We start from the raw sequence: 138,775 nt of genomic DNA on the forward strand, positions 1-138,775 counted from the left end.
GTGCAGTGGCACGATCAAGGCTCACTGCAACCTTGACCTCCCAGGCGCATGCAATCCTCCCACCTCAGCCTCCCGAGTAACTGGAACTACTCGCGCGCACCACCACCCCCGGCTATTTTTATTTTTTGTAGAGACGAGGATCTCACCATATTGCCCAGGCTGGTCTTGAACTCCTGGACTCAAGCGACCTTTCCACCTCAGCCTCCTAAAGCTAAACAGCTATGGTTAAAAATGAAATTATATAAACGCACTCAAAACTGGTAACTTCCTAATTTTACCACGTTCCACTATTCTGTATGCTCTTGAGGTCATTTACCCCCATTTTATCTGTATGGTAAAAATAATACATGATAGTGCGCTACTGCACCTCTTTTGAACTCCCTGTTCAGTGACCACAGGTCGGTACCTTGAAATCTAACAAGAAGATTGTAGCTAAGCCATGGAAATTGGTAAATGCTAGAAACCAGCCTCCCTTCCCCCCGCCCCTCCCGCCACCACCCCCGCCCCAGCCAGTGGTTAACCATTTACCAGCACACCACTGAGGGCATTTAGAACCTAGCACATGGTAAACACTATGATAAACGTTCTCATTATTTTTCCGTTTGTCCACTGGGTCAGGATGTATAGTCTTTTTTTGTGTCTGGGTTGGAATTTAAAATGTTTGAAGATCACAGAATTACAAAAGGCCAGAGAGTGGCTAAGCTACACCTATTTAACTCTCCCAATAATGCTGTTAAGTCTGTACTATTGATTAACCCCACTTTCCAGACAGGGAAACTGAAGTTCTGAGGCGGCAAAACTCAGGCAGCGCCATCCATTAGCTGTAGTGCGATCTGAAATCGCAGCCGAGCAGCCTCCGCGCGCTCGCTCACTTCAAGAACGCATTTCTCCTGTCACGTTTATGCCCCCAGCGGTAATTTCGCTGCCCTGCACGCGAAAAATGAATGGGCGGCATCGTGCGCGTGGCATCTTGGGAAATGTAGTTTACAGGCTCAATGACAAGCACGGTCCAAGAAGGGAGGGGCGGGGGAGCAATTCGATCTTGGCCTCGGAATAAAAAGAACAAAGAATCACCGGCAGTTTGCGCGTCGCGGCGCTTCAGCCACGCAGTGCGTGGATTCAGCCGCTTTGGGCGTGCCCGTTGCATGCCGGGAAACGCAGTTCGCGAGCCTCGGGTACGTCGACGATAGATGACGGGACTCACGTTCTACGTTCACATCAGGTCCCTGCACGCTTGAGCCTGGGCGGTCCACGATAGCGAGTTTGCCACGCTGCGACAGCTCATAGGCTTGTCCCCCGGGCATTCTGGTGGACTACGAACGCAAACTGAAGCTCTACGACTTGTCGCCCGTTTGCGCTCTCGCCGAGGCACAGGCTGCTCGCAGACCACCCTGCTCCGAAAACTAAGGTGGGCCCTGGGGCACGGAGGACAGGGATGCGGGCGGAAACTATTGAGGAACTGTCCTGACTGCAGGGAAAGGAGGAGGTTCGCCCTGGGCGCCGCAGCTGTGTATGGTTCGGGCGGCTGGCACCGGGTGGGTTCTAGACCCAAGGTTTGTCTGCAGAAGGGGACCCGTAGACGGGCTGGGTTCGAGGTGGGGACATGGGACGCAGCGGTCGGAGCCGCCTGGGACCCGGTGGCCCCGATGGAGCTATGATCTTTGAGGTATTGATGAGGAGGGACAGGGAGTGTGGTCAGAAGGCTGTTTAATGGGAGGTTGGTTGGAGCGCGAGGGTGGGGTGTTACTGGGGAATCAATGGGGGCTAATAAGAATATTTTAGTCTAAGTGTTGTTCATTGATTGATTAATGAGGGGATGGCAGAGTAAGCAACTAGAATATAACGAGTGGTGGATAGGAACGTGATCCCCCAGGGATTGATGGAGGTATGATATTCAACGGGTTAATGGAAAGTGATGGGACATAGTAATGGCAAGGATGATGGTGAGGCTGTGGGGGGAATAATAGATGAATGGGGGTCATGATCAAGGGGCCGTGGTGAAAGAAGAGATAATGAGAGGCTGATGGTGTTGTAGTCAGAGTCAATAGTTGGGCTATGGTGGCATGACCATCGAGGAATTAGGGGACAGAGTGAGCAAAGAGAGGGTAATAGTAAACTAGGGTTGGGGGTTAACTTTTGTTGCTACATAGTAGGTGAATAGTAAACTGTTGGAGTGTGATCATCCAGTGATGGATCCATGGAGAGCGGGGTGGACAGTGAGGGGAGAATGGGCAACTGATGTGTGATCATCAGGGAGTAACGTGTTTGTTAATGAAAGGGTTACAGGGCAGGGGGCTAGTGCTGTGATCTATGAAGGGTCTATTGGAGAAAACTGAGTTAATGGGGGCTGATAAATCAGTAATTGAATGCTCAATGGGGAACTAATAGACCATGATTCTCCAGGCATTATTAGAGGTTCATAAGGATGTAGTAATAAAGGGGGCCTAATCGTCTAAGGGATTAATGGGGAATGGGGCGAAATGAGAGAGATATAGGGAGTGGGAGGTACAATGAAGTAGTATTAGGATAAAGGTGGAAAGCAAGGGATTAATGGGGGCTGATAGGACTATATGAATCTAGAGGCAATGAGGACAACTGGGGATACAGTCAGTGAGATTTTAATGGGCATGACGTGGGCAGAGAAGGGTTGATAGTGACAGTTACAGGGTTTAATGTGTGGAGTGTGGGTGACAGTGATGGGAGGTGGACAGGCTCACAAGTTGGCCATCTATGGGATTAATGTTGGGTTTATGGGGTCTTTTGTAGGAACTGGGGGGTAAGTGATGGGGACGAGGAGGGTCTGTGTGATAAGCAATGGAGCCTGAGAGTTCAGTGATAGGGTCCTTTGGACCCTATAAGGTCAGTGGGGTCAGTTCCAGGGCTTCAGTCAGCCCATCTTCTGTGTGAGCTATCATGTGGGTCAGATGAGCCCAGTTTAGTTTGTATGGTTCTCTCCGCCCTACAGAGGTAGGTGGTAGCCCACTCATCTGGTTACTGATACTGGCCGGCATCAGCTGACTGTCGGCAGGTCCTTGGGCAACTGGTGTCTGAAATGGGACGGACGTCGAAGGACAAGCGGGATGTCTACTACCGCCTGGCTAAGGAGAATGGCTGGCGTGCTCGCAGCGCCTTCAAACTGCTACAACTGGATAAGGAATTCCAACTCTTCCAAGGTCCCTGACTGGTGGGCAGGTCACTGGGCGGTGAGGTGGGCACAGGAGGTAGACAAGTAGGCTAGGTCTGCAGAGCTCCCTATGGTAGGTGGGCTGACTCAGAGGGTCTCTGGGGCAGGGAGACAGGCAGGAAGATAGGCAGAATACCGGAGAGGAGTTGGGCACCTGGGCAGTGGAGATATGTGGGTGCTCCCCAAGGGAGAGGGGTGAACTTTGCAAGGGTCTCCAGGTTGGAGAAGTGGGTACAGCTGACCAGGATGCTTTCACTATGTATGCCCAGGCGTGACACGGGCAGTTGACCTGTGTGCAGCCCCGGGCAGCTGGAGCCAGGTGCTGAGTCAGAAGATTGGGTAAGTGTGGGGGTCCCAGATGGGAGACCCAGGAGGGCCAGCTGGGTGGGAGGGGCCCAGGAGTGAAACTAGGCTGATGTGGGCCATGTTGTCCACAGGGGCCAAGGGTCCGGCCACGTGGTGGCTGTGGACCTGCAGGCTATGGCTCCACTACCAGGTGTGGTACAGATCCAGGGGGACATCACCCAGGTAAGAGCATGGCTGAGGGTATTGGGGTATATCCTGGGTGAAGGCCCTTACCTGGGGTCTATGCAGAATGGAAGAGCAACGGAGAGGTGATGGAAACAGAGAGAGAGAAAGAGAATGAGAGAGTAACCATGGAGAAACAGCCAATGGGTCATCATTGCAGAGACACAGCAGAAAATGATGATGCTGGGTCCCCAGAGATGGAGTCCAATCTTAGAGAGGCAAAGCCTGGGAATTTGGCTGACCCAGGGTCTGTGGGCCAGGACCATGGGCAGGCGGGATCTGAGGGCAGCAGTGGAGGGCCGTGGGGCCACTCATCCTCCCTCTCTCCATAGCTGTCCACTGCCAAGGAGATCATCCAGCACTTTAAGGGCTGCCCTGCGGACCTAGTGGTGTGTGACGGGGCTCCTGATGGTAAATAGCAACAGAAAGTGGGAGGCCAGGCGGAGGCCCCTGTGCGTGTCCTTCTCTGTATCTCCCACCTTAGTTGACTTACTCACCTCTTCAGTTACTCCCTGCTTCTCCCTTCTTTTCTCAGCTTTCTCCCACATCTGGCAACTTTTCCCTACCTCTGCTGCCTGCTCTCTCTCTGCCTCTCTCTTCCTCCCACTTGCACCCCACCCTTTGAGTTTCATGTCTGTTGTCTACCTTTCCCTGCTCTCATCTCTCTGCAATTGTCCAATTCCGTTGCACTGTTCATTCGTTTTCAGCCAGCCAGCCATTCAACACACATTTACTGAGCACCTATTGTGTTGGGAAAACATTCATGAATAAAATTCCATTAATCTTTAACCTCATGGAGCTGATGTTCTAGTGGGAGCAAATGGAAAAGAAAATAAATGATTGAGCTTTGTACCGTTAAAAGGGGATGCAGCCAGGCATGGTGGCTTCTACCTGTAATCCCAGTGCTTTGGGAGGATGAGGTGAGAGGAACACTTGAGGCAGGAGTTTGAGACCAATCTTGCAACACAGCAAGACCCTGTCTAAAAAATTAGCTGGGCTTGGTGGTGCATATGCCCGTAGTCCCAGTTACTAGGAGACTGAGGTGGGAGGATCACTTGAGCCCAAGAGGTCGAGGTTACAGTACACTTTGATTGCACCACTGCACTCCAGCCTGGGCAACAGAGTCTCTAAAAAAACGGGGTGGGGAGGCCAGGCATAGTGGCTCACGCCTGTAATCCCAGCACTTTTGGAGGCCGAGGCGGGCAGATCACCTGAGGTCAGGAGTTCGAGACCTTAGCCTAACCAATATGATGAAACCCCGTCTCTACTAAAAATATAAAAATTAGCCAGGTGTGGTGGCATGTGCCTGTAATCCCAGCTACTTGGGAGACTAAGACAGGAGAATCACTTGAACCCGGGAGGTGGAGGTTGCAGTGAGCCGAGATCGCGTCATTGCACTCCAGCCTGGGCAATAAGAGCGAAAATCTGTCTCAAAAAAAAAAAAAAAAAAAAAAAAGGTGGGGTGGGGGATAGGTACCATAGGGAAATCATTGAGCAGGAGGAAAGCAGGAGTACCTGTTGGAATTTTAAATGAAGTGGATGGGGAAGTCCTCACTGACTTAACAGCAGAGACTAAAGGAGGTGGGGGAGTAAGCTATGGATATGTCTGAAGGAAGAGCAATCCAGGAAAAATTCCAGCCCATGCAAAGTTCCTGAGGCAGGAGGGTACTTGCTATGTATGAGTAATGACAAGGAGATCACTGTGGTTGGAACAGAGTGAGGAGGAGAGTGGTAAAAGGTAACATCAGAGAGGTGACAGGGGACAGGTCCTATAGGGCCTCGTGGGCCATGGTGAGGATGTTGGCATTTTCACCGAGATGAGAGCTTGAAGAAAACCATGAGAGGGTTGTGAGGAGAAGAGGACTGTGCTGGGCTTGGGCTGCTATGAGCTGTGTGAGGGCCAAGGGCAGAAGCAGGGGCTCCGGGGTAGAGTAGTCCAGGCAAGTGATAATGGGTGGGGGCAGTGGTGGAGAGAAGAAGATCAAGTCAGATCTTTTGAAAATAGATATGTTAATGATTTCAATGTGGATGTGAGGAGAGGATGCGGGGGGAGCATCAGAGGTGACTAAGGTTTTGGAGCTGAACAACTAGAAAGCTCAGATGAGATGGTGGGGATGGTGGGAGGAGCAGGTTTGGGAGGTAAGTCAGGAGTTTGGAGGTCAGGAGTATTGGAGATGTGGAATCTGATTTGTGAATCTGAAGTTCAGAGGAGCAGTCTGGGCTGGAGGTGGAAATGATAATGATGCTTGTACGTGAGGTCATTTTAGAATTGAAGTGAGTTCCTAAGGGTTAGGAGCTCAGAATATGCATCCAGTTGGCAGATAGTAATTTGCATCCAGAACCTTAGCAGTAAGAGAGCCTGGAAAATGTTTTTAGTGTCTGATCTGTGTGGTACAAGAAGATGCACAGAGCAGGATGGGCACCCCTAATGCTGTTCCTCTTGCCACAGTAACCGGCCTCCATGATGTTGATGAGTATATGCAGGCCCAGCTTCTCCTAGCTGTGAGTAACCCTGGCCACCCCTGACCCACTTTGGCCCCCTCCTGGCTGTCTCCACCTCAGCCTCAGCCGTCTGTCCTGCCCACAGGCTCTGAACATTGCTACACATGTCCTGAAGCCAGGGGGCTGCTTTGTGGCCAAGGTAAGTCTCAAGGAACCTGGTGGAGTAGAGAGAGATCGCTGAGGGCCAACCTCACCCGCTGTCTTTGCCTTCCCACCCTGCAGATATTCCGAGGCCGGGATGTGACGCTCCTCTACAGCCAGCTGCGGGTCTTCTTCTCCAGCGTGCTGTGTGCCAAGCCCAGGAGCAGCCGGAACTCCAGCATCGGTCAGTGGGGTGGAGGGGCCAGGCAGGCAGACCCGGATTTCTGGGATGCCGCCTGCACGAGGAGGATGCGGCAGTCACGCCTCATTCCACCTTCCCCCAGCAGAGGCCTTTGCTGTCTGTCAGGGCTATGACCCTCCCGAGGGCTTCATCCCGGACCTGAGCAAACCCCTGCTGGACCATTCTTACGGTGAGAGCTGGAGCATGGGTCACCCTGGGGGACTCTGCCGCACCTTATGCAATCTAGGTCCCTTGAGGGCCCACAGCCTCACCCCCTGGTGGAGGCTCTGTCCCCTCATGGGAATTTTTTTCCCAAGGGGGTCCTCAGCCCCATTTTCTGGTGGAAATCCCATCCCTTTATGGGTATTTTGTCCCAGGAGGAGCTTCAGCCCAGGCAGTCCTCTAGTGGTAATTCTTGGGCCTGGTGAAAATTCCATCCCAGGAGGATCCTGAGCCCTGCCCCAGTGGAGGCTCCACCTACCTAAGGACATTCTCTCCTAGGAAGATATCAGTCACGCCCCCAGGTGGAAGCCTCCTTGGTGTGAAACTTTTGCCCCTTAAGCCTCTAGCAGGAAGAGACAGAGCCTGCCCCTGGGATGACATTTGAGTGAGGGAGATGTCATCCAGGCAGCATATAATCCAATGTCAGGTGGACATACATACAGTGAAAAAGAGCAGGGCACCAATGTTTTAGAAGGCGTGATTATGGAGGGCCTCCCCAAGGAGGTGATCTGAACCAAATGAAGGATTTCTGGTGGGGTGTGAAGAGAGTAGCTGGTAGATCTGTGGGGAGGGCTTGGCAACCATACTGCTGCCTGTGTCATGACTGGCCCCAGGCATCCAGACCTTGTCCTCAGTTATCTCCCCCTGTTCCTAAGACCCAGATTTCAACCAGCTGGATGGTCCCACCCGCATCATTGTGCCTTTTGTGACTTGTGGGGACCTGAGCTCCTATGATTCGGACCGCAGTTACCCACTGGACGTGAGTGCCCAACCAACAGTAGGTGGGTGGGAGCAAGGCTGTCCTAGATTCCCAGGTCCTCACTATCTCCCTACCCCTCTGTCTCTGCAGCTAGAGGGCGGCTCAGAGTACAAGTACACTCCACCCACACAGCCCCCCATCTCGCCACCATACCAGGAGGCCTGCACCTTGAAGAAGAAGGGGCAGCTGGCCAAGGAGATCCGCCCCCAGGACTGCCCCATCAGCAGAGTAGACACGTTTCCCCAGCCCCTGGTCACCCCTCAGCGCCACAGCCTGCTGGCCCCTGAGGTCTGGAAATGTGACTCTCAACCCACATTGACCCCTTCCCCGTGTGCCTCTTTCTGACCCAAATCTCATGGTTTCTGGGGCCAAAATTCCCTTTCCTGCCTCCCAATAGCTATAAAAAATTGGTAAAACCAAGCATAATGAATGGAAAAATTTCACCAAATATGTGAGTCACTTTTCTTTTTATTGAGTAGATGGAAGACAATGAAATGAGTTGTTCACCTTAACCCGTTACGGTAAGTTTGCCTTGTTATCTAAAGGTTTGAGTAAGGGCAACCTTTATGAAAAACCTCAGTAAAATTTCACCTTTGAAATTTTTATGTCAACTGATAAGATTTTAATCAACAAACCCTTTTTTAAACATCTATTGTTGTATGGCAGGAACTGCTTTAAGCATTTTACATTTGAGGCATTCAGTAAACATTTATTGAGCACATACTGTGTGCCAGGCATTGTTCTAGGTTTGGAGATAGAGCAGGGAGCAAAACAGAAATATCTTGGCTCTCACAGTACTTCCAGTTTGGAAAAGAAGCAACAATCAATAAAACAGTCTGTAAGTTCTAGAGTTTACATACACACATATACTATATAGCTTGCATTTTTCAATTTACATATCTTGCAATATATATAATAAGTAAGAGTAATATGGGATATGAAAAATAGAAAAAAGTAAAGCAAGGTGAAGAGAATCAGGAATTCTAGGCATGGCAGTTTTCATCTTTTGGTGTTTTTGTTTTGAGACAAGGTCTCACTCTGTAGCCCAGGCTGGAGTTCAGTGGTGCAATCTCCCGGGCTCAAAAAATCCTCCCACCTCAGCCTCCGGAGTGGCTGGGACTACAGGCGTGCACCTCCATGCCCGGCAAATTTTTGTATTTTTAGGGGAGATGGAGTTTCACCATGTTGCCCAGACTGGTCTCGATCTACTGGGCTCAAGCGATCTGCCATCCTCGGCCTCCCAAAGTACCAGGATTACAGGCATGAGCCACTGCGCCCAGCCAGTTTGCACTTTTTAAAAGGGTTGTCATAGAAGGCCTCAGACACTCCTCAGAGGTAATGTCTGAGCAAAGACCTAAAGGCATTGCTGGAGGGAAGCTGTGTGTTTATCTGAGGAAAGAGCATTCCGGGTAAAGGAAATAGCCAAGTCCCAAAGGTGGAACTGCACATGGTATGGGAGGAAAGTTTATCCATAGCCAAATGTGCTAAAACCACAATGTTAGAGGATGGCCCTTTCTGACAATGGCATAGCAGGTTATTCAGACTAAGTCAGCCATCACAAAAAGTCACCTTTTTTTTTTTTTGAAGCAGAGTCTTGCTCTGTTACCCAGGCTGGAGTGTGGTGGCGTAATCTCAGCTCACTGCAACCTCCATCTACCGGGTTCAGGCGATTCTCCTGCCTCAGCCTCCCGAGTAACTGGGATTACAGGTGCCCGCCACCATGCATGGCTAATTTTTACATTTTTAGTAGAGATGGGGTTTCGCCATGTTGGCCAGACTGGTCTCAAACTCCTGACCTCGGGTGATCCACCCGCCTCGGCCTCCCAAAGTGCTGGGATTAGAGGCATGAGCCACCGCACCCTGCCTTTTTTGTTTTGTTTTGAGACGGAGTCTCGCTCTGTCGCCCAGACTGGATGGAGTGCAGTGGCCCTATCTCAGCTCACTCCAACCTCTGCCTCCCGGGTTCAAGAGATTCTCCTGCCTCAGCCTCCTGAGTAGCTGGGATTACAGACACATGCTGCCCCCTCACCCAGCTAACTTTTGTATTTTTCGTAGAGATGGGGTTTCGCCATGTTGGCCATGCTGGTCTCGAATTCCTGACCTCACAAAATCTGCCTGCCTCAGGCCTCCCAAAGTGCTGGGATTACAGGCGTGAGCCAGCACACCCGGCCACAAGAAGCCACCTTAAGGGAAACTGAAACAGCAAATCATTGTGTGAAAGAGATTTACAATTTCTAATATTTAAAGGATCCTGTAAATCAATAAGGAAAAAAACGAGAGTGACCAGTAAGCACATGAAAAGCTGCTCATCAGGAAAATGCAAATGAAAACTCAAAATATCAACAACACTAAGTATTTGGAAGGATATGCAGCAATTGAAAGCCTCGTACACGCTACTGGGAAGGTAAAATGGTGCAGCCACTGTGGAAAACTTAGGCATTACCTACTAAAGCTGCATGTGTGCCAGTTCCACTCCTAAAAAGTGAGTCCTAGAGGCCGGGCGTGGTGGCTCAACGCCTGTAATCCCAGCACTTTGAGAGGCCGAGGTGGGTGGATCGCCTGAGGTCAGGAGTTCAAGACCAGCCTGACCAACATGGCAAAACCCCATCTCTACTAAAAATACAAAAATTAGCCAGGCCTGGTGGTGGGCGCCTGTAATCTCAGCTACTCAGGAGGCTGAGGCAGGAATCACTTGAACCTGGGAGGTGGAGGTTGCAGTGAGCTGAGAATATGCCACTGCACTCCAGCCTGGGCGACAGAGTGAGACTCCATCTGAATAAAAAAAAAAGGAATTGAGTCCTAGAGTGTTGTTAGCAGCACTATCTGTAGTATGCCCATGAAATCGTGGTACATTCACTGTAGAGAACTGTACAAAAATGACAGTGAACATCCTGCAATTACACCAAATAACACCTTGTAGTTATTCATGAAACTGAATATATATGCATTTTCTGTATGTCATGGTTCGCCATAAAAGTAGGAGGAAATGTCACAAAAATGTTAGCAGCAGAGTTAGCTGGGTGTGGTAGCACATGCCCGCCTGTAATCCCAGCTACTTGGGAGGCTGAGGCAGGAGGATCACTTGAGCTTAGGAGGTTTTTTTTTTTTTTTTTTTTTGAGACGGAGTCTCGCTCTGTCGCCCGGGCTGGAGTGCAGTGACCAGATCTCAGCTCACTGCAAGTTCCGCCTCCCGGGTTTACGCCATTCTCCTGCCTCAGCCTCCCGAGTAGCTGGGACTACAGGCGCCCGCCACCTCGCCCGGCTAGTTTTTTGTATTTTTTAGTAGAGACGGGGTTTCACCGTGTTAACCAGGATGGTCTCGATCTCCTGACCTCGTGATCCGCCCGTCTCGGCCTCCCAAAGTGCTGGGATTACAGGCTTGAGCCACCGCGCCCAGCCGAGCTTGGGAGGTTAAGGATGTTGTAAGCTATGATGGAGCTCCACTGCACTCCAGCCTGGGTGACAGAGCAAGACCCTGTCTCTAAAAAAACAAAACAAACAAAAAATTTTCTTTGACTTTTGGTTAGCTGGCAAGCTGATACAACTCAGAAACTGCTCAGTATCAGAAAAACCAGAACTTGTTGATGAACTTGTTTTCAAAATATCATCTCATCAACGAGGCCTGGACAAACAAGCCCTGAGGAGGGATCTGCAACAACCCTGAAGACAACAAGGAAAGAAAGCATAGAAGTCTGTCCGCACTGCAGTGGGAATTCTTTTTTTTTTTTTTTTTTTTTTTTTTTTTTTTTTTTTTTTTTTGAGACAGAGTCTGGCTCTGTCGCCCAGGCTGGAGTGCGGTGGCCGGATCTCAGCTCACTGCAAGCTCCGCCTTCCAGGTTTACACCATTCTCCTGCCTCCACCTCCCAAGTAGCTGGGACTACAGGCGCCCGCCTCGTCGCCCGGCTAGTTTTTTGTATTCTTTAGTAGAGACAGGGTTTCACCGTATTAGCCAGGATGGTCTCGATCTCCTGACCTTGTGATCCGCCTGTCTCGGCCTCCCAAAGTGCTGGGATTACAGGCTTGAGCCACCGCGCCCGGCCTATTTTATTTTATTTTATTTTATTTTTTGAGACAGAGTCAGTGGGAATTCTTGAGTGAGGTCTTACCTCTTCTTTAAACCTTTTCAGGAGTGTCCTGATTATATCCAGAAATTTCCCTAAAAGCAGGGATTCTTAACCTGGATAGAAGCCAGGGGTAACCATAAACTTGATGGAAGAAAATGTTACATCTTTATTTTCAGCAATAAAACAACTTTAGCCTTACTCCCAAGTTATAAATGCTGGCAACAAATCACAATAGTAAAAGCAGTACCTGGGATTTTCCCACCAATACAAACCAGTTACAATAACTGTAATGTAACAATAAAGGGCATCTTGAAGTATTGTTCATATTTGTCACCTCTTGGAATGATAGCAGATCCTATAAGTTGATGTATTAATTAAAAAGCCCATATATGACTGCAGCTCAATTTTGTTTCAATTTAATATATAGTAATAATTGTAATTCAATGTAATTGGCTTCCATTGTCATCTGTGTGTGTGTGTATGTGTGTGTATATACTTTTAAAAATATTCTGTGAAGGGGTTCACAGATTTAACCAGATGCCAAAGGGTTCCGCAGAACAAATTTATTTATTTATTTTGAGACAGAATTTTGCTCTGTCGCCCAGGCTGGAGTGCGATGGCGTGATCTTGGCTCACCGCAACCTCCACCTCCTGGGTTCAAGCAATTCTCCTGCTTCAGCCTCCTGAGTAGCTGGGATTACAGGCATGCACCACCACACCCAGCTAATTTTTTATATTTTTAGTAGAGATGGGGTTTTGCCATGTTGGCCAGGCTGGTCTTGAACTCCTTGCCTCAAGTGATCTGCCCACCTCGGCCTCTTTTTTTTTTTTTTTTTGAGACGGAGTCTTGGTCTTGTTGCCAAGGCTGGAGTGCAGTGGTGCGACCTCGGCTCACTGCAACCTCTGCCTCCCAGGTTCAAGCGATTCTCCTGCCTCAGCCTCCCAAGTAACTGGGATTACAGGTGCCCACTACCATGCCCGGCTAATTTTTGTATTTTTAGTAGAGACGGGGTTTCACCATGTTATCCAGGCTGGTCTTGAACTCCTGACCTCAGGTGATCTGCCCGCCTCGGCCTCCCAAAGTGCTGGGATTCCATGCGTGAACCACTGCGCCTGGCCTCCAGAACAAATTTTTTAGGTTAAGAACCTGACTTAAAGAAACGTCAGGGCCAGGCACGGTGGCTCATGCCTGTAATCCCAGCACTTTGGGAGGCTGAGGTGGGCGGATCACTTGAGGTCAGGAGTTCGAGACCAGTCTGGCCAACATAGTGAAACCCCGTCTCTACCAAAAATACAAAAATTAGCTGGGTGTAGTGGTGTATGCCTGTAATCCCAGCTACTCGGGAGACTGAGGCAGGAGAATCACCTGAACCCGGGAAATGAAGGTTACAGTGAGCCAAGGTCGTGCCACTGCACTCCAGCCTGGACAACAGAGTGAGACTCTGTCTCAAAAAAAAAAGCAACGTCAGAAAGTCTACCTGGACTGCAGTCCTCAATTTCTATAACTTAATGAACAGGAGCTGACAGAAACTCCCCAACTAGACGAACAGAAGTGTTTTCTACAGCTTAATCCTGTGTCCTTAGAAACTCACGTACTCTGTGATCCAAGGACTATCCACGCCACGGTCCAGTGACCTCAGGAGTATCCACATACCAGTCTGCGACCCCAGCTGTTTCCACACCTGACTGTGACTCACCCCAGTTACTGTGTGTGACCCCAGGAGTATACACACTCAAGTCTGGGACAAACATTGTCCAATCTGCAGTCAGAAATGGTGTTTAAACTCTGGAGCGTGTGTTCATAGGCATGCCTACACTCTAGTCTCTGACCACGAGAATAACCACACCCCAGTCCGTGTGACTTCAGGAATGTCCAGACCCCAGTTTGTGTCAGTCTAGGAATGTCCACACCATGGTGACTTAACCCAGGAGTCTTCTCACCAAAGTCAGTGTGACCACAGGAATGTCCACACCCCAATCTATGAATATGCACGGCCCAACAATGTATGACAAGTGTCCACACAAAAGGCCATGTGACCACAGGTGTAGCCATACCCATTACAGTGCAAATTCAGCAGCGTTCACACGAGAGCCTGTGAGACCTCAGGAGTGTCCTCACGCCAGGTTCTGTGAGTCCAGCAGTGGCAATGGCTTGGAGTTTCCATAGCCATCTTAGTGGTGCCATAAATGTTTACCTCAAACTGTGACCACAGAGGAGGCCATACTCTAGTCTGGGTGACCTCATGGGTGTCCACAGCTCAGTCTGTGGTGCTTTGGGAGTGGTTTTGCCCCAGTCCAGCCACCTCAGGAGTATCCCCACCCAAGTTTTTATGACACAAGTAATGTCCAGTTCCCAGCGTATGTGACCCTGGTGTTGTCCAAACCCCATAGTCTCTGGCTATTAGTGTGTCTATACTCATCTTGACGGCCTCAGGCAGGTGCACTCCCCCATCTGTATGACCAGAAGACTATCGACTCTCCTGTCATTGTGACCACGGAAGTGTAAAACTCCAGTGCCAGTGACTACTGGTGGGTCCACATTCCAGTCTGGGTGACCCAGGGGAGGGCACGGTCCTGTCTGTGTGACCATAGGAGTCTTCACACCCCAGTATCTGTGACCACACAGGAGTCAATTTCCCAGTCAGTGTGACCAGAGGGATGTTCACACCAAATTGTGTGACCACAGGAGTATCCACACTTACCTGCATGTCCTGAGAGGTGTCTGTACTCCAGTGGGTGTGACACCAACAGTGTCCACAACACAGTCTGTGTGACTCCAGGAGTGTCCCTCCCCCCAGTCAGTGTGAGTCTAGAAGGATCTACACCAAGTCTTGGGGGCCCAGGAGTGTTCCTTCCCCAATCTTTATGACTCGGGGCATTCACCCCCCCGTCACACAGATGAAGCATATCCACAGCTGGGTCTGTGTGACCCCAGCAGAGTCTGCTTCACAAGTCATGTAACCACAGGAGTGTCCCCAGCCAAGCCTATGGGAATCCAGGAGTGTCCACATCACAGTCACTTGACCACAGTGGTGCCGACTTCCCGGTTTATGTGTCCTCAGTCATGTCCTTGTTCCAGACTGTGTGACCCCAGTGTCCACACCCCAAACTTGGTGATCCAAGAGGTTATCCTAACTCCAGTCTGCGTGACTCCACTGTTGCCCACACACCAATCTGTATGACCCTAAGAGAACACATCCCAGTCTGTGATGCTTCAGGAGTGGCCACACCCTACTCTGCGTGACCCCAGGAGTGGCTACACCACAATCAGCATGACCCCAGGATTTCTTACTCCAAAATCTAGTAACATCATGAGTGTCTACACCCTCACCTGTGTGATTCCAAGAGGATCCACACCCCAGGCTGAGTGACCCTGGGAAGGTCCCTATAGCAGTCAGTGTAAACCCAGGAGTGTGTTCTTCCCCGTCAGTGTGAGCCAGGAGGGCATATCTAGAGGAAGAGTGATCCAGGGAAAGGCGAAGGGCTGGGTGTGTGGTAGCTCACACCTGTAATCCCAACACTTTGGGAGGCCAAGGTGGGCAGATCACCTGAGGTCAGGAGTTTGAGACCAGCCTGGGCAACATGGTGAAACCCCATCTCTACTAAAAATACAAAAATTAGCCGGGCATGGTGGTTGGTGTCTGTAATCCCAGCTACTTGGGAGGCTGAGGCAGGTGAATCACTTGAACCTGGGAGGTGGAGGTTGCAGGGAGCTGAGATTGTACCACTGCACTCCAGCCTGGATGATAGGCCAAGACTCTGTCTCAAAAAAAAGAAAGAAAGGCAAAGGCCCTAAGGCAATGGCCCTGATGTGCCTGGCACATTTGAGGAACAGGCCAGCGGGGCAGGAGCAGAGTGAGCAAGGAGCCAGTGGCGGGCGGTGAGGTCAAGGGGGACCCAGAGGGCCTTGTGGGTCACGGAGAGGACTTTGGCTCTTTCTCTGAGAGAGATGAGAGCCACGGCAGGGCTCTGAGCAGAGGAGGGCCCTGGGCTGACTTGGGTTGCAACAGGATCCCTCTGGCTGCTGTGGTGCTGGCTACTCAACTGTTATTGTTTGTCAAAAGTCAGAGCACTGTATGCCAAGAGGGTGAACTTTATTGTATGTAAATTATAACTCTTTAAATTTAAGTTACAACTTTTGGAAAATGTGCAGTACTGGCCAGGCATGGTGGCTCATGCCTGTAATCCCAGCAGTTTGGGAGGCTGAGGTGGGAGGATAGTTTTAGCCTGGGAGGTTGAGGTGGCAGTGAGCTGAGATCATGCCGCTGCACTCCAGCCTGGACAACAGAGCAAGACCCTGTCGCAAAGAAAAAACAAAAAACAAAACAAAACAAAAAAACGTGCAGTACTTTGCAAGCAATAATGATTGCTATTTCTGCAAGAGAGTCTGTGCTCATGCCTGTCCCTACTCCTCTCCTTTCTGCACAGACGCATCTCAGGAATGCACCTGAGGAAAAGGCGGTACCGGGGCCTCCCTCAACTGCTCAAGGTAGCGCTCCCTTTGTTGTCTGCTGTGAACTGAATTGTGAATTCAGCAAATTCCTTTGTTGAAGCTTTAATCCCCAATGTGACTGTACTTGGAGATGAGGGGAATTAAGGTTAAATGAGGCCATAAGGGCAGGGTCCTAATCTGATAGAACTGGTGTCCTCATTAGAGAGGGAAGAGATGCCAAAGCTCCCTCCCTCTCTCCCTGTGGGCACGCAGAGGAAAAGCCACGTGAGGACAGAGAAAGAAGGTGGCTGCCTACAAGCCAGAAAGAGAAGCCTCACCAGAAACCAACCCTACCAGCACCTCGATCTTGAACTTCCAGCCTCCAAAACTGTGAGAAAATAAACGTCTGTGGTTTAAGCCACTCGGTCTGAGGTATTTTGTTAAGGCAGTCCAAGCAGCTAATTGCCTCTCAGTTTCAAGGCTGATTTCAGGAGACTCATGTTGGCCAGGTGTGAGGGGAGCCAGTGCTCAAGCAAAGGAAGGAAAATTCAGTACATCTTCCTTGTCTAGCTGAAGGGGGCTCTGGGGCAGCAGGAGGGGCCCAGGGCAAGCCTGGGATGAAATCCGTGGCACTCCTACAGGTTCTGAGGGTAGTGTCCATGGAATATCCTCCGCCACATTACAAAATGACTAATAATTGCTTGGGGAGCTTTCAGAACTGCCCCGAGGCTTCCTCTAACACTCCACCCACACCTGGCTCATGCCAGGTTGCTCCTGCAGAACACATATGCAGCTTTAGAGCCATCGATGCCTTGGTTCGGGAGAATAGGTGTGGTGTCATCTCAGGCTCGATGGCAGCCCAAGGGAAGCGGCAAGTGTTCTGAGTCTCTCTAGATGACAAAGGAGCTGAGGAAAGCTGGAGTGAATTATGAGTCACAGCCCGTACCTCACAAGAAAGTTCTGCCCAATGCCAGAGCTGGGAGCCATCACCAGTTATGCAGCGTTGGTGAAGAAGAGCCTTGGGATAATTGGTATGCATGCCTGCACATAGGTGTGTGCGTACTAGCACATGTGAAGTTATGCAGGAGTGCATGGTGTGCTTATGCCCGCGTGTGTGCACATTGACAGTCCTTTTGTGCATGCATACATACATGGCACATGCGTGTGCATTCACGCTTTGCTGTTTTGAATGCAGGTATGGTTATAAGTGCATGTGGGCAACATAAGTTCAAGTGTGCATTCTCATGGAGATGCTAGGGTGCAGCAGGCACATGGGGACCTGTTCCCTGACAAGGGTGTTTGTGAAAAGCAATTGTGCATATGCGTGAGGGTGTACTTATGTGTGAGAGTCTATGTGCAAAGTCCGTGGGTGCTACCCTGAGTGTTTGTGTGTATACACATGTATGCCAGGGTGCACATGCATGGCTGTGTGTGAGTGCGTAAGTGGAGAGAAGCACATTGGCCCAAGTTGGTAAGTCGAGTATCTATGCATGTATACCCCTGGGCACCCACCCCTGTGCAAGTGTGAGTAAACAAGTACATACGGGCCTGAGCGTAGATGTCCGTGCACATGTACTCCTGGGAGCCTGTGCGTCAGCATGCTGTATGCATGGCTGCAGGGATTTCCCACATGTGTGTGTGCACAGATGCACAAGTGCCCAGGAACCTAGATTGTGGTCTCTGTACACATGTACCTCTGGGCACCATGCATGTGTGTGTGCAAAAGTGTATGTGTGCCTATGGGCTCAGGTCTGGCTGTCTGTGTACATATATCCCCTGGATGCCCATAAAGGTGTGAGTGTATATGCAGGTGCATATTTGTCCATGGGCCTCAGTCTGGGTATTTGTGAACATATACCCTGTGTGAACATGCATGGGTGTGTGGATGTGATCAGGTATGCCCATGGACCCAGGCCGCGGCATCTGTGTACAGGTACCTCAGGGTGCTCGTGTGTGTGTGTGTGTGTGTGTGCGCATGTATGCATGTGTAACTCTGGAGGCCCATGCATGTGTGTGCACATGGCTTCAAGTGTGTCCAAGGACCTGGGTCTGGGCATGTGTGTACATGTATCCCTAGGAACCCATGTGTGAGTATGCTCATGTGTTCAGTGGTGCCAATGGCCTTGGATCTTGGTGCCTGTGTATGTGTACCCTTGGGGGACCAGAGATGGCATTCATGCATGCATATGTAGCACCATGGGGGGATCTGTGTACAGATTTACCTCCACCTCCACCTGGCTGGGGATCATAAAGAAAACCAAGGGATGCGCTACCTCCATGAATCCTGGTTTCAGCAGAGCTAAGGGAGTGAAATTTGGGACCATTTTACTTGTCTCAAACCTTGTTATCCGAGACAAAGCTAGAGCTTAGAAAATATCCCTTCCTTCTTTCAGCCCCCAGAGACAATGTGGCCAGGCTCCAGAGGGCTGGGAAGATGAGCAATGCTTGTGAACCACTATGATAGGAAGCAGAAGGGTCAAGAAGCCCCTGGGAGCAGGGATTAGGGCTAGGGTTAGGGAGAAAACACTTGGACCTGGAGGCTCAGGGGAGGCTTCCTAGATGGGACGGGTAGGAAGAGGCAGTGAAGGGGCCCATAGCAATGGAGAGGAGTTGGACTGCAGGGATGGGGTAGGGGGAAAGACGACAAGGGGCACTCAGAAGACTAATGTCTGGGAGTGGGAAAACAGTGTTTGCTCAGCCAGGAAGCTGCATCCAGATCTTTTATCATTTGTGGAAGACCAAGTACCCAGGCCTTGGAGGAGCCCAGAGATGAACCAGAGTTTGGAGCTAGGGGCGAGGTGGTTCCCTCTGTCCCTGTAACAGGCAGTTTAGGCTTAAAGAGCTGTCCAGGCTGGGCTTGATGGCTCACGCCTGTAATCCCAGCACTTTGGGAGGCCAAGGCAGGTGGATCACCTGAGATCAGGAGTTTGAGACCAGCCTGACCAACATGGAGAAACCCCGTCCCTACTAAAAATACAAAATGAGCCAGGCGTGGGGGCACATGCCTGTAATTCCAGCTACTTGGGAGGCTGAGGCAGGAGAATCGCTTGAACTCGGGAGGCAGAGGCTGCATTGAGCCGATATCACGCTATTGCACTCCAGCCTGGGCAACAAGAGTGAAACTCTTGTCTCAAAAAAAACAAAGAAAAGAACTGTCCAGGATTCCACAGGCCCCTGGGGCCCAGGGTAAGCTGCCTGCCCTCTCTGGTCCTCGGTCTTCTCCATTGTCACATGGCCTGCCTGTCTGCAGCCCAGGCCCCAGGAAGCATTTAGCCTGAGAGAGGAGCCCATGGACAGTGGGCAGGCAGCTGGCTGCTCCCCAAGGTTGGGCCACCCTCCTGCTCCTCTGCCACTTCCCCAGAGGCAAAGCTTGGAAATGGGCTGGGGGAGCCATGGCCACAGGCCAGTCAGCATGGGGGAAGCCCTGGTGGGGTTGAAACCCTGGGCTAGGAGGAGGCACTTCCACCACGAACCCTGGTCCCCCACCAACCCACCTGAACATAGCAGGGGAGGCACAGGGACCCACAACCTTCCTCCTGACCCCAGCTGGAGAAGGATGTTGCTGCTCCTGCATTTCAAGCTGGCCCAGATGTAGAGTGGTCCCCTAAGGGTGTACTTCCAAAGACACCAAGATTCAAGTCCATTGGCACAGCTGAATACATGAGCATTCCCACACATGGGCCCCTAGGGGTACATGGACACAAATCTCCCCTTCCAGTCATGACACCCCAGCCCTGATCAGCTTCACCCCTAAAAGCTCCCAGGTGCAGGGTCAAGACCTTCTTGTGCCCCTACTTCAACCCCAAGCCAATGGATTTTCTTTTTTTTTTTTTCCAGAGATTGGGCTGGAGGGGTCTCACACTGTCACCCAGGCTGGAATGCAGTGGCACAATCATAGCTTACTGCAGCCTTGATCTCACAACTGATCCTCCGACCTCAGCTACAGGTGCGAGCTACCACGCCTGGCTCTGAGCCAATGGCTTTTTTTCAGATCCTCCAGAAGGTCAACAATACTGACTGCAGAACCTCAGGCAGCCACAGCACAGTTGTGCAGGCTGTGCTCTAACAAAAGTTGCCTGGCCACAGAAGACACAGGGAACAGAAACGCAGCCTGGGCTCCTCTAGCATCACTGGGGCCTGGCTTGGGGCTGTGTCCATCAGGAGGAAGCGGCATCCTTTTCTAAAGTTCACACAGGCATTATGTGAACTAGTGGCGCCCCTCAGTGTCCAGGTTTTTAAAGGCAAAGGAAACCTGGACATTCACAGAAAATGAACATGGCCCCAGAGCCAGGCGTGCCTTCACCGGGGATGTCTCTGAGCTGGAAAAAAATACTCAGCCATTGTCTAGCGCAGCCCTATGCTTATCAGGAAACATTTAAAAAACCTTTTAAATGGACAAAACTAGTCCCAAGATGTCCTTTCAATGGAACACTGGGTGTGGCTACCTGACCCCCTTAAGGCTTATCTGATTCTATAGTGGGCTGCACTTTTGTCTTTGGCTGGGCCATTTTGCACCTCTGTAGAGAGAGAAGTTAACCTGTGCAGGACTGATAATTCCCATCCATAATGAATGAATTTTGTCCTGTAGAGATACAACTGATCTCTATCCTGTAGAAAAAGATTATTCCAGATATTATATTGCATCTATTGCCAAATCCATTGCAGTATCTCTGGGAGTTTATATATGTTTGTTCTTCAGATTCTCCTCTGAGCCTAGTGTAACATCTTATGAGTTCCCTCAATCATAAATTATCTGGGCCAGGCGTGGTGGCTCATGCTTGTAATCTCAACACTTTGGGAGGCCGAGGCGGGTGGATCGCTTCAGCCCAGGAGTTCAAGAGCAGCCTGGGCCACATGGAAAAACTCTGTCTCTACAAAAAGTACAAAAATTAGCTGGGAGTGGTGGTGAGTGCCTATAGTCCCAGCTACTCAGGAGGCTGAGGTGGGAGGATCACCTGAGCCCAGGGAGGTCAAGGTCTGCAGTTAGCTGTGATTGCACCACTGAACTCCAGCCTAGGTGACAGAGTGAGACTCTGTCTCAAAAATAAATAAATGATCTAAAAATCTTTGACACATGTTCACTTTATATTAGTAGGAGTCGTGATGTTACCATTTTGGACATAATTTTTTAATTGCATCTACCAGCTCACAGTACAGATGAGATCACCAAGCGGAGGGAGAAGGGACTTGCTTGAAGTGACCCTCATGGACTGGGACTGGAAGGCAGAGCTGAACTCAAGCTACTCTAGGCGCTGCCCTGCTCCCGGAAGGAGGGGGATGTGCTGTGCCTGGGTGTGGAATGGAATGGGGGGCTGTGACACACCTCCACCAAGGGGATATGGAGTGACCCTCTGGGATGAGGGGCTCATCTGTCAGGTCCCACCCTCTGTGCTGTGCCTTGATTCAGACCCAAGACACAACCAGCCGTCCACCCCACCCCAGGTGGTCCTGGCCAGGGGAAGTGCTTAAATGCCCCCATTGCCATCCTGAAATGCTATACTGGTGGTGACCATAGGAAAGCTTTATTCTAGGCATCTTATTTCAACTGCTGGGCCCCAGCTTCCTTATCTATAAAATGTAGTTCCAGTTCCTGCCTTATATGATGTGGAGAAGATTAAATGAGATCATGGACATGAAGCTCTTCAAATTGCCCGGCACAGATTAAGCGCTCAATATATATCAGCTGTTAGTCATTAGGTCTGTTAGGTTTGCAGAACTTCCAGTAGTGGACATTTTTGAAGGGATGCTTGGGACCCCCTCGAGATGCTGGCCTAGCAGGACCCAGCTGCTCCATCCTTGGATGAAACACCCAACAAGTGTTCCCCGGGTTGATGGATCAAGGAGCTCAGACTCCTAGTCAGGGAAGACAGGCCTGGCTTGCTCTCTGGAACCCCCATGTTGCCATCCAGGAGATCCTGAGGCCCAAGGCACAAAGGAGGAGTACAAGGAGTGGTGAATTCCTGACAGGAAATGGTAGGGTGCCCTAGGAGAAATCACCTCTTAGGGTCTCGGTTTCCCCATCTACACAGTGGGCACTTCGGACCTGTGAGTTGCTGAAGACCTTTGCAGCCACCTTTTGGGGAAGAACAAATGTTCTCCAAGAGTGTAATGGCTGGAGGCTGACCCTCTCCCAGTCCAGGCCCTGCCATTGGAGACAAAGTACACCAGACACAAAGGGAAAACCCAGTCCCCACCACAGCATGGGAAGCTGCCCAGCAAGTTGAGAGTCAACTTGCCCAAGTTTTGTGGCCAGTGAAGGGGAGGTTTGCAGCCAGACCACTCCTGAGAACTACCTGGGGAACTTTGGGGGGTTGGGTCGGGGGTAATGGACTCAGTGGCCTGTGGGGTCCCTTCCAGTCCAGACTCTCCTCTGTGGCTGGTATGCTCTGACCTCAGAGGGCCAATCTGCAAAATGGGATGATAACCCCATGTGGGCTGAGAGGGCAGGAAAATGTATGTATTCTTCAGGGTTCTGTGAGTTGTAAGTGGCAGAAACTCCAGTCAAACCAGCTTAAGGTAAAAGGGAATACTCAGGTAATAGAAGAGACCTGGGACAGAGTGAGCTTTGGTCATGCACAGCGTGTCTAAGGACTCTCTCTCTCTCTCTCTCTGTATGGGAGGCCTGATTCATCTTTGAAAGTTTGGCCCTCAGCAGGCTCTCCCAGGTGGTGGCTGCCTCACCTATCCCTAAACAGCAAGGAGTCCCAGAGGGCAGCAAAGCCTTTTCCCCTTCAGTTCCAGCTTTAGACCACGTGGCCTGGCTTGAGTCACACCCATGCCTGACTCTGTGGTCACAATGACAGATTGCTCTGATTGGCTGGTCTAGTCATGAGTCCACACCTGAAGATATAGGTGGAAGCAGGGAGGTGGGGGAGTTAGCCCCACAAGAACAACATGCACTGGAGTGAGGTGAGGAGGAAGGGGGTTGCCAAAAGAAAATGAAGGTCGAACCGGGTGCGGTGGCTCACGCCTGTAATCCCAGCACTCTGGGAGGCTGAGGCGGGTGAATCATGAGGTCAGGAGTTCAAGACCAGCCTGGCCAACATGGTGAAACCCTGTCTCTACTAAAAATACAGAATTAGCCAGGCGTGGTGGCACGCACCTGTAATCCCAGCTACATGGGAGACTGAAGCAGGAGAATCACTTGAACACAGGAGGCAGAGGTTGCGGTGAGCCGAGATTGTGCCACTGCACTCCGGCCTGGGTGACAGAGTGAGACTTCATCTCAAAAAAGAAAATGGAGGTCAGATATGATGGTTCACATGTGTAATCCGAGAACATTGGGAGGCTGAGGCAGGAGGATCACTTGAGGCCAGGAGCTCAAAATCAGCCTAGACAACATAGTGAAACCCCGTCTCTACAAAAAATACAAAAACTAGCTTGGTGTGGTGGTGCATGCCTATAGTCCTAGCTACTTGGGAGGCTGATCTCTTAAGCCTAGGAGTGAGAGGCTGCAGTGAGTCATGATCACACCACTGCACTCCAACCTGGGTGACAGAACAAGACCCTGTCTCAAAAAAAAAAAAAAAAAAGAAAGAAGGTGGTCTTTCATAGAAGAGGAAAGAGGTGCTGAGTTGGCAAAGGGAATGCATGCCCAATACAGTAGGCCACCACTGAATCCTTAAGTAAAACAACTGGCAGCCTTAGTCCCTCGCTGCCTACCACTTTCAGGTGCTCAGCTTTATGCTGTAAAGTTACCCCATCACTCCTAAACTCAGAATTTCTGCCTCCCATGACAGATTAAAAGGCAATTTATACTAAAATGTCAACGACTACCAGAAGCAGCAGAGTCTGCCTGAAGAAGGCAAAGCCTCGCTGGATGTGACTTAATCTTCTAGTGAGATTCAGGGCCATGTGGCAAAAGGATGGGGAGATGTCAAGGAGTGTGCCAAGTACTCAATGGACCAGGCAGCTCAAAGGCAGCCCTGGGAGGAGACAGCAGCCTCCTTCCCATGTTCTGTCTCCATTCAGAGCAGATGGCCCTCCCAGGCGCATCTGAGCTCCCGGCTCTTCTGCTCCCCTCCTCTGAAGGACCTGTCTGTGTAGCTATCAGCCTGTCATTTCCGCTCTGCTGCAAAGCTGTTGTGTAGGTGTATATTCATCGAGCGTCTGTTCCTAACACTGATTTCTTGGCAGAGGGAAGTCAGTCCACCCAACCATAAAGGATGAGTTCTGTGTGAGAGGGTCAGAGAGGAGGATCGGGAAGCAGATGGAGCAGGTTAGAATATTAGAATTGTCATGGACCCGCTCTTTCTTGTAGATACCCACAGTTCATCTACTCAACCACTCACTTAGCCTTACACCCATTCATCCACCCATGATTCACCCACTTACCCACCTATTCATTCATCTGTTTATCTAGCCAGCCATCCGCACACCCACGTAACTGATCACTGCTGTGGCTCCAGCTTTGTGCCATGCATTGAGAGCACGGAGATGAGTCATACCCCCTCCTGCTCTTTCAGCCCTCCCAGTCCAACTGGAGAGACATCCACAGGCAAATCGCACTGCATGATTCTGTGATCAATGCTGTAGTTACCCTAGGGAGCATTTGATTATGACCCTGACATTTTAGCCAAGTGCTGACAGATCTGTTGGTGTTGCCAGGAAAGAGGAAGAGAAAGGACATTCCTGGAAGTGGTAAAGGCGTAGGTAAACCCTGGGAGGTGTAAGAGAGAATGAGTGTGGTTGAAGCACAGGGTGGATGAAGGGCTGAGACAGAAGTTGGCACTTGGGCCACGCGCAGTGGCTCATTCGTGCCTGTAATCCCAGCACTTTGGGAGGCTGGGGCAGGAGGATCACCTGAGGTCAGGAGTTCAAGACCAGCCTGGCCAACATGGTGAAACCCCATCTCTACAAAAAAATACAAAAATTAGCCAGGCATGGTGGCGGGCACCTGTAATCCTAGCTACTCGGAAGGCTGAGACAGGAGAATCACTTGAACCTGGGAGGTGGAGGTTGCAGTGAGCCAAGATCACGCTGCTGTACTCCAGCCTAGGCAACAAAGTGAGACTGTCTCAAAAATAATAATAATAAAAGAAGTTGGCACTTGGAAGATGAGCAGGGGCTTTAATTCCTAACCCTGGGGTGCCAGGGATGGCTTTTGAGCAAAAGAGCCAGCACCCAGAGAGTGTGGCCAGAGGCCTGGAGTAGCTGGCCTAGGGTAGCCAGCCCGCTCTTGCTCCAGGCCCCAAAAAGACACATGTGCCAACCCCCCAGCCTGCAATTCAAAGAAAGAAAAAGACCTCAAGAAGAACACCATTTACAGAAACTGTCCCTGAGATGGATGGACAGATGGACAGTGGGATGCTGAGATGTCTGCTGGGTGTACAGATCCAAGCATAAATTCTGGTCCACACCACACGCTTTTGGGACACATACCAGGGAAACAACGTGGTCGGGGAATCAGGCATGTGCACCCCAATTTACCTGGCTCTGCAGGGCTTGGAGGGCTTGCAGGATGCATGGCCACGTTGCTGAGGGAAGAGGGCCAGAAGGTCAAAGCCACTTCCAGTCGGGACTCTAAGAATTTCCTCAAGGGGGCCGGGCGTGGTGGCTCATGCCTGTAATCCTCACATTTTGGGAGGCCAAGGCAGGTGGATTACTTGAGGTCAGGAGTTCAAGACCAGCCTGGGCAACGTGGTGAAACCCCATCTCTACAAAAATACAAAAATTCATCATGCTTGGTGGCGGGTGCCTTTAATCCCAGCTGCTTGGCAGGAGGCAGGAGAATTGCTTGAACCTGGGAGACAAAAGTTGCAGTCAGCCGAGATTGTGTGCCACTGCACTCCAGCCTGGGCGACGGAGCAAGACTCTGTCTCAAAACAAAAAAGAATTTCCTCAAGGGCAGCAGCTTCTGAATTTTCCTGAGTGTAGCTGAATTTTTATGCTAAGAAACCATCCCAAGGCCTCTGCCAGGAGCACTGGGTGCAGTTAGCTCTGTCAAATGATGTTGTCCTTCACAGGGAGTAAGAGCCAGGAGGACAATTGAGGATGTGTCCTAAGAATGACACCCCAGGCAGGGGAGATGGGGCTCAGTAGTGAACCAATCCCTCTGCCCAGGACTGCCAACCTTCCAGGTGTCAGACTTGGTCAGGAAAAGTCCTCAGCCTTGATAGCTTGGTGTGAGAGTAGTGCAGTCAGATCTTAGGGTGCCAGAGGAAACTGGGTCAGGGGATGATATATGCCAGGAGGCCCTGGGGTGCCAGGAGCTGTGGGGAGACCTCAGCTGGCTCTAGAAGGAAGAAGGGCAGCAGTTTGCAGGTAGGGTAGGGTAGAAAACCAACAGCGGCCAGGCACGGTGGCTCATGCCTGTAATCCCAGCACTTTGGGAGGCTGAGGCGGGTGAATCACCTGAGGTCAGGAGTTCAAGACCAGCCTGACCAACATAGAGGAAACCCCCGTCTCTACTAAAAATACAAAATTAGCCGGGTGTGGCGGTGCATGCCTGTAATCCCAGCTATTCGGGAGGCTGAGGCAGGAGAATCGCTTGGACCTGGGAGGCAGAGGTTGCAGTGAGCCGAGATCGTGCCATTACACTCCAGCCTGGGCAACAAGAGCGAAACTCCGAGGAAGAAAGAAAAGAAAAGAAAAAGAAAGAGAGAGAGAGAAAGAAAGAGAGAAAGGAAAGAAAACCAAGGACAACAGGGCTGCAGGATGAGGAGCACCCCCCCAAAACCCAAAAGTCCTATGGCGGCCCCATTTCAAGCACTCTCCAGGCAGGGAGAGGCCAGCACCCAACCCTTCGTCACCCCTGCTATTCACTGGTTGACGGAGTCCTGTAGTCAACGCTTGCCAGACATTGTCTAGATGCTGAGCCTAGTGCAGGTGCTGGAGGTCGCAGACAGCACAGAGATGCAGCACTGCGTAGTGGGGAGATAGACACTTCTGTGTGATAAGGTTTATGGAGACGGGTCTGCCCAGGGTGTGGGAATCCCAGAAGCAAGAGGTAGGAAGGGTCTCCCCGACCTGGGAAGTGATATCAAACTGGATCTTTTTCTGCTTTATTTTATTTTAGAGACAGGGTCTTTCTCTGTCACTCAGGTTGGAGTGCGGTGCCACAATCACAGCTCACTGCAGCTTGGAACTCCTAGGCTCAAGGAATCCTCCCGCTAGAGCCTCCCAAGTAGCTGGGACTACAGGTGCATGCCACCGTGCCTGGTTAATTTTTTTCTTTTTTTCTGAGACAGTCTCACTCTGTTGTCCAGACTACTGGAGTACAGTGGTGCAGTCTCGGCTCACTGCAACTTCCGCCTCCCAGATGCAAGCGATTCTCATGCCTCAGCCTCCCCAGTAGCTGGGATTACGGGCTCGTGACATCACACCTGGCTATTTTTTTTATTTTTGGTAGAGATGGGGTTTCACCATCTTGGCCAGGCTGGTCTTGAATTCCTGACCTCAAGTGATCCACCCACCTTGGCCTCCCAAAGCGCTGGGATTACAGGCATGAGCCACCTGGCCTGGCCGGACCTCCATACTGTTTTCCACAGCTGTTGTACCATTTTACATCCCCACTGATAGTAGTTTCCCCTATCCTTGTTAATTTTTATTTATCTTTAAGGTATTTGAAACAAGATGGGTTCAAAAGTCAGAACTAAGCCAAAAAGTCTACTCAGAGAAGTGTCACTGTCACTTCTCTGTTCTATCCCTCTCACCCATTCCCTCTAGGAAACCAATCTTAATAGTTTCTGCTTTATCCTTCCAATGTTTCTTTTTGTAAAGATAAACAAATGCATGTATGTTTTCTTATATCATCTTGTTTCTTACACGAATGCTTGCATCCTGTATTTACTTTTTTGCACTTTGCTTTTTCCACTGGCCGGGCGCAGTGGCTCATGCCTGTAATCCCAGCACTTTGAGAGGCCAAGCCGGGTGGATCACCTGAGGTCAGGAGCTCAAGACCAGCCTGGCCAACATGATGAAACCCCGTCTCTGCTAAAAATACAAAAATTAGCTGGACGTTGTGGTGGGCGCCTGTAATCCCAGTTACTCAGGAGGCTGAGGCAGGAGAAACGCTTGAACCCAGGAGGCGGAGGTTGCAGTGAGTTGAAATCGCATCACTGCACTCCAGCCTGGGCAACAAGAGCAAGACTCCGTCAAAAAACAAAAACAAACAAACAAAAAAGAAACGGTATGTCCTGTCTGGGTGCAGTGGCTCATGCTTGTAATTCCAGCACTTTGGAAGGCTGAGGCGGGAGGATCACCTGAGGTCAGTAGTTCAAGACCAGCCTGGCCAACATGGAGAAACACCATCTGTACCAAAAATACAAAAATTAGCCCAACGTGGTGGTGTGCACCTGTAGTCCCAGCTACTTGGGAGGCTGAGCCAGGAAAATCACTTGAACCCGGGCAGTGGAGGTTGCAGTGAGCTGAGATCATGCCAGTGCACCCAGCCTAGGCAACAGAGCAAGACTCTGTTTCAAAAATCAAACAAACAAAAAACTGTATGTCCTGGAAATCATTCCTCCTCAGTTCATAGATGTCTTCCTCAATCATTTTACAGTTGCTTAGGACTCCATTGTGTGACTGCACCACAGTTTATTCAGCCACTGCCTATGTATAGGAAGTGATATTGTTTTCAATATTTTGCAATTATAAACCATGCCACAATAAATAATCTTGTGCATTTGTATTTTCACTGTTTGGGGGAGTATCTTCAGGGTAAATTGCTGGAAGTGGGAGTGCTGGTGCAGAAGAAAAACATGCATTTTTGTTAGATGTCAAATTCCCCTTCATCGGGGTTGTAAAAACGACTTTTTAAAAAGCACAAATAAGAAAAGCTGATCTTGGGAGGCCGAGACGGTTGGATCACGAGGTCAGGAGATCGAGACCATCCTGGCTAACACGGTGAAACCCCCGTCTCTATTAAAAAATACAAAAAACTAGCCAGGCGAGGTGGCGGGCGCCTGTAGTCCCAGCTACTCGGGAGGCTGAGGCAGGAGAATGGCGTAAACCCGGGAGGCGGAGCTTGCAGTGAGCTGAGATCCGGCCACTGCACTCCAGCCTGGGCGACAGAGCGAGACTCCTTCTCAAAAAAAAAGAAAGAAAAGAAAAGAAAAGCTGATCTTTGCAAAAGAAACCAGTCTTTCTTGCTGACATCTAAGTCTGTGTTGGTTTTAAGACTGAGGGATTTAATTTCACAAACACTGTTTTTTACAGAGTGATTTAATTTCACCATTGTCACAGGCTCTGCTGTCTACGACACACACACACACACACACACGACCTCACATTGCCATAGGAGCTGCTTATCCCAGCTGAGCCTCAGTTGAAGTCTCTGTAAAATGGGCGGCACCTGTCTGGCTACAAGTGGTTTTAGAGACTAAACATTTGATTCTCTGTGAGATTCCAGATTTCCCAGAAAATCTGATGAAAGCTGACAGCCCGCTCCCTAGGAACATGCTGAGAAAGACAAGCAGTCCCTGACATCCCAGAGCTGGCTTGCTACCCACGGCTAGGCCTTAGTGCCCTCCTGTTGAATATGGACAATTTCACAAAACATCAGTATCAGACAAGGCCACTCTGATTGTGATGGATCGAGACAAAAACAAGATCAGTATGTCATCAGTATGTCACCACAGAAATGACTAAATATCCCCTGACTTGGCTATATAATGCACTTTTTTTTTTTTTTTTTTTTTTTTTTTTGGCCAATAACAACTTTAGCCTCCACTTTAGTCTGTCCTCCTTCTAGATAAAATTTAGTGTGATATCCAGTCATAGAATTAGCCCCACTTCCTATCCAGAGCAAAGCCCTGCTTCCTTAAACCACCCCCCAAATCACTGAACACAAGCCCCAATCCTATAATAAGTTCTAACTCCCTTTTACTGAGACGCCCCATGGTTCCCCACAGTGTACACCCTTCCTTGTTGCAATGGACAATAAACCCAACTTGTTCAACCACCCATGTGTTCCTGGGGGGTTTTGGCTGGAGGATTTTGACAGCACCTAGAGTTGACTGCAAGCTCAAGGACTCTTTGGAACTCCATCTCTGCATGCCCCTAGTCCACAGACTCCTAATTAAGTGGCCTTGAGTCTAGAGCATCAGTAATACTATTAAACAGATGGAGAAACCGAAGTCTAGACAGATTGACTTCTTCAAAGTCCCATCATAAGCTAGCAGCTGGATAGGAACTGGAAACTGTGGCTGCTGGTCCCAAGGTGAGGTATGTCCAGCAGACATAGAACCTGTCCCCAAGCTCACCTCGGCTACAACAGTGTTCTCCCTGCACAGGCCACAGAACTACCTGGCAAGATACGCACATGCTCATCTCTGAAGGATGGCCTCATTCTCTCCCTGCCCTGCCATTCTCTCTGTAGAATGGGGCAGTGAGATCCCAGGCTGAGGTGAGGGATAAAGGAACCCCCACACCGGGGCTACCATCAAGGAGGCTCATGCACTGAGGTCTCAGCTTAAAGGAGCCTCATCTTCCCTGTCCAGCTGCTGTGTCCCGGAGTGTGCACCCTTACAGACCCTGTCACCAGGAGCACCTCATTCCCATCTCTCAATTTCCCTCTGCATTTGCCCAGGTCAGGTGAGTGACCTGGAACCCCCCTCCCTTCCTTTCTTGACCTTGAGCTCTCATAATTTTTCTTCGAGATCTAGTGTGGGGCCAGGCATGGTGGTTCACACTTGTAATCCCAGCACTTTGTGATATGGCAGGATGGCTTGAGGCCAGGAGTTCAGGAACAGGCTGGGCAACATAGCAAGACCCCATCTCTAGAAAAGAATTTTTTTTTTTTTGAGATTGAGTCTTGCTCTGTCGCCCAGGCTGGAATGCAGTGGTGATCTCAGCTCACTGCAATCTTGCCTCCTGGATTCAAGCAATTCTTTTACCTCAGCCTCCTGAGTAGCTGGGATTACAAGGCACCCACCACCACACTTGGCTAATTTTTTTGTATTTTTAGTAGAGATGGGGTTTCACCATGTTGGCCAGGCTAGTCTCAAACTCCTGACCTCAGGTGGTCCACCCTCCTCAGCCTCCCAAAGTGCTGGGATTACAGGCATGAGCCACCGCGCCCGGCCAGAAAAGAATTTTTAAAAGTCCCAGCTACTCAGGAAGCTGAGGAAGGAGGATCACTTGAGCCCAGGAGTTGTAGGCTGCAGTGAGTTATGATTGAGCCACTGCCCTCCAGCCTGGGCAACACAGTGAGACCCTAACAATCAATCAGTCAATCAACAAAATAAGAATCTGGCCGGGCACAGTGGCTCATGCCTGTAATCCCAGCACTTTGGGAGGCTGAGGCGGGCAGATCACCTCAGGTCAGGAGTTCAAGACCAGCCTGGCCAACATGGTGAAACTCATCTCTACTAAAAATACAAAAATTAGCCAGGTGTGATGGTGGGTGTCTATAATCCCAGCTACTCGGGAGGCTCAGGCAGGAGAATCCATTGAACCCAGGAGGGGGAGGTTGCAGTGAGCAGAGATTGCACCACTGTGCTCCAGCCTAGGTGACAGAATGAGACTCCGTTTCAATCAATCAATCAATCAATCAATCAATAAAATAAAATCAGAATCTTATGAGTCCCAGAGAGAGAGAGAGAGAGAGATAAAGCTTTTCCTCACAGTAAAATCCCAGATATATGTGTAAAAGAAAAATCATTATTTGGCCACTATCAGAGTAGTTACTGCTTCAGGCAAGAACCACCAATGGATTTGCCCAGGTCGGGCGAACAACCTGGAACCCCCCCGCTTCCTTTCTTGACCTTGAGCTCTCATAATTTTTCTTTGAGATCTAGTGTGACCCTAACAATCAATCTAGTGAGTAAAAGTTTGATTTAAAACAAATTGCAGAGTTACAGTCTCAAAGTATCTCCCGACAAGCTACTTATTAATTACAGAATGGGATCATGCCTGTAATCCCAGCACTTTGGGAGGCCAATGCAGGAGGATTGCTTAAGTCCAGGAATCCAAGACCAGCCTGGCCAACATAGCGAGACTGTTTCCACAAAAAATTTAAAAATTAGCCGGACATGGTGACTCACACCTGTAGTCCTTGAAGATTACATGAGCCCAGGAGTTCGAAGATGCAGTGAGCTATGATTGTATCAATGCCCTCAAGCTTGGGTGATAGGGCAAGACCCTGTCTCAAAAAAAAAAAAGAATTACAAAGGGAAAAATAGTAAATTTATACTGGTGAAAACTGGAAGACCACTTTAACCAAAAGATCAATGCTAACAATTTCGAGACTAACTGAACCCTCCTGCCTCCTGATGACGCTGAGAACACAGCGTCACTTCTGTGGAATTCCTGCCAAAAATGCAGAATTCAAATCTAATCATGAGGAGACATCAGATAAAACCAAATTGAAGGACATTCTTCCAAAGAACTGGTCTGTGCTCTCCCAAAACATCAAGATCATGAAAGTTAAGTGAAGATGGAGACATTGTTCCACATTGGAGGAGACTAAAAAAACCTGATAACAGAATGTATCTCGTGACCCTATGATTCCCTTTTCTTATACAAGGACACTATTGACATGCCCACCAGGGTGGCTAGAACCAAAAAGTCAGATAATAAGTATTTGTGAGGATGTGGAGCGATGGAAACCTCATACTATGCTGGTAGCAATGCTAAAAAAAAAAAAAAAAAAAAAAAAAAAAAAAAAAAAAAGTCCTTGCTCTTAGGAAATTCATACTGAAGTATTTAGTTAAAAGGGTGTCATATCTGCAACCACTAACAAATAATTCAGAAAAATCACTGTGTATCATTCAGAAAAATTTTATATATATATATATATACACACATATATATTACATCTGTACATATATGGAGAGAAAAAAACCAGAAGGACAGAGACAGAGAGAGAGTAAATATGTTATCATTATAAGGCTTGGCATTCTTGTCAGTCCCATAAGTGAAAAATAGTATATCATTGTTTTTAATTTGCATCTCTTTAATTATGGAGAGCTCATTTAAAACACCCCAGAAACCACAACCCAGAATGACCACAGACATCTGTTGAGTGTCCACCCTCTACTAAGCTCCAGTGATAAAAATATGAAGCACAACATCTGGTAGATGTAAAATGGTATTATGTCTCACTGTTGTTTTAATTTTACATTTCCCTGAGAAGAGATTGGGTTATCTTTTCATATATTATACATATTGACCATCTCTCAAGTTTCTTCTGCTGTGAATTACCTATTTGTACCCAATGTCTATTGCCAAGTGTATTGTTTGTCCTCTTCTGATTGATTTGTAGATGTTCATTATATATCCTAAAATCTAGATCCTACTTCTTTGTGACACAGGTCAAAAGCCTAGATGGAAACAATCAAGTCCGCGAAGCCCAGGAGCACATGTGGTAAGAATCTTCCAGTTTTAAATGCCAGATCTTGCATTTGAGGGAAGTATTTCTGGTAGGTGCTGTGGGTCATTGTTGACTCAACTTGAGTGGGTTTGACAACTGAGAAAAAAATTAAAATGAAATTTAATTCATAAAATGTACATCCTGTATTCTGCTGTTAAGGAAAAGAATTGATATTTGTGCATCTGGTCTAAGCTATTATTCCTCATATATACATATTCCTACCGTATTAAATATTTTTTGTTTGTAATACATGAATACTAATTTATGAGCTAGAACTCCACTTAACTTCATGTTGAATAGAGAGAAAACATACATTTCTCTTCAATTACCATTGGTGTTTCCCAGCAAAAAACTGCAAACCCCACTCTTTTGTTTAACAGAAAAGGACACTGGAGACGGGTGAGTGAACATGACTTGCCCAGCTCCATACAGGCCATTGTTAATCTGATTAAATTCTGTTTCAGTTGGCTGCCCAAGTCAGGGTGGAGTCCAGCTTGACCTGGGCTTCCTTCTCCCTTCCATGTCACAGCTAAGCATGCAGTGCAGTAAGTGCCCAGTAAGTGCTCTTTTGGAAAAATAGGCCCTTCAACAGCCTAGGTACAAAGTGGAATGCCTAGAAACTGCAGCAGTAGGGTAGGTAGAAGGTGGGTGCTACATAACTCTTTAGTGTTGGTGCAGATAGAGTTGCAGATGGGGCCAGTGTAAGTGCTTTCTTCTTTATTTGTTTATTTAGAGAAGGAATTTTGCTTTTGTTTGTTTGTTTATTTTGGAGAAGGAGTTTTGCTCTTGTCGCCCAGGCTGGAGTGCAATGGCGTGATCTCGGCTCACTGCAACCTCCACCTCCTGGGTTCAAGCGGTTCTTCTGCCTCAGCCTCCAGAGTAGCTGGGATTACAGGTGCCTGCCACGACGCCCAGCTAATTTTTTTGTATTTTTAGTAGAGACAGGGTCTCGCCATATTGGCCAGCCTGGTCTCGAACTCATGACCTCAGGTGATCCATCCACCTCGGCCTCCCAAAGTGCTGGGTTACAAGCGTGAGCCACCACGCCCAGTCTTTATTTATTTATTTATTTTGAGACGGAGTTTCGCTCTTGTAGCCCACAATGGCGCGATCTCGGCTCACTGCAACCTCCGCCTCCCGATTCTCCTGCCTTAGCCTCCCGAGTAGCTGGGATTACAAGCGTGTGCCACCACGCCAGGCTAATTTTTGTATTTTTAGTAGCGACGGGGTTTCACCATGTTGGCCAGGCTGGTCTCGAACTCCTGACCTCAAGCAATCCTCCTACCCTTGGCCTCCGAAAGTGCTGGGATTATAGGAGTGAGCCACCAAGCCTGGCCCTTAAGAGCTTTATAAATGCCCCCCCTTTTAAGTGCTCCATACTAGCCTCCCTCTAGTTCACAGAGAACATTTACTAGTCGCTGGGGTCACCTTCGAAGCAAAGAGTCTGCTGGGGAATTAAGCATGCAAATCACTTCTCAACGACGACAGGCCAAGTGTTCACAACTCGTCCCCAGGGGAAGCACAGGAGCCTAATTTGTGTTCCTAGGTGACACAGTCATTACTTATAAATGTTCCTGGCCGGTCCCAGGAGGTGGGGACGGTTGGGAGTTACTTCGGTTCTTTCAAAGGATGGGGAAGGAGAGATCTCGGTTTGTTTTCCCATCTGTGAAACGGGGACACCACGGTATTTAGAGGACTTGCGCGGGTGACTATTTCGGGGTGCAACGGCTTCCCTCCTCCCACCCCCATCCTTCCCTTCTCACTTCCAAGGCTTGGAAATTTGGAGATTCGGAAGTTTGTTCTTGGATGGCCAGAAATCCTCCAGATGCAAACGGTCTGGGGCTGGAACCGCCACAGGCCGGAAAGGTGCGGGCGTGAACGTCCTGCGCGCCGACGTCCCCCCGCGCCCGGCTCCCCTCAATCCTCCTGCTCCCCTCCTCCGCGTCCCCGTCCCCGCCCCCCTCCCGCTCTCCCATTGGCCGAGCCGGCGGCCGGGCCGCCCCGGGATTTAAAGGGCCCGCTCGCCGCGCCGCCCTGGGAGCCGCTGCTGGTCCCGGCCTTGCGGCCTGCGGGGGAGGCTGCCCGGAGGAGGCAGCGGCGGCGGCAGCGCGTCCTCGGTCCCCAGGACCACGGCTTCTTTCCTGCCAGGTAGGTCGCCAGTAGTGAGCACGCGGCTCCCCAGCTCCCATCCCTGAGCCGGCCTCCCCGGGTGGATCTGTAGCGCGAGTGCTAGGACCCCCTCCCCATCACCTTTCCGACTCTCCCTCCGGCTATGTCCCCTGCCACCACCTCCTTGCAGCCCCCGGACCTGGGCAGGACTTTGTTAGCGGCCTCTCGCCGGGTGAGGATGAGATGAGGCGCGCGGAGGATACAGGACAAACCCCCGCCCCGCGCCGCCGCATCCATACAAGGAGAGATGCACACGGCCCCCAAGTGTCACAGAATCCCCCTCTCTGCCCTCCACTCAGAGCGACTCTACCTTGGAAACCAGGGATTCCCCTTCCCGTCGCCCGCCCCATTTGATATATGGGCCTGAAATGTATGCCATCCCATCACCATCGGACTGGACTGTTCACAGCATTGGAGAGACAGAGGTCCTTCATTCACTCCAGGTCACAGGCTGTGCGTGTGCATGCCGAACACTCACATGCACACAGCTGGTGGCTCAGTCTGATGTACCTGACTTCTCACACCCTCCCCCAGTCCTCCAGTACGTGCCTCTACATGGGTTGGGCAGCCCCAAACTGAAATGTGAGTGTCGGAGTCCATCCCTTAACGAGGTCTGCCCCACGGACACCCGCACCCTCTGTGTCCCTGCTTTGACAGATCTATCCGTCTGGCCATCCATCCGTGGGGGTCCGCAATGGCCACCTTCAGCCGCCAGGAATTTTTTCAGCAGCTACTGCAAGGCTGTCTCCTGCCTACTGCCCAGCAGGGCCTTGACCAGATCTGGCTGCTCCTTGCCATCTGCCTCGCCTGCCGCCTCCTCTGGAGGCTCGGTAAGTGCCTGCCGTACGGTGCGCCACCATGCCAGGCCATATCAGACCTCCCACATTCATCCATATCGAGCCACACCTTACCCTGCCACATCCTGCCAGGCCCCAGCATGTCCAAGCTGGGCCCCAACATGTTCAGCCCCACCACATCCCACCAGGCCAAACCCCATTCCACCATACTGCATCCTACTATGCCAGCCACCCCATGCCACGCCACACCGAGCCACATCCTGCCATGCCAAGCCATGCCCTTCAGTATTCCTGGGTTCTGGGATTCCGGAAAGCTGAGATTCTTGGATCTTGGGATTCTGAAATGTCTATATCCCAAGGTTATAAGACATTGCCATGCTGATGTCACAGGGTTATGGAATCCCAAAGTACTGTGATTACAGGGTTTGGAGATTCTGACAATTTGAAATTCTCACATTCTAGACTTCTGAAATGTTGGCGTTTGTGGATTTCTATAATCAGGGCATGATGCATTTTCTGGATTCTAGGATTCTGAAATGTTTCCACAGTCATAGCAGGCCTGTATCTTAATGAAAGATTCCAAGTCCCCAAGATTCCTATAGGAGGCAGAGATTTCTGGAAATCTGAGATCCGAAGGTTCTACACTTTCTTTTTTCTTTTCTTTTTTTTTTTTTTTAATGGATGTTCTATTTTTTCCCAGGTTTATTATTTTGAAATATTTCAAAGCTACTGAAATGTTGAAAAAATAGTACAATGAGCACCCACGTATGCATCACCAGATTCTCTGTATACATCTTGCCACATTAGCTGGCTCTATCTATCTATCTATCTATCTATCTATCCATCCATCTATCTATCTATCATCTTCCTGAATTCCTTGAATATCCTGCTGACATCATGACACTGTACCTCACATCCTTCAGTGTGTGGCCCCTGAGAACAAGGACATCATCCCCCACAAACACATCCTCTACCATCACCCCCAAGACATTGAATCTGGATACAATAATGTTATCCTATGTAAATTGATATCTGAATTTCTTCCAGGGTCCCCCAAATGCCCTTTACAGATGTTTCTTTTCTTTAAACCCAGGCCCTGCCACCCTCTCCAGCTCCCCAACACCTGCTTTGGCCCCTCCAATCCCACTACATTCCAGCCTGAAGGCCTTTGCCCTGGCTATGCCCTCTGCCCAGGTCATCCTCCCCTTCCTATCAGCCCACCAACCTTCTCTTTCTTGTTCTCCCTCTCTCCCTCCCTCCCTCCCTCCCTTCCTCCTTTCCTCCCTTCCTCCCTTCCTCCCACTCCCCCTCTCTCTCTCTTTCTCGTTCTTTCTCTCCCTTTCTTTCTCCCTTTCACCCAAAGGGTTGCCATCCTACCTGAAGCATGCAAGCACCGTGGCAGGCGGGTTCTTCAGCCTCTACCACTTCTTCCAGCTGCACATGGTTTGGGTCGTGCTGCTCAGCCTCCTGTGCTACCTCGTGCTGTTCCTCTGCCGACATTCCTCCCATCGAGGCGTCTTCCTCTCTGTCACCATCCTCATCTACCTACTCATGGGGTATGAGTGTGTATCCTTATCCACACTGTTGGCTGAAGTGCGTGGGTGGGTCCCCAGGCCCCTGATGAAGTTGTCCAAGACAGGGAGGGTGGTGAGATTCCCCGGAGAAACAAGGGAGTCTGGGAGAATCATTTGCCTATGAGGAGAAACAGAACAGGGAGGGTGTGGAGTGTCCCTGGAGAAGGGAATCTGGGAGATTTGTCCTTTCACAGGACTGTAAGGGACAGGTTGGGCATGGGCTCCCCCTGGAGGAGGAAGCCTGGGAGAATTTTTCTGCCGTGAGACTGTTGTGGGATAGGAGGAGGCAGAACCCTCTGGGCACCTTGGTCCCCTCTTCCCCTGTCCCCTGTGGTCTCAGAGGCCATGAGTGTCATGGGACCAAGACCAGCACCTTTTTCCTCAGTGAGATGCACATGGTAGACACCGTGACATGGCACAAGATGCGAGGTAGGTAGCCCTGCCCCTGCCCCTCTCACCTGCCCAACCCCCCTGCCCCACTCCGTGTCTCCTAACTGCCCCCACCCTGCGCCTTTCCTCCCCTGCTTTTCTCCCTCACCTGCCCACCCCACTGGACATACAGACCTCACATTACCCTCGGGTCCGTGTCTCTTTCCACTGTGCATTTTCCCGAAGTCTGTCTGTCTCGTGTCATGTACGTGCCTGACTCTCTAGAGTAAGGGCATCTATCTGTCCTGGGCTTCCTTGCCCACCTGCCTATCTGTCCCATGCCCACCCATCCATCCTTGTGCCCCCTTTTCCTACCACATCTCACCTGATGCACCTGCTCCCTGCCATGCTGATCTGCTCTCTGCCCATCCACTTGACCATGGGCACCACACATAGGGGCCCAGATGATTGTGGCCATGAAAGCAGTGTCTCTGGGCTTTGACCTGGACCGGGGCGAGGTGGGTGCGGTGCCCTCACCGGTGGAGTTCATGGGCTACCTCTACTTCGTGGGCACCATCGTGTTCGGGCCCTGGATATCCTTCCACAGCTACCTACAAGCTGTCCAAGGCCACCCACTGGTGAGGTCCTGAGTGGATGGGTGGGCAGGGACTGTGGGAGCCACCCTGGGGCAGCACTCATGGAGCCTTGATCCCTACAGAGCCGCCGATGGCTGCAGAAGGTGGCCCGGAGCCTGGCACTGGCCCTGCTGTGCCTTGTGCTGTCCACTTGCGTGGGCCCCTACCTCTTCCCATACTTCATCCCCCTCGATGGTGACCGCCTCCTTCGCAAGTGAGCACAGCCTTCGAGGCCCCTGCCCAGCAATGAGGGGGTTGGGTAGGGACCCACGGTTTCCCCAGTTCTGAGCCTGTCTCTTAATGCTTCTTTCTGTCTTCTGTTACTACAGCAAGAAACGCAAGGCCAGGTAAATGAGGGCAGGTGTGAGGGCGCGTGGAGTGGGGCTGACGTGAGTGGGGGCAGAGCCCATGACCAATGGGTTCTGTGTGTCCAAGTGTGTCTGACCGTCAACTCCATGACTAGACAGAGACTGTGGCTGGCTGGCTGGCTGACCAAGCTTGGCTCTGTGACTCTGTATGACTGACACTCTAACACATACTATGTGTCTGGCTGTCCATCTGTTTAGCTGTCTCACTGTTAGAAGCGAGTCACATAACCGTCATGGAGGGTGACAAGTGTGTGTTCGTTGGGTGACTTTAAACTGTCAGTGACTCTGGCTAGGGATATGTATGGGTTGTTTGTCTATTGGCCACTGACCCCCGGAATGTAAGCCTGTGAATGGCTGTCTGGCTGTGCCATCGTCAATAATAGGGTGCGTGGCTGTCATTGGATAAGATAAATCTGTGTTGATGATTCTGATTTTTTGTAGCTTTGGCCAGGAGTGGGTCTGACTGTGGCTTGTCATATGCCTGTCTGTGGAGTTCATGAGCTACCTCTGCCTGTGTATCTGCCTTGCCTGATGGCTTGGTGTTGTCTAGCTGAGGGGTTGTACCCGACTCTGGTCTGTGCCTGCCTGCAGGACTGACTGCCTCTGGTTTGACTATAGGGTTTGATCAGGCTCTTTGGTTGTATGGCCCCTGCCCCACTCCCTGACTGCTGTTTAGATCTAATGCCAAATGAGTCTCCAAAAGGTCAAGTGACTTGACCAGTGTCACCCAGCTAAGCAGCCAGGCATGAATCCCAGGCCTAACTTCAGAACCTATACTTTTTCCAACGCAAGATGCTGCCTGTTTTTGACCATGTCTGATTGCAACTAGTAGGGGGTGTGTGTGTGCATAGCAGGGTGTTTGATGTTCTCTGTGCCCAGCTCAGGGATTTTTGGCTGTCCTATGGTCACTGAGTCAGGTTAGAGCACTGCAAGGCTGGGAGTCTGATATTTGTGTCTGGCTGTTAGAGGGTGCAGGTCTGTGAAGTCGGGCCTCTGATGGTGGCTGGCTTTGGCCATCTGGCCATGTGAGCCTGCCACATTATAGGACATATTATAAGACATGCCATATTATAGGACTGCTCATGCATCCGTTTGAGCCACATAAGACTAACTGCCTGAGGATGGATGTCTGTGTGTGACTATCATAGTTCACCTTTTTTGCGGTTACATTTCGTCTGTCTTGTCTGAACAATTCAGACCAGCCTCCAGGGCCTCTCTGACTCTCTTTTCTTTCTTCTCTGCTGCCTTCCTGACCCCTGGGGGCCCTAGGGGCACCATGGTAAGGTGAGTCTACAGAGCGGGGCCCAGGATGCTGACATGTGGTGGGGTATCATGTTGGGACCTGAACGTGATGCCTCTCACCCCTGCCCCTTTCTCCCCAGGTGGCTGCGAGCCTACGAGAGTGCTGTCTCCTTCCACTTCAGCAACTATTTTGTGGGCTTTCTGTCCGAGGCCACAGCCACGTTGGCGGGGGCTGGCTTTACCGAGGAGAAGGATCACCTGGAATGGTGGGAGGGCTTGGGGACCCCCTCTCCCACAGGGTGCTGCCTAGAGGAGCTGCAGGGAGGAGGGCGGGTGCTCCCAGGGAGGGAACAGCCAAGACAGAAGTGTGGTGGTCAGATGAGTTGAGATCCCAAATGGATGTGCATATCTCTTCTGCCAACAGGGACCTGACGGTGTCTAAGCCATTGAATGTGGAGCTGCCTCGGTCAATGGTGGAAGTTGTCACAAGCTGGAACCTGCCTATGTCTTATTGGCTGAATAACTGTGAGTCACCAAGTCACCACTCCAGCTATGTTGGTAATCCAGGCCCTTTCATACATTCATACAACATTTACTGAGCACCTTCCGTGTGCTAGGCACCCAAAATCCCTACCCTTGTGGAGCTGCAGTTCTCCTGGGGGGCAGATGATAAATAAGAGGAAAAAAAATACATAATAGCTCAGGTGTTGATAAGTGCTATGGTTTAAAAAAAAAAAAAAGGTAAAGCAGGTAAAGGTGATCCAGGAGTGCTGGCAGGAGATAGGAGTGGGGAGGGTGGGGTATTGCAATTGTAAAAAATTAGCCAGGGCAAGTCTTCCTGAGGAGGTGACATTGGAGCAAAGATGCAAGGCAGGTGAGGGAGCAGGGAGTGCAGATACATGGGGGAGGAATGTAGCAGATGCGGGAATAGCAGGTGCAAAGGTCCTGAGGTGGGAACTTGCTTGGTGCATGGGGAACAGCAAGAAAGCCAGCAGGGGCAGGAGCAGAGTGAGCCAGGGGCCAGTGGCAGGCAGTGAGGTCAGGGAGGGCCTGGAGGGTCTCGTGGGCCACGGAGAGGACTTTGGCTTTTTCTTTGAGAGAGATGAGCGCCACGGCAGGGCTCCAAGCTGAGGAGGGCCCTGGGCTGACTCAGGTTGCAACAGGATCCCTCTGGCTGCTGTGAGGACAGACTGAGGGGAGGGGGCAAGGATGCAGCGGTGAGGAGGCCACTGCCATCACCAGGCCAGTGATGGTGGTGGCGGCAGTAGATGTGGAGAGGAGAGCTCAGATTCTGGCATATTCTGAAGGTGGAACTCACACGATTTGCTGAATTTGGATGTGGGAGTTTGGGGAGGGCAAATCAAGGGTAATTCCCAGGTTTTTGCCCTGAGGAACTGGAAGGGTGGAATTGACATTGACTGAACTTGATGAGACTGGGAGGAGCAGTCTCGGGGGAAGATCAGGAGCTGGGCTTTGGGCATGTGAAGTTTGAGGCCATCCAAGGACTTTATCCTGGGGGCTCCAACAGGTTGTGGGTATTCTCATCCTGCCGATGGCCTTCCAGGAGGGGCTGGGGGACTCTCAGGAGAATTTTGTCCCACATCTCTTCCCCTCCAGATGTTTTCAAGAATGCTCTCCGCCTGGGGACCTTCTCAGCTGTGCTGGTCACCTATGCAGCCAGCGCCCTCCTACATGTGAGCAGGGTGGAGCAGGATCAGGGTGGAAGCTGGGTGGGGGCGGGTGGCAGGGCCTCTTCCTCACTCATTCCATTGTCCCCTGCACTCCCCCAGGGCTTCAGCTTCCACCTGGCTGCAGTCCTGCTATCCCTGGCTTTTATCACTTACGTGGAGCATGGTGAGTGCAGGGCCCAGCCCAGCTGATGGATAGAAAGTTGGTCGGGGGCTGGAGCCAGCCTCCCCTGAGGCTAACCTGACCCCCTTACCTCTCCCCACCACCCCAGTCCTCCGGAAGCGCCTGGCTCGGATCCTCAGTGCCTGTGTCTTGTCAAAGCGGTGCCCGCCAGACTGTTCACACCAGCATCGCTTGGTGAGGGTTCAGCCTGGGCAACCTTGTGCCCAACACTCCCCGTCAAAAATGTTCCTTCTGTCTCTACCTTGTATCTGTCTCAGGGTGCCCAACTTCTTCTTTTGGTGCCTGAGCCATCCCCATAACCTCTCCTCTATTCGCTAGCATCTGTTTCCCTAACAGGCATTTATTGAGCATCTGCTGTATACACACCTGGCATTTGTTTCCCCCAATGAACATCTGTTGAGTGCCTGTTGGTGCTCTAGGTGCTGGAGACACGGTGAACGAAACAGACCGAAGTCCCAGCACTATGGGACGAGCATTTTAACTGGGCAGACAGTAGATATAAAATGAGTCAGTAAAGTCTAATAATAGTGTGTCAGATTGCAAATAGTGCTAAGGAGAAAATGCGTAGGGAAAAGGTGATTCCTTTATGGGGGTGATTTCCATTTGAAATAGGGAGGTCAAAGAAGCCTCCCTGGTGAGGTGACGTTTGAGGCCTTTAACCGAAGGAGGTGAGAGGGGGAAACGTTCCAGGCAGAGGGACACCCAGTGGAAAGTCCCTGAGGTAGGAGAGGGCCTGGAATCTTTGAGAAATAGCAAGGCAGCCAGTGTGGCTTGAGCAGAGGTAAGGTGGGGAGGGAAGATGGGTGGGAGGCATGGGCCCGCTAGGTCATGGTGGGGATCTGGTTTGGTTTGGTTTTGTGTTTTTCATTCTGTTTGCAATAAGAAGTACAGACAACCTCATATTTGTCTCCCACCCGACTCCCGTTCATTACTATAAAGCCCCGACTCAAAGCCCTGCCACTCTTCCTCCTCAGCCTGGAGACTCGAACCTCCCCCAACCCAGGATGCCCTCACTGTGAACAGTACCCTCATCCTTGGATGCCTCTGTACTCCCATAGGAGGCTCCCTAAACCATCTCTTCCCTATCTCAGGGGGTACCCTGGGCATTCTCAATCCTGGAACCCACTGTACCCTGTGTGTCCCCTGGGCTCCCCCACGAAGGAGGAGGTGGGACACAGTAAGTAGGTGCAGTTGCCAAGTATATCCATCTGTCCCCCACAGGGCCTGGGGGTGCGAGCCTTAAATTTGCTCTTTGGAGCCCTGGCCATCTTCCACCTGGCCTACCTGGGCTCCCTGTTTGATGTCGATGTGGACGACACCACAGAGGAGCAGGTGAGGTGGGGCCCTGGGCTGTGTGGTTAACCAAGGGTGGCGCTACCTGGCAGGGGGAAACCATGAGGACAAAGGCTGGGAAGCTGAGGCCTGAGTTCCTCAGACTGTGCTGCTTTGCCTGGGCAGCCAGTGCTCCTCAGTCCTTTACCATAGTCCCTCTGCTTGAGTCACACTATTAGGTCTTTTATTTGGATGAAGTATGCAAAATATGTTTATTTATTTTACTTATAAAATTACTTTTAGGCTGGGCATGGTGGCTCATGCCTGTAATCCCAGCACTTTGGGAGGCCGTGGCAGACGGATTACTTGAGGTCAAGAGTTCAAGATCAGCCTGGCCAACCTTTTGAAACCCTGTCTCTACCAAAAATGTAAAAAATTAGCCAGGCATGATGGTGCGCACCTGTAATTCCAGCTACCCAGGAGGCTGAGGCAGGATAATCACTTGAACCCAGGAGGCGGAGGTTGCAGTGAGCCCATGCCACTGCACTCCAGCCTGGGCAACAGAGCGAGACTCTGTCTCAAAAAAAAAAAATTCATTTCATAGAGATGGAGTGGAAAAATCCAGGTTTTACTTGTGTTAATTATTTCACTTCATTATCGTTTAGGTATAATTTGCAAGACTTCTTATTTATTTATTTATTTATTTATTTTTATTTTTGAGTCAAGGTTTGTCACCAGGCTAAAGTGCAGTGGCGTGATCACAGCCCACTGCAGCCTCACATTCCTGGGCTCAAGCCATCCTTCTGCCTCAACCTCCTGAGTAGTTGGGACTAAGGTGCATGACACTGAGCCCGGCTAATTTTTTTTAATTTTTTTGTAGAGACAGTGTCTCCCTATGTTGCCCAGGCTGGTCTTGAACTCCTAGGCTCAAGCAATCCCCCTGCCTCAATCTCCCAAAGTGTTAGGATAACAGGCATGAGCACCCTGTTTTATTTAATTAATATATATATTATTATTATTATTATTATTATTATTATTATTATTATTATTATTATTTTAGATGGAGTCTTGCTCTTGTTGCCCAGGCTGGAGTGCAATGGTGGGATCTCGGCTCACTGCAACCTCCACCTCCTGGGTTCAAGCAATTCTCCTGCCTCAGCCTCCTGAGTAGCTGGGATTACAGGCATGTGCCAGAATGCTGGGCTAATTTTTGTACTTTTAATAGAGACGGGATTTCGTCATGTTGGCCAGGCTGGTCTTGAACTCCTGGCCTCAGGTGATCCGCCCGCCTCAGCCTCCCAAAGTGCCGGGATTACAGGCGTGAGCCACCACGCCCGGCCAAAAAATATATATTTTATTTTACTTAGGTTGAGTGTACAAACCCTGGATTCTGCATTTTAAAAATTTTTCATTAAAATGTATGCACTATTTTTGTTCATGTTGAGTATGCAAATTCCAGATTTTACTCCTTTTTAAATTAAAAACAATTTAAAAATAACATTTATTCATATGGCTCTTGCAGAATCTAGGTTTTTGCTTCTCTTTTAGTTAGGTTTCAGTTGAAAACAAAACTTTATGTTTTTTGACATTGAAAAGGTTTTTAATTCAGGTTAAGTGTGCAAAATCTGGGATTTGCTTTTTTTTTTTTTTTTTTTTTTTTGAGACACGGTCTCACTCTGTCACCCAGGCACCCAGGCTGAAGTGCAGTGGCACAATCATAGCTCACTGCAGCCTCAAACTCCCAGGCTCGAGCAATCCACCCATCTCAGCCTCCCAGGTAGCTGGGACTAGAGATGCATGACACCACACCTGGCTTTTTGCTTCTTTTTAAATAAAGTTTTTGTTTTGTTTTCATTAAAATATTTTTAAATAGTGAATGCCTATCACATGGTTCAAAAACCAAACAGTATTCAAGATATTCAGGGAAAAGACTTATTCCCACCCTCTGCCCACTACCCTCTTACAGGTTACATGGTGAGACGGGGTTTCACCATGTTGGCCAGGCTGGTCTCAAACTCCTGACCTCAGGTAATCCACCCGCCTTGACCTCCCAAAGTGCTGGGATTACAGGCATGAGCCACCACACCGAGCCCACTTTTATCCTTTTATTAAAATATCTTTCCAAAATTTAAACATATCAAATATAAAAATATATTTTAATTCTACCCCCTCGCCAGTTTTTACCCTAAAGATAACACACAAATGATACTGTTCTGCAATTTTTGAAAATCTTCCACATCAGAATATAGTGTCCTCATTCATTTTTTCCACTATGAGGAAGTGACACAGTTTAATTTTTCTCTTATTGGTGAACATCAGGTGATTTCTAGTCCTTTCCTATTGCAAGTGAGGCTGCAGCAGGAACTCTGCACCCATGTGGATCCACACAGGTGCAGACAGATCTGTAGGATCTGTTCCTGATAGTCTCAATGGAGTAGTACTTTTGTGCTCTCCCACCAGCAATGTCTGAACGTGCCTCCTGCCCCACCAGTACAGAGTGCCTCTCAAGCTTCCTGGATATGTTTGCCACTTCAATAAAGAAGATGATGGCTGGGTGGGGTGGCTCATGCCTGTAATCCCAGCACTTTGGGACGCCCAGGAGAGCAGATCACTTGAGGTCAGGAGTTCGAGACCAGCCTGACCAACATGGTGAAACCCTATCTCTACTAAAAGTACAAAAATTAGCTGGGCATGGTGGTGCAGCATCTGTAATCCCAGCTACTCAGGAGGCTGAGGCAGGAGAATCGCTTCAACCCAGGAGGTAGAGGTTGCAGTGAGCTGAGATCATGCCACTGTACTCCAGCCTGGGTGACAGAATGAGACCCTGTCTCAAAAAGAAACTAAATAAAATGAGGAAGATTATGAATGAGGCTGAGCATCTTTTCATATGTTTAAGAGCCATTTGTTTTTCCTTTACTGGAATGACCTATTATTTCACCTTCTCTGGCAATTTTTCTTTCCAAAAAATTGATTTTTAGGAGCTCTTTATATATTAGGGAGATAACAGGTCAGAGAATGGGATAACTTTGTTTTTAAAATGATTTTTAAAGAAGAAGACAAAAACTATATCTGGTCACCTTTCATATGTACCTAGGCCCTTCTGTGGGGCCTCACCTAGAACAGTCACAGAAATGTCCTTGGGCAAAGGATGGGTTTTCCTGAGAACTTCTTTGTCCTTGTTAAGTGGGACCATCACCTCTTTCTCTCCCACAGGGCTATGGCATGGCATACACTGTCCACAAGTGGTCAGAGCTCAGCTGGGCCAGTCACTGGGTCACTTTTGGATGCTGGATCTTCTACCGTCTCATAGGCTGAGGCACATCTGTGGACCCTCATAACCCTCTTAAGACCCCTCTCAGGGTGCCACTGATGGAGGATGAGGGAAGGCCCTCTCTCTACTCCCTGACCCCCTCCATCCTTGACCCCCAACACCTCAACACACACACACACACACACACAAATCACACCATTTCCATGCCTGTCAATCCCCACCCCACCACAAGGCGGGAAGTGGGTGGTCCCTGTTGGGGCCTAGGGGTGGGGGATGCTTGGGGAAACAGAGAGGGGGAGATCCAGGGCCTCCTCACCTTCCTTCTTCCTTTTTATATACAATTTGTTACTGTCAAATAAAACGTAGGAAATATACAGTAGGCTTCTTCTTCACTGCTCAGAGGCGAATAGGAGTGAGTGAGGAAGGGGACACAGCATAGATAAAGGTTTGGAAGCTGGAAACCATGAAGAGAGAGCAGACTGTGATTGGTTCATGGTTAGTTTATGATTGTTTGATTAGATGAAGAGCCTGAAGATGGCAGGATCCTGGTCCTGCTTGGTTTGATTACGGCAGGGACAGATTGCATAGTTGGATGTGGGGGAGGCCTGATTGGCTGGAAAACTGAAGGATCCCCATTCTGATTGGTTGCTCTGAGTGGGACACAGAGGAGAGCAAGAGAGATGAAGGGTTGGTGCCTATTTGTCCTTAGGACTGAGGGTTGTGGGTTCTAATTGGATGGGAGGTCTGGGATGGGTCTGGATTCTGATTGATTGCTCCATCTGGGGGCCCACTAGTGGTTAGGCGTTTGATTGGCTTTTTAGAACTGGCACACGGACATTGAGGGTCTTCATGCCAATTGGTCAGTAGGACTGAGAGGCCTGGGTTCTGATTCGTTCTTCTGACCTGAGGTCAGGAGAAGAGAGAATGACCGCTGCTATTAGGACTGAGGAGTTCTGAGCACTGAAGAGCTGGGGAGGGGGTGGTTGCAGTGTATAGCATGTGATCTGCCTGTAACAGTTTCTTTGCATCATGCTGAGGGTTACTCCACTAAGAAAAGGGCGGAGGTGAAAGGATGCAACACAACGCTAATTTCACCAGCGGAAGAAGAGGATACACACCTTAATGAGTCCCTGTTTTGATCGACTGATAAGGGAATGAGGAAATTGAAGCCAGGACTCCATGCAGAGTGGCTACGGATCCAAAACGCCCACTAACCTTGGCCCGCCCCAGTCTCCACCCCAAACCTGACTCAGGTGAAAATGGCGCCACGCGTGGGGGCGGGGCCAGCGGCACACAGAGAGTGCCCATTGGTTGGGAGCGGCACAGGCCGTCTTCTTCGCTTCACTATTGGCCCGCTCCGTCAGGCAAGAGAACCCAAGAGGGGATGAGCCCGAACTGGGGATGTGACAGAGCGCGAGAGCCAGCCTAGAAAGGCCCCGGAGCCCGTGTGGGAGGCCGCTGCCGTCGCGCGGCTGGGTGAGTGCCCTCCACCCGGCCCCCTGCTCCCTCCCGTAGCTCTCCCCGGCTATGCGGCCAGCCCTTGGCGTGCCAGCGCGAGACCGTTTGCCACCCTCCCCCTCCCTCCACCGCCCTCTGGCGCCTGCGCTAGACCCTCAGCTACCGCACGGTTGTCCGGACGACAGAAAATCCGCCTTCTCTTTGGGCAGCGGGATTGGAGGGTTCTGGTTCGGATTGGTGGGCTTTGTGTTCCGTTCTAGCGCTGCACGCCAGACACCGCCCTTTCAATATCTGTCTCTTCCGTGCAGGTTGACGGCGTTGCATGCTCTCGCGGGGACGCTCTGGCTTTCCAAACGCTGGCACCGAGGGTTGTAGTTCTGATTTGCTTTCTTCCCTCTGTCCCCCAAGCCGCAGTTTTCAGAACTACGTGGGGGAGGGAATAGCTTTTTGTTGAACGGTGCAAGACGCTGACCTGTGCAACGGGACCACGCCTGGTTCCTGTGTCTCTTACCAAACTGTGACCCCGGAGCACAGGACTGGGTTTGGTGGTCGTGAGCAGTTTGTGAACCTTGAATGAAGACACCAGGCCTGGTCCTGTATATCCCTCGCCAGACTGACCAGGGAGAGCTGGGATCAGGTATTGTTCCCATGTGCCTCCCAACAGACTTTGACCCCTGAGGGCTGAGACCGGGACTATTTCTACCACATCATAATATGGCTCCTAGAGGGCTGGAACAAGCTTTCGGTCTTTCTGTGGCCTTATATTTCAGTTATGTTCTTTTTCTTTTCTTTTTTATGTTGTTACAGAGTCTTGCTCTGTCGCCCAGGCTGGAGTGCAGTGGCCTGATGTCGGCTCACTGCAACCTCCGCCTCCCAGGTTCAAGGGATTCTCCTGCCTCAGCCTCCTGAATAGCTGTAACTACAGGCGCACGCCACCACACCCGGCTAATTTTTGTATTTTTAGTAGAGATGGGGTTTCACCATGTTGGCCAGGCTGGTCTTGAACTCCTGAGCTCCATTGATCCACTCGTCTTGGCCTCCCAAAGTGTTGTGATTACAGGCGTGAGCCACCACGCCAGGCCTTCTTTTTTAGAGGCAGAGTCTCAGGCTGGAGTGCAGTGATGTGGTCACTGCTCACTCCAGCCTTGAAGTCCTGGGCTCAAAGCGATCCTCCTGCCTCAGCCTACCTACTAGCTGGGACTACAGGCGTTTGTCACCACACCCAACTGATTTTATTTTTTTAGAGAGAAGAGTTTCGCTAAGTTGCCCAGGCTGGCCTTGAATTCCTGGCTTCAGGTGCTGCTCCTGCATCAGCCTCCCAAAACACTGGAATTACCAGCCACAGTGCCTGGCCTTTAGTCACGGTCTTAAAACAGAATGTAGGCCGGGCGCAGTGGCTCACACCTGTAATCCCAGCACTTTGGGAGGCCGAGGCGGGTGGATCATGAGATCAAGAGATCGAGACCATCCTGGCTAACACGGTGAAACCCCGTCTCTACTAAAAATACAAAAAAATTAGCCAGGTGTGGTGGCAGGCACCTGTAGTCCCAGCTACTCGGGAGGCTGAGGCAGGAAAATCGTTTGAACTCGGGAGGCAGAGGTTGCAGTGAGCCGAGGTTGTACCACTGCACTCCAGCCTGGGAGACAGAGCAAGACTGTGTCTGAAAAAAAAAAAAAAAAAAAAAAAAAAAAAACGGAATGTAATTAGAAGTGTTACAGTCCTGTCTGTTAACTGGTAAATTCGGTCCATTTACATTTCTTATGATAGTAAACTATTTGAATTAGATTTTATTATCTCATTCTGTGCTTTCTATTTGTCCAGGTGTTTCTGTTCCTTTTTTTTTTTTTTTTTTTTTTTAAACTCCTTCCCTATCCACACGCAGCCATCAGCCCACAAAGACATGACTACCAATGCGGGCCCGTTGCACCCATACTGGCCTCAGCACCTAAGACTGGACAACTTTGTACCTAATGACCGCCCCACCTGGCATATACTGGCTGGCCTCTTCTCTGTCACAGGGGTCTTAGTCGTGACCACATGGCTGTTGTCAGGTCGTGCTGCGGTTGTCCCACTGGGGACTTGGCGGCGACTGTCCCTGTGCTGGTTTGTAGTGTGTGGGTTCATTCATCTGGTGATCGAGGGCTGGTTCATTCTCTACTACGAGGACCTGCTTGGAGACCAAGCCTTCTTATCTCAACTCTGTGAGTCCTGAGTTTTTTCATGTGCTGTGGGATGGGATTTGCTGGGCAGGAATTAGCTTGCATGTTTACTTATCCACCTATTCTTCTTCCATTGATTTATTTTAAATTTTTATTTAACCTTTTAAACAATTTATTATAGGCCGGGCACGGTGGCTCACGCTTATAATCCCAGCACTTTGGGAGGCCGAGGCGGGCGGATCACTTGAGGTCAGGAATTTGAGACCAGCCTGGTCAACATGGCAAAACCCCATCTCTATTAAAAATACAAAAATTAGCCAGGCATGGTGGCTCATGCCTGTAATCCCAGCACTTTGGGAGGCTGAGGTGGGCGGATCACTTGAGGTCAGGAATTTGAGACCAGCCTGGTCAACATGGCAAAACCCCATCTCTATTAAAAATACAAAAATTAGCCAGGCACAGTGGCTCACACCTGTAATCCCAACACTTTGGGAGGCCAAGGCAGGCAGATCACGAGTTCAGGAGTTCAAGACTAGCCAGGCCAAGATGGTGAACCCCATCTCTACTAAAAATACAAAAATTAGCCAGGTGTGGTGGCACACACCTGTAGTCCCAGCTACTTGGGAGGCCGAGTCAGGAGAATTGCTTGAACCTGGGAGGCGGAGGTTGCAGTGAGCCAAGACCATGCCATTGCACTCCAGCCTGGGGAACAGAGTGAGACTTCGTCTCAGAAAAAAAAAAATTATTATGTATTTTTGTATTCTTCTTCTTCTTTTTATTTTTTTTTTGCCCTTCTCCAAAACTGGTAGATAACTTATTTTTGAGACAAGGTCTTGCACTGTTGCCCAGGCTGGAGTTCAGTGGCATGATGATTGCTCACTGCAGCCTCCAACTCCTGGGCTCAAGCGATTGTCTTGCCTCAGCCTCCACAGTAGCTGGGACTATACTATAAGTGCACACCTCTATGCCTGGCTAATATTTTCACTTTTTTGTAGAGACAGGATCTTGTTATGTTGCTCAGGCTGTTCTTTAACTCCTGGGCTCAAGCAATCCTTCCACCTCAGCCTCCCAAAATTCTGGGATGACAGGTGCGCACCACTGTGCCCAGCATTATTTAACTTTTTTGTTGCATGTATATTCACATGGGTCAAAAAAACATTTAAAGAGATTTGCAGTGAAAATCTGCTTTCTATCCACCAAGTGTCCCCAAACGCTGTTAGGCACTGTTGATAGTTGTTTATGTTTCTTTTCAGTTTATTTACACACATAAGTCTCAATTTGCTCAATTGTAAAAGGGGGATAATAGTAATACCAACTATATGTAAGGTACTTAGAACAGTGTTTGGCAAACAGTGGTTGCCATGTAACTGTTCACTATTATTATTATTATCATTATTTGCACTTTCCCCATTTTACACAAATGGTAACGTGCTATATATACGTCTTTTTTTTGAAACAGAGTCTTGCTCTGTCGCCCAGGCTAGAGTGCAGTGGCACGCTCTCTGCTCACTGCAAGCTCCGACTCCTGGGTTCATGCCATTCTCCTGCCTCAGCCTCCCAAGTAGCTGGGACTACAGGCGCACACCACCATGCCCAGCTAATTTTTTGTATTTTTAGTAGAGACGGGGTTTCACCACGTTAGCCAGGGTGGTCTCCATCGTCCTGACCTCATGATCCGCCCGCCTCGGCCTCCCGAAGTGTTGGGATTACAGGCATGAGCCACTGTGCCCAGCCATGTGCTATATATACTTCTAATCTTTTCTCTTTTTCTTTCTTTCCTTACAAGAAAACCAAAGAAGCCATTTTCTTTTTTGAGACGGGGTCTTGTTCTGTCACCCAGGCTAGAGTGCAGTGGCATGATTATAGCTCACTGCAGCCTTGAACTCCTGGGCAGTCAAGCAATGCTCCTGCCTCAGCCTCCCTAGTAGCTGGGATTATAGGTATGTGCCACCCCACCAAATTTTTTTTTTAACAACTTTTTTTTTTTTTTTTTTTTTTTTTTGATACGGAGTCTCGCTCTGTCGCCCAGGCTGGAGTGCAGTGGCCGGATCTCAGCTCACTGCAAGCTCCGCCTCCCGGGTTCACGCCATTCTCCTGCCTCAGCCTCCCGAGTAGCTGGGACTACAGGCGCCCGCCACCTCGCCCGGCTAGTTTTTTGTATTTTTTTAGTAGAGACGGGGTTTCACCGTGTTAGCCAGGATGGTCTCGATCTCCTGACCTCGTGATCCGCCCGTCTCGGCCTCCCAAAGTGCTGGGATTACAGGCTTGAGCCACTGCCCCCGGCAACAACTTTTTTTTTTAAGAGATGGGGTCTCACTTTGTTGCCCAGGCTGTTCTCCAACTCCTGGCTTCAAGTGATCTGCCCACCTCAGCCTCCCAAAGTGCTAGGATTACAAGCGTGAGCCACCACACCCGGCTGCTTTTTTTAATGAGGTCACTCCTCATGATTTCATAAAGAGCTTTTGGCCGGGCGCGGTGGCTCAAGCCTGTAATCCCAGCACTTTGGGAGGCCGAGACGGGCGGATCACGAGGTCAGGAGATCGAGACCATCCTGGCTAACACGGTGAAACCCCGTCTCTACTAAAAAAATACAAAAAACTAGCCGGGCGAGGTGGCGGCGCCTGTAGTCCCAGCTACTGCGGAGGCTGAGGCAGGAGAATGGCGTGAACCCGGGAGGCGGAGCTTGCAGTGAGCTGAGATCCAGCCACTGCGCTCCAGCCTGGGCGGCAGAGCGAGACTCCGTCTCAAAAAAAAAAAAAAGAGCTTTTGAAGCATGGACATTATACAGTTACTTGACTTGTCTGGTATTGATGGGCATTTTCCCTCAGTCTTCTGCCATTATAAACAAGGCCGGGCGCAGTGGCTCATGCCTGTAATCCCAGCACTTTGGGAGGCAAAGGCGGGCAGATCGCCTGAAGTCAGGAGTTTGAGACCAGCCTGGCCAACATAGTGAAATCCCATCTCCACTAAAAATCCAAAAATTAGCCCAGCATGGTGGCAGGTGCCTGTAATCCCAGCTACTCAGGATGCTGAGGCAGGAGAATTGCTTGGACCCAGGAGGTGGAGGTTGTGGTGAGCTGAGATCGCGCCACTGCACTCCAGCCTGGGCGACATGTGAGACTCCGTCTCAAAAAAAAAAAAAAAAAAAAAAAAAAAAAAAAAAAGATTACAGGCATGAGCCACTGCGCCTTGCTGGTCAGATGTTTCTTAAATTTCAGTCATTCCAGTAGATGTGAGTGATATCTCATTATGGTTTTAATTTGCTTTTCCTTAGTGACTAATGGAAGTTTGAACATCTTTCATATACTTACTGGCCATTTAGAAATTCTCCTTGTGAAGAACCTATTCAAGTCTTCTGCCTATTTTTATATTGGATGGTCTTTTTCTTTCTTTTTTTTTTTCCTTTTTTCTGAGACAGGGTCTCACCCTATTGTCCAGGCTGAGCACCATGGTGCTATCATAGCTCACTGCAGCCTCAACCTCCTGGGCTCAAGACATCCTCCCACTGCAACCTGGGACTGTAGGCACGTGCCACCACGTCCAGCTAATTTTTGTATGTTTTGTAGAGATGGGGGTCTCACTATATTGTTCAGACTGGTCTTGAACTCCTTAATGCAAGCCATCTTCCCACCTCAGCCTCCCAAAGTGTTGGGATTACAGGCGTGAGCCATCGCACCCGGCAGTCTTTTTCTTACTGATTCTCTGCTCACTCCTTTATTCACTCCTCTGGTCACCTACATTTTCTCTCTCTCATTGGCTACTTCACTCACTCCATTATCTACACTTGCCTCCTTTTATGCCACACACATTTCTTGAGTACCAATCACAGCCACACTGTTTTGTGTCAGGCTTTACACACATTACCTTGTTTTAGATAAATAAACCACTAGAATCCAAACACTTACACCATTTCACAGATGAGGAAGCAGACGCATGGGAAGGTTATGAAGTCTGTCTTCTTGCAGGGACCCCCAGCTGTCACAAATGTGTGTTCCTTTCCCTGCCTTTATTCTTCATGTCTCTCTCTTCTTTTCTTCAGGGAAAGAGTATGCCAAGGGAGACAGCCGATACATCCTGTAAGTGTTTGCCTCTGTCAATGGAGACTGGCATTGGTTTTGGTGGGGTGGTAAGTTACCCTAATGAGGTAACCTGTAGGAAGAGCACACCGATGCCAGTGTCCCCTCATGCTTTCTCCTGCAGGGGTGACAACTTCACAGTGTGCATGGAAACCATCACAGCTTGCTTGTGGGGACCACTCAGCCTGTGGGTGGTGATCGCCTTTCTCCGCCAGCATCCTCTCCGCTTCGTTCTACAGCTTGTGGTCTCTGTGGGTAAGGAGAGGGCACTAGAGGGGCACTGGGCACTAGAGGGGTTGATGGGGAATCCACAGACACAGGTGCATCCTTGTGGGTGGGATCTCAATGGTGCCCTTCCAGGGGTGAGTCAGACTGAATGACAAACCTCCTGAGGCTCTGGAACAGCCATGCCCTTCTCTGAGCCTGTACTCTCAGGTGGGGAGGGTTCATTTTTCTTCCTCCTCCTCCTTCTCCATCACAGAGTCTCCTGTGAAGGTTACATGAGGTGGCCCAGGGTGGTAAGAAGCCCCTGGAACCTCCAGGATCAGGACGCTGAGATCCCTTCATGTAAGATTCAGTCATCTTTTTTTAAAATAGGGTCTGGCTCTGTCACCCAGGCCAGAGTGCTATGGTGTGATCTGGGCTCACTGCAACCTCCACCTCCCAGGCTCAAGCGATCTTCCTGCCTCAGTCTCCTGAGTAGCTGGGACTACAGGCATGTGCCACCGTGCCTGGCTAATTTTTGTATTTTTAGTAGAGATGGGGTTTTGCCATGTTGCCCAGGCTGGTCTCAAGCTCCTGAGCTCAAGCAATCCTCCTGGCTTGGCCTCCCTAAGTACTGGGATTACAGGCGTGAGCCACTGTGTCCAGCCTCAGTCATCTTGTGTTATTAAATTGTTAGCTTTCTTTAGTTCTAGAGATAGGAGTTATCTTTAGTCCCAGAATCCTAAGCTGTCTTGGATTCGAGGATTTTGAACTTCCTTAAATCTGAAGGTGTGAGCTTTCCTGAGTTCTGAAATTCTTAGCTCTCTGGTGTCTGGAATCTCACTTTTCTGATATCTCGGATTTTCAGCTCTATGATTTCAGAATACTTAGCTCTGAGACCTTGAATGATGACTTGGAAAGTGCCTTGGAATAGAGAATTGGGGAAACTGTTCCCTTCCTCACTGGAGCTTCTCTTTCCCCTCCTGCCGCCCACAGGCCAGATCTATGGAGATGTGCTCTACTTCCTGACGGAGCACCGTGACGGATTCCAGCACGGGGAGCTGGGCCACCCTCTCTACTTCTGGTTTTACTTTGTCTTCATGAATGCCCTGTGGCTGGTGCTGCCTGGAGTCCTTGTGCTTGATGCTGTGAGGCACCTCACTCATGCCCAGAGCATGCTGGATGCCAAGGCCACAAAAGCCAAGAGCAAGAAGAACTGAGGAGTGGTGGACTGGGCTCGAACACTGGCCGAGGAGGAGCTCTCTGCCTGCCAGAAGAGTCTAGTCCTGCTCCCACAGTTTGGAGGGACAAAGTTAATTGATCTTTCACACTCAGGCTCATGGGTGGGCACAAGAAGGGGAATAAAGGGGCTGTTTGAAGGCACTGCTGGGAGCCATTAGGACACAGATACAAGAGAAGCCAAGTCTATGATGGTGACAATTTTTAAAATCAGGAAATAAAAGATCTTGACTCTTAACACTGAGAGATCCTTAATTACTAACCCCAGAGATGCCCTATGACTGACCCCACAGATCCCACCATCATTCACTTATTCCAGACCCCCATCAGCATCATATAGACCTCCCATCTCTGACGTCACAAACCCCTATCGCTGACCCTCCTCCCAGACCCCATAACTCACCACATAGACCCTATCACTGGCCCCACAGTCCCCTTGTCTTTTTTTTTTTTTTTTTTTTTTTTTTTTGATACGGAGTCTCGCTCTGTCACCCAGGCTGGAGTGCAGTGGCCAGATCTCAGCTCACTGCAAGCTCCGCCTCCCGGGTTCACGCCATTCTCCTGCCTCAGCCTCCCGAGTAGCTGGGACTACAGGCGCCACCACCTCGCCCGGCTAGTTTTTTGTATTTTTAGTAGAGACGGGGTTTCACCGTGTTAGCCAGGATGGTCTCGATCTCCTGACCTTGTGATCCGCCCGTCTCGGCCTCCCAAAGTGCTGGGATTACAGGCTTGAGCCACTGCGCCTGGCCCAGTCCCCTTGTCTTAACTCGAGCTGCCATAACAAAATGCCACAGACTAGGCTTAAACCACAGAAATTCATTTTCTTATAGTTCCGGAGTCCAAGATCAAGGTGTCAGCAGGTTTGGCTTCTCCTGAGACCCCTGTCCATAGCTTGCAGGTGGCCACCTTCTCACTGTGTCCTCACATGGTCTCTACGAACTAGCATCCCTGGTGTCTCTCTGTGTGTCCAAATTTCCTTTATTTATTTATTTTTATTATTTTTTTTTTTTTTTTGAGACAGAGCCTAACTCTGTGCCAGGCTGGAGTGCAGTGGTATGATCATGGTTCACTGCAACCTCTACCTCACAGGCTCCAGCGATCCTCCTGCCTCAGCCTCCTAAGTAGCTGGGACTACAGGTGTGCAGTACCAAACACGGCTATTTTTTTTTTTTTTATAGCAACGGAGTCTCACTATGTGTTGCCCAGGCTGGTCTGGAACACCTGGGCTCAAGCAATCCTCCCACCTCAACCTTCCAAGTAACTGGGACAACAGGCACATGCCATTATGCCTAATTTTTTTTTTTTTTTTTTTTTTTTTTTTTTTTTTTTTTTTTGAGACGGAGTTTTGCTCTTGTTGCCCAGGCTGGAGTGCAATGGCACAATCTTGGCTCACCACAACCTCCGCCTCCTGGGTTCAAGCGATTCTCCTGCCTCAGCCTCCCGGGTAGCTGGGATTACAGGCATGCGCCACCATGCCCGGCTGATTTTGTATTTTTAGTAGAGATGGGGTTTCTCCATGTTGGTCAGACTGGTTGCGAACTCCCAGCCTCAGGTGGTCTACCCGCCTCAGCCTCCCAAAATGCCAGGATTATGCCCGGCAATTTTTTTTCGATATTTTGTAGAGACGGTGTCTCTCTATGTTGCCCAAGCTGATCTCAAACTCCTAGGCTCAAGTGGTCCTCCCACCTCAGCCTCCCAAGTAGCTGAGACTACAGGTGTGAACTACCATGCCTGGCCCAAATTTCCTTTTATGAGGATACCATTTGACCAGCCTGGGCAACATGGTGAAACCCCATCTCTACAAAAAATTTTAAAATATTAGCCAGGCATCATGAGGCCACGATGGGAGAATCATCTGAGCTAGGGAGGTGTAGGCTGCAATGAGCCATGATCATGGTGAGACCCCGTCTTAAAAAAAAAAGGGGGGGGCGGGAAGGGGTGGGCACCAGTCAGGCACAGTGACTCATGCCTATAATCCCAGCACTTTGGGAGGCCGACACAAGTGGATCACCTGAGGTCAGGAGTTTGAGACCAACCTGGCCAACATGGTGAAACCCCGTCTCTACTTAAAATACAAAAATTCGCCTGGCATGGTGGCACATGCCTGTAATCCCAGCTACTTGGGAGGCTGAGGCAGGAGAATCACTTGAACTCTGGAAGTGGAGGCTGCAGTGAGCCAACATCATGGCACTACTGCACTCCAGTCTGGGCAACAGAGTGAGACTCTGTCTCGAAAAAGGCAGGGGGCACCATTTGTATTGGATTAGGCCCACTCTATGAGCCCCGTTTTAACCACCCCTTTAAAGTTCCTATCTCCAAATATAGTCACATTCTGTGGTATTGGGGGTTAGGGCTTTAACGTATGAATTTGGGGAAGACACAGTTCAGTCTATAACATTCTGTTCTCTCTGGCCTCCCAGAATTCATGTCCTTGCATGCAAAATACATTCACCCCCATCCCAGCAGCCCAAAACTCTCTTTTGTTTTTTTGGAGACAGTGTCTTGCTCTGTGGCCCAGGCTGGAGTGCAACAGCACGATCTCAGGTCACTGCAACCACTGCCTCCTGTGTTCAACTGATTTTCCTGCCTCAGCCTCCCAAGTAGCTGGGATTACAGGCATGCACCACCACCCCTGGCTAATTTCTGTATTTTTAGTAGAGACAGAGTTTCACTATATTGACCTGGCTGGTCTTGAACTCCTGGCCTCAGATGATCTGCCCACCTCGGCCTCCCAAAGTGTTGGGATTATAGGCATAAGTCACTGTGCCATAAGCCACTCTGAAAACTTAACTGAGTCCAGCATTAACTTTAAGTCCCAAGTCTTACCTAAATATCATCCAAATCAAGTGTAAATGAGACTGGAGGTATGATTCATCCTGATGCAAAAATTCTCTAGCTGTGAACCCGTGAAACCAGATAAATTATCTGCTTCCAAAATTCAGTGGTAGGACAAGCATAAGCTAGATATATATTTCCATTCCAAAAAGGAGAAATCAGAAAGAAGAAAGGGATCACAGGCCAGGCTGGTGACTCACGCATGTAATCCCAGCATTTTGGGAGGCTGAGATGGGAGGGTCACTTGAGCCCAGGTATTTGAGACCACCCTGGGCTACATGGTGAAACCCCATCTCTACAAAAAACTAAAAAATTAGCCAGGTATGGTGGTACACGCCTATAGTCCCAGCTCCTCGGGAGGCTGAGGCGGGAGGATTGATTAAGCCCAGGAGGTAGAGGCTGCAGTGAGCCCTGATCTCACCAGTGCACCCCAGCCTGGGCGATAGAGCGAGACCCTGTCACAGGAGAAAAAACAGGGATCACAGGTTCCAAATAAGTTTGAAACCGAATAGGGCAAATTCTATTAGATTTTTAAGGCTTGAGAATATCCTGTTTGGCTCTATGTTCTGTCCTCTGGGCCCACCAGATTGGGGGCCCCACTTTCCTGGTTCACTGGAGAGGTGGTGTCTCTCCCTGAGCCCTGGGTGGCAGCCTGGCCCACTGAAACAGAGGAGGCCTCTCTGCCCTCTGGAACTGAGGAGGAGACAGCTCCACCTCTGGGATCATTCTCCCTTTTTCTTGAAGTATAATGCATGTTCACAGCCAGAAAGCTCTGTTGTCGTGCCCTGTTGAATCCCAGAAGTCCTACAGTCTTCTTTCATTCTGTCCCATCTCTGTCTCTTTAGTCCCAGCTGGCCGTGTTCCTGCTGGTATTACCCATCTCTATTCCTGGCTTCTGCCAAGATGGCTGATTAGGTCAGTGAGTCACACCCATGATCTGTTTGTGGCATGATTGTTTAGCCACACCCTTTGTCTTCTCACCAGAACACATTCTCAGCTTTTGCGGTATTGGATAGGCTGAGAATTTTTTTATCTTCACATTCGAGTTCCCTTCTGCCTGACAATTTCTTTTTCAATTTCTCTCTCTCCTCTTGCATTCCACTAGAAGCAGCAAAGAGAAAAAGGCTGCATAATACGCTGCTTAGAAATCTCCTTAGCTAAATCTCCTAAGTTCGCCTCCCACAGGTTCTACCTTCCACAAAACACTAGAACATAATTAACCAAGTTCTTTGCCTTCCCTCCATTTTCCAATAACATATTCCTCATTTCCTTCTGAGGCCTCACCAGAAGCACCTTCAACATCCATATTTCTACCAGTAGCCTTCAAGATAATTGTCTTAGTCGTTTGGACTGCTCTGACAAAATACCGTAAACTGGGTAGCTTATGGGCAACTGATATTTATTTCTCACAGTTCTGAGGTCTGGAAAGTCCAAAATCAAGGTGTTGGCAAATTCAGTGTCGAGTGAGGGCCTGCCTCCTCACAGATGGCTCCTTCCCTCTGTACCCTCACATGGTGGGAGGGTAGAACTCTGGTCCCTTCATCCCTTATAAGGGAATGACCTAATCACCTCCAAAAGGCCCCACCTCCTAATATCATTACACTGGGAATTAGGTTTCAACATAGGAATTGGAGGTGGGAGGGACACAAATATTAAGACCATAGCAGCAACATAGGCTTTTTCTAACATGTACCTCACAACTCTTTCAGCCTCTACCCATTACCCAGTTCCAAAGCTACTTCCACATTTTTAGGTATTTGTTACGGCAGCACTCCACTTCCCAGGACCAAAATCTGTGTCAGTTTTCTAAGACTGCTGTAACAAAATGCCATACACCTGGTGGCTTAAACAACAGAAATTTATGTCCTCACAGTTCTAGAGGCGGAAAATCCAAGTTCAAGGTGTCAACCAGTTTAGTGTCCCCTGAGGCCTCTCTCCTTGGCTTGTAGATGGTCACTTTCTCACCGTGTCCTCACAGTCTTCCTTCTGCCTGTGCATGTCGGTGTCCTAATCTCTTCTTATAGGGACACCAGCCAGATTGGATTGGAACCCGCCCTCACCAACCTCATTTTAATTTAATCACCTCTTGAAAGGCCCTATTTGCAAATACAGTCACATTCTGAAGTATTAGGGGTTAGGGCTTCAGCATGAATTTTGGGGAGATACAATTCAGTCAGTAACATCGCTCTGTGCTCATTCCACTCACTCCCCAACACAGATCTTCCATCACTCACCCCACAGACCCTCATCACATGCCCTGATTACTCAGCCCACAGATCCCCCTGCATTGCTGCCACATGGACCCCACCAACACCCACCCTATAGACTTCCCATCACAAACCCTAAAGATCCTCCATCACTCACCCCACAGGCCCCATTGTGAACCCTGCATATTCACGTCATTCACCTCACAGAGCCACATTACTCATCCAACAGACTCCACCCCTGGATCATTCAGCTTATTGGCCCCTAATCACTTCACTCACTCTACTGACTCACTCATCACTGACTCCATGGAGCTCTAATCTCTCACCCCACTGACACCCCATTACTAACCCCACAGGTGACTCCCACTCATCTCACAGACCCTCCATCTCTCACACCACAAAGCCCCCTCACCTTACAAGCTAGCACATCAGCACCCCTACAGACCCCTAGTCATTCTTCCACCCCACAGATGCCCCCATCACCCCACAGATCCTCATCAGTCGTCTATAGATTCCTCCATTCCTCAAAGACCTCCTTCACTCCCCCTACAGACTTGCCCCACAGCCCCCATCATTAATCCTACAGAATCCTGTCACTCGCCACTCAATACTCCATCATTCACTCCACAGGCTCCCCATCACCCTACAGACCCCGTCACTACCCCACAGATCCCTATTACTGAGTTTATTGTCCCCCGATCATATCTTCCAGAGGCCCCATCGCTAACCCCACAGACCCTAATCCTCCCCTGTGTTAGTTGTCTCTGGCTTCCATAACAAAACGCCATAACAAAAAGACCAGGTGGCTTAAACAACAAACTTATTTTCTCACAGTTTGGGAGGCTGGACAGTCCAAGGGCAAGGTAACATCAGGGTTGGTGTCTGGTGGGGCTTCTCTCCTTGGCTTGCAGATGGCTACCTTCTTGCTGTGTCCTCATGTGGCCCTTTCTCTGTGCACTCATGCCCAGTGTCCCTCTTCTTATAAGGACACCAGTTCTATTGAATTAGGGCCCCACCCTTATAACCTCATTTAACCTTAATTACCTCCTTAAAGGCTCTATTTCAAATATAGTGATATTACGTTGTAATATTGGGGGCTGGTCCCCCCGATATTAGGGCTTCAACCCTAATTTCAAACCTAATTTGGGTAGGAGGACATCATTCAGTTCATAACACTCCCTATCACTCACCCCACAGATGCCACAGCTCTCACCTCGCAGAGCCCCCAACACTCCTACCGCACACATTCCATCACTCAGCCTTTTGGCTTCTGCTAAACCGCCCCACAGACATCCCATCACTAATTCCACAGACCCCCCCATCACTCCTCCCACATACCCCATCAACTCCTAAGATACCCATCACTCTTCCTACCAACACACATTCGTTTCATAGATTGCCCATTATTGACCCCCCAGAAACCCCATAACTCACCACACAGACTTCGACCCCACCACTCACCCCCACAGGCCCCTATCACCCCCAAAATCTTCATTCTGAAGATCCCACAACTCACCCCAGAAGCCCCACGTCAGTCACCCCACCAACCCCTATCACTGACCCCACAGACCCACCACTCATCCTACAGATGCCCTTTTGCTAACCCTATAAGCATCCCATAACTCACCTTGCAGAACACATCACTCAACCCACAGAGTCCATTTCTCATCCCACAGACCCCTTATCACTCACACCACCATCCCATCTCTCAACTCATGATCCTCCACCATCCACCATATACACCCCATCACTCACCCACAGATGCCATCATTCACCCCTCAGACCCCCATGACTTACCTCATAGTCCACCTATCATGCACCCAGACTCCCATCCACCCCAGAGATCCTCCGTGACTCTCCCCACAGACCTCCTATCATTCACCCAACAGACACCCCTCACTTACTCTACAGACCTCCATCACTCATCCTGCAGTCTATCATTACCTTATAGACCCTCCGTCATAAAACAGTTGGGTACTTGAGAAGTTTTGAAGAGATGGAAAATAATAAATAATAAAACCACAGATACCTGTAGACTGGCTTCAGGTGACCTGTATAAGGCTGGGTGGCAGTGGCTCACGCCTGTAATCCCAACACTTTGGGAAGCTGAGGCGAGCAGATCACCTGAGGTCAGGAGTTCAAGACCAGCCTGGCCAACATGGTGAAACCCCATCTGCACTAAAAACACAAAAAAATTAGCCAGGCGTGGTGCCAGGCACCTGTAATCCCAGCTACTTGGGAGGCTGAAGCAGGAGAATCACTTGAACCCAGGAGGCAGAGGTTGCAGTGTGCCGAGATTACACCATTGCACTCAAGCCTGGGCAACAAGAACAAAACTCTGTCTCAAAAAAAGAGGACCTGTGGACTTCAGTTCAAATCCTGGCTCTGCTTAGGCCTACAGTATATAGCTTTGGAGAAATGCCTTACCGTTAAGGTCAAAGCCCTGCATGATCTCACTCCATTCTCACCTCGTCTGCTGTCACTCACCTATCATTCACTCTACTTAAAGGCATGCTGACCTCCTTGCTCTTCCTCAGACACAACAGGCATAGCCCCAAGTTCCGTCCATTGCACTGCCTACTCTCTGTGTCACTACCCACTTTGACCTTGAGCTTGTTTCTTCCTGCCTTTCAGTACTCTAATCTGTAGAATGCTTAGAATAATAACACCTACCTGCTATGGTTCGAATGTTTCTGCCCTCCAAAACTCATGCTGAAACTAAATCTCTATTTTAACAGTATTAAGGAGGTGGGAAATCCGACTACGGTATTTGAGAGATGGGACCTTGAGAGGTAATTAGGATTAGATTAGATGAGGTCATAAGGGTGGGGCATTAGTGGTTTTCTAAGAGGAGAAACAGATCTGAGCTAGCAAGGTCAGCCCCCTCACCATGTCATGCCCTGCTCTGCCTCGCCACTCCACAGAGAGGCCCCACCAGCAGAAGGGCCTCACCAGATGTGACCCCTTGACCATGGACTTCCCAGCCTCCAGAACTGTAAGAAATTCATTTCTTTTCTTTCTTTCTTTTTTTTTTTTTTTTTTTTTTTTTTTTGGTGGTTGTTGTTGTTTTTAGAGACAGGGTCTCACTCTGTCACCCAGACTGGAGTATAGTGGTGTGATCACAGCTCACTGCAGCCTCAAACTTCTGGGCATAAGCAATCCTCGTGCCTCAGCCTCCTAAGTAGCTAGGACTACAGGCATACTGCCACGCTCAGCTAATTTTTAAAATATTTTGTAGAGACAGGGTCTTGCTATGTTGCCGAGGCTGGTCTTGAACAGGCCTCAAAGCAATCCTCCCACCTCAGCCTCCCAAATTTCTTTATAAATTACCCATTCTTGGGTATTTGATTATAGCAATAGAAAAATGGACTAAGATACTACCTCATAGGGTTTTTATGCAGATTATAAGAATTAATTTATGTAGACTGCCTAGCATATACTTTGTATTTGTTGAATGGAAGAATGAATAAACAAAAAAGAAAGTTCTCCCCAGGACTATGGGAAGGACCTCCTTTTTGATATCCTTGCTTCCAGTATCTTTCCATCCAAGGCTCTCCCCAGGACCAAGACAGAAGCATCCGACCACATCATACCCCTGTCTAAACCTTTGCCCCAGTGCCCTCAGGATCGATTCCAAACTCCAGGCTAATGGTTTGCACATCCCACCCTATGATAAATGAAAAGCAGACTCTTACTCCTTGTCTCTATCAGAAAATCCAGCAGTGCTATAGGTGATTTTGACTCTAAGTACATGGGGCAAGAGAGACATGTCAATAATCCTTTTCTGGCTTTCAGAGAAAATCCCCATTATTTATACCTTCTAAAAGTAGAGGTATCTATCTAATATTAATACCAAGGCAACATGTTATCTTAAAAGACACCAAAATAGAATTGCAGACTTGCCTAAAAAGTTAACCTTGGGCGCGGTGGCTCAAGCCTGTAATCCCAGCACTTTGGGAGGCCGAGACAGGCGAATCACGAGGTCAGGAGATCGAGACCATCCTGGCTAACACGGTGAAACCCCGTCTCTACTAAAAAATACAAAAACTAGCCGGGCGAAGTGGCGGGCGCCTGTAGTCCCAGCTACTCAGGAGGCTGAGGCAGGAGAATAGCGTAAACCCGGGAGGCGGAGCTTGCAGTGAGCCGAGATTGCGCCACTGCACTCCAGCCCAGGTGACAGAGCGAGACTCTGTCTCAAAAAAAAAAAAAAAAAGTTAACCTTGAGGGTTGCATCCATATGACACGGACACAATAGTTGGAGTGCTAGTATCTTACAAGACTCCTTTGTTGGAAATTAACATTTGTAAGTGCAGCCTGTATTTTGTCCAGACCGCACGGATGTTGTGCCATTAAGTGGGAAGACTGCCTTTTTGCATTTTGCCATACATAAAGTTTCTCAGAAGAGTCTAAGATATATTTAATAATTCAGCCAATATCTAGTAGACATACATTGTTTAAGAGCAGGACCAACCTTAACATGCTGTGGCCTTTTTTTTTGAATCAGGGTCTCACTCTGTCACCCAGGTTGGATGGAGTGTAGTGGTGTGATCACAGCTCATTGCAGCTTGGACCTCCCAGGCTCAAGCAATCCTCTCACCTCAGCCTCCCGAACAGCTAGGAGCACAGGTGCGCACCCACACCCAGCTAATTTTTTTTTTTTTTAATTTTGTAGGGACAGGGTCTTCCTATGTTGCCCAGGCTGGTCTCGAACTCTCCGGCTCAAGCAATCCTCCCACCTCGGCCTCCCAAAATGCTGGGATTACAAGTGTGAGCCACTGTGCCTGACTCAGTTTATTTTTAAAAATTTTTCTTCATTTATTATTGGCTTCTTGCATTCGTTGTTTTGAGCAGTAACTATGTGCTCAGCACATTGCTAAGCCTTTTGCATGCTCTGCTGGGCATTCCCCATTTGCTCTTCCAGATCCATTATCCACCCTGCTCTGGGACCCCAGAAAGCTGATCTTTTACAGATGGTATCATTTGGGCTCCATTGGTTGGTTTGTAGTTGAGCCTGGCCACTTCTCTTTCAATGGGTCCCTGGCAGTCAGTACCAACATTTTAGTCAGGTTTCAAATAAATCTCTAGACCAAGCTGGACAGAGGGCTCTTCCAATGATTCAGTGATTCTCCAAGATCTGAGAATGTGAAACTTGGAAAAGGGACATAAAGACCAGGGATCCTTTGAACTGGTTCAATAATGGCAGAGCTTTCGAGATATGCTTCTGAGCTCCCCGGGTCTGTCTCGCTTTCTGCCTTCTGAAGTCTTGATTGTTAACTTCTTCCTGGGTTTCAATTAGAAGCATTAGTGTCCTTCCTGGAGTTGAATTAACCTGGAAGTTTGCCTCCTAGTTGTATAAACTTGGGAAAATATGATCTCGTCAAGTTTCAGACAAAGGCAAACCAAAAAGCTAGAACTCCAAAGAGCATAAAAGTTTTTTGGGGGGGTAAATTATTTAATGAAGTGTAACATTCATACAGGAAGTACAAAAATCATCAGTGTACAAAATCTCCATGAATTTTCACAATGCATAAACCATTTTCCTGTTTTTTATCTGACCTTACTAAGTCAGGGTGTAAATTATTATTTTTTTTTTTTTGAGACGGAGTCTCGCTCTGTCGCCTAGGCTGGAGTGCAGTGGCCGGATCTCAGCTCACTGCAAGCTCCGCCTCCCGGGTTCACGCCATTCTCCTGCCTCAGCCTCCCGAGTAGCTGGGACTACAGGCGCCCGCCAGGTCGCCCGGCTAGTTTTTTTTTTTTGTATTTTTTTTTTTAGTAGAGACGGGGTTTCACCATGTTAGCCAGGATGGTCTTGATCTCCTGACCTCGTGATCCGCCCGTCTCGGCCTCCCAAAGTGCTGGGATTACAGGCTTGAGCCACCGCGCCCGGCCATATTATTAATTTTTGTTTGAGACAGGGCTTTGCTCTGTGGTGCAGGTTAGGGCAGTGGTGTGATCAGGGCTCACTGCAGCTTTGACTTCCTGGGCTCAGCTATCCTGCTGCTTCAGCCTCCCGAGTAGCTGGGACTGCAGGTGTGCGCCACCACGTCCAGCTAATTGTTTAATTTTTTGTTAAGAGACAGGGTCTCGCTGTCTAGAACTCCTGGGCTCAAGAGATCTGCCTGCCTCAGCCTCCCAAAATGCTGAGATTGTAAGACGTGAGCCACTGCACCCTGCTGAGTATATTTTTAAAAACACTTGAACCAGGGGCTATGGCTCACACCTGTAATCCCAACACTTTGGGAGGTCAAGATGGGCGGATCACTTGAGGTCAGGAGTTCGAGACTAGCCTGGGCAACACGACTAAACCCTCTCTCTACAAGATATACAAAAATTGGCTGTGCGTGGTAGCGCGCTCCTGTAGTCCCAGCTTTCGGGAGGCTGAGGCAGGATAGCTTGATCATAGCTCACTTTGAGGCTACAGTGAGCTGTGATCGCGCCATTGCACTACAGCCTAGGTGACAGAGCGAGACCCTGCCTTAAAAAATAAAAGGATTTTTTTGCCGTTCAGTGGATTCATTTGAAGCGAGGGCCAATTTGAAATAGATGACATCATCTGTCAGCAGACGCGTGAGGCAACTTGAGGCGGGGTATGGGGCCTGACGTCATCACGCAGCCCCTTCCTTTCCCCGCCCACTTCTCTTGGCGAACGAGGTGTCAGTATAACACCTCTATGAATCCGGAAGTAGGCTGTCAAAACAACCAAACCACAGGGCTGGGGGAGGCGGGGCCTCAGTAGGCGTCCGCACGCTAGCTGAAATAAAGCAAAATGCCCGACTTTTGGGGGCGGGGCTCCTGGCAACAGCATCTAGGCGCAGGCGCAGAGGCGACCTCCAGGCAGGGCCAGGTGGGTGGGACGGTGGGGGGGTAGGGTCGCGCGGAGCCCTCTGCGCCTGCGCCCCAGCACGAGGTGGGGCGGCGGGCGTCAGTACAGTAGAGTGTGCGCCGGGTTGGGGGGCAACGGTCAACCGTCACCCTGAGACGGGCGGCGGCGGGATGGCGACAGCCTCCGGGGCTTCGGATTTGTCTGGCTCCGGAGCGCCCCCGCCCGGCGTGGGAGCTCAGGCGGCGGCGGCCGCTGAGGAGGAGGAGCGAGAGGTGGTGCGGGTCCGAGTCAAGGTGAGGCTGGCGGGTGAGTCGGCCCAGGCGCCGAGGCATCCCAGGGGAGGGGGAGGCGGTGGCTGTCATAGGATGGAGGGCGGGACCTGAGATTTGGGACCAAAACCTGAGCGGCGAAGCTTGAGGGCCAAGTGATGGTGGCGAGGGGGAGGGAGGGCCTGAGTGCCTGGGAGCGTTAGCGACGTACCTTGGGGCGTGGGACTGAAAATGGAGAGACGGGGGTCTATGGGATAAATGGGTGGAGCTTACAGCGAAAGGGGAGGGGCTATGGGGCTGGAGGAAGGGCCGCAGTAGTTGAGGGTGGGGCTCTGAGGAATGAGAAGGTGCTGGCTCTGGAGTCAGTCAACCCGTATGTGTCGAGAGTGTACTTATGTGCAAGTTCCCACTTTGATGAACTGACAGGCTCGTGGGTGAAGACAACTAAAGAAATGAGATGCTTCGGACACTCAAATAATGAAAAAGGTTATGTAACAGGGAGTCACTTTAGCCAAGGTTGTACAGGGAAATCCCCAGAGGAGGTACTGAAGGAGCAGAGACCCGAATAAAAGGAGTCAGCCATGTGCATATTAGAAGGGTAGAGTATTCTAGGCAGAAGGAATAGCAAGGGCAAAGGCTAGAGGATAGGAATGAGCCTGGCATGTTCCTGTAGGTTCCTGATTGCTGGAGCGGATACAATGAGGGGAAGAGTGGTAGGAGGTGAATCAGAGTGCTAAGACAGAGGCAGATCACCAAGGGCCTTTGGTGTGTATGCTGAGGAAGAACGCTGTTGCCATAGTTCCGTAAACAATGATGGTGGCTCCAACCAACCAGTGGCACTGGCAGTGATAAGAGGGTCCACACATCACTTCAGTGTAATAAAGCTCTAAGGCAGAAGTTTGACATTCAGAAAAAAAGATGCCTGAGCTGGGAGTGAACCATGTGAAGAAAGTGGGAGGGATGTTCCAGACAGGGGATCAGCACAATCAATGGCCTGGAGTCAGGATGGTTTCAAGGTAACTTCTAACAGTTTGGTACTACCAGAGTATAAAGTTCAAAAAACCTGGTGAGAGGCTGGCTGGGGCCCCATAGGCCCGCTTGCTGGGACTCTAGGGTTGCCATTGAAGATATTTAAGCAGGAGAGTGTTGTAGGTAGATGTGCTAGATTGGTTACAGCATCATAGAGGACTGATTTAACAGGAGCCAGACTGGATATGGTGATTCTGGCAACCACAGTTGAAGGGATATAGAAGAAGGATTGGGGGCCTAAACGCTTGCAGTAGCCTCCTCCTCACTGGACCCTATGGTCCAGAACACTTGCCTTGATCTGGCCCCTGGCACCTCTCTGACTTTGCCTTCTACCACTCTGCACCTCACTCTTCAGCATGGTGACGAGGCCCCTGGTGGCCTACCCCATGTCTTCTCTCCCCAGAAATGTGAGAGCTTCTTACCGCCAGAGTTCCGCTCTTTTGCTGTAGATCCCCAGATCACCTCGCTCGACGTGTTGCAGCACATCCTCATCCGAGCCTTTGATTTGAGTGGGTGAGTGGGAAGATGCTGGGGATTGGCCAGTGGGCCACCCACCTCTACAGTGGTTATCTGGCCTTTGTTTGTTTGGTAGGGTTTGTGTTTATTTTACTACTACAAATAATCCCACAGTGAACAGCCACGTATGCATGTCTTGGAGTACAGCAGTCTACTTTTATCTGTGGTTTTGCTTTCTGCAGTTTCAGTTACCCATGGTCAACCTCAGTCTGCAAATATTACATACAATAAGATATTTTGAGAGAGAGAGAGACCACATTCACATTACTTTTATTACAGTTTACAGATAGTCTCCAACTTACAATAACTGGACTTAGGATTTTTCAACTTTACAATGGTGCAAAAGCGATACGCATTTGGTAGAGACTGTACTGCAAGCCATTCTGCTTTTCACTTTCAGTACAGTGTTCAATAAATTACGTGAAATATTCAACACTATTATAAAGCAGGCTCTGTGTTAGATGAGTTTGCCCAACTGTAGGCTAATGTGAGTGTTCTGAGCATGTACGCTAGGCTAACCTGTGATGTTTGGTAGGTTAGGTGTGTTAAATGCATTTTTCTTTTCTTTTTTTGAGACAGTCTCACTGTCACCCAGGCTGGAGTGCAGTGACATCTCCTGGGTTCAAGTGATTCTCCTGTCGCAGCCTCCCAAGTAGCTGGGACTACAGGCGTGCACCACTATGCTGGGATAACTGTTTTTGTTTTTTAGACGAAGTTTTGCTCCTGTCCCCTGGACTGCAGTGCAATGGCGCAATCTCGGCTCACTGCAACCTCCACTTCCTGGGTTCAAGTGATTATCCTGCCTCAGCCTCCCGAGTAGCTGGGATTACAGGCATGCACCACCATACCTGGCTAATTTTTGTATTTTTTAGTAGAGACAAGGTTTCACCATGTTGGTCAGGCTAGTCTCGAACACCTGACCTCAAGTTTTCTGTCCACCTCGGCCTCCCAAAGTGCTAGGATTACAGGTGTGAGCCATCACTCCCAGCCCCGGATAGTTTTTTGATCTTCTCTTTTTTTTGAGACAGAGTCTCACTCTGTGACCCAGGTTGGAGTGCAGTGCCCAATCTTGGCTCACTGCAGCCTCTGCCTCCCAGGTTCAAGCAATTCTCATGCCTCAGCCTCCTGAGTAGCTGTGATTACAGGTATGTGCCACCACACTCAGCTAATTTTCATCATATTGGTCAGACTGGTCTCGAACTCCTGACCTCAAGTGATCTGCCCACCTCGGCCTCCCAAAGTGTTGGGATTACAGGCGCATGAGCCTCTGCACCTGGCCAATTTTTGTATATTTGGTAGAGACAGGGTTTCGCCATGTTGCCTAGGGCAGTCTCAAACTCCTGAGCTCAAGCAATCTGCCCGCCTCAGCCTCCCAAAGTGCTGGGATTACAGGTGAGACAGTTCACCCAGCCAAATGCATTGTCAACTTACAGTATTTCCAACTTATGAACTTATGATGAGTTTATTGGTACATAATCCTGTCATAAGTCAAGAAGCATCTGTATTGTCATAATTGTTCTGTTATTGTTCATCTCTTACTGTGCCTAATTTATCAATTAAACTTTATCATAGGTATGTATGTATATGAAAAAAAAACATAGTATATGTAGGTCTTGCTACTATCTGCAGTTTCAGGCATCCACTGGGGGGTCTTGGAATATATCCCCTGTAGATAAAGAGGGAGTAATGTATTTGGAAACATCCAGTCATGGGATAAATTCCTAGCAGTGGTATTGTCAGGAAAAAGGGTATTTGCATTTTATTTTATTTATTTATTTATTTTTTAGTCAGAGTCTCACTCTGTCGCCCAGGCTGGAGTGCAGTGGTGCGATCTCAGCTCATTGCAACCTCCACCTCCTGGGTTCAAGTGATTCTCCTGCCTCAGCCTCCTCAGTAGCGCCACCATGCCTGGCTAATTTTTGTGTTTTTAATAGAGATGGGGTTTCACCGTGTTGGGCAGGATCATCTCCATCTTCTGACCTTGTGATCCACCCGCCTCAGCCTCCCAAAGTGCTGGGATTACAGGCGTGAGTCACCGTGCCTGGCCTGCTTTTTAAACTTTTAATGGGTGTTTCCAAAATGCTCTCCAGACAGGTTTTATCAGTTTATGATCTCATCAGCAGCACATAAATGCCTGTTTCCCTCATACCCTCACAAACACTGGTTACTGTATAACTGCAAAATTTGCTAATCTGATAACTGAAAAGTGGTGTCTCTTGGGGGCAGATGTCATAGTCATTTTGTTGTGGTGCTGGTTTTGGAGGAATACATGCACATGGTAAGAAATTCAAACAGTACAAAATTGATGGGTATTTAGGATGTTTCCATGGTTACGGTGAGCATCACTCAACAAACTACATAGTTGCACAAGTATAGCTGAATAATAAATTCTTAGTTGTTATTAGACTTTCTTACATAAACATTTTTGTTGTGAAAAATAACAAACGCAGATTGCTTTATTTTTTTATGTAGTAAGAAGGCTGCTTTCTTCCCACTTCTGTCCCTCATCTACCCCAGAGAGAACCAACTTTTTTTTTTTTGAGATGGAGTCTTGCTCTGTCACCCAGGCTGGAGTGCAATGCCACAATCTTGGCTCACTGCAACCTCCACCTCCCAGGTTCAAGTGATTCTCCTGCCTCAGCCTCCTGAGTAACTGGGATTACAGGCACCTGCCACCACACCCAGCTAATTTTTTTGTATTTTTAGTGCAGAAGGGGTTTCACCATGTTGGCCAGACCAGTCTCGAACTCCTGACCTCAGGTGATCCGCCCACCTCGGCCTCCCAAAGTGCAGAGATTATAGGCGTGAGCCACTGCACCCGGCCAACATTTTACCAGTTTCCAATGTGACCTCCAGATACAAGCAGGTATGTACCTGCTCGTATGTGTTGGTGTAACAAAGTGGGTATAAATGACCTGATCTCAGGCTGCCCATAATCCTTGGCACAGTACCTTGCACATAGTAGGAAGTTGTTTTCAACACCTTCTATATTACCCTCCTTGTTTTGGAAACTGTCCCTGAGGCCTCCAGGGCATCAGGGGCCCTGAGAGCTCCCTCATATCCCCTGTCCAGGAAGAAGAACTTTGGCATCAGCTACCTGGGCCGGGACCGGCTAGGACAGGAAGTTTACCTCTCACTCCTATCTGACTGGGACCTCAGCACAGCCTTTGCCACTGCCTCCAAACCTTACCTGCAATTGCGTGTAGATATTCGGCCCTCGGAGGACAGTGAGTACCCAGTGCCCCCGGGAGCACTGCTCTGGGACCCCTTTACCCCATAGGGTGATGCCACCCCTCACAATACACTCCCTCATGGTGGGATGGGTAGCAAGGTGTCCTAGCTATAGATCCTGGCTCAACCACTAGGCCTCAATTTCTTCACTTGTAAAGAGAAAATTGTATCTTAGAACCATTGCGAGGCCTTGTATCTTAGAACCATTGTGAGGGGAAATTCACATAAAATGCCTGGAACGGTGCATGACTGCATAATGAAGGCTCAGAAAGTGTTATCTCTAATAATGATAATTCTATTGTATTATACTATTGTAACATATAACCTAGTCATGTATGTAATAATTATATATAATGCAGATTTATAATGTAGTATAACGGTATAGCTTTAACATTATGTATTTCAGTTATAATACCAAAATGTAACAATGCATATTATAATAATGCTAGTTGTGTTTATTCATTCACTCATTCTGCACCATATTCATTTGTTTATATTCTTGCTCACTTATTCATTTGTTCCCTTGACCTCTCAGCCACTTTTTCTCTTCTCATCTTTGTTCCTCCACTCTTGCCTATTCTGGTCCCTGTGAGCACACAGATAAATTACGACATGGTCTCAAAATTTGATTACAGAACATACATTAGATAATTGTATTGTATCAGTATTAAATTTCCTGGGTGTGTGTCTTAGTCGTTTTGTGCTACTATAACAGAATACCACAGACTGAGGAATTTGTAAAGAAGAGAAATTTGTTTCTCACAGTTTTGGAGACTGGGAAGTCCAAGATGAAGGTGCAGGCAGGTTGTGTGTCTGGTGAGGGTTTCTTGCTGCATCATCACATGACAGAAGAGCAGAAGAGAGTGAACCCACACCCTCAACATCTTTATAAGAGCCCTAATCTGCTGGGCGTGGTGGCTCACACCTGTAATCCCAGCACTTTGAGAGGCTGAGGCAGGCAGATCACCTGAAGTCAGGAGTTCGAGACCATCCTGGCCAACATGGTGAAACCCCCATCTCTTCTAAAAAAATACAAAAATTGGCTGGGCGCGGTGGCTCAAGCCTGTAATCCCAGCACTTTGGGAGGCCGAGACGGGCGGATCACGAGGTCAGGAGATCGAGACCATCCTGGCTAACATAGTGAAACCCCGTCTCTACTAAAAAATACAAAAACACTAGCCGGGCGAGGTGGCAGGCGCCTGTAGTCCCAGCTACTCGGGAGGCTGAGGCAGGAGAATGGCGTGAACCCGGGAGGCGGAGCTTGCAGTAAGCTGAGATCCGGCCACTGCACTCCAGCCTGGGCGACAGAGCGCCAGACTCCGTCTCAAGAAAAAAAAATAAACAAAAAAATTAGCCGGGTGTAGTGGCGCATGCCTATAATCCCAGCTACTTGGGAGGCTGAGGCATGAGAATCGCTTGAACCCAAAAAGCAGAGGTTGCAGTGAGCCAAGATCTTGCCACTGCACTCCAGCCTGGGCGACAGAGCAAGACTTCATCTCAAAAAAAAAAAAAAAAAAAAAAAAAAGAGGCCGAGTGCGGTGGCTCACGCCTGTAATCCCGGCACTTTGGGAGGCCGAGGCGGGCAGATCACGAGGTCAGATTGAGACCACCCTGGCTAACACGGTGAAACCCTGTCTTTACTAAAAATACAAAAAAAAAAAATAGCCGGGTGTGGTGGTGGGCACCTGTAGTCCCAGCTACTTGGGAGGCTGAGGCAGGAGAATGGCATGAACCCAGGAGGCAGAGCTTGCAGTGAGCCGAGATCATGCCACTGTACTCCAGCCTGGGTGACAGAGTGAGACTCCATCTCAAAAAAATAAATAAATAAAAATGAAAAATAAGAAAAAGAGTCCTAATCCCATCTATGAGAGCACTACCCTCATGACTTAATCACCTCTTAAAGGCCCCCACCTCTTAATATGATCACATTGGTAATTACATTGCAACACATGAATTTGGGAGGACACATTCAAACCATAGCAGTGTGGTACTGGTATTATATCTATTGAAGGAAAATATCCTTGTTCTTGGAAAAAACACAGTTAAGTATGAAGGGATAAAATGTCATGATGTCTGCAAATAACTTGGCAAAAATAATGTGTTTATATACAGAGAGAGTGAGATAAAGCAAATGTGGCCCAAAAAAAATGTTAATAGAGGATCTAGATGAAGTATATATGGGTGTTCAGGGTATTCTTTTAATGTTATTGTAGGTTTGAAATTGTTTTAAATAGTTGTGGAGTGGAAGATGTGGTTCCCAGCCTCAGGAAACTCACGTGCCCATTTGGGATGATTTGGGCACTTTATTGATGTCATAATAACATAAATAGCTAATGTGTATTGAATACTTAGGGCCATTCTGTGCACATAATATTTTTTCATTGAATTGTCAAAATAATCCTATAGAGTAGGGACAATCATTTTCCCCATATCATACATGAGGAAACTGAGGCTCAGAGAGGTGACAGGACTCATCCTAGCCATACAGACAGTAAGTTGAAGAGCAAGATTTGAACCCAGGCAGTGACTGAACTGGCTCCAGAGTCCTTGTTCTTAACCATTTAACTCTACAATATTTTGGACTTGTTAAAATTGGCAACTTTGTAAAAAAGAGAGGAGAGAGAGAAACAAGTCAGAGGGAAAGATAGTGACAGAGATGGGCAGGAACCAAATAGGAAAAGATAGGTAGCCAGACACACAGGAACCTCTGCCACTGAGTAGCCATGTGTGCTTATGTCAGTCGCTTAATTCCTTGGGCCTTGTTTTCCTCACCTGTAAAAGAGACACAGTAGCACTATTTCAGGAAAAAAATCAAATCTGCATGGCTACGAAACATGTGGAGAAAACCCCAAGTGCATGAGAACTGGGACGAATGCCAATAAAGCAGAGAGACAGAAAGGCACCCAGCAGTCTGGCAGGAATACATCTTTAAAAGGTTATCGCTGTGGCTCACGCCTGTAATCCCAGCACTTTGGGAGGCCAAGGCAGGTGGATCACCTGAGGTCAGGAGTTCAAGACCAGTCTGGCCAAATATGGTGAAACCCTGTCTCTACTAAAAATACAAAAATTAGCCAGGCATGGTGGTGGGTGCCTGTAATCCCAGCTACTAGGGAGGCTGAGGCAGGAGAATCGCTTGAGCCTGGGAGGTGGAGGTTGCAGTGAACCGAGCTCGCGCCATTGCACTCCAGCCTGGGTGACAGAACTACACTCCGTCTCAAAAAAAAAAAAAAGAAAAAAAGAAGCCCTCTGTCTTATTTACCAAATTCCTGCACATACATGGGTCTGTTTCTGAATTCCTGATTCTTTTACTTTGATCTATTTATTAAATTCTAAACCAATCTATGTTGTTTTAATCATCATAGTTTTTGTTTGTTTGTTTGTTTTGTTTTTTGTTTTTTGAGACAGGGTCTCACTCTGTCATCCTTGCTGGAGTGCAGTGGCCCAATCTCAGCTCACTGCAGCCTCTGCCTCCCAGGCTCAAGCAATTGTCCCACGTCAGCCTCCTGAGTAGCTGGGTCTGCAGGCACATGCCACCATGCCCAACTAATGTTTGTATTTTTTGTAGAGACAAGGTTTTGCCATGTTGCCCAGGCTGGTCTTGAACTCCTGGGCTCAAGCACTCTGCCCGCCTCAGCCTCCCGAAGTGCTGGGATTATAAGCAAGAGCCACCACACCCAGCCTTAATCATTACAGTTTTATGATATGTTTTCATGTTTTCCTTTTTAAAAATTTTTCTTGAATATTCATGTTTACTTACTGTTCTTTTTATTTAATAAATTAGCTTATTATTCCATTAAAATCCTGATGGGAATTTGATTAGAGTCATATTTTTAAGAGAAACTAATCTTTACCCAGTAAATACATTCTTATTAAAAATAAAAGCATTTTAAATAAGGGTGAAGTCTCCTGGGAACACTATGCCTAATCTCAATCCCCTACCCTACCCTTTTTGCCCTGAGGGAATCGGTTTGATGTGTAACCGTGCATGTCCTTTACTTATTTACACTCCCCACACACACATTTATCCATGTATGTGAGTATATTCATATTTGTGTGTCTATACACACAAACGGTATGTGTTTAACATAAGTGGTATTCTACACATTAATATGTAAGTGTCCCAATATATGGAGCTATCATTAGACATATTAATGGCATTCTCATGATCATTTTCACGGCTGTGAAAGCAACAGACATGTTGGGACTGTTTGGATGGCCTAGTCCCTCTTTCTGGGAAAAAGCCAGTTTCTGTCACCCCTACAATTGGGAGATTACAAAGCCTAGACCTTTGACCAATTTGTACCTTTCCAGTATGAATCTTTTTTTTTGTTTTTTTTGAGACTCTTTGTCACCCAGGCTGGAATTCAGTGACACAAATATGGCTCACTGCGGTCTTGAGCTCAAGCTCTCCTGCCTCAGCCTTTCAAGTAGCTGGGACTACAGGCGTGCACCACCATGCCCAGCTAATTTTTGTATTTTTTGTAGAGACATGGTTTTGCCATGTTGGCCAGGCTGGTCTCGAACTTCTGACCTCAAGTGATCCACCCACCTCGGCCTCTCAAAGTGTTTGGATTACAGGCGGGAGCCCCCGCGCCCAGCCACCAGCCTCTTTTCTATCATATGTACTGCAAATGTTTTTCCCAGTTGATCTTTTGTTTTTTGGCTTTACTTATGGGATGGATCTGTTTTGTCCTATCAAAATTAAACATTTGATTGCATACCTATACACATATCTATCTTTTTCTTTATGATTTCTGAGTTTCTCCTTTTTATTGCAGGTGTGGGGACAGAGTTTCGCTCTTATTGCCCAGGCTGGAGTGCAATGGCGCAATCTCAGCTCACTGCAACCTCCACCTCCTGGGTTCAAGTTATTCTCCTGCCTCAGCCTCCCAAGTAGCTGGGATTACAGGCATGTGCCACTACGCCTGGCTACTTTTGTATTTTTAGTAGAGATGGGGTTTCACCATGTTGGTCAGGCTGGTATCAAACTCCTGACCTCAAGTGATTCACCTGCCTGGGCCTCCCGAAGTGGTGGGATTACAGGCGTGAGCCACTGCGCCTGGCTGAGTTTCTCCTTTTACTTTGGAACATGTTCCCCATCCATAAGCTTATACAAATATTCTGTATTTTCTTCTATGCTTATTGTTTTCTTTTTTACATATAAATATTTTTCTCTGTCAGCATTGTGACAAGCAGAACTAGCTTTAAAAAAATCAAGATAGTCAATTATGCCAGCATCATTTATTTTTTTAATTTAATTTTTTTTTTTAGATGAGGTTTCACTCTTATTGCCCAGGCAGGAGTGCAATTGCACAATCTCAGCTCACTGCAATCTCTGTCTCCTGTGTTCAAGCAGTTCTCTTGCCTCAGCCTCCCAAATAGCTGGGATTACAGGCACCCGCCACCATGCCCGGCTAATTTTTATATTTTTAGTAGAGATGAGGTTTTGCCATGTTGGCCAGATTGGTCTCGAACTCACGACCTCAGGTGATCCACCTGCTTCAGCCTCCCAAAGTGCTGGGAGTACAGGCATGAGCCACTACGCCTGGCCTGCCAGCATCATTTATTAAATAATCACCTTTTGTGCAGTGATTCGAAATGCCACATTTGTTGCATATTCAGTTCCCATATATATATGCTTGGATTTATTTCTAGGCTTTCTATTGCATTCTACCAACAGGTTCTATTTGTCTACTGCTATGCTAACACCATGTTATTTTTATGACAGTGGTTTTGTGGTCAATTTTAATAAGCTTTTGCCATTCTCCCACTGTTCTTTGTCTTAGCTATTCTTTTTTTTTTTTTTTAATTTGAGATGGAGTCTTGCTCTGTCACCCAGGCTGGAGAGCAGTGGCACGATCTCGGCTCACTGCAAGCTCCGCATCCTGGGTTCACACCATTCTCCCGCCTCAGCCTCCCAAGTAGCTGGGACTACAGGCGCTCGCCACCACGCCCAGCTAATTTTTTGTATTTTTAGTGGAGATGGGGTTTCACCATGTTAGCCAGGATGGTCTCCATCTCCTGACCTCGTGATCCGCCCGCCCACCTCGGCCTCCCAAAGTGCTGTGATTACAGGCTTGAGCCACTGTGCCTGGCCTGTCTTAGCTATTCTTAAATGTGAATTCTTCTATAGAAACCTTTAAATAATTTTATCCAGCTCCAGGAAAAACCTCCATTCAATTTCTGACTGGCATTGCAGTGAGTTTATATATTAATTGAGGGTTTGGGAAGTCTGACAATTTTATGATAAGGAAATGTGAGTATCACAAATATTATGTAATACCACAAGCAGGGTCTGGGCCAGCAGCCCATAATGAAACACTTGGATGTTTCTTCAGGGAAATGTGTGCATAGTCACACTACGTGGGTTATATAAAGACTATATATAGTCTCCTGTCAGTTCAGATCCGGTTTTGCTACTAGGTGAGTTTGTGCTTGTAGACATTCTTGGCCTGTTTGTTTTTTGTTTTGTTTTGTTTTTGTTTTTGTTTTGTTTTGTTTTTGAGACAGAGTCTCACTCTGTTGCCAGGCTGGAGTGCAGTGGCACAATCCAGGCTCACTGCAACCTCTGCCTCCCAGGCTCAAGCAGTTGTCCTGCCTCAGTCTCCTGAGTAGCTGAGATTACAGGCATGTGCCACCATGCCCAGCTAATTTTTGTATTTTTAGTAGAGACGGGGTTTTACCATGTTGGCCAGGATGGTCTCGATCTCTTGACCTTGTGATCCGCCCGCCTTGCCTCCCAAAGTGCTGGGATTACAGGTGTGAGCCACCGCGCCCGGCCTTTTTTTCCTTTTTTTTGAGAGGGAGTCTCGCACTGTTGCCCAGGCTGGAGAACAGTGGCACGATCTCAGGTCACTGCAACCCTTGCCTCCCAGGTTCAAGCGATTCTCCTTACCTCAGTCACCCAAGCAGCTGGGATTACAGGCACCTGCCACCAAGCCCGGCTAATTTTTTTTGTATTTTTAGTGGAGATGGTGTTTCACCATGTTGGCCAGGCTGGTCTCAACCTTGTGATCCATCCGCCTCAGCCTCCCAAAGTGCTGGGATTACAGGCGTGAGCCACTGCGCCTGGCCTTTTTGCCTGGCCTCTTTGCCTGTTTTATTAGGGGGATGCGGGGGGGCTGGGGGCAGTTATCAGTATAAAATGTCTCTTCATGTTTAATGCTTTTGGCCTTGAGTGGTGCTTTTTCTGACATTCGCATGGCTACTATTTCTTTCTGTTCGTGTTTGCCAGATATACCTTTAGGATTCTTTAATTTTTAACCTTTTTGTGTCACCTAGTTTTAGGTATGTTTCTCATACCTCTCATAAAAACCTCATAGCAGAATTTATGCTTTTTTTTTTTTTTTTTTTTTTTTTTTTTTTTTTTTTTTTTTGAGACAGAGTCTCGCTCCGTCGTCCAGGCTGGAGTGCAGTGGCCGGATCTCAGCTCACTGCAAGCTCCGCCTCCCGGGTTTACGCCATTCTCCTGCCTCAGCCTCCCAAGTAGCTGGGACTACAGGCGCCCGCCACCTCGCCCGGCTAGTTTTTGTATTTTTTTTAGTAGAGACGGGGTTTCACTGTGTTAGCCAGCCCGTCTCAGCCTCCCAAAGTGCTGGAATTACAGGCTTGAGCCACCGTGCCTGGCCAATTTATGCCTTTTAAGACAACTGACAGTGAAATTTTTTTTTTTTCTTTTTGACACGTAGTCTCGCTCTGTCACCCAGGCTGGAGTACAGGTGGTACGATCTCGGCTCGCTGCAATCTCTGCATCCTGGGTTCAAGAAATTCTCCTCCCTCAGCCTCCTGAGTGGCTAGGATTACAGGCACACACCATCACGCCCAGCTAATTTTTATTTTATTTTTTTTTTCGAGATGGAGTCTCTCTCTGTCACCCAGGCTGGACTGCACTGGCACAATCTCGGCTCACTGCAACCTCCACCTCCCGGGTTCACACCATTCTCCTGCCTCAGCCTCCCGAGTAGCTGGGACTACAGGTGCCCTCCACCATGCCTGGCTAATTTTTTGCATTTTTAGTAGAGACAGGGTTTCACCGTGTTAGCCAGGATGGTCTTAATCTCCTGACCTCGTGATCCACCTGCCTCGGCCTCCCAAAGTGCTGGAATTGTAGTCATGAGCCACTGCACCCCAACAGTGAAATCTTTAGACTACTTTTTTTCCTCCAATCTCTCCCACTTTTTCTGGCCTTTAAAATAGAGCTTTGGAACACTTCTAATTCTTACTTGTTTTCTGGTCCCTAACCCTTAACTTCTAGCTTTTGCTTAGACAACTTTTTATTTTATTTTTTTTTTTGAGATGGAATCTTGCTCTGTTGCCTAGGCTGGAGTGCTATGGCACAATCTCAGCTCACCACAACCTCCTCTTCCCAGGTTCAAGCAATTCTGCCTCAGCCTCCCAAGTAGCTGGGATAACAGAAGCGCGCCACCACACCCAGCTAATTTTTTTATATTTGGTAGAGATGGGGTTTCACCACGTTGGCCAGGCTGGTCTCGAACTCCTGACCTCAAGTGATTTGCCCACCTCGGCCTCCCAAAGTGCTGGGATTACAGGCATGAGCCACTGCACCCAGCCAATTTTTTTTTCTTTTTAAATTCCAGGTTATCATTCTGTTTTCTTACTAACACACTAAGTCACTTATGTTTCAGGAATCCTAATGTAACATATAATATTACAAATCCCCAATCATGTTATCTTTGTCATTTTAACTATAAATATTAAAAATCTAGGGCCCTCCACCATTTACCTTTCCCTTTGCCTCTCCCTATCTTGAGCCCTTCTAGTCATGCAGGAGTCATTTGCTCAGAGAACTTCTTTGTTCTCCTCCAAAAGGGTGCATGGGTTAGATGTACTCTAATGGTCAAAAATGTTTTTCTTTGGCTGAATAGATCTGTTACTGTCATGACTGGGTGTGGGGCCCTTGGATCTCAGGTCTTTCTTCTTAGTGCTCCATAGATGCTGTGAGCTACTGTCTTATTGCCTCCAGGGTTGTGGAGCAGAAGTCTGTTGCTTGTCTGATCTTTCCATCGTAAGCAGCCGTTCTTTGTCTCTGGAAGCTGCGAGAGTTTTTCTCTTTTTTTCTTTTTTTTTTTTTTTTTGAGGCAAGGTCTCTGTTGCCCAGGCTGGAGTACAGTGATGTGATCTCAGCTCACTGCAACCTCTGCCTCCCAGGTTCAAGCGATCCTGCCACCCACCTCAGCCTCCCGAGTGGCAGGGACTACAGGTGTGTGCCACCATGCCCAGCTAATTTTTATATTTTTGGGTAGAGACAGGGTTTTATCATGTTGGCCAGGCTGGTTTTGAACTCCCAGGCTCAAGCAATCCGCCCACCTTGGTCACCCAAAGTGCTGGGATTAGGCCAGGCGTGGTGGCTCACACCTGGAATCCCAGCACTTTGGGAGGCAGAGGTAGGTGGATCACTTGAGCTCAGGAGTTCAAGACCAGCCTGGCCAACATGGTGAAACCCCATCTCTACTAAGAATACAAAACTTTGCCAGGTGTTGTGGCGCACACCTGTAGTCCCAGCTACTCGGGAGGCTGAGATAGGAGAATCACTTGAACCTGGGAGGCGGAAGTTGCAGTGAGCCTAGATCACGCCACTGCACTCCAGCCTGGATGACAGAGCAAGACTCTGCCTGGAAAAAAAAAATTGCTGGGATTACAGGCGTGAGCCACTGAGCCCAACCTAAGAGTTTTTCTTTATTCTTAGAATTTGAGCATTTCAGGCTGGGCACAGTGGCTCACACCTGTAATCCCAGCACTTTGGGAAGCCGAGGCAGGTAGATCACTTGAGCTCAGGAGTTCAAGACCAACCTGGCCAATGTGGCAAAACCCTGTCTTTACTAAAAATACAAAAATGAGCCGGGCGTGGTGGCACACCCCTGGAATCCCACCTACTCGGGAGACTGAGGCAGGAGAATAGCTTGAACCAAGGAGGCGGAGGTTGCAGTGAGCTGAGATCATACCATTGTGCTCCAGCCTGGGTGACAGAGCAAGACCACATCTCAAAAAAAAAAAAAAAGGGAAAGAATAGGGTTGGTGGGGGGCCTGTTGTGTGTTGTTAGTTAATTAATCCTATCTAAGACTTGGTGAGCCATTCCTTCATCTCAGGGAAATTTTCCTTCATACTTGTTTAATTCTGACATCTCCACCTGATCCCTTTTCTCCCCCTGCATTTCCTGTTATTTCCATATTTGGTCTCCTGGACTTGGCATCCAGGTCTCTACTTTTTCACTCAAATCATCGAACCTTAGCTCCATGCCTTGCAGTGGTTCTTCTGTTCGGACTTTCAGACCATTACTGATTTTTCATAGTGTGACCTTCTTCATTTTACCTGTTAAGTGTTTTAATGCTCTAATTAATGTTTTAGAAAGACCATTCTGGCAGCTGTTGGGAGAGACTGGAGAGGAATACAGAGGAAGTGAGGACTGGTTAGGGGGCAGTTTCAGGTGAGAGATATGATGGCTCAGACAGGGTGAGAAGACGGAGATGAGAGAACAGGTAGGATGGAGGAATGCTTTACATGCAGTAGTCATAGGGCTTGGCGGTGGTTTGGACCTGGGAGTTAAACGAGTGGGAAGGGGACAAGGATGTCTCTCAGGTTTCTGGTCTATTAAACAACTGAACAGATAGAGATGCTGTTTGTTGAGATGGGGAGTAGAGGAGGAGGCCATGTCTAGAGTGGATCTTGGGCTTCTCTCTTTGGACCCCTTAGGTTTGCAGTGCCCCATGAGACATCCAGCGAAAAGCAGTGACATGCAAACGTGGCCTAGGGTTTGTTTCCCCCCTCAGCTCTGTGGGAGAATTGGGCTCCATGGGAATGCTGTTTAGGGATGGCATTTGCTTGCAAATGACAGTGGCTTAAACAAATAGAAGTTGATTGGTTTCACACAAGAGAGTTTGAAAGTTAGCCACTTGGGCCAGGTGCGGTGGCTCACGCCTGTAATCCCAGCACTTTGGGAGGCCAAGGTGAAGGGGGCCTGCCCCTCCACACCTGTGGGTATTTCTCATCAGGTGGAGACGAGAGGCTGAGAAAAGAAATAAGACACAGAGACAAAGTATAGAGAAAGAACAGTAGGCCCAGGGGACTGGCACACTCAGCATGCGAGGACCTGCACCAGCGTCGGTTTCTGAGTTCCCTCAGTATTTATTGATTACTATTTTTACTATCTTGGCAAGGGGAGTGTGGTAGGGCAACAGAGTGATGGTGGGGAGAAGGTCAGCAGGCAAACATGTGAGCAAAGGAATCTGTATCATGAATAAGTTCAAGGAAAGGTACTGTGCCTGGATGTGCATGTAGGCTAGATTTATGTTTCACTTTACACAAATATCTCAGTGTAGCAAAGAGTAACAGAGCAGTATTGCTGCCAGCATATTTCACCTCCAGCCACAGGGCAGTTTTCTCCTATCTCAGACTAGAACGAATGGTTGGCTTTACACCGAGACATTCCATTGCCAGGGACAAGCAGGAGACAAAAGCCTTCCTGTTATCTCAACTGCAAAGAGGCCTCCCTCTTTCACTACTCCTCAGCACAGACCCTTTATGCGTGTCGGGCTGCGGGATGTAAGGTCTTTCCTTTCCCATGAGGCCATATCTCGGGCTGTCTCAGTGAGGGGAAACCTTGGACAATGCCCAGGCTTTCTTGGGCAGAGGTCCCTACGGCTTTCTGCAGTGCATTTTGTCCCTGGTTAATAGAGAATGGAGAATGGCGATGACTTTTACCAAGCATACTGCCTGCAAACATATTGTTAACAAGACACATCCTGCACAGCCCTAAATCCATTAAACCTTGATTCAATATAGCACATGTTTCTGTGAGCACAGGGTTGGGGCTAAAGTTACATACAGATTAACAGCATCTCAAACCAGAACAATTTTTCTTAATACAGATCAAAATGGAGTTTCTTATGTCTTCCTTTTCTGCATAGACACAGTAACAATCTGATCTCTCTTTCTTTTCACCACACAAGGTGGGTGGATCACCCAAGGTCAGGAGTTTGAGACCAGCCTGGCAAACCCTGTGTCTACTAAAAATACAAAAAATTAGCCAGGCATGGTGGCAGGCACCTGTAATCCCAGCTACTAGGGAGGCTGAGGCAGGAGAATTGCTCGAACCTGGGAGGCAGAGGTTGCAGTGAGCGAAGATCGCACCATTGCACACCAGCCTGGGTGACAGAACAAGACTCCTTCTCAAAAAAAAAAAAAAAGTTAGCCACTGGACATTGCCATTGTTGGCTTAGTAGCCCTCTGGTGTCAGGGCTATAGGAGAGGATCTCTGAAGATCCTCTCAAACTTACCCTCAGATGGCCACTGCTGCTTCAACCACCACATTTTATGTGAGGTGGGAAGAAAGAATGCGAGGCAAAATGAAAAAGAGAGAGAAACGGTCAGGTGCAGTGGCTCACACCTGTAATCCCAACACTTTGGGAGGCCAAGGCAGGAGGATCTCTTGAGCCCAGGAGTTCAAGACCATAGGCAATAGAGTAAGATCCCATCACTACCAAAAAAAAAAAACATCATCCAGACATGGTGGCACATGCCTGTAGCCCCAGCTACTCAGGAGGCTGAGGCAAGAGGATCGTTTGAGCCCGGGAGTTTGAGGCTACAGTGAGCTATGATCACACCACTGCACTCCAGCCTTGGGGGACAGAGCAAGACTGTCTCAAAAAAAAAAAAAAAAGAAAAGAAAAAGATGCCTATAATCCTAGCACTTTGGGAAGCCAAGGCGGGCTGATCACCTGAGGTCAGGAATTCGAGACCAGCCTGGACAACACAGTGAAACCCTGTGTCTAGTAAAAATACAAAAATTAAGCCGCGTGCCGTGGCTCACGCCTGTAATCCCAATACTTTGGGAGGCCGAGGCGGGCGGATCACCTGAGGTTGGGAGTTCGAGACCAGCCTGACCAACATGGAGACACCCCGTCTCTACTAAAAATACAAAATTAACCAGGCGTGGTGGTACATGCTTGTAATCCCAGCTACTTGGGAGGCTGAGGCAGGAGAATCACTTGAACCCAGGAGGTGGAGGTTGTGGAGAGCCGAGATCCCGTCATTGCACTCCAGCCTGGGCGACGAGTGAAACTCTGCCTCAAAAAAAAAAAAAAAAAAAAATTAGCTGGATCTGGTGGCGGACACCTGTAATCCCAGCTACTCAGGAGGCTCAGGCAGAAGAACTGCTTGAACCCAGAAGGTGGAGTTTGTAGTGAGCCGAGATCGCACCACTGCACTCCAGCCTGGGCGACAGAGTGAGACTCCATCTCAAAAAGAAAAAAGAGGCTGGGTGTGGTGGCTCACGCCTATAATCCCAGCACTTTGGGTAGGCCGAGGCGGGTGGATCACGTGAGGTCAGGAATTCAAGACCAGCCTGACCAACATGGTGAAACTCCGTCTCTACTAAAAATACAAAAATTAGCTGGGCATGGTGGCAGGCACCTGTAATCCCAGCTACTTGGGAGGCTGAAGCAGGAGAATCACTTGAAACCAGGAGGCAGAGTTTACAGTGAGCCACATTCACACCACTGCATTCAGCCTCAGTTACAGAGTGAGACTGTCTCAAAAAAAAAAAAAAAAAGGCATGTACTGCATACCTGTTCCACTTTTGCACAAATATTTTATTTCTAAAGTATGTCTGGGCTCTGGCCTAGGGTGAATGAAGTTCAGATCCCAGCCCTACTATTTCCTGGCTGTAGAATCTTGGTCACTTACTATTTGTTCCAAACCTTTTTGTCATCGTCTGTAAAATGAGAATGGTAATGTTAGTGTGCACTGTTTGTGGGAGGAGGACTGGCAAGAATATGAGAATAGGAGTTTGGGCTCTTGAGCTTTGGGCCTGGCCTTCAAATTTCCACTCTTTCACTCACTAGCTAAGGGGCCTTGGGCAAGTACCTTATTGTGACTGTGCCTGTTTCCTCAAAGAGAGTCACGGTAATGTAGTACTCAACCGATAGAACTGAAGTGACTATTGCATGAGTCAGTATTTGCAAAGAATTCAGAATAGTTCCTGGCACACAGCACTATGGAAGCATTAGCTAGTATTATTATTCCCTATATTGCTGTTGAGCATTTGTCCTAGTGCTTGGCACATAGTAACTGTTCAATAAATACTACTTTATATCATTAAAATATTAGAGGCTGCCCAGCCATTTCCTGAGACATCTACTACAAAAGAATTGTGCATGGTTTGATTTTGTTTTTCACATGGTTTGGATGATACAGGAAGAGGGACTGGGAGTCGTTCCCCTGCAGGTAGCCCAGCTTCAGTAGAAGGAGAGGAAGCTGGCCCTGAGGTCTGGGTTATCATCCCCATTCTCATAGCACTTTCTTCTGTTTGCCCAGGCCCATTGCTGGAAGACTGGGACATTATCAGCCCCAAAGATGTCATTGGCTCCGACGTGTTGCTGGCTGAGAAACGGTCATCACTGACGACTGCTGCCCTGCCCTTTACACAGTCCATCCTCACTCAGGTGTTTTCAGGGACCCTGGGGACCCAGCTGTGGTTGGAGGGCAGAGCCTACCTGTCACCCTGGTTCTCAGCATGCTGGCTGGCATCTGCCCTTACTCCACGCAGTTGATCCCTCCTTCCTTCTCATAGGTGGGCCGTACCTTGTCTAAGGTCCAACAAGTGCTGAGCTGGTCATATGGGGAAGATGTCAAGCCCTTCAAGCCACCCCTGAGCGATGCTGAGTTTCACACATACCTGAACCACGAGGGCCAACTCTCCCGACCCGAGGAATTGCGCCTGCGGATCTATCATGGCGGTGTGGAGCCCTCGCTGCGAAAGGTGAGCATCCTCAGTCATCTGTTGGGTCCATCACTGCTGCACTCATTAACAGCTCCTGAGACACATGCAGTCAGCCACACTGCTGTGGGCAAGGGTGGAGATGTTCCAGGGCACGAAGCTCTCTTTAGGGAGGGGTGAGCAGTCGGAGGCCTAGCAGACTTATCAGAAGGAAGACAGAGGCCCAAGGAGGGTGGGTGGGTGGCGACTGATAGACACTGGGGTGTGGCTCATCTGGAGAATTCCAGCCTCATCCCTTTCACCCCTGGCCAGGTGGTGTGGCGGTACCTGCTGAACGTGTATCCAGATGGACTGACAGGCCGAGAGCGGATGGACTACATGAAACGCAAGAGCCGCGAGTATGAGCAGCTCAAGAGCGAGTGGGCCCAGCGAGCGAGCCCTGAGGACCTGGAGTTCATCCGCAGCACGGTCCTCAAGGATGTACTGCGCACTGACCGGGCCCACCCTTACTATGCGGGGCCTGAGGATGGCCCACATCTACGGGCGCTGCACGACCTGCTCACCACCTATGCCGTTACCCACCCACAGGTGTCCTACTGCCAGGGCATGAGTGACCTTGCCTCACCCATCCTCGCCGTCATGGACCATGAGGGCCATGCCTTTGTTTGCTTTTGTGGCATCATGAAGCGCCTGGCCGCCAACTTCCACCCTGACGGCCGCGCCATGGCCACCAAGTTTGCACACTTGAAGCTGTTGCTGCGACACGCTGACCCTGACTTTTACCAATACCTGCAAGAGGCAGGCGCTGATGACCTCTTCTTCTGTTACCGCTGGCTGCTGCTGGAGCTCAAGCGTGAGTTTGCCTTTGATGACGCCCTCCGCATGCTTGAGGTCACCTGGAGTTCGCTGCCCCCTGATCCTCCTGAACATGAGGTAGAGCTGGTTGGACCCCCCAGCCAAGTGGCAGACACTGGTTTTGGTGGCCACAGGGGGTGGCCCGTGCGACAGAGGCACATGCTGAGGCCTGCTGGTAGAGGAGGTAGTACCTTTGAAGATGCTGTTGACCACCTGGCCACAACCAGTCAGGGGCCTGGTGGTGGGGGGCGTCTCCTGAGACAGGCCAGCTTGGATGGCCTCCAGCAACTCAGGGATAACATGGGCTCCAGGAGGGACCCTCTGGTCCAGCTGCCCCACCCAGCTGCCCTTATCAGCTCCAAGTCCCTCTCCGAGCCTTTATTGAACTCCCCAGACCCACTGCTCTCCTCCTTTTCCCACCCTGATTCCCCATCTTCCTCATCTCCACCATCCACCCAGGAGCCCTCTCCCACTGGTGATATGGCTGTAGGATCCCCCTTGATGCGAGAGGTAGGCTCCCCCAAAGACCCTGGAAAGTCCCTGCCACCTGTACCACCAATGGGCCTGCCCCCACCCCAGGAGTTTGGCCGGGGGAACCCATTCATGCTGTTCCTCTGCCTGGCCATCCTGCTGGAGCACCGCGACCACATCATGCGCAATGGGCTGGATTATAACGAGCTGGCCATGCACTTTGACCGCCTCGTGCGAAAACACCACCTGGGGCGCGTCCTGCGCCGGGCCAGGGCTCTCTTTGCTGATTACCTGCAGTCAGAGGTGTGGGACTCGGAGGAGGGGGCTGAGGCCACAGCCACATCTTGATCAGGCTTTCTCCAGTCCTCCGTTAGCTCCACTACATCTCCATTCTTTGCCATGAGGGCCAACACATGAGACCCCACCTCCCTCCCTGCCTGCCAGCCCTAGACCTGTTGGAGCATAGATCCCTTCCTCCCCAGGTCTAAGTATGTGGAGCTCTGCTTAGGCACTGCCCCACAGAGGCCACGCCTCTTTATTCTGTTTCTGTTGTTTTGTTTTTAACAACTATACTTTGCACACATGAAGGTCACTGTGGTTTGTGTGTTTCTCTGCCTCCTCCCTGGGTTTTGCTGTAGATGGAGTCCTCAGGGGCCCTTTACCTGATGGAGGGGAAATAATTCACTTGGTGGAGAGAGGCTCCAGCTTCCCCCTTGTGATGGGGAGAGTGGATGCTGAGAATCGGTTCCTGAAGGTGAGCCCAGGTGGGGCACTGCTTGAGGAAAGCCTGAGTCTGTTTTTTTGGTACATCCATCTGCCTGTAAGGGTCTGTATTATGGCTGTGAATATATGTTTTCAGGACAGCGCCCTGGATGAGAGATAAGAGAGTTCCTGGCTCAAAAAAGGACAAGATTCTTTACTGAGATAGGGAAGTATGGGCTACTTAGAAACGTTGGACCAGCCACCCCTGGCATTCCACATGTCACCATTTCTAAGATCTTGACCTCTCTGTGAGGTTTATGCACCAATGCTGGCAGCCCTGGGCAGGGGCCTCAGCCTCCTTTTTGTTTTCCACTTCAGACAGGTACCGTGCAGATGTTAACAAGGTTTGAGGGAGGCACGTGTCACACATGAACATGAAAGCCCAATCATCACATTGTTGAATTACAAAAGGATCTAGCACTCCTATTCTTGTCACTTGCTTTGGAGCCAGTTTGAAGGACTGTGGCCTAGCCTATGCCTAGGGGCCCTAAACTGGGATTCCAGCTCACAGCACCTGTCTTAACCATTTCAGCAATAGAAACCACTTATTTACCTTCTTCATCTCACAATGGACAAACATCAAACACTGATAAAACGCGGGCCATAATAGAATTCACTTCATTATTTGGAGGATAATGATCAAAAAAAGGTCCTTTTTCCCACTGACATGCTCAGAGGATGGGATTCTCTCACAGGCCAGGTGCTGTCATCCACAAAGGATGGGTGAAATAACTGGACTTCTCAGGTCACGGTCTAGCCACACCAGCTTCTCCCAAGTACTAACCAGGCTTGACCCTGCTTAGCTTCAGAGGTCAGACAAGATCTGGCATGTTCCAGATGGTATGGCTGTAAACCGGGCTGGGCTCTGGCCTGAGCTGTTGCACTAGGCAATGCTGCCAGAGATGAGGAGGCATCAGGGCAGTCATTCCCTCTGCTGTTTGCCCCGAGAATGCCATACAAACCTGGGGATGACCCTTAAAAGGCTCCCGTCACCCCCAGTATTGGGGGGAAGCTGACTATTCCTCAGATGAGAGCCCAGTCCCTTGAAGAGCAGGACAAGACTATTCTGTGTCTAGGGGGCTCAAGCACTGTGTGTGGGTCTTACGAGTGCATTTTGTGGAAATGGGCTCAGACTCCCCAAAGGGCCATCCAACGTATGGGAGTGTCTGGCCTTCTGAGGTCCTGAAATGTCTCTCTTGTCAGTAAACAGCTAATACCCTCTGGGATGCATTCTGTGATTAATGAGCTCAGGTGTTTGAAGGACCAGACAAGCCAATTCTGTGGATGGTAGTTTGGGACCTCTGAGGACAGAAGAGTCCTTTCTGTGAATAGGAGGCTCAGATACCCTGAAAGGCAGAAACCTCTAATATTCCTCTAGGATACTTGGGGTTTCTGGTTCCTGCAAAGATGGCAGACACCACAAGCTACTGATTCCTTTGCCCGAAACCAACTCTGGAGAAACTAGAGAGGGAAACATGGGTTCCAGAAATTGCAACATAGCAATGAGAGACCCATGGGGAAATGGAAGACTGTCTTTCACTGGTGTGTGTTTTGACGGGTGGATGGGCGGATGGCCAGAGGCAGTAAACAGAGGATAGGTTAGGGAAAAAGAGATTTACGTTCTGGCTCTCACCTCTCCCCTAGATTGCCTTGGGGAGGTCCTTGTTTGCCCCCTTCATTGCATTAGTCATCCAAACCGCTGGTACACATGTCTGGGAAACTAGGATCAGGGCAGCAAGGGCCCTGCAGGGGAAAGAAATAGGCAGCCAGAGGAAATCAGTCCTCCACCTCTCCCACTCCAGACACCCAGGCTGGTGGATTACACCTAAGGAGACTGCCATCTCTTTTTTTTTTTTTTTTTTTTTTTTTTTTTGAGACAGAGTCTTGCTCTGTCACCCAGGCTGGAGTGCAGTGGCGCGATCTCGGCTCACTGCAGCCTCCACCTCCTGGGTTCAAGGAATTCTCTTGTCTCAGCCTAAGTAGCTGGGACTACAGGCGCCTGCCACCACGCCTGGTTAATTTTTGTATTTTAGTAGAGACAGGGTTTCACCTTGTTGGTCAGGCTGGTCTTGAACTCCTGACCTCAGGTGATCCACCCAGCTTGGCCTCCCAAAGTGCTGGGATTACAGGCGTGAGCCACCGCACCCAGCCAAGACTGCCACCTCTTAAAGCGGTTTTTCCCCGATGGTTTAAAGATGAACCCCACGCTAGGGGGATTGTCAGGTGTCCAAAGAGCAAGTGAGCGGGATAACTGTGCTTCTGTGGTGCCTGTGGCTGTTCAGCCTCTGGCTCCTCTCCCACACATCCTTTTACCCCTGGAGCTCCAGGTCATTGAGCTGACTTGAGTCGGGCCTTCAGCCTTTCCTCAGTATGTTCTATCAGCCAGGAGAGCAGATAATTTCAGGGGTGTATAAGTTCACCGCCAAAATAACCAGACACCAGGGCAGTATGACTTCCACCAAAGAAAAATAAACTGGACATTCTCTAGTGCTGGATAATAAATTACCCCAAACTTAGCCACTTAAAACATCACGGTTTCTGGGGTGGGTGCGGTGGCTCACGCCTATAATCCCAGCATTTTGAGAGGCCGAGGCAGGCAGATCACCTGAGGTCAGGAGTTTGAGACCAGCGTGGCCAACATGGTAAAAACCCATCTCTACTAAAAATACAAAAAATTAGCTGGGCATGGTGGCGCACCTGTAGTCCCAGCTACTTGGGAAGCTGAGGCAAGAGAATTGCTTGAGCCCGGGAGGCGGAGGTTGCAGTGAACCAAGATTGTGAACCTGCACTCTAGCCTAGGCGACAGAGTGAGACTCCGTCTCCAAAAAAAAAAAAAAAACAACAACAAAACTATCACAGTGTCTGAGGGTCAGGAATCTGGAAGCAGCCTAGCTGGGTGGTTTTGACTCACGGTCTCTCCTGACGTTTTACTCAAGTTGGCAGCCAGGACTGCAGTCGGCTGAAGGTTTCACTTGGCTGACAGACCCACTTCCAACATGGCCCACTCACAGGGTCATTGGCAAGAGGCTTCAGTTTGTCACCACCTGAGCATCTCCGTGGGCTCCTCACAACATGTCATCCTAACGAGCAGGTGAGACCGTGACCAAGACAGAAGCCACAATGTCTATCATAACCTCAGAAAAGACAGACCATCACTTCTGCTGTATTTTATTGGTCACATAGACCAACCCTAGCACAACATGGGAAGGGGACTATACAGGGCATGAATACCATGAGGCAGGAATCATCAGGGGCTATATTGGAGGCGGGCTCCTACACTGGGTAACGTATAATATCTGAAGCAGAAGTATTGAAACAGATGAAAAATTTTAAATAAACATAATAAATAAAAACTATCAGAATATAGGACTGGGCGTGGTGGCTTACGCCTGTAATCCTAGCACTTTGGGAGGCCGAGGTGGGCAGAGCATGAGGTCAGATGACACCATCCTGGCTAACACAATGAAACCCCGTCTCTACTAAAAATACAAAAAATTAGCCAGGTGTGGTGGCAGACGCCTGCAGTCCCAGCTACTTGGGAGGCTGAGGCAGAAGAATCGCTTGAACCCAGGAGGCGGAGGTTGCAGTGAGCCGAGATCACGCCACTACGCTCCAGCCTGGGCAACAGAGCGAGACGCTGTCTCAAAAAAAAAGATTAAAATATAAAACAGGAACTAGAGATTATAAAAAGGACCCCCAAAAATGTTAGGTTTGAGTATGATGGTAGACAAAAACAAAACAGCCCGGCGTGGTGGCTCATGCATGTAATCCCAGCACTTTGGGAGGCTGAGGCAGGAACATCACTTGAGCTCAAGAGTTTGAGACCAGCTTGGGCAACATGGCAAAACCCCATCTCTACATAAAATACATCTCTACATAAAATACAGGTGTGGTGGTGCACCCCTATGGCCCTGGCTACTTGGGAGGCTGAGGTGGGAGAATCACTTGAGCCCAGGAGGTTGAAGCTGGAGTGAGCTGAGATCGTGCCATTGCACTCCAGCCTGGGTGACAAGAGCAAGACCCTGTCTCAAAAAAATAAAAATTTTTTAAAAAAGTGTAAATGGAGAATATGGAATGAGATGTCCCAGTAGTAATTATAAAAATATTTGAAACACAGAGACCCTCACTGAATTTAGTCCAACAGCATACACACACACACAAAGATTGAGAAATATTGAAAATGAAAGGATGGGCTGGGCGCGGTGGCTCATGCCTGTAATCCCAACACTTTGGGAGGCTGAGGTGGGCAGATCACGAGGTTAGGAGATCGAGACCATCCTGGCTAACACAGTGAAACCCCGTCTCTACTAAAAATACCAAAAGTTAGCCGGATGTGGTGGCGGACTCCTGTAGTCCCAGCTGCTCAGGAGGCTGAGACAGGAGAATGGTGTGAACCTGGGAGGCGGAGTTTGCAGTGAGCCAAGATCAGGCCACTGCACTCCAACCTGGCTGACAGAGCAAGACTGTCTCAAAAACAAAAAAAAAGAAAAGAAAAAGAAAGAAAATGAAAGGATATAGCACACTAAAAGCCCAAAGAAAGCTAAGATAGCTATCCTAATAGCTAAGAAAATAGGTTGGGCGCAGTGGCTTCTGCCTATAATCCCAGCACTTTGGGAGGCCGAGGCGGACAGATCACTTGAGGCAAGGAGTTCAAGACCAGCCTGGCCAACATGGTGCAACCCTGTCTGTACTAAAAATACAAAAATTAGCCTAGAATGGTGGCATGTGCCTATAAACCCAGCTACTCAGGAGGCTGAGTCAGGAGAAGCGCCTGAATCCAAGAGGCGGAGGTTGCAGTGAGCTGAGATTGTGCCACTGCATTCCAGCCTGGGTGACAGAGATGGAGACTCTCAAAAAGAAAAACAGTTGATAAAAAAGCAGAGGAACAAACCCAAAGGATTGAATCGTGGAGGAAATAATATAAGGAAGGAAAAAGATACGATAGAGAATTGTTAAGTAACAATAAAGATTAACAGAATAGGCCAGGTGCGATGGCTCACACCTGTAATCCCAGCACTTTGGGAGGCCAAGGCAGGCATATCACTAGAGGCCAGGAGTTCGAGACCAGCCTGGCCAACATATGAAACCCCGTCTGTACTAAAAATGCAAAAATTAACCAGGCATGGTGGTGCATGCCTGTAGTCCGAGCTACTCAGGAGGCTGAGGCAGGAGAATTGCTTGAACCTGGAAGGAGGAGGTTGCAGTGAGCCAAGATTGTGCCACTGCACGCCAGCCTGGGTGACAGAGTAAGACTCCATCTCAAAAATAAATAAATAACAAACAAACTAAAAAAAGAAAAGAAAAGAAAGAAAAAACAGGCGCAGTGGCTCAGGCCTGTAATCCCAGTGCTTTCAGAGGCCAAGGCAGGCAGATCACTTGAAGGTCAGGAGTTTGAGACCAGCCTGGCCAACATGGTGAAACCCCGTCTCTACTAAAAATACAAAAAAAATTAGCTGGGGGCGGTGGCTCACGCCTGTAATCCCAGTACTTTGGGAGGCCAAGGTGGGCAGATCACCTGAGGTCAGGAGTTCAAGACCAGCCTGACCAACATGGAGAACAAAAATACAAAATTAGCCAGGTGTGGTGGCGCATACCTGTAATCCCAGCTACTTGGGAGGCTGAGGCAGGAGAATCACTCGAACCTGGGAGGCAGAGGTTGTAGTGAGCTGAGATTGCACTCCAGCCTGGGTGACAAGCGAGACTTCATCTCAAAAAAAAAAAAAAAAAAAGCTGGTACTTTGAAAATAATTAATGATGATAGACCTTTGCCGAGACTGATTTAAAACAACACAATGCAAAATGCGTAACAAAGGAAAATTATAGATACAAAAAGGCTACAAATCGTAAGCTAATACACTTGAAAACACAGATGAAAAGCAAAAATTTTGGGAAACATTAAAATGTGGTCAAATGAATGCAAAAAGAAATAGAAAGCTTGAGTATAACTTGAATATAACAATAAATTTTAGGAAAAATTAAAATGATAATCAAAGATTCCCCATCTTATTGTAATAAAGAGTCTCAGGCCCAGCCCCAGATGCTTTTGCAGATTGTAGTTCTATCAAACTTTCAAGGAACTGTAATTCCCATCTTATACAAATTGTTCCAGAAAATAGGAAAAGAGAAAAAGCTGCATACCTCATTTTATGAGGCTAAAATAGTCTTGATTCTAAAACCACATAAAGAAAATACTAAACAATAAAGTTATAGACCCACTGGACTTATGAATATAGATGCAAAAATTCTAATAAAATATTAGCTACCTGAATTCAATAGTGCATTTTGTTTTAAATCGTAAGTAGGGTTTATCCCGGGAATACAATTGATCCAAATTAGAAAATTAGTGAGTGCAGGCTGGGTGTGGTGGCTCACACTTGTAATGCCAGCACTTTGGGAGGCTGAGGCGGGTGGATTACGAGGTCAGGAGACCAGCCTGGCCAACACAGTGAAACCCCGTCTCTACTAAAAATACAAAAATTAGCTGGGCGTGGTGGCAGGTGCCTGTAATCCCACCTACTCAGGAGGCTGAGGCAGGAGAATCGCTTGAACCCAGGAGGCGGAGGTTGCAGTGAGCCAAGATCATGCCACTGCACTCCAGCCTAGGTGACAGAGGTAGACTCCGTCTTAAAAAAAAAAAAAAAAATTAGTGAATGCAATTTACCATATTAATAAAGGAGGAAATTATATGATAATCTCAAATCAGAGAAGGATTTGATAAGGTTCAGTGCCTGTTTATGATATTTAAAAGGGTGCTGGGCATGGTGGCTCATGCCTGTAATCCCCGTAGTTTGGGAAGCTGAGGCAGGTGGATCACTTGAGCCCAGGAGTTTGAGACCAGCCTGGGCAACGTGGCAAAACACCATCTCTACAGGAAAAAAATAAATAAATAACTCTTTGCAAACAGAAGTAGAAGAAAACTTCTTTAACTTCATACATAGCAAAATCTTACAGCAAAAATGCTTAATAGGGAATTTTTTTTTTTTTTGTTTTGAGATGGAATCTCACTCTTGTTGCCCAGGCTGGAGTGCAATGGCATGATCTTGGCTCACTGCAACCTCCACCTCCCAGGTTCAAGCAATTCTCTTGCCTCAGCCTCCCAAGTAGCTGGGATTACAGGCGCCCGCCACCACACCCAGCTAATTTTTGTATTTTTAGTAGAGGCGAGGTTTCACTATGTTGGCCAGGCTGGTCTCAAACTCTTGACCTCAGGTGATTCACTGGCCTCAGCCTCCCAAAGTGCTGGGATTACAAGCATGAGCCACCAAACCTGGCCAATAGAGAATTTTTAAATGCATTTCCCTTTAAGATCAGGAACAAGGCAAGGATGTTCACTCAATACTACTCTTTAATATAAAACCAGCTAATGCTATAAGGAAAAAGAAATGAGGTATACATTGTAGAAGGAATTGATAAAACTCATTTGCAAATGATAGGAGTGACTACCTAAAGAACCAACAGAGCCGGGCGTGGTGGCTCACACCTGTAATCCCAGCACTTTGGGAGGCCGAGGCGGGCAGATCACAAGGTCAGGAGATCGAGACCATCCTGATTAACATGGTGAAACCCCATCTCTGCTAAAAATACAACAAATTAGCCGGGTGTGGTGGCGGGCGCCTGTAGTCCCAGCTACTCGGGAGGCTGAGGCAGGAGAATGGCGGGAGGCCAAGCTTGCAGTGAGCCGAGACTGCACTACTGCACTCCAGCCTGGGTGACAGAGCGTCTCAAAAAAAAAAAGGCCGGGCGTGGTGGCTCAAGCCTGTAATCCCAGCACTTTGGGAGGTTGAGAGGGGCAGATCACGAGGTCAGGAGATCGAGACCATCCTGGTCAACACGGTGAAACCCCGTCTCTACTAAAAAATACAGTAAAACTAGCCGGACGAGGTGGCGGGCGCCTGTAGTCCCAGCTACTCGGGAGGCTGAGGCAAGAGAATGGCGTAAACCCAGGAGGCGGAGCTTGCAGTGAGCTGAGATCCAGCCACTGCACTCCAGCCTGGGCGACAGAGCAAGACTCCGTCTCAAAAAAAAAAAAACCAACAGAATGACAAAAACAACTAATAGGACTAATAAGAGAGTTCAGCGGCCAGTCGTAGTAGCACATGCCTATAATCCCTGCACTTTGGGAGGCTGAGGTGGGTGGATCACCTGAGGTCAGGAGTTCAAGACCAGCCTGGCCAACATGATGAAACCCCATCTCTACTAAAAATACAAAAAATTAGCTGGGCGTGGTGGCACATGCCTGTAATCCCAGCTACTCAGGAGGCTGAGGCAGGAGAATCGCTTGGAACCCGGCAGGCGGAGTTTGCAGTGAGCCAAGATCGCGCCACTGCACTTCAGCCTGGGCAACAATAGCAAAACTCCATCTCAAAAAAAAAAAAAAAAAGAGTTCAGCAAGGTTTCCCAATACAAAATCAACATCAACCTGTAAAAATCAAAAGCATTTCTGTATAGCAGCAACAACCAACAAAAAAAAAAAGTAGGAATGAATTTCATGCAAAAGACCTCTATTTTAAATAATTTAAACTCTAACAATAGAAATCGATCTGAATAAAAGAGAGACATTTCATGCTCTTTGCTGGGAAGATTTTGGTAATATGTAAGTTATTTTTAACAAATTATCCCAAAACTTAGTGGCTTAAAACAATAAACATTTATTATCTCACATGGTTTCGGAGAGTCAGGATTCTGAGAGTGGCTTAACTGGGTGGTTCTGACTCAGAGCTGCTCATGAGGCTGCAATCAGGATGTTGGCCAGGACTGCAGTTATCTGAAGGCTGGGATCCACCTTTAAGAAGGCTTGCTCACATGGCTGTTGGCAAGAGGCCTTACTTTCTTGCCACCTGGATCCCTCCATAGGGCTGCTCATGACATACCAGCTAATGTCCCACAGAGTGAGCAATCTGCGTGACAGCAGGAAGCAGATGTGCCTTTTACAACCTGGTCTTGGAAATGACACACTATCACTTCCACCTCATTCTGTGCTTTACAATTGAGTCACTAAGTCCAGCACACATGCAAGTGGAAGGGAGTTAGGCTCCAACTCCTGACAAGTGCAGTATCAGAGTGTGACCATATCTTAAAACCTCCACAGTTAATATTATTAAGATGTTGTTTTGGCCGGGCACGGTGGCTCACACCTGTAATCCCAGCACTTTGGGAGGCCGAGGCGGGTGGATCACCTGAGGTCAGGAGTTCGAGACTAGCCTGACCAACATAGAGAAACCCCGTCTCTACTAAAAATACAAAATTAGCTGGACATGATGGTGGGTGCCCGTAGTTCCAGCTACCCGGGAGGCTGAAGCAGGAGAATTGCTTGAACCTGGGAGGCAGAGGTTGCGGTGAGCTGAGATCGTGCCATTGCACTCCAGCCTGGACAACATGAGCAAAACTCCATCTCAAAAAAAAAAAAAAAAAAAGACATTATTTCTCCCAAAATGTAAAAATTCAATGCAATCTCAATAAAACTTCCATTACTTTTTGTTGTTGTTGTTTTGAAACAGGGTCTCACTTCGTTGCCCAAGCTGGCGTGCAGTGGCACGATCATAGCTCACGGCAGGCTCCAACTCCTGGGTTCAAGCGATCCTCCTGCCTCAGCCTCCCAAGTAGCTGGGATTTAGGCGTGAGCCACCATGCCTGGCCTCATTACTTCTTTTTTTCAGAACTGTAATACACAGCCGGGCGCGGTGGCTCACGCCTGTAATCCCAGCACTTTGGGAGGCCGAGACAGGCAGATCACGACGTCAGGAGATCGAGAACTGTAATACACTTATATTAGAATTTAGAATACTAATGAATCATGGACAGCTAAGACAGCCTTCAAAGAAAGTTATGCCCACTAGATATTAAGACATACTAAAGGCGTTAGTAATAAAAGGAAAAAAAAAAAAAAAGAAAGAAAAAAAATCCTATATTGGTCCAAGAGCTAAGAAGTAGACCTATTTAGAAGAGAAAGCCGGGTGCAGTGGCTCACGCCTGTAATCCCAGCACTTTGGGAGGCCGAGGTAGGCGGATCACAAGGTCAGGAGATGGAGACCATCCTGGCTAACACAGTGAAATCCCATCTCTGCTAAAAAATACAAAAAATTTAGCCGGGCGTGGTGGCAGGCGCCTGTAGTCCCAGCTACTCAGGAGGCTGAGGCAGGAGCATGGCGTGAACTCGGGAGGCGGAGCTTGCAGTGAGCTGAGATCAGGCCACTGCACTCCAGCCTGGGCAACAGAGAGAGACTCCGTCTCAAAAAAAAAAAAACAAGAGAAAAAACAGCTCAGGGCCAGGCGCGGTGGCTCACGCCTGTAATTCCAGCACTCTGGGAGGCAGAGGTGGGCGGATCACAAGGTCAAGAGATCAAGACCATCCTGGTCAACATGGTGAGACCCCATCCCTACTAAAAATACAAAAATTAGCTGGGCGTGGTTGCGCGCACCTGTAATCCCAGCTACTCAGGAGGCTGAGGCAGGAAAATCACTTGAACCTGGGAGGCGGAGGTGGCAGTGGGCCGAGATCGCGCCACTGCACTCCAGCCTGGCGACAGAGTGAGACTCTGTCAAAAACAAAACAAAACAAAAAAACAACTCAGAAGTCAGGTACAATAGTCCTCACCTGTAATCCCAGTGACTCAGGAGGCTGAGTTGGGGAGAATGCTTGAGGCCAGGAGTCAGCCCAGGCTCATCTCTTAAAAACAACAACAAAACCAGCAACAAACCACCTCAGAGACAGACCCATATATCTATGGAACTTAATATATGATAGAGGTGGTAACAAACACAGGGATGGGACAGATTGCTTAATAGATGGTGATGGGGCATCTGGCTCATCACGTAGAGAAAAATAAAATTGTAGCTCTATCTCACACCATATACAAGGATGAACTCCACATGAATTAAAGACCTAAATGTGGCCAGGCACGGTGGCTCATGCCTGTAATCTCAGCAATTTGGGAGGCCGAGGCGGGCGAATCACTTGAGGCCAGGAGTTCAAGACCAGCCTGGCCAACATGGCGAAAACCTGTCTCTACTAAAAATGCAAAAATTCGCCAGGCATGGTAGCACACGCCTGTAATCCTAGCTACTCAGCAGGCTGAGGCAGGAGAATCGCTTGAACCCAGGAGGCGGAGGTTGCGGTGAACTGAGATAGTGCCATTGCACTCCAGCCTGGGCAACAAGAGCGAAACTCTGTCAAAAAAAGAAGGGGGCCGGGCGCGGTGGCTCAAGCCTGTAATCCCAGCACTTTGGGAGGCCGAGACGGGCAGATCACGAGGTCAGGAGATCGAGACCATCCTGGCGAACACGGTGAAACCCCGTCTCTACTAAAAAATACAAAAAACTAGCCGGGCGAGGTGGCAGGCACCTGTAGTCCCAGCCACTCGGGAGGCTGAGGCAGGAGAATGGCGTGAACCCGGGAGGCGGAGCTTGCAGTGAGCTGAGATCCGGCCACTGCACTCTAGCCTGGGCGACAGAGCGAGACTCTGACTCAAAAAAAAAAAGAAAGAAAGAAAGAAAAAAGAAACTGTAGGGGAACATCTTGTGACCTGGGGAAGAGAATTATTTCTTTAAAAGCACAGACCAGGCCGGGCGTGGCAGCTCACACCTGTAATCCCAGCACTTTGGGAGGCCGAAGCAGGCGGATCATGAAGTCAGGAGTTTGAGACCAGCCTGACCAACATGGTGAAACCTTGTCTCTACTAAAAATGCAAAAATTAGCTGGGCATAGTGGTGCACGCCTGTAATCCCAGCTAATCAGGAGGCTAAGGCAGGAGAATCACTTGAACCTGGGAGGCAGAGGTTGCAGTGAGCTGCGATTGCGTCACTGCACTCCAGCCTGAACGACAGAGTGAGACTCCGTCTCAAAAAAAAGCACAGACTGCACTTCAGCCTGAACGACAGAGCAAGACTCTGTCTCAAAAAAAAGCACAGACCATAGGGGGGAAAATGATTATATCAAAATTATGGATCTTTATTCAACTAAGTTTACTGTTTACAAAGTTAATAACACAAATGCCAGAGCTGGAGAGGCTATTTCCAACATCTAAGGGATTAATAATGAGACTATGTGAGGAATCCCTGACAATCAACAGGAAAATAAATATAGGAATTACCCCAACAGGAATATGGATGTACTGTATTCAGTATGTTAGCAAATTTGGTCTGCGTTGGGCAAATTCATTCTATTGATAAGAAATTTAGCCTCTGAGGGCAAACCTATTCTTCAATGATGTGGCATTCAGAAATGAAAAATCTGTCAAATCCATTTATTGTAAAAGTGGCCAAGACACTGAAGACCAAATTGTGAACAGTGGGCTCAGACACTACTTGTTTGGGATAAGTCTATTGTGTATTGCAAAAGTCCCTTCTGTGAATAAAGGGCTCAGTTACTTTTTTTTTTGAGACAGTCTCGCTCTGTTGCCCAAGCTGGAGTGCAGTGGCATGATCTCAGCTCACTGCAACCTCCGCCTCCCGGGTTCAAGTGATTATCCTGCCTCAGCCTCCCGAGTAGCTGGGACTACAAGTGCCTACCACCACGCCCGGCTAATTATTATTATTATTATTATTATTATTATTATTATTTTGTGTTAGTAGAGACAGGGTTTCACCATATTGGCCAGGGTGGTCTCAAACCCCTGACTTTGTGATCTGCCTGCCTCGGCCTCCCAAAGTGCTGGGATTACAGGCGTGCGCCACCGCCCCTGGCAAGGGCTCAGTTACTTTCGAAGAGAGCAAAAATTGCTCTAAGGACTGGGATTTACAACCTCTGAAGATCGCAGCATCCTGTTTTGTTTTGTTTTGTTTTCACCAAGGCTGGAGTGCAATGGTGTGGTCTCAGCTCTCTGCAACCTCCACCTCCCGGGTTCCAGCGATTTTCCCGCCTCAGCCTCCCGAGTAGGTGGGACTACAGGCGCGTGCCACTTAAACACCCGGCTGTTTTTTTTTTTTTTTTTTTTTTGTATTTTCAGTAGAGACGGGATTTCACCATGTTGGCCAGGCTGATCTCGAACTCCTGACCTCGTGATCCGACCGTTTCAGCCTCCCAAAGTGCTGGGATTACAGGCGTGAGCCACCGCACCCGGCCAGCATCCTGTTTTGTAAAAGCCATCTCAGGCAGTCTATTGGTGGGAAAATTAAGGGGCTGGCTTCACGGGGGCAGTCAGACAAGGGTGAGGGCTGAAGTCAGAGATGAGAAGGAATGACGCCAGGGAAAAAGGTCGCATGACAGGCGGCTAGATGTTGAGCACAGAGGAGAAAGAGTAGGAGTCAGGGTCAAACCTTAAAACGTACGGTCTGACATCACGGACTGTGAAGGGTGATGACATCAGTGACGGTGGGGGATAAAATGTCGGGCCTTTCAAGGGTACGTGGTTAAAGAACTAGAAGGTGAAGGAGGTTGACATCAGAGAATGGCAGGGACCTAGAGGAAGACGATTGCGATGGTGAGGAAGACATCAGATCCAGCGGGGAAAATGATGGCAAGGACGGGAGGATGATGTCAGGTACGGCAAGTAGTATGAGAGTGAGAAGGTTCCTGTGTGGAAGGGATCAAGGCAGCTCAGCCGGTTGTTGGGGGGGATGCTGACGTTTAGGGTGCACCATCTGTGCAAAAGTCAACCCCATTTCCGGAAACACCCCATTTCGCAGAGAATACTGCTCCCTTCGCTTTGCGGTCCCTTCCTCTCCCCGCCACTCCGCCCCTGCTAGCCTCAGCCAATCAGCACGCACGCCGGGACGCGCAAGGGGAACGTTCCGGGACGTTCTTGCTACGTACTCTTTATCAATCGTCTTCCCGCGCAGACCAGTCCCTGTTTTCTGTGCTCCTCCGAGCTCGTCGTCTGTCCGGGTTTTTTACGTTTTAATTTCCAGGTAAGTTGCATATGGCCTGCGGAACGGCGGCTCCTCGCCACACACGCGCCGCGCCGGCCGAGACCGGGGGATAGCGAGTGGGGAGAGTAATGGCCGCTGACACGTAGGCTTGGCTTTCTCTGGGGCGGGCGGGTCCCGTGCTCGGAGGTGAACATTTCGGTTGGTGGGAGGCCAGCGCGCTGAATCTGAGTGTGAGGCCCTTCGGGAGGGACTGGGTGGCGTTGGTGGTGGCAGTGACCACGCGACAGCCGACACTTGCTTTCCTTATCCCACGTGGCCGCCGCCATCTTGTTCTGCCGGCGTTGAGGGAACGCAAGGATGTTCTGGGCTTGCGCAGTGACAAAATGACGGGCGTGGCGGCTGTGGATGTGTGAGCATGCGCAATGGTGGCCCCCTAATGGTGGCTGCGCTGAGCCAGCTCCGCAGTTTACACCTTATTGGCCTTCTTTCCCAGCTTCTCTGTAGTTACCCATATTTTGTTCCTCTTTTTTTTTTTTTTTTTGAAACGGAGTCACGCTCTGTCACCCATGCTGGAGTGCAGTGGCGCATTCTCGGCTCACTGCAAGCTCTGCCTCCTGGGTTCACGCCATTCTTCTGCCTCAGCCTCCCGAGTAGCTGGGGCTACAGGCGCCCGCCACCATGCCCGGCTAATTTTTTTGTATTTTTAGTAGAGATGGGCTGTCACCGTGTTGGCCAGGATGGTCTCGATTTCCTGACCTCGTGATCCGCCCACCTCGGCCTCCCAAAGTGCTGGGATTACAGGCGTGACCCACCGCGCCCAGCCATTTTGTTCCTCTTTATTATTTTCTGTACTTCTCTCCGCCTTCCCTCTCGGTCTTTTCTCACGTCTCCATTTTGTTCCTCCTTCCTGCCACCATTCTTCATGTTCTTCCCACAGGACTTGAATTGCCATGTCCTCTGAAGAAGGAAAGCTTTTCGTGGGAGGGCTCAACTTTAACACCGACGAGCAAGCGCTGGAAGACCACTTCAGCAGTTTCGGACCTATCTCTGAGGGTGAGACGGGCCAGACTTTCAATGGGGATTGGTGAGAGAAAGTCTGGGATCCTTGCATTTCAAGGAGTATTAACTGAAAAGTTAGGACCCACGCTTCCATGTTCTTTTTCTTCTTAAGCTTGTGGTGTCGACTAAGGATGAGGGAAACTGTCTTCGGGATTGATGGGAGGGCTCTGTTTTCCCTACCTTACCACCATCTCCTTTTCGGACCACCCTTTGCTACTTAACCTTTGTGGTGCTGAGTGGTCCACATCGCTCCTTCTTCTCTCCCTCTCACAGTGGTCGTTGTCAAGGACCGGGAGACTCAGCGGTCCAGGGGTTTTGGTTTCATCACCTTCACCAACCCAGAGCATGCTTCAGTTGCCATGAGAGCCATGAACGGAGAGGTGGGGCCTCCTATCTGCAGAGGGACCTTGTCCCCATCTGCGGCTTCCTTCATTCTTTTTGTTTTTCCCTCTGTGTCTGCTCGGGGCAGCGTGGCCACCAAGCCCCGCAGTGCCCACTCACAGGAGCATGACTGCCTTTTGTTCTAGGGGGTGGAGGGCAGCGGCAGACAGAGCCTGGCCGCCTGGGAGGCGACGACTGGTCCTGCATGAGGCCGAGAAGCCACCTGTGGATGGTTGACCTGCCTTGGGCTTAGGTAGTAGAGTCTGCAGACCTGTGGGCCTGGCCTGGAGAGGACCTCGTGAGTCTTCTGACATGGACTCTGAAGCCTCAAACCAAGAGAGGTGTCTGTCTAGCCCTGATAGTCGGGCAGCTTAGAGGAGTGGGGAGGAGAACTCAGCCTGAGTTCAGTCAAGATGTAAGTAGTAGCAAGGGGAACATGGTGCGTTCAGGTCATTTTGTGTGGGATTATATAGCTCCTGATGAAACCATTCTGGGGTAAAGGAGCTTATTCTGGAACATGGCACCCAGAACCTGGTGCCCAGCAGGAATTTTTGGCCTCTTTTGCCCACTTGCCCTTGCCTGCTCTTCCCTCACCACTGCCCTGACTGCCAACCCATCCTCCTTGTGTCTCCCACACTTAGTCCCTGGATGGTCGTCAGATCCGTGTGGATCATGCAGGCAAGTCTGCTCGGGGAACCAGAGGAGGTGGCTTTGGGGCCCATGGGCGTGGTCGCAGCTACTCTAGAGGTGAGTGCAGTGATAGTTTTGATCATGGGGTGAGAGGGAGAGTTGCCTAGGTGAGGACAACTGCCATTTAAATATTTTTCTGTTCTAGGTGGTGGGGACCAGGGCTATGGGAGTGGCAGGTATTATGACAGTAGACCTGGAGGGTATGGATATGGATATGGACGTTCCAGAGACTATAATGGCAGGTGGGTAGCCAAGGGGCTGGGATGTTCTGCTATTGATTCCCTCTCCTTAAGAACTCAGCACCTGGGTGTTCATGCATAGCACATCTTGCTGTTAACTAATGTATGCCTAAAAGGAGTATGAAATTTAGCATTTTAAGTTAATTGTGTGGTCATATCGTTGTAACATGGTAAAGTATACTATATCTGTTGTGCTGTGTGGGTTATATAACTATATTGCTTCAACGTGTATTATGATTTAATATACTGCATATAAATTGTATGCCATAAAACTTTACTATGATACTCAATGCTTAACATATCCTGTTTTTGATATTTAAGGTTTATGTTATGACACATACTATAAAACATGACCCATATAATTAATGACAGTGGTGTATAATGCAGTCCCAGAAAACTTTGTGTGTGTGTGTGGTTTTTTTTTCCCAGAAACCAGGGTGGTTATGACCGCTACTCAGGAGGAAATTACAGAGACAATTACGACAACTGAAATGAGACATGCACATAATGTAGGTGAGACTTGGATATCCGCATTGAGTAAACCTGTTTGTCACACTCTGTCATGACTGTCTCACCTTTTCTGGCAAGACTGCTCTGCATTTCTGCTGTCCTCATACCTCATCCAGCCAACCTACCAAACATCATTCCTAGGCCTTCCTTGTTCTCAGGAGCATGTCAGAGCAAGAGCTAGGGGGTGGGATCTGAAAACCCATCTCCTATAATCCTCTAGTCTTGTGTGGGATGGAGGAAATGAAGGGGTGTCCCTGTTGTCCAACCCTCAGCATCTGCATCAGCTCTAGGAGGTGAGCATGTTGTTACCTGTTCCTTCATGACATCACAATTCTCCCCCTCTTGCTGTTCTCAGATACACAAGGAATAATTTCTGATCCAGGATCGTCCTTCCAAATGGCTGTATTTATAAAGGTTTTTGGAGCTGCACTGAAGCATCTTATTTTATAGTATATCAACCTTTTGTTTTTAAATTGACCTGCCAAGGTAGTTAAAGATCTTTAACAATTCCATCTTTTTAAAAATTTTTTCTGCCTATTTAAAGACAAATCATGGAACGTTTGTAGAGCCTGAGTATTTTTCTTTTTACCAGTTTTTTAGTTAGAGCTCTCAGGATTATTGGAGCTAGCAATAATTGGTTCTGGCAAGTTTGGCCAGACTGGTTTCAAAAAATTAATGTGTATCCAGGACATTTTAAAAACCTGTACACAGTGTTTATTGTGGTTAGGAAGCAATTTCCAAACGTACCTATAAGAAATGTGCATCAAGCCAGCCTGACGACCAACATGGTGAAACCCCATCTGTACTAAAAATTTAAAAATTAGTCCTACGTGGTGGCGTACGCCTGTAATCCCAGCTACTCGGGAGGCTGAGGCAGGAGAATCGCTGGAACCCCGAAGGCGGAGGTTGCAGTGAGCCGAGATCGCACCACTGTACTCCAGCCTGGGCAACAGAGCGAGACTCCATCTCAAAAAAAAAAAAGAAAAGTGTATAAATAACATGATTATCCAGGGGTATTTTCTAATTCAGATAATCAAACTGATTATATAGAAGAGTTGCTTTAAAATGTTTGCAAATGTCTTTTTTTTTTTTTTAATACTGGAAGAAAAAATATTCTGTTGTGTCTCATACAGTGCTTAGGATGTCTTTCACAGAACTTATTAAAAATATGAAACCTGAAAACCTGCTTTTTTTTTTTCCAAATTAAAAATGGGGGCAGAGGTGGGCGGATCACCTGAGGTCAGGAGTTCAAGACCAGCTTGGCCAACATGGTGAAACCCTGTCTCTACTAAAAATACAAAAGCAGGGTGTGGTGGCGGGTGCATGTAATCCCAGCTACTCAGGAGGTTGAGGCAGGAGAATTGCTTGAACCCAGGTGGTGGAGGTTGTAGTGAGCTGAGATTGTGCCATTGCACTCCAGCCTGGGTGACAGAACAAGACTCCGTCTCAAAAAATAATGGGGGCACATCAGTGAGAGAGGGAGGCTTGGAGAATATTTGGTTGATGGGTGGGCAGGGGCTGCCAGGGGGTTAGGTGTATGTTGAGGCCTGAGGCCGGCTGGAATTGGGTTTCCTAAGCTGGTCTCTTACCTTAGTCCCATTGTCTAATCATTAGGCTTGAATCTTCCTAGCCTCTTTGAGCATTAGATGGGCACTGTCCTCACAGGATTGTTCAGAGACTATAAGCACCTAATCTCATGCCGTGAGCTAATCCCTATCATAAATAGTGGTACCAGTTTATTCCTTCTGCTGAAATGATGGGGGTTGGGGAGAGGTGCACTGGACTCATCTTTGTGTATGAGGGCCATGAGAGAGGCCTGGTTTGAAAACAGAATGCTAAGAGCTCGTACCAAGATTTATGTGGGGCTCTTCTACTTCCCAGGTATTTGACTTTGGGTGAGTCATTTTACTTCAGCCTCATGCCATTTTACATTTTCTGTGGAGGGTTAGATTAACTGGCATATAAAGCCACTGAGAAGAGTTGGCAAAGCTTTCAGTCATGGGGATTTGATCTTTTTTGTTGTGTGTGTGTCTTGGGTGGTAAGTTGGTGGTGATTTTGTAATTCTAGCTGGTCTTGGTTCCTCAGTTCTGCTCCCTTTGGTCATGATTCTTTCCAGTGGCTGTGTTGAGGCCCCATGGGTGTTATCCCTCCATTTCTAGTTTGGAACAGAGAAATCTGTTCATGGCTTTCACCTGGCTAATACTGAGCCAAGTTACCACCAGGTCGCAAACTCCAGGACATTATTGTCCTGAGCTACCTATTCCCTTGCTGGTGCATTGTATTATGAGTCTCAGTCCTGGAGGCCTGGCTCCTGAGTTTCCCAGCTAGTTGAGACAGGCCTCGATATCCCTTTTTCCTGTAACCCAGTCGTGAATTTGCTTTGGCAGGTAGATGGAGACTCGGGAACTTCCACCTCACCCACTAAACCAGGCCCAGGCTATGGGGCATTGTGGCTAAGCCCACCAGGTGGATACTTGGTCTGAGGAGGCATCCTATTCTAGGCCTTTGGGGAGCTAAGGTAGTGAGAATTGGCGGGAGGACTGTGAATGCCTTCTAGGTCGGGGGATTGGAAGGGGTCCTCTGCTCCCCACCTCTCAGGACAGCAGTGTCTCTCTCACCCCCAGTGTCAGCTGAGGTAGGATTCATAATCAGTAATATTCCTGCAACAAAATGACCGCCTAAGTGAAATAATAAAGACCAAAATTGGCCGGGCGCGGTGGCTCAAGCCTGTAATCCCAGCACTTTGGGAGGCCGAGACGGGCAGATCACGGGGTCAGGAGATCGAGACCATCCTGGCTAACACGGTGAAACCCCGTCTCTACTAAAAAAATACAAAAAAAACTAGCCGGGCGAGGTGGTGGGCGCCTGTAGTCCCAGCTACTCCGGAGGCTGAGGCAGGAGAATAGCGTGAACCCGGGAGGCGGAGCTTGCAGTGAGCTGAGATCCGGCCACTGCACTCCAGCCTGGGCGACAGAGTGAGACGCCGTCTCAAAAAAAAAAAACAAAACAAAATTTATTTGTATAACAACTCAACCTGCTCTGCGCTGCTGTGTTTACAGTGTGCTTTCTGATCATCCAGCCCAGGGAGTCCCAGTCTCTGGCTGTTTATCTACTCTAAGGAAGAGAGCCCACAGTTTTCTATAGTGCCATAGTCCCTGATGAATAAAGTTCCAGATTTGAGGTCAACACCCCAGCACCCTTGTTGGTCTACTTTGGTTTGACCTCAGCATCCAACTAATGCACATCTGTCAAGAACCCACTGAAGCTAGAAACCCCCCAAACACTCAAGGTACCTTGAGAACATGTATCCCAAGACCTGCAAAGACCAAACACATGACCTGTGACTACTTTCACTTGCAAGCCCTGGAACTTGTCTGTACCAAAAATCTAAACCATTCACCAGATCTCTTGTCAAGGTCCAGAATAAAGAGATTGGCTTTTGGTTTTCAATTAGGCTTTCAAGTCCTAAGCCCCACCCCTCCTAACCCACCTAGGCAGAAATCACTGCAGATCCTTGCTTCCTAATTTCTTCTCTGCCTCAGTTTCAATGTCCATAAAATGGAAATAACCACCCACCTCACACGGGTTAGGAGTGTTTTATTGTTTTTTGAGACAGGGTCTCATTGTCTCCCAGGCTGGAGTACAGTGGCGCAATATCAGCTCACTGTAACTTCCGCCTCCCAGGTTCAAGCAATTCTCATGCCTCAGTCTCCCAAGTAGCTGGGATTACAGGTGCCTACCACCATGCCCAACTAATTTTTGTATTAGTGGAGATGGGGTTTCACCATGTTGACCAGGCTGGTCCCGAACGCCTGACCTCAAGTGATCCACCCGCCTCAGCCTTCCAAAGCGCTTGAGATGACAGGCATGAGCCACCGTGCCTGACCTAGGGGCTAAGAGTGTTAAATGTAGAACAGGCCAGGTGCAGTGGCTCACGACTGTAATCCTAGCACTTTGGGAGGCCGAGATGGGCGGATCACGAGGTCAGGAGATCGAGACCATCCTGGCTAACACGGTGAAACCCCATCTCTACTAAAAATACAATAAACTAGCCGGGTGTGTTGACGGGCGCCTGTAGTCCCAGCTACTCGGGAGGCCGAGGCAGGAGAATGGCGTGAACCCGGAAGGCAGAGCTTGCAGTGAGCCGAGATCGTGCCACTGCACTCCAGCCTGGGCAACAAGTGAGACTCGGTCTCAAAAAAAAAAATGTTAAGAACAGACCAAGTTCATCAAACAGCTCCACACTCTTGTTCCATGTTCTGGATTGGGGAGTTGGCGGGGTGAAGGTGTAGAACTTTTAAAAAGGTTTTTAAAATAAGTTGCTGTAGATGGATTAGAGACTTAAATGTTAGACCTAATACCATAAAAACCCTAGAAGAAAATCTAGGTAGTACCATTCAGGACATAGGCATGGGCAAGGACTTCATGTCTAAAACACCAAAAGCAACGGCAGCAAAAGCCATAATTGACAAATGGGATCTAATTAAACTAAAGAGCTTTTGCACAGCAAAAGAAACTACCATCAGAGTGAACAGGCAACCTACAGAATGGGAGAAAATTTTTGCAACCTACTCATCTGACAAAGGGCTAATATCCAGAATCTACAAAGAACTCAAACAAATATACGAGAAAAAAACAACCCCATCAAAAAGTGGGGAAAGGATATGAACAGACATTTCTCAAAAGAAGATATTCATACAGCCAACAGACACATGAAAAAATGCTCATCATCACTGGCCATCAGAGAAATGCAAATCAAAACCACAATGAGATACCATCTCACACCAGTTAGAATGGCAATCATTAAGAAGTCAGGAAACAACAGGTGTTGGAGAGGATGTGGAGAAATAGGAACACTTTTACACTGTTGGTGGGATTGTAAACTAGTTCAACCATTATGGAAAACAGTATGGCAATTCCTCAAGGATCTAGAACTAGATGTACCATATGACCCAGCCATCCCACTACTGGGTATATACCCAAAGGATTATAAATTAGTCTACTACAAAGACACATGTACACGTATGTTTATTGCGGCACTATTCACAATAGCAAAGACTTGGAATCAACCCAAATGTCCATCTGTGACAGACTGGATTAAGAAAATGTGGCACATATACACCATGGAATACTATGCAGCCATAAAAAAGGATGAGTTTGCGTCCTTTGTAGGGACATGGATGCAGCTGGAAACCATCATTCTTAGCAAACTATCACAAGAACAGAAAACCAAACACCGCATGTTCTCACTCATAGGTGGGAACTGAACAATGAGATCACTTGGACTCGGGAAGGGGAACATCACACACTGGGGCCTATCATGGGGAGGGGGGAGGGGGGAGGAGGGAGGGATTGCATTGGGGAGTTATACATGATATAAATGATGAATTGATGGGTGCTGACGAGTTGATGGGTGCAGCACACCAACATGGCATAAGTATACATATGTAACAAACCTGCACGTTATGCACATGTACCCTAGAACTTAAAGTATAATAAAAAAAAAAAAAAAAAATAAGTTGCTGTGAATACTTCAGGTATAAAAAAAAAAAAAAAAAAAAAAAACAATGACAGCCAGTGTTCTGCCATTCTTACCTGCTTATCAAGACAAAACCTGCCCAAGTCCCTGCCCAGCTGCATTCCAAGTGTTTTCAAGTTTGATGGTAAGACCTGACCTGAGGCTTCTTACAACCTTTACTCAGTGGGAATATGCGTACAGTTCACTACAAAAATATTTGTGTTTACTTAGAGGATGTGCCCTGGATCTGTGGGCCGGGCAAGGGGGTGGGGGTGGTCTTTTCTAAATTGTTAAAAGCAGTTCATGCCATTATTCTTAATAAACATTTCTAATATGCTGTGAAGGAGTCTATTCATTTTGTAATACATGTATCCATTTACTCATTGTTCCCATGAAAGAGCCAAGAGCCTTGTACGCAAACCTCCAAATGCCGAAGGAGCCAAGAAACAAGGCAGACAAAAATTGTTGGTAAAGGGTGCTTTACTGGGGAACTTAGAAGCATGACATGGGGCCAAGCACGGTGGCTCACACCTGTCATCCCAGCACTTTGGGAAGCCGAGGTGGGTGGATCGCCTGAGGTCAGGAGTTTGAGACCAGCCTGGCCAACATTGCAAAACCCCGTCTTTACTAAAAATACAAAAATTAATTGAGTATAGTGGTGCACGCCAAGTAATCCCAGCTACTTGGGAGGCTGAGGCACAAGAATGGCTTGAACCCAGGGGGTGAAGGTTGCAGTGAGCCCAGATGGCACCACTGCACTCCAGCCTGGGCGACAGAGCACAGCTGTCTCAAAAATAAGCATGGCCTTGGGTGGCAGCAAGGTAAATCTGCATGCTATTGCTCTCCAACCCACAGCTTACATACCATAGGGAAAGAGTGTGCTCCAGCAAGATAAAGGCAACTCCAGAACAGGCAAGAATGCTATATGCATCATCATCTAGTTTGTGCAATAATGTAAAAGTTGACAAGCTCTTAGACTAGGAATGGAAAAGGAGGAATCAGGCATTTACAGGACTGGTGCTAATCAGAAGTAAACATGGTGGATTGGCATTCAAGATGGAATAACTTGTCTCCACACTCTTGCTGAAGGCTGGAAAATCAGCATGTGAGTCTGTCTTGTAAAAGGTAATCAGGCATGCCCTACTCAAAAAGATCATTTGGGGCCGGGCACAATGGCTCACACTTGTAATCCCAGCACTTCAGGAGGTCAAGGCAGGTGGATCACCTGAGGTCAGGAGTTCAAGACCAACCTGGGCAACATGGTGAAACCCCATCTCTACAAAAGTACACAAATTAACTGGGCCTAATGGCAGGTACCTGTAATCCCAGCTACTCGGGAGGCTGAGGTGGGAGAGTTGCTTGAACCCAGGAGGCTGAGGTGGGAGAGTTGCTTGAACCCGGGAGGCAGAGGTTGCAATGAGCCGAGATCGCACCAGTGCATTCCAGCCTGGGCAACAGAGCGAGACTCCGTCTCAAAAAAAAAAAAGGGAAAACCATTTGGTAAAGGAGAAAGTGGAGTCCTAGATGGGGGAGTTCAGTGTCAGCCTACATTGAAATCACCCACAGTTTATGGGTCTTGGTTGCCTTGTGTGCTGGCTCAGACTTCATGGTATCCAAAGTGCACAGTGCATGAAACATGAAGAATTTGCAACTTAACATCAGTTTATATGTTGCTATCCCAAGTTTGTCTACAATGAGGCTTAACTCATACAAAAACCTTTACTTAGGGAATGTACCTACTTGAGAAAGCAAGTTCACCTACACATCATCCAGCTATTTTCCTTGCTAGTTATCATGGATAACATGACAACATTTTTTAGAGTTTACCCATGTTTTTCAAATTATCCCAGACAAAACTGCTTAGAAAGAATGTGTTAAACTATATTGATTTTAAAACAAGCACAACAACATAAAGATAGAGTCTTCCTCTATTTCAGGAAAAATGATTTACTGTGAATTTAACCTTTTAACATCTTTGGTGTCAATTGTGGGTGAACCAGGATGGCTGCTTCCTGTCTCGTTCTAGGATCCTCTTGCCCTGATCTTGTTCAGATGGTGTCTCTCCCATGTACAGCACCATAGTCTCTACAGTGGGAGCCTTAAAACGGCCCCCTTGTTTCCCTATCTGTCGTCTGACTTCTGCAGTGTCCTTGCACACCTTCTCATAGCAGTGGCCCCAAAGGACATGTTTCTGTTACAGGTGATCACATTCAGAACAAATGTCTATATTTTTTTGTTGTTGTTGTTTTTGTCGTTGTTTTGTTTTTTTGAGACAGGGTCTCGATCTGTCGCCCAGGCTGGAGTGCAGTGGCACAATCTCCACTCACTGCAAGCTCTGCCTCCCGGGTTCCCACCATTCTCCTGCCTCAGCCTCCCGAGTAGCTGGGACTACAGGCGCTCGCCACCACACCCAGCTAATTTTTTGTATTTTTAGTAGAGACGGGGTTTCACCATGTTAGCCAGGATGGTCTCGATCTCCTGACCTCGTGATCCACCCGTCTCGGCCTCCCAAAGTGCTGGGATTACAGGCGTGAGCCACCGTGCCCGGCCATTGTTCTTAACTTATTATTATTGAGAAACAGTTTCGCTCTGTCGCCCCTGCTGGAGTGCAGTGGTGTGATCTCAGCTCACTGCAACCTCTGCCTCCTGAGTTCAAGCGGTTATCCTGCCTTGGCCTCCCGAGTAGCTGGGATTACAGGCATGTGCCACCATGCCTGGCTAACTTTTGTATTTTTATCAGAGATGGGGTTTCTCCTTGTTAGCCAGGCTGGTCTCGAACTCCTAACCTCAAGTGATTCACCGGCCTCGGCCTCCCAAAGTGCTGGGATTACAGGCGTGAGCCACTGCGCCCGGCCTATTGTTAACTTTAATAAGTTTCTGAGGATTTCTTCTACACCAGTTAACTTCAGTAGTGCATCTGCTCTGGGGAGTTGCCATCCAAAAGATACTATCCAAAAGGCTAGTATCTTCCACTGGTATCATTTGCTGGCTCTAAATATGGCTGGCCTACTAATGCTCATCCCCATAGACAACTGGGACAGCCGGGAGGGCCCTGCTGAAGCTTCCACTGTAGTTACTCCCAAAAATTGCAGAGCAGTCACCAGGCCACAGGCCATGGCAGAACCCCCAACACCAGCATAGCCAGCACCATTTTCCTGCATGAAAACATCTTTTTTTTTTTTTTTTGAGGTGGAATTTCGCTCTTGTTGCCCAGGCTGGAGTGCAATGGCGCAATCTCACCTCACCGCAACCTCTGCCTCCTGGGTTCAAGCAGTTCTCCTGCCTCAGCCTCAGAGTAGCTGGGATTACAGGCATATACCAGCACACGCGGCTAATTTTGTATTTTTAGTAGAGCTGGGGTTTCTCCATGTTGATCAGGCTGGTCTCAAACTCCTGACTTCAGGTCATCCACCCACCTCGGCCTCCCAAAGTGCTGGGATTACAGGCGTGAGCCACCATGCCCAGCCTAACATTTTTAAAATGTAAGTACATCTGGGCTGGGTGCGGTGGCTCACACCTGTAATTCCACCACTTTAGGAGGCTGAGGCAGGAGGAACGCTTGAGCCCAGAAGTTCCAAACCAACCCGGGCAACATAGTGAGGCACCCACCACCTGCCACCTGTCCCCTGCCCCTGTTAAACCAAAATAAAAATTAGCCGGATGTGATGGTGCAAACCTGTGGTCCCAGCTACTTGGGAGGCTGAGGTAAGAGGACTGCTTGAGCCTGGAAGGTCTAGGCTGCAGTGAGTGGCATTTTGGCCTGGGTAACAGAGAGACCCTGTCTCAAAAAAAAAAAAAAAAAAAAAATTAACGCATAAGTACATCTGTCAATATTCTATAAGATCAATTAATGCCCCTACTATAAGCTTGTTTAGCAAATCTTTTCTTCGTTTTTTCCCTTTTTTTTTTTTTTTTTTTTTGAGACGGAGTCTTGCTCTGCCGCCCAGGCTGGAGTGCAGTGGCCGGCTCTCAGCTCACTGCAAGCTCCGCCTCCCGGGTTGACGCCATTCTCCTGTCTCAGCCTCCCGACTAGCTGGGGACTACAGGCGCCTGCCTCGTCGCCCGGCTGGTTTTTTGTATTTTTTAGTAGAGACGGGGTTTCACCGTATTAGCCAGGATGGTCTCGATCTCCTGACCTCGTGATCCACCCGTCTCGGCCTCCCAAAGTGCTGGGATTACAGGCTTGAGCCACCGCGCCCGGCCTTCTTTTTTTTTTTTTTTTTTTTTAAGACGGAGTCTTGCTCTGTCTCCCAGGCTGGAGTGCAGTGGCACCATCTCGGGTCACTGCAAAGTCCGCCTCCCGGGTTCACACCATTCTCCTGCCTCAGCCTCCCGAGTAGCTGGGACTACAGGCGCCGGCCACCTTTTTTTTTTTTTTTTTTGAGATGACATCTTGCTCTGTCACCCAGACTGGAGTGCAGTGGCATGATCTTGGCTCACTCCAGCCTCGACTTCCCAGGCTTAAGCAATCCCCCTACCTCAGCCTCCAGAGTAGCTGGAATTACAGGGATGCATCACCCATGCCTAAGCCTCCTGAGTAGCTGGGATTACAGGCACCACCACTATGCCCGGTTAATTTTTGTACTTTTAGTAGAGATGGGTTTTCACCATGTTGGCCAGGTTGGTCTTGAACTCCTAACCTCAGGTGATCAGCCCAGTTTGGCCTCCCAAAGTGCTGGGATTACAGGCGTGAGCCACTGCTCCTGGCCCTCCTCTTCAATTTTTTGAAAGAATTTATGAAGGATTGGTATTCCTTCTTGAAATACTTGGCAGATATCACTGTGAAACTATCTTGATCCTAGGCTTTTCTTTGTTGGGAGATTTTTGATGAATGATTCAGTCTGCTTACTTGTTATCGGTCTGTTCAGATTTTCTATTCCTGAGTCAGTCTTGGTAGAGTGTATATTTCTAGGAGTGTGTCCATTTTTTCTAGGTTATCCAATTTGTGTATCAGTTGTTCATAGTAGTCTTTAGTAGGCTTATTATTATTATTTGAGATAGGGTCTCACTCTGTCACCCAGGTTGGAGTGCAGTGGCACAATCACGGCTCACTGTAGCTTCAACCTCCTGCCTCAGCCTCCTGGATAGCTGGGATTACAGGCACACACCACCACGCCTGGCTAATTTTTGTATTTTTAGTAGAGATGGAGTTTCGCCGTGTTGGCCAGGCTGGTCTCGAACTCCTGACCTCAAGTGATCCTCCCACCTCAGCCTCTCAAGGTGCTGGGATTACAGGTCTGAGCCACTGTGCCTGGCAGGTCCTTTGTATTTCTGTGGTTTCAGTTGTAATGTTTCTGATTTTATTTATTTATTTATTTTTTTTTTTTTTTTTTTTTTTTTTTTTTTTTTTTTTTTTTTTTTTTTTTTTTGAGACGGAGTCTCACTCTGTCGCCCAGGCTGGAGTGCAGTGGCCGGATCTCAGCTCACTGCAAGCTCCGCCTCCCGGGTTCCCACCATTCTCCTGCCTCAGCCTCCCGAGTAGCTGGGACTACAGGCGCCCGCCACCTCGCCTGGCTGGTTTTTTGTATTTTTTAGTAGAGACGGGGTTTCACCGTGTTAGCAGGATGGTCTCGATCTCCTGACCTCGTGATCCGCCCGTCTCGGCCTCCCAAAGTGCTGGGATTACAGGCTTGAGCCACCGCACCCGGCCTATGTTTCTGATTTTATTTACTTCGTTTATGTTTTCAAAAAACCAACTCTTAGTGTCATTAATCTTTTCTATTTTTTTCATCTATTTCATTTATTTTTGCTCTGATTTTGTTATTTCCATCTTTCTGCTAACTTTGAACTTCATTCTTTTTCTAGTCCCTTGAGGTATAAAGTTAGGTTGTTTATTTGAGATCTTTATTTCTTTTCTTTTTTTTTTTTTTTTTTTTTTTTTTGAGAGAGGGTCTTGCTCTGTCACCCAGGCTGGAGTGCAGTGGCAAGATCACAGCTCACTGCAAACTCCACCTCCTGGGCTCTAGGGATCCTCCCACCTCAGCCTCCCAAGTAGCTGAGACCACAGGCACACACCACCATGCCCGGCTAATTCTTTTATTTTTTGTGGAGACAAGGGTCTTACTATGTTGCCAAGGCTGGTGTTGAACTCCTGGCCTCAAGAGATCTTCCTGGCTGGGTGCGGTGGCTCACGCCTGTAATCATAACACTTTGGGAGACCGAGGTGGGCGAATCACTTGAGGTCAGGAGTTTGAAACCAGCCTGGCCAGCATGGTGAAACCCCGTCTCTACTAAAAATACAAAAAATTAGCCGAGCGTGGTGGCGGGCGCCTGTAATCCCAGCTGCTTGGGAGGCTGAGGCAGGAGAATCACTTGAACCTGGCAGGCGGAGGTTGCAGTGAGCAGAGATGGCGCCACTGCATTCCAGACAGAGTGTCTGAAAAACAAACAAACAAAAACAAAAAACAAAACAAAGCACAAACACATCCTCCTGTCTTGGCCTCCCAAAGTGTTGGAATTACAGGCGTGAGCCACTGTGCCCGGCCAGAAGAGTATTGTTTAATTTCCACATATTTGTGAGTGTTCTGATTTTCCTCCTTTTATTGATTTCTACTTTTATACCATTGTGGTCAGAAAGGCTCTTGATATGATTTCATTCTTCTTAAACTTGTTAAAACTTGATTTTGTGAAGGTTCATTATACCAATACTATTCTTTTGTGTAAGTTTGAAATTTTCCATTAAAAGAGTGAAAAAGAAAGCTATCAGGGATGTGGTTTGTTCCCCTTCCACATTGGTGTGGGCAGTGCAGACTGTCAGGTGTTTTCTGCAGGCTCACTGTGTCTCCCACAGCCCTCTCCTTAGTTATAGGCGTTTTTACTCCAAGGGCCTCAAGAAGCCCTGTTCTATAATTGCTACTTTCTATTTCCCGATATCTGACATTCATCAATAAAGTTGATATTTGACCGGGCGCGGTGGCTCACGCCTGTAATCCCAGCACTTTGGGAGACCGAGGTGGGTGGATCACCTCAGGTCAGGAGTTTGAGACCAGCCTGGCCAACATGGTGAAACCCCGTCTCTACTAAAAATACAAAAATTAGCCAGGCGTGGTGGCATGTGCCTGTAATCCCAGCTACTCGGGAGGCTGAGGCACGAGAATCGCTTGAACCCGGGAGGTGGAGGTTGCAGTGAGCTGAGATCACGCCACTGCATTTCAGCCTGGGTGACAGTTTGAGACTCTGTCTCAAAAAAACTAAATAAATAAAAATAAAAATAAAGTTGACATTTTCCAGACACTAGCTCTAGAACCCTACTTGCTTCCCCTCCCCAGTGACAGCCCTCAGGACCCCCCTGGCTTCCTCAGGCAGAAAGACTATCCTTTTGCTGAGCATCAGAAGTCCTTATTTCTCTCCTCTCGAACCCAGGACCTCTTTTAAACACCTGTCTCCTCGCCTGTTAAATGGAGATAATAAAGGTAGCCCATTCAATGAGTTAAGACATGGAAACACCTAGATCAGTGTCTGGTAGTTGGGACGGAGTCAGTCAATGTTAGCATTTATTCTGTGTGTCACATAATAACAGGGACACCACACCAGATAGGACATGTCTTTCCCTCAGGAATCATGCATTGGTGGGGTCCACCTACAATAAGCTAAAACATTGCTGTGTAATGTAATGTTAGGGAGTGGGAAGCATTAAGGGAAATAAAGCAGGGTTGGGGTGGAGAGTGAGATGTGCTGGTTTACACATGGCAGTAAGGAAAGGTGACTCTGAGAAGGTGCCTTTCAACAGAGACCCGATGTTCGAGGGAGAGCAGTCAAGGAGGATATCCAGTGATCTAGTTCGTGGGAATGGTTCCTCCACAGCGCTCTGGCTCCTTTGCACGTCTCCACACAGGCCACAGGTAAGATGATGTAAGTCTTGGCAGAACGCCCTGTAATCCTTGGAACACAGAGCACGGAAGGTTTGTGGGGAGCTCTCACGAGGCCATTTACCATTCACCTCCCTATCTACCAAGTAGCCTGTTATGAGACAGTTTTCTCCCCACCTCCTGAGGTTCTGGTGGGGTTTGAGGCTTTCTACTCCTCACCTCTGAGTTACAGAACTGCTTAGCTGCAGCATGAAATGAGCTCCTCAGCAACAAGGTGTCCTGCCACCTGGGGTGTGGTCATCTCACCCCTTTCAGTTTGGTGTTGCCCGGCCCAAGAGACACGAGCCAGAATCTGTGGCTGTTCTTGCTTTCGTGGTCCATGTATATAACATCCGAATGTAACAAGGGCTCGTTTCATTTCCAGCCAAACCTGTCAGCCTTACCTTGCTTCGACATCTGGAAGAGGAGAATTAAAGGCAGAGAGAAAAGCAAACAGGTGCAAAGGCCCTGAGGAGGGAGCTGCTTGGTGTGTGGGGAGCACCAAGAAAGCCAGCGGGGCAGGAGCAGAGTGAGCCAGGGGCCAGTGGCAGGTGGTCAGGTCAGGGAGGGTCCGGAGGGCCTCGTGGGACACGGAGAGGACTTTGGCTTTTTCTCTGAGAGAGATGAGAGCCACGGCAGGGCTCCGAGCAGAGGAGAGCCCTGGGCTGACTTGGGTTGCAACAGGATCATTCTGGCTGCCGTGAGGACAGATTGAGGAGAGTGGACGAGGACGGCAGTGGTGAGGAGGCTGCTGCAGTTGTCCAGACCAGCGATGGTGGTGGCGGCAGTGGACACGGAGAGGAGAGCTCAGATTCTGGCATATTCTGAAGGTGGAACTCACAGGGTTTGCTGACAGATCAAAGCGGGGGTGGGATGACAAAGTACTTGTTAGGAATCCACACTAGACGAGCTTACAGAAAGTAACTTGACAGTTGGTGTTATTGTTGTGGTTAAGAACAGGGATTCGGGCCGGGCGCGGTGGCTCAAGCCTGTAATCCCAGCACTTTGGGAGGCCGAGACGGGCGGATCACGAGGTCAGGAGTTCGAGACCATCCTGGCTAACACAGTGAAACCCCGTCTCTACTAAAAAAATACAAAAAGCTAGCCGGGTGAGGTGGCTGGTGCCTGTAGTCCCAGCTACTCGGGAGGCTGAGGCAGGAGAATGGCGTCAACCCGGGAGGCGGAGCTTGCAGTGAGCTGAGATCCGGCCACTGCACTCCAGCCCCGGCGACAGGGTGAGACTCCATCTCAAAAAAAAAAAAAAAAAAAAGAACAGGGATTCGGAGCCAAGTGGCCTATGTATAAATCCAGTTCCATTGCTTACTGGTTGCGTGACCTCGGGCAGGTCACTTCCTCTGTTTTCATTTCCTCACCTGTGAGATGAGATGGCAATAGTATCTACTTCACAAGGCTGCTGTTGTAAGGATTACACAAGATTTTCTATTAATGTAAAGTGCTTCAGGCTGGGCGCAGTGGCTCATACCTGTAATCCCAGCACTTTGGGAGGCCGAGGCAGGTGGATCACTTGAGGTCAGGAGTTTGAGACCAGCCTGGCTAACAAGGAGAAACTCTGTCTCTACGAAAAATACAAAAATTAGCCAGGCATGGTGTCACATGTCTGTAATCCCAGCTACTCGGGAGGCCAAGGCAGGATAACTGCTTGAACTTGGGAGGCAGAGGTTGCAGTGAACCGAGATTGTGCCATTGCACTCCAGCCTGAATGACAGTGAGACTCCATCTCAAAAAAATAATAAATTAGGACGGCCGCAGTGGCTCACGCCTGTAATCCTAGCACTTTGGGAGGCCGAGGCGGGCGGATCACGAGGTCAGGAGATCGAGACCATCCTGGCTAACACAGTGAAACCCTGTCTCTACTAAAAATACAAAAAAATTTGCCGGGGATGGTGGCGGGCGCCTGTAGTCCCAGCTACTCGGGAGGCTGAGGCAGGAGAATGGCATGAACCCAGGAGGTGGAGCTTGCAGTGAGCAGAGATTACGCCACTGCACTCCAGAGCCTAGGCGACAGAGCGAGACTCCGTCTCAAAATAAATAAGCAAATAAATAAATAAATAAATAAAATGAATAAATAAATTATGACTGGCATAAATAAAGTGCTTGTTATTAGTGACATGACCATAGGATGAGAAGTGTCAGGGAAGTGAGTCATAGCAGAGAGCATTCCAGATACCAGAAACACTGTACAGTTTTCAAAGCATGTGACAGGAAGCCAGCGTGGCTGGAACATAACCTGATGGAGTAAGAGTGCCAAGGGGTGAGGTTGGAGAGGAAGCCTAGGAGGAGATCAGCCCCTCACGGTAGCTGGACGCCATTGCAGACCTTGGCGCATATAGCAGTCCTGGAGGTCAGAAGAGACACAGGAACATAATTAGATCTGGTTCTTAGTGCTGGGGGTGCACAGAGCTAGGAGAGGGATGGGGCATTATTGTCAACAATGCTGGCTGGTTACCAGGGGTTGGTGGTTTCTGGTGTCCAGGATAAGAAACAGTCCAGTTCGAGCATTAGGACAAATACCTAATGCATGCGGGGCTTAAAACCTAGATGACGCCGGGCGCGGTGGCTCAAGCCTGTAATCCCAGCACTTTGGGAGGCCGAGACGGGTGGATCACGAGGTCAGGAGATCGAGACCATCCTGGCTAACACCGTGAAACCCCGTCTCTACTAAAAAATACGAAAAACTAGCCGGACGACGTGGCGGGTGCCTGTAGTCCCAGCTACTCGGGAGGCTGAGGCAGGAGAATGGCGTAAACTCCGGAGGCGGAGCTTGCAGTGAGCTGAGATCCGGCCACTGCACTCCAGCCTGGGCGATAGAGCGAGACTCCGTCTCAAAAAAAAAAAAAAAAAAAAAAAAAAAAAAAAACCTAGATGACGGGTTGATAGGTGGAACAAACCACCATGGCACATGTATACACCTATGTAACAAACCTGCATACATTCTGCACAGGTATCCTGGAACTTAAAGTAAACAAACAAACAAAAAACAGTTCGACTTCCCACTGGAGTCCAAACACTAGTTCTAATATTGTCTACATCTGTGGCCATGGGCAGTAAACCCCTCCAGAGTTCACTTTCCTTATCTTCAAAATGGGGTTTAAATATCATACCTACCTCCTTAGATTTGTGACAGTACATATAAGATCAGTATAGTCAGCACTCAGTAATGGAGGCTATCACCACAACCAGGTGGGACCTATCCCAGGACAGCAAGGGTGGCTTGACATTTGAAAAGCATGAAATGTAGTTCAACATATTAGCAGCAAAGAAAGAGAATCAAGGGCTGTAATCGCCTGGGACTGTGATATCAGATCCAAGGGCTAAACCCTCCCAGACCTGCAGTCTAGCCCTGAATGCCTCACTGGGCAAGCTGAATTGAGATCTCAAGACCAGAGTGACCCTAGTCCTACCCCCGTGAAATGATTTCCGCTGGCTCTGAATCCGTGGCCGACAGGCTTCAACAGCCACCTTATCCTCATACTCAGCAGTCCAAGGCTTTGTGCATTCTGGTTTCAGTTCAAATTTATTTTTCACACCTGCCCCCCAGCAACAATAACCAAACTACCTTTTTTTTTTTTTTTTTAAAGAAGAGTCTTACTCTGTTTCCCAGGCTGGAGTGTAGTCGCGTGATCTCTGCTCACTGCAACCTTCACCTCCCAGGTTCAAGCAATTCTCCCACCTCAGCCTCCTCAGTAGCTGGGATAACAGGCACCCGCCACCATGTCCAGCTAATTTTTCTACTTTTAATAGAGAAGGGGTTTCACCATGTTGAACAGGCTAGTCTCAAACTCCTGGCCTCAAGTGATCCACCCACCACGGCCTCCCAAAGTGTTGGGATTACAGGTGTGAGCCGCCGTGCCTGGCCAAACTACTATTTCATTTACAAGTTTACCAATTTCTTACATTATTATTTTCTTACTGTTGATCTTGGCAGTTAGAATGGTAGCTCCAGGGACTGAAGAAGTATCTGTCAGAAGGCTGGCTCACTAGTTCAGCATGCCGGGGGCTGCTCAGGGCTCTGTTGAGGCTTCTTCCAAAGGCAGAAATCTCGTTTCTGACTTTGGCTATAGAGAGTTGTCACCAACCCCCATTTGGGGGTTGTGAGAACTTTGGCTTCAGAGGCAAATGTTTTCCCATCAGGAAATGATGAAAGTTATGACCTCATATCCTAACCCCCACTCACCCTATCTAGGAAGAAACTTCAGGGGTGAGATAAGTGAATGAGGATTCTGTGTCTCCACTCCAATTACACCTCAGCTCTGTGGCTCCTCCCGTTTCTGTCTCTGGCCTTGATTCTCAGCACACCTGTCCCCGAACCACCTACACTTTCCCTCAAATCATGCTTTACTTTGTCCCCTGAAGTTGGGGCCCAATTTGAGATTTTATTTCAGCCTGTGGGAGCAATGGGAGCAATGAAAACAGACACAGCCGGCCGGGCGCGGTGGCTCATGCCTGTAATCCCAACACTTTGGGAGGCCGAGGCGGGCGGATCACAAGGTCAGGAGATCGAGACCACGGTGAAACCCCGTCTCTACTAAAAATACAAAAAATTAGCCGGGCGCGGTGGTGGGCGCCTGTAGTTCCAGCTACTCAGGAGGCTGAGGCAGGAGAACAGCGTGAACCCGGGAGGCGGAGCTTAGAGTGAGCAGAGATAGCGCCACTGCACTCCAGCCTGGGGGACAGAGCGAGACTCCGTCTCAAAAAAAAAAAAAAAAAAAAAAAAAAAAAAAGCAGACACAGCCAATGTGGTCCACTGCATTCCTTTGCATTTCTTTTTTTTTTTTTTTGAGACAGGGTCTCACTCTGTTGCCCAGGCTGGAGTGCAGTGGTGTGATCACGGTTCACTGCAGCCTCAACTTTGCAGGCTCAAGTGATCCTCCCACCTCAGCCTCCTGAGTAGCTGGGACTACAGGTGTGCACCACCACGCCTAGTTATTTTTTTCTATTTTGTAGAGATAGAGTCTCACCATGTTGTCAGGCAGATCTCAAATTCTGGGGCTCAAGCAGTTCTCCTGCTTCGGCCTCCCAAAATGTTGGGATTATAGGTGTGAGGCGCCACACCCAGCCTTTCCTTTGCATTTCTAAACTCTGGGAGCCAGATAGGTAGGGGGCTCATAAAGGAAGGACGAGTCTGGAAAAAAGACAGCCCCTGCTTGTTTCTTCCACCATCGTAGTCACTGTTGTGATGAGTATCATCTTCAAACAACTCAGGCTTACCTGTCTTTTCTGTCCAAATCTGGTTTTGCTGTTCATTTGGCTGGGACCTTCACCCATCACTCTGACAGTAAAATAGCCCTGGATCCTGTTAGAGTGAATGGGGTTTGTGGTCCTCCATGGGTTTGAGCTTTTTTTTCTAGATGTCATGATTGCAACCAAAGTCATTCACAATCTCTCCTTGATACCCCCAGGCCTGAGACCCTCATTTCCCTGACTCACTGACCTGCCGTTCCCACAGATAAAACTGCCCCTTTCTCTCCAAGTTCTCAACAAGCTGCAACTGCCTTCTTTCATCAGCTTGTTGTTCAAAACCCATTTTTAGGCCGGGCACGGTGGCTCATGCCTGTAATCCCAGTACTTTGGGAGGCAGAGGTGGGCAGATCACGTGAGGTTAGGAGTTCGAAACCAGCCTGGTGAAACCCCGTCTCTGCTAAAAATACAAAAAATTAGCCAGGTGTGGTGGTGTGTGCCTGTAATCCCAGCTACTCGGGAGGCTGAGGCAGGAGAATGGCTTGAACCCAAAAGGCAGAGGTTGCAGTGAGCCGAGGTCACGTCATTGCACTGCAGCCTGGACAACAACTGTCTCAAAAACAAAAACTCTGAAACTCTGTCTCAAAAACAAAAACAAAAACCATTTTTAATCTAATGACAGCACATACATGTTAAAACAATTCAAACAGGTTGGGTGCAGTGGCTGATGCTTGTAATCCCAGGACTTACGAGGCCAAGGCGGGTGGATCACTTGAGGCCAAGAGTTCAAGACCAGCCTGGCCAACATGGTGAAACCCTGTCTCTACTAAAAACACAAAAATTAGCCAGGCGTGGTGCACGATTGTAATCCCAGGTACTTGGGAGGCTAAGACACGATAATCGCTTGAGCCGGGAGGCAGAGGTGCCCATGTTGGCCAGGCTGGTCTCTAACTCCTGGTCTCAAGTGATCCACCCTCCTCAGCCTCCCAAAGTGGTGGGATTACAGGCGTGAGCCACAGTGCCTGGGCAACAAACCTTTCATTAGCTTGTTTTGTCTAGTATCTTATAGCCTTATAGAAGAGGTTTTAAAAATAATTTTTATAAATTTAATATGTGAATATTGAAAAACAACAATAAAATAATTCATTCCAATGGTGAAACAGAATTTTTCAGGTATCCCTGACTCCTGTGATTTCATTCCATCATATTTCTTTGGAAGCAGAGTGGTGGGATGAAGGGGCAGGGCTCTGTTGAGAGAAGGTGGAAGTGAATGGGAAAGGCATTTATCACAATACTCTTTATGATGAAAAAAGAACATGGAAATAAACCCAATGCCGGTCACAAATAGGGGACCAGTTCAGGGCTGGGTGTGGTGGCTCATGCCTATAAATCCCAGCTCCTTGGGAGGCTGAGGTGGGATGATGCCTCAAGGCCACAAGTTCGAGACCAACCTGGGCAACATATCAAGACCCATCCCCCCATCTCTTTTTTTTTAAATATAGTGTCTCACTCTAACATCCAAGCTGGAGTGCAGTGTCATGGCTCACTGCAGCCTTGACCTCCCAGGCTCAAGTGATCCTTTCACCTCACCCTCCTGAGTAGCTAGGACTATAAGCACACACCACCACACCCAGCTAATTTTGTTTTTGTAGAGATGTAGTCTCAAGGTATTACCCAGGCTGGTCTCAAACTCCTAGACTCAAGTCATCTTCTTGCCTTGGCCTCCCAAAGTATTGGGATTACAGGTGCAAGCCACCATGCCCAACCGACCCCATCTCTCTCTCTCTCTCTCTTTTTTAATTGATTTATGTTTGAGATGGAGTTTTGCTCTTGTTGCCCAGGCTGGAGTGCAATGGCACGATCTCAGCTCACTGCCACCTCTGCCTCCAGGGTTCAAGTGACTGTCCTTGCCTCAGTCTCCCAAGTAGCTGGGATTTTTACAGGCGCCTGCCACCATGCCCGGCTAAATTTTTATCTTTTTAGTAGAGACAGAGTCATCATGTTGCCCAGGCTGGTCTCGAACTCCTAACCTCAGGTAATCTGCCTGCCTCAGCCTCCCAAAGTGCTGGGATTACAGGTGTGAGCCACCACACCCAGCTTTTTTTTTTTTTTTCAGAGACAGGGTCTCGCTCTATTGCCCAGGCTGGAGTATAGTGGCACAGTCACAGCTCACTGCAGCCTTAACCTCCCAGGCTCAAGCAATTCTTCTGCCTCAGCCGAGTGGCTGGGACTACAGGCATATACCACCATGCCTGACTAATGTTTGGTAGAGATGGGGTCTCACTTTGTTCCCCAGGCTGGTTTCAATCTCCTGGACTCAAGTGATCCTCCCACCTCAGCCTTCCAAAGTGCTGGGATTACAGACATAAGCCACTATGCCCAGTTGACACCATGTCTTTAAAAAAAAAAAAAAACTTAAGGGAACCAGTTCAATAAAATGTCACCCTTGAATTCCCTGGGCTTCAAATATCCTCATCTGTAAATTGGCGATAGTAATAGGACCCACAACCTTCAGTTATTATGATTAAATTGGCCGGGTGCAGTGGCTCACACCTGTAATCCTAGCACTTTGGGAGGCTGAGGCGGGCGCATCACTTGAGCTCAGGAGTTTGAGACCAGCCTGGGCAACATGGTGAAACCCTGTCTCTACCAAAAATAGAAAAATTATCCGGGCATGGTGTCAAATGCCTGTGGTCCCAGCTCCCGGGAGGCTGAGATGGGAGGACTGCTTGAGCCCAGGTGGCAGAGATTGCAGTGAGCCAAGATCGTGTCACTGCACTCCAGCCTGGGTGACAGAGTGAGACCCCATCTCAAAAAAAAAAAAAAAAAGATTAAATAGATTAACATATATAAAATACCTTGAACAGTACCCAGCACATTGTCTCATAAATATTGTTCTTGTTAACGTTACACGTTTGTGCAGTGAAATAGAGTCTATTCTTTATCAATCACGTTACAAAAGAGTATTTAATATTAAAAGACACTGATAAGCTTGTTACATGGACAAGGGAGATGCTGAGTCAATACAATACAGTGTGATCTTTCAGTGACTTTAAAACATTGTTCAATTGATTGTATTTGTTATAAAAATAGTGTGGAAAACAACAGCTTCGAATTTTATGTCAGTTGATGTTAAGATCCAACAGGAAGTTAACCCTGATAACGTTAAGATGAACAATTTGAAATGCAGCTTCCTGCTGGAAGTTGAAATAGAGATGATTCAGACAGCCTCCTTGGATCCAAACCCCAAAGCTTATTTTGCCTAATTCTATCTTCTGTCTTTAGAAACTCAAGCCTCAAGCTTTCTGGGAGCATCCAAGTCCAACCATCCCAGTCACACACACACAACCGACCTTATTCATCCCAGGGGTATGCAGAGGCCCACTGCAAGAACTGGTGAACTTTCAAGACGCCTTTACATATATGATGATTTTTTATTACATTATTCAAGCTTTGCTTGGACAAGATTGTGCTGCTAAAAAGTGGCCTACAATACTTTTTTTTTTAAGACAGGGTTTCACTCCCGTCGCCCAGGCTGGAGTGCAGTGGCGCGATCTTAGCTCACTACAACCTCCGCGTCCTGAGCTCAAGCGATCCTCCTGCCACAACCTCCCGAGTAGCTGGGACTGCAAGCGCCCGCCACCATACCCGGCTAATTTTTGTACTTTTAGTAGAGACAGGGTTTCACCATGTTGGCCAGGCTGGTCTTGAACTCCTGGCCTCAAGTGATCCACCTGCCTCGGCCTCCCTAAGTGCTGGGATTACAGGCGTGAGCCACCGCACCAGGCCCTACACCACTTTTAAAAGTCGTGTTTCTTCTCTTTTTTATAATGTTGTACTTCTGATTTCTAGGGAATGATTCGCAAACTCACCCCTGACGCTATGTCCCTTGGACACTATCCTTCTATATACAAAAAGTGCCATTAACGAGTGGGTAGAACTCGAGGGGTGGAGCCTCCGTCCTTCGGCCTGAAGCGAATGTCCCTCAATGCGCCTGCGAGACTCCCACGCCCTGGGAAGGATGCCTATCGATTCGCTCTGGGCTCGGCAGCTCTTTCTGATAGCAGGCGGCCATCTTGCCTGGAGCCTGAGAAAGGGAGGAGAGACAGAAGGAACCGGCGACAGTGGTCTCAGGGCCGCTCCGGGGGGCCTCAAGAACCGGAGGCAGCCCCGGAGGTGGTTCCCGATCCCGGGCTATGCTCTTGGACCTGAGAAGGGAAGGCGGAGGGCGGCGGGGACAGGATGGATGGGGAATGTCAAGCAAGGAATGCTAGGCGGGGGAGGGGCGTTGCTATGGCGACTGGGGGGGGCGGTGTCTGTTCTGAATCGCTGTGTGTCACCCCGGCGCTGCCCAGGAAGGGCAGGGCTGGGGTGATGACCATGGTAACAGCCGGGTGGGAGTTCGTGACATCTCTGGCGCGGAGGGACTCGATGTCTATGGCAGTAGTCGCCTGGCGAAAGGGACGGAACTAGATCCCTTCGCTCGGGACGCTCACATTCCAGGCCCTTGTCCTGCAGGCTCCCGCGGGCGGACACGCCAGAGGAGGAGGCCGGGGAATGGCCGCGGTGTGGCAGCAAGTCTTAGCAGTGGACGCGAGGTGAGGCGTGGGGTCGCAGCCCACGGGAGCAGAACTTACTGTGGTGCATGCGCAATGGCGATAAGTGAGGCTGGGCGGAGAACTTGCCTTAATGCGGGTGCGTGGGCATGCCGGAGGTGAGCATGCGCAGTAGCGGGGGCGGGCACGCCCGCGGTGAGTTGGCTGGGCCAGAGAGGATTCAAAACAGCAAGCTGGGAAAGTGTGGTCAGATATGGGCATGCGCAAAGACGCTGCCTGTGAGAGGGAGGTGGGGCTCAAGCTAGTGACATCCTATCCCCTATGGGTGTCCCCTGGACTTTTTTTTTTTTTTACATCATCACTTCCCCATTCTGACCCCATCACCTCCCAACGCTGACCCCCTTAATGTCATTCTGACTTCTGTCGCCCTGGTATACCGACCCCAATTATTGTCTGCACTGACTCAGTCACCCCGTATGGACCCCAGCAGGGCAGCAGACTGACACTTGTCTGCAAACTGACCTCATGACCATGCTCATTATTACTGCAGACTCACTCCCACTGCAGGACCAAGAGGTCCATCACCACTGCTAGTCGTTCTAACCACCCAGGCCCCAGTCACTGCCACACATCTCACTCTCCTGCCCTATCCCCCGAGCTGATTGATTCCCTCTGTCCTGTGCCTGCTGCCTGCCCTGCATCCTGACCCTGCAGGTACAACGCGTACCGCACACCAACGTTTCCACAGTTTCGGACGCAGTATATCCGCCGGCGCAGCCAGCTGCTGCGGGAGAATGCCAAGGCTGGGCACCCCCCAGCACTGCGTCGGCAGTACCTAAGGCTTCGGGGGCAGCTGCTGGGCCAGCGCTACGGACCCCTCTCCGAGCCAGGCAGTGCTCGTGCCTATAGCAACAGCATCGTCCGCAGTAGCCGCACTACCCTGGACCGCATGGAGGTGAGCTCCTGGCCACATTCACCCCCTGGGCATACCCTGCCTGCACACTTTCACTCCACTGACTTTCATCAAGCACCTGCTCTTTGCTGGGCACTGTTCTGCATCAGCAGAGGACAAAAAGATAATATGCCAAGTAAATCAATAAACAGACAATAAACTTGGTGAACAGGTCAGTAAACATATAGCAAGCCCTGTCTTGAGTATCTGCTGAGCAGGGGGAGGGCAGGAACAGCAGAACTCATGAGGAAGCCACTGCAGTAATATAAGCGGGCAGTGGTGGTGGTGGCAGGGGGCACGGTGAGAAGTGATCTGGCTCTAGGTAGATTTTCAGGGCTCCACACCTCAAAGGTTCTCGGGTTTTTTGCAGGATGCACCCACCCTGACCCTTTCCATTTGCAGGACTTTGAGGATGATCCTCGGGCCCTGGGGGCCCGTGGGCACCGTCGTTCTGTCAGCCGAGGCTCCTACCAGCTGCAGGCACAGATGAACCGTGCTGTCTATGAGGACAGGTATGCACAGAGGCAACCAAGGCCGGGGACGGGTTGCAAGGAGGAGAGGGGCCCTGGGGCAATGGCAGACTGAACACTTTTGCATCTACCTCCTGTCACCCCTCACTTCCTATTGGGGCCCAGGCCCCCTGGCAGCGTGGTGCCCACGTCAGCGGCAGAGGCAAGTCGGGCCATGGCCGGGGACACATCACTGAGCGAGAACTATGCCTTTGCGGGCATGTACCATGTTTTTGACCAGCACGTGGATGAGGCAGGTGAGCCAGTGGGTGGCGGGTTCCATCACCAAGCATTTGCCCAAACTGTGACAACCAACCAAGGCATCCTTTTCTGAATCCAAGGCCCCTGGCACACCTCCAAAGGAGGAATGACCATCCGTAAAGCCTTTTGCAGACTGAAAATCCCTCTGCAAAGTGGTCTGCAGAGTCTCAGTGCTTCGTCTATTGGAAAGGGCCTCAGAAGCCTAAGAGAGCCCTTTGCAGCAGGCTGCCTGGGTTCCTGAGTCACTTGGAAGAGTTCAAAGCCTTTGCTGATGATAAATCCCCTTGCAGAGGGCAGAGTGGGCTACAGTGTCAAGGGTTTTGCAAACTGCCAAGAACTTGATTATAAAGTGTTCGCTAAGACAGGAACTTTCTCACATTGTAGAAGACTTGCAATCTGCAAAGGAGCTGCTAAGACTTAGAGAGTTTGGGCAGAGAGTCTTCTGGGGTTACAGTTCCCTTTGTCAGCCAAGGAAAGCCCTTTGCTGAGGCCACTGTGCCTCATGCCGTGGGGCCCCAGCCCCTGGCACACACGTCAGAGCCTTTTAGAGAGAAAAGTGCCCAATGAGTGTGCAGACTCCCACTAATGGCTTCTTGGCATTGCAGTCCCAAGGGTGCGCTTCGCGAATGATGACCGGCACCGCCTGGCCTGCTGCTCACTCGACGGCAGCATCTCCCTGTGCCAGCTGGTGCCCGCCCCACCCACAGTGCTTCGTGTGCTACGGGGCCACACCCGTGGTGTCTCTGACTTCGCCTGGTCCCTCTCCAATGACATCCTCGTGTCCACCTCACTGGATGCCACCATGCGCATCTGGGCCTCTGAGGATGGCCGCTGCATCCGGGAGATCCCTGACCCTGATGGCGCTGAACTGCTCTGCTGCACCTTCCAGCCCGTCAACAACAACCTCACCGTGGTCAGGCTCCAGGACACCCACTCATCAAGGGCTGATGGGCTGGGTCAGGAAGGCCATCTGAGGGATTCAGAGTATAAGGAGGGACAGCCAGGGGGGCCTAGGATCCCCCCACACCCCGCCCAATCTCGTCACAGCAGTCCTAGTGTGGTCAGACTTAAAAGGGAAGCAAATCAGAAGACAGGGGAGTGGGCCGGGCATGGTAGCTCACGCCTGTAATCCCAGCACTTTGGGAGGCTGAGGCGGGTGGATCACGAGGTCAGGAGATCAAGACCATCCTGGCTAACACGGTGAAACCCCGTTTCTACTAAAAATACAAAAAACTAGCCAGGCGTGGTGACGGGCGCCTGTAGTCCCAGCTACTCGGGAGGCTGAGGCAGGAGAATGGCGTGAACCCGGGAGGTGGAGCTTGCAGTGAGCCGAGCTGGCACCGCTGGGCGACAGAGCGAGACTCCTCTCAAAAAAAAAAAAAAAAAAAGACGGGAGTGCCATTCTTGGTCTGGGATGGCCTTGCTGTGGTACACTCCAGGGAGCACTGGCCAGGGGCAGGGTTCTGGCCCTGGGGCCCCTTTGGTCCCATCAGCTGCAGTCCTACAGTTTTCCAACTGCAGGGGCTACCTCTGAGGAGCAGGATGATGAGGCTGAGCCTTGTCTGGTCTGTCAGTGGCCCCACCATGTCAGACTCCAGTGTAGATTGGTCAGAGAGCAGGGGAAGGACATTAGAAAGTCTGGTGTAGCCCGGAGTGGGGTGGGGTGAGGTGAACTGCAGAGGAACTGACTACGGGTGAGCTTGTGGGCCGGGATCCTCCCCGCATCAGGAGCAGCCCCACAAGTTCCAGAAAGGAGCAGCCAGGGAGCAGGGGAAAGCTGGGATCACAGGCCTAGATGGGCCCTGTGGTTCTCACACTGTGGGAGGACCGACCAAGGGGCAGCATGATGGCTCTGAAGGCCCTTTAGTCCCATAGTAGCAGGTGGCCTACTCTGGGCACATTGCAAAAGGGGCTGGCTAGGGAGGTGGATTCATGCCTGGTCACCTTGTCTACCTGCCACAGCCGCACTGTGAATAGACTCTAATAGGGACTAGCCAGTCACATCAACAGCAGCCCCATTGTGGTCAGATTCAAGGAGGGCCTGGCTGGGAGCAGGATGATGGTCTGTGCATTCTCCCCACAGGTGGGGAACGCCAAGCACAACGTGCATGTCATGAACATCTCCACGGGCAAGAAAGTGAAGGGGGGCTCCAGCAAGCTGACGGGCCGTGTCCTTGCTCTGTCCTTTGATGCCCCTGGCCGGCTGCTCTGGGCGGGTGATGACCGTGGCAGTGTCTTCTCTTTCCTCTTCGACATGGCCACGGGTAGGCAGACAGCAGGCCTACATCTGAGTGCTCGCCCTCCAGCCCTTGCAGGGCACAGCCCTCACCCTCACCTTTGCCTTCCCTCCCTCTGCTGCTGCAGGGAAGCTGACCAAAGCCAAGCGTCTGGTGGTGCATGAGGGGAGCCCTGTGACCAGCATCTCAGCCCGGTCCTGGGTCAGCCGCGAGGCCCGGGATCCCTCACTGCTCATCAATGCTTGCCTCAACAAGCTGCTGCTCTACAGGTGGGTCCCCCATCAGGACCTCCTGGAGATGGAGGGCCTGCCTCCTCCAGCACACTGGGACAGTAGCTCATCTCCTCCATCAGGTTAATTTAATTGAGGGAGCAGTAGTAGCAGTTAACAGTAATAGCAATAGTGAGCACGTTTACAGCAATCACTGCGGCCAGGCCCTGTTCGAAGCAGTTTCCGCGTATCACCATATTGAATCCTTGCACCGACCTGTGAGGTAGGTGCTGTTATTATTTCCATTTTGCAGGCGAGCAAACTGAAGCATAAAATAGATTAGGGCTACCTAAAGCAGAGGCCTGTTTTCCTTTTTTCTTTTATTGTTTTTGTTTTTATTTTTGCGGGGGGCAATGTGGGGGTTACTGTCCCCACTCACATCTGTCATGTTGCCCAAATGTAGTTCTCAGCCTGGGCCACACATTGAAATGACCTGAAGAGCTTCAAAAACTCTTACCCGGGCCCCTCTGCAGGCCAGTAATTTCAGAAGCTTTGGGATGGGCCTGGGCATTGGTAGATTGAGAAATTCCCTAAGCGATATCTAGCCAGGCCTGAAAACCACTGCCTAACAGGATGCTTTTTATTCTACCCCTTTATCTCTCTCCTCCTTTTTAAACAATTTCTATATATACTTAAATTTTTTTTTTTTTTTTTTTTTTGAGACGGAGTCTTGCTCTGTCGCCCAGGCTGGAGTGCAGTGGCCGGATCTCAGCTCACTGCAAGCTCCGCCTCCTGGGTTCACGCTATTCTCCTGCCTCAGCCTCCCAAGTAGCTGGGACTACAGGCGCCCGCCACCTCGCCCGGCTAGTTTTTTTGTATTTTTTAGTAGAGATGGGGTTTCACCGAGTTAGCCAGGATGGTCTCGATCTCCTGACCTCGTGACCTCGTGATCCACCCGTCTCGGCCTCCCAAAGTGCTGGGATTACAGGCTTGAGCCACCGCGCCCGGCCTATACTTAAATTTTTTAAAATTTAAGTGTACCCTTAAGTTTGTACCCATTTCCCACAGCCTCTCCTTTCTTCCTCCTGCCACCTCTGGCCTCCTTCTGCCACAGTAAAGCCTATTAACAATCCACATCTTTCCACATATGCTTGTCTGTCTGCAAATCCTAGGCGTGTACACATATCCACGTGTGTTTTTAGTTGTGAGACAGGGTTTTGCTGTTACCCAGATTGGAGTGCAGTGGCATGATCATGGCTCACTGCAACCTCCAATTCCTGGGCTCACGCGATTCTCCCACCTCAGCCTAAGTAGCTGAGATTACAGGCACATGCCACCATGCTCGGCCAACATTTTAAATCTATTTTTTATAGAGATGAGGTTTTGCTGTGTTACCCAGTCTGGTCTCGAACTCATGGCCTCAAGTGATTCTCGCACTTTGGCCTCCCAAAGTGCTGGGATTACAGGCGTGAGCCACCTTGCCTAGCTCCCACCACAGTTTTGAAGGAAAGACATTTTAAAGAAATGGCCTTTTCTGGCCAGGCACAGTGGCTCACGCCTGTAATCCCAGCACTTTGGGAGGCCGAGGCAGGTGGATCACTTGAGGTCAGGAGTCCGAGACCAGCCTGGCCAACATGGCGAATCCCCTTCTGTACTAAAAATACAAAAATTAGCCGAGCTTGGTGGCAGGTGCCTATAATCTCAGCTACTCGGGAGGCTGAGGCTGAAGAATTGCTTGAACTTGGGAGGCGGAGGTTGCAGTGAGCCGAGATCGTGCCATTGCACTCCAGCCTGGACGACAGAGCCAGACTCCATCTCTTAAAAAAGAAAGAAAAAAGAAATGGCCGGCCGGACGCGGTGGCTCACTCCTGTAATCCCAGCACTTTGGGAGGCCGAGGCGGGCGGATCACAAGGTCAGGAGATCGAGACCACGGTGAAACCCCGTCTCTACTAAAAATACAAAAAATTAGCCGGGTGCGGTGGCGGGCGCCTGTAGTCCCAGCTACTAGGGAGGCTGAGGCAGGAGAATGGCGTGAATCCAGGAGGCGGAGCTTGCAGGGAGCCGAGATCGAGCCACTGCACTCCAGCCTGGTGGATGGAGTGAGACTCCGTCTCAAAAAAAAAAAAAAAAAAGAAATGGCCTTTCCTACATTTCAAGTTTCTCACCAGGCAATGCCTTGTGGCAACCCCCCGATCACCTGTGGGGACTGTGGTTTATTCTAAGGGCTGTGCAGTTTTCCACAGTGTGGGCGTACCATAGTGTGTTTATTTCCTCTCTTTGTGCTTGTCTTAACACCAGGATCTTTTAGAGACCCTTAGAAAGAAAAGCTAGTGAATGAAACTGCAGAGGTTGCCATTTATACCAACAGAGATGGTTTCTGAACCATCAGTAACTCACACATCAGTCCCTATTTATAGTTTATGCAGTCATCTCAGAATTGGGTTTCATAAGCTGGGTGTGGTGTGTGCCTATAGGTAGTCCCAGCTACTCGGGAGGCTGAGGCGGGAGGATCACTTGAGCCTGGGAGGTTGAGGCTGCAGTGAGCCATGATCGCACCACTATACTACAGCCTGGGTGACAGAGTGAGATCCTGTCTCAAAAACTAAAACAAAAAAAATGGGTTTCATGCACCTTGAAAAGAACTTAGGCACAGGGGTGGGGACATAGGCCCACAACTTGTCTCCCTGCTGGGGCTGTGTTTTGACCCGCTCTGTCATCCTCCTCTCAGGGTGGTAGACAACGAGGGGACCCTGCAGCTGAAGAGAAGCTTCCCCATCGAGCAGAGCTCACATCCTGTGCGCAGCATCTTCTGTCCCCTCATGTCCTTCCGCCAGGGGGCCTGCGTGGGTGAGTCCTGTAGGGACAGGGGATCTGGGTGACTGGGGAGGGGCAGGAGCCAGGGCTGGTGCCAACCTGGCTCAGACATCATGACACTTTGATGCCCTGACTTCCTGAGCCTCATGACCACTCCTGCCCCAACAGCCTCACTCTGGGACTCACAGCTCCAAACAGCTCAGAGAACTCACAGTTTGCACTTGGTCTCAGCCAAAAGGCCGAGAAGTGATGAAAACTCACACTTTGAACGCACTTCCCCCCAAACAGCCCAGAGACCTCGCACTCTGCACACAGTACCGAAACAGCCAGGCGACCTCCCATCTAGGAATGGGGCCCCCTCAAACCTCCCCAAGCCATGCTAGGACCTCACACCTCAGACATACACCCTTTAACACCTCAGACACCTCAGGGACTTCCCACCACGGGCACCCCAGGCGCCTCCCGATGGCCTCTCCCTCTCACCCCGACAGTGACGGGCAGTGAGGACATGTGCGTGCACTTCTTTGATGTGGAGCGGGCGGCCAAGGCTGCCGTCAACAAGCTGCAGGGCCACAGTGCACCTGTGCTTGATGTCAGCTTCAACTGCGACGAGAGCCTACTGGCCTCCAGTGACGCCAGCGGCATGGTCATCGTCTGGAGGCGGGAGCAGAAGTAGGGTCCTGTCAGCCCTGCTGCTGTCCTCCATCCCACCCCTCTTACTCCAGCCTCGTGTTGTAAATAAAGTTTCGGTGGTCGTGCTCAGGGCCAGCTCCCAACTCTGCCGGGGACGGGCAGGGCAGCGGGCAGCTCCAGGAACACAGTGGAATGGGGTTCATTGACTCATTCGTGCATTCATGCATCGACGGATTCATTCATTCCACAAGCATTGATTGAATGTCTGCTGGGTCACAGGCACCGTCTTAACTGTTTTACACACTCATGCATTCGATAGACATTAGTGAGCCCCGACCGTGTGCCAGGAACTGTTCTGAGCACTGGGGATACTGCTCTGACCTAAACTGACAGAAATGTCTGCCCTCATTGGGCTTGCATCATAATGGAGACAGTAGACAAAAATACGGAACAGGCCAGCTAATGATGAGTGGTATGAAGAAAATAAAGCAAGGATGGGAGACAGAGCTGCAGAAGTTGGGGGAGTGGGCTCTTTATGGTGACAGCATCAGGGAAGATGATCCTGACAGGGTGACTTTTTTGTTTCTGGTCACTCTGTCACCCAGGTTGGAATGCAGTGGCATGACCATAGCTCACTGCAGCCTCAGTCTCCGGGACTCAAGTGGCCCTCACTTAAGCCTCCCAAGTAGCTGGGACTATGGGTGTGTGCCACCACATCCGGGTACTTTTTGTATTTTTAGTAGAGACGGGATCTCGCCATGTTGCCCAGGCTGGTCTCGAACTCCTGGGCTCAAGCGATCCACTCACCTCAGCCTCCCAAAGTGCTGGGATTATAGGCGTGAACCACCACACCTGGCTCAGGGTGACATTTAAATAAAGACCTGAATGAAGTGAGTGGGAGTCATAGTGTAGGGGGAGAACATTCTAGGCAGAGAGAAAGCCAGCCTAAAGGCACTGAGGCTGGAGCGCTCCAGAAGGATCATTGTGTATGCCAGAGTCTTGCTGGACCAGAGTGTGACAGTAGATGAGGTCAAACAGGCCAGATGCTTCGTGGGCCACAGTGAGGACTTTGGCTTTTTTTCTGAGTGGGGGTGACCAGAAGGTCTCAAACAGAGGAGGGACATGATCTGACTTGGTCATAGAGGCTCCCTCTGGTTGCTGAAGGGAACAAATTGGGGGTGGGCGTAGAAGCAGGGGACCCAGCAGGAGACCCCTCTGAGCACAGTGATGGGGACTTGCACCAGGGTAGTGACAGTGGAGGAGGTGGCAGGGAACATTGGGTTGGACCCCCAGGGGATTCACCATGTTAGGCTGCAGGACTCTGCTGCCTCCTCAGGGGGCGATATTCCCAGACTCCTCCACATAGCAGCCCTTGCCTGGGCTCCACCCCTCTCTGTGCATCGTGTTGTTTCTTGAAAGCAGGGAGCAGACGTGTTGGGTCCTGGAGCCCCAAGCTGGTGCAGGAGCAACTGGAAGTTAAGGCTGACCTGGGGCCTCCTGCTGTGTGGCGGAATCTCCATCCCTCAGACCACCCTTGTCTCCTCCCAGCCCCATTCAGGGTGCAAATTCCAGCCCTGGAACAGCT

At 49.2% G+C, this 138,775-nt stretch overlaps 6 protein-coding genes, 1 long non-coding RNA gene, 1 other non-coding gene and 1 pseudogene across 28 annotated transcripts; 6 read left to right on the forward strand and 3 right to left on the reverse strand.

Annotated features, from left to right (window-relative positions):
- Positions 1-1,081: 1,081 nt before the first annotated feature.
- Positions 1,082-11,226, forward strand: FTSJ1 (FtsJ RNA 2'-O-methyltransferase 1). 9 transcript variants are annotated; one of them, XM_030934218.1, is made up of 13 exons: positions 1,082-1,408; positions 2,966-3,173; positions 3,454-3,523; positions 3,622-3,712; positions 4,045-4,123; positions 6,162-6,214; positions 6,300-6,353; positions 6,437-6,539; positions 6,640-6,726; positions 7,415-7,518; positions 7,609-7,806; positions 7,998-8,039; positions 11,046-11,226. In XM_030934218.1, the coding sequence occupies exons 2-12, from the start codon at positions 3,053-3,055 to the stop codon at positions 8,028-8,030; spliced, it is 993 nt and encodes a 330-aa protein (XP_030790078.1). In that variant the 5' UTR covers positions 1,082-1,408; positions 2,966-3,052; the 3' UTR covers positions 8,031-8,039; positions 11,046-11,226. The 9 variants fall into 9 exon arrangements, with proteins under 9 accessions (XP_030790078.1, XP_010359414.1, XP_010359415.1 ...); XM_010361112.2 differs by having other exon boundaries at positions 6,643-6,726; XM_010361113.2 differs by having other exon boundaries at positions 6,643-6,726; positions 7,421-7,518.
- Positions 11,227-32,895: 21,669 nt separating this feature from the next.
- On the reverse strand, positions 32,896-35,234 carry LOC115898700. The gene is made up of 2 exons (XR_004058386.1): positions 35,093-35,234; positions 32,896-33,425 (listed from the first exon to the last, which is right to left on the reverse strand). It is a non-coding gene; the product is annotated as an uncharacterized LOC115898700 (long non-coding RNA).
- Positions 35,235-35,338: 104 nt separating this feature from the next.
- PORCN (porcupine O-acyltransferase) lies at positions 35,339-56,268 on the forward strand. Of its 7 annotated transcripts, XM_030934220.1 has the most exons (21): positions 35,339-35,477; positions 35,798-36,039; positions 36,156-36,328; positions 37,659-37,851; positions 38,255-38,298; positions 38,695-38,876; positions 38,957-39,087; positions 39,203-39,220; positions 40,511-40,525; positions 40,624-40,749; positions 40,908-41,008; positions 42,101-42,177; positions 42,274-42,337; positions 42,444-42,529; positions 43,577-43,687; positions 46,841-48,151; positions 48,263-48,374; positions 50,409-50,558; positions 54,556-54,592; positions 54,717-54,847; positions 55,793-56,268. In XM_030934220.1, exons 2-16 carry the CDS (start codon positions 35,867-35,869, stop codon positions 46,940-46,942), a joined length of 1,596 nt encoding a protein of 531 aa, XP_030790080.1. In that variant the 5' UTR covers positions 35,339-35,477; positions 35,798-35,866; the 3' UTR covers positions 46,943-48,151; positions 48,263-48,374; positions 50,409-50,558; positions 54,556-54,592; positions 54,717-54,847; positions 55,793-56,268. The 7 variants fall into 7 exon arrangements, with proteins under 7 accessions (XP_030790080.1, XP_030790081.1, XP_030790082.1 ...); XM_030934221.1 differs by lacking the exon at positions 40,511-40,525; XM_010361105.2 differs by lacking the exon at positions 35,798-36,039 and having other exon boundaries at positions 35,342-35,477.
- EBP (EBP cholestenol delta-isomerase) lies at positions 48,263-56,270 on the forward strand. 2 transcript variants are annotated; one of them, XM_030934226.1, is made up of 6 exons: positions 48,266-48,374; positions 48,665-48,993; positions 50,179-50,558; positions 54,556-54,592; positions 54,717-54,847; positions 55,793-56,270. In XM_030934226.1, the coding sequence occupies exons 3-6, from the start codon at positions 50,258-50,260 to the stop codon at positions 56,014-56,016; spliced, it is 693 nt and encodes a 230-aa protein (XP_030790086.1). In that variant the 5' UTR covers positions 48,266-48,374; positions 48,665-48,993; positions 50,179-50,257; the 3' UTR covers positions 56,017-56,270. The 2 variants fall into 2 exon arrangements, with proteins under 2 accessions (XP_010359404.2, XP_030790086.1); XM_010361102.2 differs by lacking the exon at positions 48,665-48,993 and having other exon boundaries at positions 48,263-48,374.
- Positions 56,271-67,896: 11,626 nt separating this feature from the next.
- TBC1D25 (TBC1 domain family member 25) lies at positions 67,897-90,989 on the forward strand. Of its 2 annotated transcripts, XM_010361100.2 has the most exons (6): positions 67,897-68,193; positions 69,602-69,711; positions 72,787-72,941; positions 87,278-87,405; positions 87,534-87,722; positions 87,993-90,989. In XM_010361100.2, exons 1-6 carry the CDS (start codon positions 68,071-68,073, stop codon positions 89,352-89,354), a joined length of 2,067 nt encoding a protein of 688 aa, XP_010359402.1. In that variant the 5' UTR covers positions 67,897-68,070; the 3' UTR covers positions 89,355-90,989. The 2 variants fall into 2 exon arrangements, with proteins under 2 accessions (XP_010359402.1, XP_030790087.1); XM_030934227.1 differs by lacking the exons at positions 67,897-68,193; positions 69,602-69,711 and adding an exon at positions 69,724-69,781 and having other exon boundaries at positions 72,786-72,941.
- LOC115898923 lies at positions 90,081-90,182 on the reverse strand. The gene has a single exon (XR_004058572.1). It is a non-coding gene; the product is annotated as a small nucleolar RNA U13 (small nucleolar RNA).
- A 12,457-nt stretch (positions 90,990-103,446) lies between the features above and the next one.
- RBM3 (RNA binding motif protein 3) lies at positions 103,447-107,635 on the forward strand. Of its 2 annotated transcripts, none has more exons than XM_010361098.2 (7): positions 103,447-103,613; positions 104,512-104,627; positions 104,907-105,013; positions 105,656-105,761; positions 105,850-105,946; positions 106,373-106,456; positions 106,809-107,635. In XM_010361098.2, the coding sequence occupies exons 2-6, from the start codon at positions 104,525-104,527 to the stop codon at positions 106,431-106,433; spliced, it is 474 nt and encodes a 157-aa protein (XP_010359400.1). In that variant the 5' UTR covers positions 103,447-103,613; positions 104,512-104,524; the 3' UTR covers positions 106,434-106,456; positions 106,809-107,635. The 2 variants fall into 2 exon arrangements, with proteins under 2 accessions (XP_010359400.1, XP_010359401.1); XM_010361099.2 differs by having other exon boundaries at positions 106,373-106,452.
- Positions 107,636-113,953: 6,318 nt separating this feature from the next.
- LOC104660675 lies at positions 113,954-115,123 on the reverse strand (annotated as a pseudogene).
- Positions 115,124-129,062: 13,939 nt separating this feature from the next.
- On the forward strand, positions 129,063-137,383 carry WDR13 (WD repeat domain 13). 4 transcript variants are annotated; one of them, XM_010361096.2, is made up of 10 exons: positions 129,063-129,194; positions 129,537-129,616; positions 130,289-130,529; positions 130,929-131,038; positions 131,162-131,292; positions 131,902-132,209; positions 133,380-133,560; positions 133,661-133,802; positions 136,472-136,590; positions 137,049-137,383. In XM_010361096.2, the coding sequence occupies exons 2-10, from the start codon at positions 129,576-129,578 to the stop codon at positions 137,231-137,233; spliced, it is 1,458 nt and encodes a 485-aa protein (XP_010359398.1). In that variant the 5' UTR covers positions 129,063-129,194; positions 129,537-129,575; the 3' UTR covers positions 137,234-137,383. The 4 variants fall into 4 exon arrangements, with proteins under 4 accessions (XP_010359398.1, XP_010359399.1, XP_030789981.1 ...); XM_010361097.2 differs by having other exon boundaries at positions 129,073-129,194; positions 130,323-130,529; XM_030934121.1 differs by having other exon boundaries at positions 129,132-129,194; positions 129,537-129,732.
- Positions 137,384-138,775: the final 1,392 nt, after the last annotated feature.

The sequence above is a fragment of the Rhinopithecus roxellana genome, chromosome 7, assembly GCF_007565055.1.
Source record: "Rhinopithecus roxellana isolate Shanxi Qingling chromosome 7, ASM756505v1, whole genome shotgun sequence".
In the NCBI taxonomy this organism is placed as follows: Eukaryota; Metazoa; Chordata; class Mammalia; order Primates; family Cercopithecidae; genus Rhinopithecus; species Rhinopithecus roxellana.

What these genes read in the sequence shown, in the direction of transcription:
- FTSJ1 (XM_030934215.1), top strand. Translation starts at nt 3,053, where the DNA reads ATGGGACGGACGTCGAAGGACAAGCGGGATGTCTACTACCGCCTGGCT. An exon ending in AGGCCCAGCTTCTCCTAGCT is followed by an intron (nt 6,215 to 6,299) that starts GTGAGTAACCCT and finishes TCCTGCCCACAG; the next exon opens with GCTCTGAACATTGCTACACA. An exon ending in CCTGCTGGACCATTCTTACG is followed by an intron (nt 6,727 to 7,414) that starts GTGAGAGCTGGA and finishes CCTGTTCCTAAG; the next exon opens with ACCCAGATTTCAACCAGCTG.
- PORCN (XM_030934220.1), top strand. Translation starts at nt 35,867, where the DNA reads ATGTATGCCATCCCATCACCATCGGACTGGACTGTTCACAGCATTGGA. An exon ending in GTCTTATTGGCTGAATAACT is followed by an intron (nt 41,009 to 42,100) that starts GTGAGTCACCAA and finishes CTTCCCCTCCAG; the next exon opens with ATGTTTTCAAGAATGCTCTC. An exon ending in CAGCCAGCGCCCTCCTACAT is followed by an intron (nt 42,178 to 42,273) that starts GTGAGCAGGGTG and finishes GCACTCCCCCAG; the next exon opens with GGCTTCAGCTTCCACCTGGC.
- EBP (XM_010361102.2), top strand. Translation starts at nt 50,258, where the DNA reads ATGACTACCAATGCGGGCCCGTTGCACCCATACTGGCCTCAGCACCTA. An exon ending in GGAGACAGCCGATACATCCT is followed by an intron (nt 54,593 to 54,716) that starts GTAAGTGTTTGC and finishes TTTCTCCTGCAG; the next exon opens with GGGTGACAACTTCACAGTGT. An exon ending in ACAGCTTGTGGTCTCTGTGG is followed by an intron (nt 54,848 to 55,792) that starts GTAAGGAGAGGG and finishes TGCCGCCCACAG; the next exon opens with GCCAGATCTATGGAGATGTG.
- TBC1D25 (XM_010361100.2), top strand. Translation starts at nt 68,071, where the DNA reads ATGGCGACAGCCTCCGGGGCTTCGGATTTGTCTGGCTCCGGAGCGCCC. An exon ending in TGGTGCGGGTCCGAGTCAAG is followed by an intron (nt 68,194 to 69,601) that starts GTGAGGCTGGCG and finishes TTCTCTCCCCAG; the next exon opens with AAATGTGAGAGCTTCTTACC. An exon ending in TGGAGCCCTCGCTGCGAAAG is followed by an intron (nt 87,723 to 87,992) that starts GTGAGCATCCTC and finishes ACCCCTGGCCAG; the next exon opens with GTGGTGTGGCGGTACCTGCT.
- RBM3 (XM_010361098.2), top strand. Translation starts at nt 104,525, where the DNA reads ATGTCCTCTGAAGAAGGAAAGCTTTTCGTGGGAGGGCTCAACTTTAAC. An exon ending in TGAGAGCCATGAACGGAGAG is followed by an intron (nt 105,014 to 105,655) that starts GTGGGGCCTCCT and finishes TCCCACACTTAG; the next exon opens with TCCCTGGATGGTCGTCAGAT. An exon ending in TGGTCGCAGCTACTCTAGAG is followed by an intron (nt 105,762 to 105,849) that starts GTGAGTGCAGTG and finishes TTTCTGTTCTAG; the next exon opens with GTGGTGGGGACCAGGGCTAT.
- WDR13 (XM_030934121.1), top strand. Translation starts at nt 129,671, where the DNA reads ATGGCGATAAGTGAGGCTGGGCGGAGAACTTGCCTTAATGCGGGTGCG. An exon ending in CCAGCACGTGGATGAGGCAG is followed by an intron (nt 131,293 to 131,901) that starts GTGAGCCAGTGG and finishes TTGGCATTGCAG; the next exon opens with TCCCAAGGGTGCGCTTCGCG. An exon ending in TCAACAACAACCTCACCGTG is followed by an intron (nt 132,210 to 133,379) that starts GTCAGGCTCCAG and finishes TTCTCCCCACAG; the next exon opens with GTGGGGAACGCCAAGCACAA.